At 41.3% G+C, this 112201-nt stretch overlaps 1 protein-coding gene across 5 annotated transcripts; it reads left to right on the top strand.

Moving 5' to 3' along the window:
* The first annotated feature begins 11770 nt into the window (after positions 1-11770).
* Positions 11771-109841, top strand: LOC126277884 (peroxisomal membrane protein PEX13). Of its 5 annotated transcripts, none has more exons than XM_049977417.1 (6): positions 11771-12048; positions 83202-83510; positions 83640-83887; positions 84053-84244; positions 92150-92443; positions 109227-109841. In XM_049977417.1, the coding sequence occupies exons 1-6, from the start codon at positions 11966-11968 to the stop codon at positions 109487-109489; spliced, it is 1389 nt and encodes a 462-aa protein (XP_049833374.1). In that variant the 5' UTR covers positions 11771-11965; the 3' UTR covers positions 109490-109841. The 5 variants fall into 5 exon arrangements, with proteins under 5 accessions (XP_049833374.1, XP_049833373.1, XP_049833376.1 ...); XM_049977416.1 differs by having other exon boundaries at positions 83199-83510; XM_049977419.1 differs by having other exon boundaries at positions 11837-12048; positions 83199-83510; positions 109354-109841.
* Positions 109842-112201: the final 2360 nt, after the last annotated feature.

The raw sequence follows: 112201 nt of genomic DNA, 5'->3' as shown, positions 1-112201 counted from the left end.
CGTATTAAACAGGGTAAGATTAATTATAACCACCTAGTGCATCTACGATTTTAAATCTCTGGTGGCGACCTGTTCCAGTGAGTGCAAATAAAACTCCCTAGGAGGTTCCAGAGCACCATTCCAGTGCACTCCGGTCGAAATGTAATCTGTTAAAGGCTAGGATTACAAAGTTTCGGATAGTTCAGATTCTGCAGTAGTACTCTAATCATAACCCTATTAGCCATAAATATAACTTTTCTGCTTTATGTAAAATTGCTGACAAGGAAGAAAATAATACAGCATATTGTTGTGTATTCAATTTTCGTCTGAAAACAAGATATAAAGAGAAACAATATCATAGTAGAAACAATTTGTGTAATAGTTTACATGTCCTCCTAGTGTAGTTGAACCTGATGGCGAGAAAGAAATAGAAATTGCACATTTTCACAGCACTTCGCTGCATTTTCTGTCTCACAGTTCGTTTTAACAGAAAAAGTGTCCTTTTTTTTTTTAAAAAAATTATGCCAACATTTCTCAATGTTTATTAGGGTATTGCACAAAATTTGAAGTAAAGTGATCAGGGAGTTTTCAAGATTTTTGGATTTTTGCTAACAACATATCTCTGTTATATGTATTAAATCTGCTAAAAATATTTTTTTATGATTTTCCAAATGTTTATCAGAAAACTGTGTAAAAATTTGAAGTAAGCTGCCTAACAAAATTATGAAATGTGTCCAAACGTTTATTAGATTATCAGCTAAAAATTTGAATTAAGTCAGTCAAGAACTTTTCGAGATTTTTGCTAACAAACTTTCCCATACATAAAGTATATACATTTGTATATCATTTATATTAAAGAAATCTTAGCTTATGTTGTTATTAGAGTATCATGTAAAAGTCTGAAGTAAATCAGGCAAGAACTTCTCGAGATTTTTGGTAACAATGACTTGTCTTTACATAGTAAGTTACGAGCTAAGTTATAGTGTTATAATACTTACTTAACAGTGGAACCTTGCATAGCGAGCATAATTCATTCCAGAATATTACTCATAGTATGAAACACTCCTTGAGCAAAACAATTTATCCCATACAGATTAATGTAATGTACAATAATATGTTCCATGCAGAAAAAATACTAAATTTTTTTCTTGTTCATTCGGTTTATACAATGAGAGTTACACATACAATAGTATATACTTTATTATTCACGATACATAACTAATTCTTTTCTACTAGCAAGCTACCTATAATTAATTGTTACTGCTGATGAATCAACACTTGGTGAAAATGCGATACAGCATTATTGTCAAATAAATTTCTACTGCGCGTAGCCACTGCTTTATTAGGGTGATGATTTTCAATGTATGATGCAACCGATTCCCATGCTTTCAGCATATCTCTCATTGTGACAGAAGATTGCTGCTTTGCTGCCAGTGCCTCCTTCTCCTCCTCTGAAGAACTCTTCACAACTTGCTGCTGTGAAACACACCATGAATCTATAAGTTCTTCTGTCGTCATTTCTTGGTTGTGATCTTCCATAAAGTCATCGATGTCATTGTTATCCTCTTCTAGTTCCAAGCTCGTGGCTGAAGACACAATCTCGTTGGCTACAGGCTCCACAGATACTGACTCAAATGCCTCAGAGTCACACTCGACAATGTACTCCGGCCAAAGCTTCTTCCAAGCAGAAGTTACAGTTCTTTTGGTAACCCCTTTGTAACCTCTTGGTAACCCCTTTCGATCTCTTAATGCAGTCAATGACGTTGAAGTGATATTTCCAAAACTCTCTGAGAGTGAGATTGGTAGCTTCAGTGAACTCAAAGCAATGCTCGAAGAGTGCTTTACTTTAGAGCTTCTTAAAGTTAGAAATAATCTGCTGGTCCATAGGCTGGAGTATCATAGTGGTGTTGGTAGGCAGAAATGGGATCTTGATGAATTGAAATTTTTCAAGGATACGGTATTTTAGGCCTGGAGAATGGACAAGGACATTGTCCATAACAAGCGAGATATGGAATGGCAAATTCATCAGAGGACCAAACACTTCATTGATCCAATCACAAAAAAGATCATGTGTCACCCAAGCCTTGTTGTTAGACCTCCACATCATATTTAACCTGCTCTTGTAGACTAGACTTCTTGAAGTCTCGTGGAGTTTCTAAACGGTAAACAAACAGCAGCTTAATCTTCAAATCGCCACTTGCATTAGCATAGAATAGCTGTGTCTTTCGTTGGCTTGTGACCATGCAATGAATACTCGTCTGCTGTTATAAAGGTATGTTTCGGCATCTTTTTCCAGAGTAGACCTGTCTTGTCACGATTAAAAACCTGTTGCATCTTGAAGTTGCTGATAAAATTCTCTGTTGCCTTTGTGTTGGAGCTGGCTGCTTCGCCATTCCTCACAAAGCTATGGATGTCGATTCTTTTGTTAAACTTCTTGAACCATCCATGGCTTCCCTCAAACACTTCTTCGGCCACTGATGATCCTGCAGTCTTCGTAACGAGGTCGGCGAAAATCATTCTTGCCTTCTCACAAATCATTTATCAATATAAGGAGCAACCTCTCGTCGTAGTCTGGAATACGAAACCGTTGTTCAGATGCTCTTGTCACTCTCTTTCAAGTCCCTGTCCCCTTAATCTTATCCTTACTCTTGAGGATAGTGCAAATAGCTGATGTACTCCGATTGTATGTACGTGCTAAATGAGCAACTCTCGAACCGCGTTCGCGTTTTTCACTGATTTTACATTTCATTTCTAAAGTCATTTTCTTTCTCTTATGGTCGTCTTCTTGTGACTATATCTTCAGGGACATTTTTACGAAAGTTATTAAAATTTGCACACACGAAACTCTGTGTGTACACAAGTTTAGAAAAATGTGGGATCACAAGCTGCATGAAGACGGTAGCACAAAGAGTGCTAACCCAGACGGCAGTACACACCATAGAGTAAATATCTCTCTAGTGAACATTGCGTTCTGTGCATGTTGTCAACATTAAACCAGGATTGTCGCGTGTTTTCGGGACTTTGCTGTGCGTGTGTGCTTACTGCAGGGTTTGAAGTTTATAATATCAAGAGTTTTTGTTGTGTTTCACTGTTTGTTGCTAGTGTAATAGCCATTGCGAATTACTGTTGTTGCTATGGATGCAAAGAAAAATGTGTGAAAGGAGGGATAGTAACTCTTTATGGGTACATACCATGTTGCTCTAATTATAATTATCATATTAGTAAGACACACTGTATAAGTTTAAAAATTTCGAAATGCATTATAATTAAGGCTTGATTCTGTAGACCTATTTTCTACGATTTTATGACTATATGTTAGATATTACAGCTCATACAAAAGCTTACAAAAAATCGCTTCCTCTCGTAAATTTGCTAGTGGAACAGGAAAGGGAATGGTTGTTTCAGCAAATACTATCCACCATGCATTTATCAATGACTTGTCGATTACACACTCCTGGAAATTGAAATAAGAACACCGTGAATTCATTGTCCCAGGAAGGGGAAACTTTATTGACACATTCCTGGGGTCAGATACATAACATGAGCACACTGACAGAACCACAGGCACATAGACACAGGCAACAGAGCATGCACAATGTCGGTACTAGTACAGTGTATATCCACCTTTCGCAGCAATGCAGGTTGCTATTCTCCCATGGAGACGATCGTAGAGATGCTGGATGTAGTCCTGTGGAACGGCTTGCCATGCCATTTCCACCTGGCGCCTCAGTTGGACCAGCGTTCGTGCTGGACGTGCAGACCGCGTGAGACGACGCTTCATCCAGTCCCAAACATGCTCAATGGGGGACAGATCCGGAGATCTTGCTGGACAGGGTAGTTGACTTACACCTTCTAGAGCACGTTGGGTGGCACGGGATACATACGGACGTGCATTGTCCTGTTGGAACAGCAAGTTCCCTTGCCTGTCTAGGAATGGTAGAACGATGGGTTCGATGACGGTTTGGATGTACCGTGCACTATTCAGTGCCCCCTCGACGATCACCAGAGGTGTACGGCCAGTGTAGGAGATCGCTCCCCACACCATGATGCCGGGTGTTGGCCCTGTGTGCCTCGGTCGTATGCAGTCCTGATTGTGGCGCTCACCTACAAGGCGCCAAACACGCATACGACCATCATTGGCACCAAGGCAGAAGCGACTCTCATCGCTGAAGACGACACGTCTCCATTCGTCCCTCCATTCACGCCTGTCGCGACACCACTGGAGGCGGACTGCACAATGTTGGGGCGTGAGCGGAAGACGGCCTAACGGTGTGTGGGACCGTATCCCAGCTTCATGGAGACGGTTGCGAATGGTCCTCGCCGATACCCCAGGAGCAACAGTGTCCCTAATTTGCTGGGAAGTGGCGGTGCGGTCCCCTACGGCACTGCGTAGGATCCTACGGTCTTGGCGTGCATCCGTGCGTCGCTGCGGTCCGGTCCCAGGTCGACGGGCACGTGCACCTTCCGCCGACCACTGGCGACAACATCGATGTACTGTGGAGACTTCACGCCCCACGTGTTCAGCAATTCGGCGGTACGTCCACCCGGCCTCCCGCATGCCCACTATACGCCCTCGCTCAAAGTCCGTCAACTGCACATACGGTTCACGTCCACGCTGTCGCGGCATGCTACCAGTGTTAAAGACTGCGATGGAGCTCCGTATGCCACGGCAAACTGGCTGACACTGACGGCGGCGGTGCACAAATGCTGCGCAGCTAGCGCCATTCGACGGCCAACACCGCGGTTCCTGGTGTGTCCGCTGTGCCGTGCGTGTGATCATTGCTTGTACAGCCCTCTCGCAGTGTCCGGAGCAAGTATGGTGGGTCTGACACACCGGTGTCAATGTGTTCTTTTTTCCATTTCAAGGAGTGTATATATAGATTACTCAGTCTACTATTTATTTAATAAACTGGGAGCAAGTGCGCAAAATGCGTTAAATAAATACTTCAGAGTGTCACCAGTAAGAAAAATTGTGCTTTAGGTCGTACAAACGAGAAAATAAATACGCAGAAATAGCAGAAAAAGGACGAATTAGCAGGGATATAATCGCTAATGTGTGGCAAATTCGGCGTTTTTCGGACACTTGCAAAAGTATTAGCGTACTGTGATTTTTTGCAAGACTATCACTGCTAAAATGTACGTCAGGCTCTGTAACAGTATAAAGTGCCGTATCATACCGAAAACTACCAAAAATCAAGAGCATCTGAACTGTGAGACCTATCGCAAAAAAGCAGGATGTAATATCACTTGCCCTTAAAAGTTACGTAGCTGGTTAATTCCTGGCATCTAATGGATACTGTTAAAATGTCTGTGCAACATATATAATTAATCCACGACATGTACGAAAAGAATCCGTCTGTATTAGGGATCTAGTGACATTCTAAATATACAGGGAGCTATACGGACAAACAGACGATGTCCCTCGAACACGTGACCAGGCCGGCAATGTATGTTGACAACAGAAAATCTGTTCTGCGCATGTGAATGCTCACTCCAGAGATATCGACTCTATCGTACGCACTAAAGATCTTGTTCATAGGCCGCTGCCTACAATGAAAGATGTTCATATTGCTGAACGTTTCCCCCACATCGCGGAGACAGCTGGTGACGTCACACTAAATCCTTCGTCACTCTTTATGTGAAACATCGCTTGTTAAGCAAGTTTTGTTTTTACAATTTGTTTTGCATGTTACGTGAATTGTGATTTATTAATGGAGGTTCCACTCTATAAGATATGTATATTGACAGGGGTCTTAAGTATAACAGTATAATAGGTTTGACCTGAACATCTCAATTAAAATGTCCACATATTATAGTATGTGATCCCATTCAGAAGCTGAAAACTTTAATAATGCATTTACTTGTTTTATAAATAACTCACAATTGTCAGGTAGACCCAGTGTATTGTGACCATTACAAAGAACTTCCCATCAATTCACTTGTACAGCACAAGCTTCAAAATTCTAATCACTGCCAACAGGAAAGTGCATTTTGTATACCTTCTTAACATAAATGGCCACTCTGGCTGCAACTTCACATCTCAGAGTGGTGTAAGGTCCCTGAATAACTATAAATTCTAAAGTAAATACCTTACTCAACATTGACAAAACGAAATGAAACAAAACTGCAGAATTGTGCTTAATAACTAAACATGCAAGTCACAGCCAGGCAGCCATACTGCCATATAGATCATGTGGTCAGGAATCACTGCATGCAATTTATAAGACAACTTGGGACTTTCATACAGTAAGCGATCGCTGCAATCACATAACCATATGACAGACTGCTGCAATTCGTGGCTCACATGGGTGATACTCTTCAATGTCTCAAGTCGTTAATAAACAGAGTGTAAATGCTCCCCTTTATCAAGCTATGTAGGACATCTGCAAAGAGTCTTCTGCTTTTAAATTTCCTTCTCAATTGTAATGAGAAGCCAACGAAATGTGTCAGTTGACGTGTGTGCAGAGTTTTGGAACAATGCTTAGGAAAGCTGATGCTGCGCTATCAACAAGCTTTCTTATAAATTCAGACTCCTAAAATCTTGTTTTCCTGGACAGTTTTGCTAACATCGTCAAAAATTAAGCGCTCACGATTTTTCTGATATTTCCAATAGTGTGTGAAATATTTTTTCAGTGTGATATTGTAACAGTCCTGTTGGAGCATCATGTAGCATTTAGAGCTTTTTATTTTTAAGTCTGGTAAATATTTTTAGGTGACTGAACATCGAATTGTTGACAATGAAAGAAAAACAGAAATTTCTTAAACTACATCAAAGAAATTGTTTGCTCTGTGAGAAATATTTACTATATCATTTACTACAAATTTTAAACTATGAACTGAGCATACAACATAAAATGTATGCATATTGATACCCAAAATTTTTTTCTACAATTTGTTGCATTTTCTACGTGGTTTCGAACTATTATCATAGCCTTGCCCATACTAATTTTTATGATGAGCTTTAATTGAGAAAATTAATTCAAAGCAAAACTGAATTAATAATCAGACAAATCTAGCGAAGTGTTCACATACCTCTACATTTTTATTTGTTTAATCTATGTACATTACAGTTCTGTGTGGCTCATGCATGTTACAAAATCTAATATGATGTAAAAATATTTTGATTCCCTTACTTTGTTCAAAATATAATTTTTATCAGTGTCGTGAGCAAATAAATAATTTCGTTTGATATGACCCATTCGACCTGAATCAGATTTGGATTTAGTTCTTCAAATATGTTTCTGTATCATGTTCAAAGATATTTTGATGAATCTTGAAAAACCAGATATTGTCATCATAAAAACTTGATCATAGCAACAATCTTTGCCAATACATAACATCAGTGCTTTTCTCCAGCTCTAATAGCCCAAGCTGCATTTGATTTAGACTAGAGTTTGTTTTGGGCCTGTTATTCAGTCCCATCCATGACTTCACATTTCCAGTCAGGAAATCATATCTTTTCAGAGTTAAAGATAAATGTTGTCAATATGAAAAGCTGTTCAATGAAGACAGTCTCCTTACACTATTGCCAAACCTTTTACAACAGAGGCAATAAACTGAACTTTTGAAAAAGAGTAAAAAAGCCAGTCTCTATTAATTTTTCCACCTTTAGAAAGATTTATGTAATAATAAATGTCAGTAAATTTTCTTCCATCATTATTAATTGGAAAATTGTGCTTATACACCTGAACATGTCCACAGTGAATTAAAATATTGACAACATCACTATTAATGCTATCAGAACCCTTGATCAGCACTAATTGTCAAACTGCTACAAACTGCTTTTGTACTGATTGAAAATTCATCAGGAGTATCGCCATTTGTGACACTGTTATCATTAAGAGCATCTGAAAGACTGTTACTGCAATATGTATTTTGTCTTGAGGTGATTCCATATGTTTGAATCCTGACACTGACAGTATGACAATGTCAAGAACTCTTTATCAGTCTTGGATAAAAATTTCAAAGTAAAACCTGTCAGTCTTTCTTTCTGTCTTTTCTTCTCTCAATTCTGATGACAAAATTGAGCCTCAGAAAGTTTTTCCCCCAAAGTTCTCGAGATATTTTTTTAGTGTTTGGTTGAACATATTTACAATTGAAATAAATCGAGCATTTTCCTCTGTTCTATATGACTACACTTTGTGTTACTATAGTCTTTTAGGCACACCACACATGAGTAATGATTCCACACCACTGTCAAACCTTAGTGTGTTGACATAGTCGGCCACATCAAAATGCAGTCATTGGCGTTCGCTTATGTGCCACATAAGAGATGTATAGAGGCCTGACAGTGTGTATTTTGAAAGACGATTGTTCCTGGGGTTGGCCGGTTGGCCACAACGTTGAAAGATAAAGGGCAGGTCCAAAGATTAACTGATAAATTATCATGGTCTGATTAGGATTCGACTACACGATGTTTAGATTTCCTGCCAGCTGCTTTAGCCATTACACCACTGGACTTGATCTTTTCGCCGTATATGAGGTTCATTCAAATTGTAGCACCTCCAGGTTTTTTCTCAGGGCTGGAAACAGAAACATGCCGTTTGTTTTATAATTCGTTTGCATTCGTTGCGAGAACATAACAAAGATGGCAGCACTGCACAGCACACAGAAATCAAATGGCTGCGGCTAGAGCGAGAACTGTTTTTGATATTTAAAATGGTGACGTTTTCGTTACAAGAACAACATGTAATTATTCATTTTCTCCATTATAGTGGTGTGACAAAGATTGAAATTCATCGCCAGTTGAGTGAGGCATTTGGTGATAGTGTCTTGGACGTGTCTAATGTGAATTCATAGGTGCGACAGTTCAAAGCAGAGCATCATGTGACAACAAACCAAGACAATTTCGGCCACAAGCCAACGTGTTTGATGGCATGATCAAGTGAGTGAAGAAAGTTGTTTTGTACGATCACTGAATCAGTGTGGAACACATTGATCCAGAGTTGTTGTTGCCATTGGATGTGTGTACACAATTCTGCTTGAAGATCTGCAGTGTCCTACAGCTGGATGCCATGACTGCTGGTGGACGGCCAGACGGTTGTGTGTGTGGCATGCTGCCAGGCAATAACGACGACGTGAATGGGAATTTCTTTTCATCAATTGTGACAGTGGATGAGTCCAATAGGCCTTTTCTCAACCCTGAAACTAAGCCCCATTTTCAGTATCCAAGACCGCCCTCACACTCACTGTTGCTGTTAGAGCTCTGTGTCATACAGTTTTGCCATCTCTGTTGTACATTCACAGTGAGTGCGCCCGAGTTTTAAAACAAACTGTTTTAAAACAAAATGTTTCTATCTGTTTCCATTTCTGAGAAAAAAATTGAAGGTGTTGTAACATGAATGTATATCGTAGTACACACATGCACAAAGTGTAATTAGCAGAAAATCACAAGCTGTCTGCTTCCGCTGTGGAGAAGAGTAAATCGATGCGGTCGCTCTCCTCCTGTTTGATCTAACCTATGTGAAGTGCAATGCAATACAGTGCCTGCAGGATTGGGCTGCCCATTCCATGACTGAAACACTGAATTGTCACATTGAATGTGATACTAATTTGTTTCCCAACAATAGCGAACCACAACAAACTCTCTCAAAATTGTCATCCCCCCCCCAGTAATTTTCTTTATAATTACATGGAAACAAATTATGTAATGTTGAAATAACCTTGCGGAGCTGTGTCAGTATCTTATAACTAATTTTTTGAGCAGATTATTACTTACATTTATCTGAGAAAATAGACTATGATCGATAAAATCATTTATTTAAAACACAGTGCATGCTAAATTAAAGGAAAAGAGACTGTAATAATGACAAATTGTTACATTATGTGGTGGTACACTTTCAGTAATTATCTTTGTGTACATTCCATTTCGGCACAAATCAATGGGATATAATTACAAAATCACTAAGCCACCTTTAAACCATCTATCTCTCATTACCACTGTATACATTATAAGATCGCATAAAATGAGGTGGTCGATAAGCAGTGAATGCATTCTGATTCTAAGCACTGTGTGAGTGGGTTGGATATATTATCCTATTTATGGACAGAGATCTAGTTCAAAAAGTAGGAAATCCTTGGTTATATTTTTCCTGTGAATTTTTATGATACTGGTTTGCCAAAAATGTTAAATGGTTACCTGTACAAAGTTTCAGCCTTCTTCTTTAAAATGAGAACAAGGTGGCTACATTATTTTAAAAATTAGCTGTGTTATTGATGTGTAAAATTACTTCTGTGAAACTGTGACTCATTGGGGTGTAAATGACACATCCCAGCTAACATCAATTATAAAAATATGATCACTGTGAAGAGGTCTTGAGTGATGAGTTAATTTTTAATCTTGCATGTGAGCTGTACTCAAACGTGATGGGATATGTATTGTACCCAGCCGAGGGTTGTCTAAAGGAATAATTGATTGTATGCATACTGTTAACAACAAGTAATCTGTTAAAACAGGTACTATATAGTATTTTCAATTAGCAAAACGGAAAAAGAAAACTGTACATACCATATTTATGCTTCTTCCTTCTGCTATATTTTATAAAACTTATGAAGTAATCAGTGATAGTATGCTTATGATCTTAATTAATTAGTTGAAATAGAATGAAGTACTGGCACTGATAAACGAGTTGCATCTCAGTTGCTTGACTAGCTCGTATCAATGAACAATCAGCAGTCAAAACTTCCTGACAGATTAAAACTGTGTGCCGGACCGAGACTCGAACTCTGGACCTTTGCCTTTTGCTGGCGAGTGCTCTACCAAATGAGCTACCCAAGCACACACAGCTACCACAGCTTTACTTCTGCCAGTACCTAGTCTACTACCTTCCAAACTTTACAGAAGCCCTTCTGTGAACCTTGCAGAACTAGCACTCCTGAAGAAAAGATATTGCAGAGACATGGTCTATCCACAGCCTGGGGGATGTTTCCAGAATGAGATTTTCACTCTGCAGCGGAGTGTGCACTGATATGAAACTTCCTGGCACATTAAAGCTGTGTGCCGGACCAAGACTCGAACTCGGGACCTTTGCCTTTCGCAGGCAAGTGCTCTACCAACTGACATACCCAAACACGGCTCACGCCTCGTATCCACAGCTGTAATGAGAATTCTGGAAAAATCCCCCAGGTTGTGGCTAAGCCATGTCTCTGCAATATCCTTTCTTTCAGGAGTGCTAGTTCTGCAAGGTTCGCAGGAGAGCTTCTGTAAAGTTTGGAAGGTAGGAGACGAGGTACTGGCAGAAAAAAGCTGTGGAGACGGGGCGTGAGTCGTGCTTCAGTAGCTCAGTTGGTAGAGCACTTGCCCGCGAAAGGCAAGGGTCCCGCATTCGAGTCTTGGTCTGGCACACAGTTTTAATCTGCTAGGAAGTCTCATATCAGCGCACACTCCGCTGCAGAGTGATAATCGCATTCTGGAATCAACGGTCAATTTGTGACTTGCGTCGCGTGAAGACAGCCCTCAACAAGTGGATAGAGAACAAAATCTCGTCAGTCAAATGCACAGGGCGAGATGTCAAGAGAATTCCCCTGCGCAAGGAACTTCTTCCTACAAAGGAATTACCTGCTGTTGACGATGTGATTCGAATTTGCAGACATTTTGTATTTTAATTCCAAGATCAAGAAATACATTGCGTTTTATGACGTAATTGAAATAATAATAATTGTATCATGCAGATATGTACACATTAAAATAAGTATGAACATAACGAGTCGGATGAATTTGCTGCCCCTGTAGGTGCCCACCCGTGTGCGGCATACGTCTTGCGCGCTCGGTCCCAGCGTCCCTGCCTGTTGGTTGTTAACATGTTGTCAAAACTGTGTCGTCATTTTCGCTCGCAGATTACATACCACCACAGCGGCTTTGCCACAGATGACATTGCATCGCAAGTAGGTTCTCAAACTTAACATCGCAGGTAGCTGTTATCATTATGTTCGTATCATGTGTATGTGTTTGACGTTTTTAATGTATCGTCGTGTGTAACTTTCTGAAATGGCTGCGCCACCAAAACCGTGGGAAAGTGCGGGTGCAAACTACAGGATTGCCTCAAATTTCCCGAATCCACCAGGTTTCAGGCGAGTATTTTATACTTTTCTGTATTCTCAAATTTGTCTTGTATGGTTATACGTTTATACTTTTCTGCTGCATGCGAAGTTGTTCGTTGGTAACTTGAAAATGAGACTTTTTTGTTTTGTTTCGCCCTGATTATTTTTTTTTTATAAGGACTGGGACTGGTAGTTACTTGTTACAGACTTTGTCTAGGCAGAATAGCTTTTGCATTATAGGCAGTAGTACACTTTGGAGATGATATAGAAAACAGGTTTTTCACTATCTGACCTAATCTTATTCTAAGCAACTCCAAGAACCTGTCATTTATGCATAAGAACCACGATGTGTGTAGTAGTTTCTGGAGGTTGTTTTCAACAATGAACCATCGTGAGAGAAGATCAAGTTAATGTGACTGGGTCAAGTAATCCGCTTAGGTTAGCATGGATACTTTCTTGGAAGTTACGTATTGTGGAAACAGTGCAGCTGGCTTCATCAACAGAATTAGCATTTGCCTCTTCTGTTATTAACATTGTAATTTCACACCTTTTTGTCCTATGATATATTCTGGCATCTCTCTGTGACCACGAAGGATAATCCTTGCGTGAAAGGGATATTCAAATGACAGACGACTGTTTACAAACTTGTTATAGGTTGCTGCTTAAGAGGTTAGATATTCAATTACTTCCATCAAAGTTTATTCCTTGAAAATTTGTAGCTAATAATTACAGTAGTTCCTCAGAATGGTTTAGATGTGCTTGCTGTAATGCAACATGCCTATTATTTTCTTTGTCAGACGTCTTGATTTCAGGTATTTTTCTGCAATTTTTAAAAGGTTTGTATATGATACTATCAATTATATACCAGTCTGTTGTGACTTCCTCTTTAGCTTAAGAGATCTTTCCTCATCATAGTCAGATAGCAGTGATGTGTATGTGAGATGTGCCTGCTTGCGTGAATGTGTCTGTTGCTTTCTTTTCTCAAGAAGGCTTTGACTAAAAGCTCAGTGTGCAAGAGTCTTTCCGTCATGCTCATCTGCGACTCAGTGTGTCATCTTTACAGTGAGTAGCAACCTATCAGTTTCATCTTTGTATGTGAGATAGGCTAGACACTAAGACACTGTCACAAATTAAGACATCATCTTTAGTGAACAACACAAGCAATCAGTGTATTCATGAAGTGTGATGTCATATGTTATGCGGAGGATGTCAGCAAAGTTTTTGTTTATATGTTTGTTATAGATGTCAGTTGTACATTTTGTTTACAGTGTTGTTTACATCTTGTGGATGGTGGCTTAAATCATATTGTGGACATGGTGATCTGTCGAGGAGAATAATATTTTGAATTTTCATATTCTAATGAACTGTTGCATAGCCCGATGTCTAATTTAGATTGGAAGGTGATGTTTAGTTGTGAGTTGAATGTGATGACAAATTGATCTGCTGTGCACTATGAGCCATAGGCTACTTCCTTTTTTAATAAATTATCTACTTTCACATTTGATCTGCACTTTCCATATTTTTAACATGGTCGAAGGTGTTAATAATGTGGTTATTACTCTGTACTTCTGTAGAACCTTTTTTGTGATGTCAACCATCGGTAGTTTCTTAAGGCTTGTAAGTCAGCTGTATCAATGACATATTGTTCTGACGGTGCAGTGCAGTGTTGTTAACTAATCCTAAAGGATGTATTGGCTTACAAAAAATCAACTTTAGGTTGACACACACTCCATAGGCTAGTATTATTTTTTGCTAAATTGCTACTGGTAAAAATTTAAAAAAATTATTTTGTGGCAAATCGGGAAGCTCCTTGACAGTTGTAAAGCACTAGTCCGTATAAATGTATATGAGAATCCATATGTTTATTTCTTAGGTTTAATGTAGTTTCTTTAAGTTAATTTCTGAAGTATGGGTTCTATCTGGTTTCAGTAAAATTAGGTAGATGTATTTCAGTAATTGAGTGTCAGACTAAAAATTGAAAGGTCCAAAAATCAATCCTCAGTCATTCCTAGGATGTTTACAAGGTTTCACTGTGGGTACTGCTAATAAAGAAACCACTCTGTCGTACTGTGGTTCAGAGTCCGTGCTAAACTGGCTCTCTTGTCCTGTTCAGCAGTCATAGGAAAGCAAGGCATACCATGGACCACCTCCAGTAAGACTGTTCCTAGTCATGTACTGCAGTGTTTGAACCAGTCTTTGGTGTTGGGAACTCTATTTTTAAACTGAACTGAATAGTTAGAAATTATTGACTGGAAACTGGACTTATGTAATCAAGAAGTAGTTTTGAACTGATTGTGTTACTTGTTCCGAAATTGGCAAAGTTATTTATGTATCTAAAGAAATGCATTAGTGGCTGAGGAAAAACTGAAATAATAGGATAAATAGGAACATTTGACCAAGTGTGACAACGCAGTGGTTAGCACACTGGGCTCCCATTCAGAGCAATTCAAACCAGTGTCCAGCCACCCTGGTTTAGGTTTTCCGTGGTTTCCTTAAATCGCTTAAGGCAAATGCCGGGCTGGTTCCTTTGGTTGAGGATGGCCACTTTCTTACACTGTCCTTCCCTAATCCAAGCTTGTGCTCCACGTCTAATGACCTCATTGTGTATGATACATCAAACACTAATTACCACCTCCTCCTCCTCCGTTATCAGCTTTGATCAATAACATAGGAAAGATGCGACAAATATTGTAAACGAGGTGGAGGCTATAATGATATATCAGTGCCAGTCTTATAAAATGGGCCAAGCTAGAGATTAGCTGGTTTTTTGCTTTCACATTTGTTGGTTTCACTGGCTTGCATCCAGACTGTCACCTTTCAACCTAACCTAGACCTCGGGCTAAGCTATAGATCAGGCTGTCACCACAAGAAAGCTTCCACATTCATTGACTCCACCAACTAAAAACCAAATGGTCAAGGTACACACCAAAAGATGACACCACAGCAATCATTAACATTGTCTCTGCTCAAATCTGACAACTAGTTTTGGATGTTTCTTGTGAACCCAACAACATATTTGAAGCAGTCTCTGTCTTCTGGTAATGAGCAGATACCGTCCAGTGTAAATAGCAATGTTCTGTAGTTCTCTTGAACACTAAGTGCTAACCACACTGAGTTTCACTAACACCTATTGTGAGTTTTATTATTGTGCAACTGTATCTTGTTAGTAAAAGCAAGACATTAGAAATCCTTTCTAATTCAGAAAAAACTTTTTCTTGAAATCATCTGAATATCTAGATTCAGAGATTGAGTTCTGTTCACTACATGGCAAGTAGCAGTGTTTGTTATACAACTGCATGACTAGTAGAAATGTACTGTAAGTGCCACTTGGTATTTAGAGATGTCAACTATTTTCTCAGTAACATCTGCATTACTAAACACCTGATTAGATTCATGGTGCATAGCCCTAGCCAGAGGTTGTCTGTTTAATAACTTCCGCGGCAATAAAAATTTCATTTTTAGAATTAGAGTCACGTCCTAATCTGTTTATTAAGAAGTATAATCTTTCATTAAAGGCTTAACACAATAATTGAAGTATTAAAGTGAGAAACTGTGTATACATCTGGCGGCAGTTATCTCACGGCACTCAAATTACCCAGAGGATATTCATCCGGTATTTGAGAATGAGAACTTTTAGTGACTTCCAACAAACTTTACACAATTTCAGACCTTTCAAAACATTTTTTCTCTCTAACAATTTCCACAAAATAGTGGAAGGAAAAAAGTTCGTTGCTTATTACATTTTTTCTGTATCTGCAGTGAAACTTCAGCATCGGGGATGATGATTTAATTTATTACTTTTTCACTAGTAACTGAATTTGAAACAAATTTTGCAGACAGTGTCTACATGTAGCACTGAATGTACCTGCAAAATTATATTACTGTACAGCACATATATCAGTAGACTTGACTTCATAAACAGTAAGATACATGATAAATTAGCTTCTCTTAAGTACAAGTTACTCAGACTATAGTTGTACAGTAGTTTATAATTAGTGCGTTCATTGACTTCCAACAAACTTGAAACTTTTTCTCACTTACTTCCTCAATCCCAAGTATTTAATACACAGTCATTTTTGAAGTAAACATAATTTTGAAGAATTAGAAGCTTTTTTATGCATATGAGAGCTCAGTTCCTTAAACAGAGGCTTGTGAGTACCAAACTAATAAAGTAAATATTTATCTACTACGACACTCTATGACACTCTAATGTAACAGTTACTGTGTGAGTGGGGGAGGGGTGGGGGGGGCGTGCATGCCAAACTCAGCAAACAATTGTGCTGTAGCCCTTACCAAATGCTTTGTGTTGAGCTTGCTTGTTGTTTACTTTTATTATCTGCAAATTAGTAGAGAGACCATGCCTGATCCGTGACGGGCTCGAGTATGACCCTTACAGTACCACATGGATCGATGATAACTATGACTTCTCACAGAAGCACAGAATATGGACATACTTTCAGTGCTGCTGTGAGAGGGAGGCAGGGCTTGTTCCCCTGCACCGTTCCTGTCCCCTTGGGCAGTCTGAAGTCCTCTTTTGTGTTTATGTTAATGTTTATGCCTGTAGTGTCTACAGCAGGTAATAGGAAGCAAGCAGCAAAAGTTAATAGTAAAACTGACATGGCAGCAACTATTTTACAAAGTAGCAGCTTTCCTAAAATTTTACCCTATTAAACTTAGATGGCATAAATGTGAATAGCTTAAGTAGTATAGTGACAGTTTATTGTTAATACATTATACAGATTAAGTTTCTACGATATCTTTGTTTCACATTAATGTAGATATACCTTAACTCATCCCACATTCTTTGAGTGTCTCCTCCTTGGTCTACAGAGCACAGTGATCGAGTGAATAGCAATTGCAGCTCGATCTCTCATAAGGCTGTTTTTAGATGTACATTGAGAAGTCAAGTTGTTGTTGTTGTTGTTGTTGTGGTCTTCAGTCCTGAGACTGGTTTGATGCAGCTCTCCTTGCTACTCTATCCTGTGCAAGCCTCTTCATCTCCCAGTACCCACTGCAACCTACATCCTTCTGAATCTGCATAGTGTAGTCATCTCTTGGTCTCCCTCTACGATTTTTACCCTCCACGCTGCCCTCCAATACTAAATTGGTGATCCCTTGATGCCTCAGAACATATCCTACCAACCGATCCCTTCTTCTGGTCAAGTTGTGCCACAAACTTCTCGTCTCCCCAATCCTATTCAATACTTCCTCATTAGTTATGTGATTTACCCATCTCATCTTCAGCATTCTTCTGTAGCACCACATTTCGAAAGCTTCTATCCTCTTCTTGTCCAAACTATTTATAGTCCACGTTTCACTTCCATACATGGCTACACTCCATACAAATACTTTCAGAAGTGACTTCCTGACACTTAAATCTATACTCGATGTTAACAAATTTCTCTGCTTCAGAAACACTTTCCTTGCCATTGCCAGTCTACATTTTATATCCTCTCTACTTCGACCATCATCAGTTATTTTGCTCCCCAAATAGCAAAACTCCTTTACTATTTTAAGTGTCTCATTTCCTAATCTAATACCCTCAACATCACCCGACTTAATTCGACTACATTCCATTATCCTCGCTTTGCTTTTGTTGATGTTCGTCTTATATCCTCCTTTCAAGACACTATCCATTCCATTCAACTGCTCTTCCAGGTCCTTTGCTGTCTCTGACAGATTTACAATGTCATCGGCGAACCTCAAAGTTTTTATTTCTTCTCCATGGATTTTAATACCTACTCCGAACTTTTCTTTTGTTCCCTTCACTGCTTGCTCAATATACAGATTGAATAACATCGGGGAGAGGCTACAACCCTGTCTCACTCCCTTCCCAACCACTGCTTCCCTTTCATGTCCCTCGACTCTTATAACTGCCATCTGGTTTCTGTACAAATTGTAAATAGCCTTTCGCTCCCTGTATTTTACCCCTGCCACCTTCAGAATTTGAAAGAGAGTATTCCAGTCAACATTATCAAAAGCTTTCTCTATGTCTACAAATGCTAGAAACGTAGGTTTGCCCTTCCTTAATCTAGCTTCTAAGGTAAGTCGTAGGGTCAGTATTGCCTCACGCGTTCCAACATTGCTGCGGAATAAAAAAGTTAAAATGGCAATATGCTAATTCCCGGGATTACATGCCAACTGTTTTAAGAAGGAAACTACTAAATTGTTGCAGATAAGTCTTCATGGTTAAAAAAAAAACAGTGAGTTGTTTGGCAAGCTATTGTGGAAAAGTAAATTTGTGTGGTTGCTGATGTGCATGAGACATGGCATCCTTTCTTTGGGTGATGATTATGACACTGTGCACCATGTGGCAGGTGCTGAATTCATCCTGTGTACTCCGTATACAGAATCTCTCTCCCTACACCAAACTTTGAACAGGCACTGTGTGTGTGCGTTTGAGTGAAAAGGTAAAATTATTAGTTCTGTTGATACACACTTATAAAAGTGCACAAGACTATTGTAGTCTTCAAAACTTCCAGTTCTTTCATTGGGTACGAGAGAGGAATGGGTTGGGTGGGATTAAAAAGGAAGAACAGATAGCCCCAGGATAAGGACCCACCTTCTGTGATCACAGACTATAGTATAGTTAATTCTCCCCCCACTGTTAAGAAAAAAGGGGCGGAGAAGAGCAGAGTAAGTGGCCAAGGCAGTATTGCAACCTCAGTACACCAGTAACATCAATCTGAGTGTAATGTAAAATACCTTAAATCCTGACCTACCTATCTCTATAATATTGTGAATATACTATCACCTTTTTCAAAACAGTACAAATAATTTGAACTTTTATTCCACTTCGTATTATGTTTTAGCATTATGTCACAGATATTTATGTGAAAGAGACAGAGTTTGTGGGGTGGAATTATTATACTCCTTGCAGATAATTTACCGTATTTATTATATGTGGCAAGCTAAAACTGTGTACTGGACTGGTGGTAAACGTGAATTTCAACTTTTCCCATAACAGTTTAGCCATGCAAGCAAATTCTGTGATCTTACTACTGGCTCCTTTCTCTACCTTGCAAATTCTGCAGAACCTGTTTTATTGTATAATTGGGATAATACCATTTTCAGGGACTTTGTGTAATCTCTGTTGAGGAATGTTACCATTCTGTTAATGATGAAGTCATCATGGGATGCCTGTCAATGAGGTATTTTATTGTTTCTTGTCAAAGACATCATACAATAGGAAGAATAAAATCATTAAGTAGAATTATAATTTATGGTACAATGTTAAATCAACCTCACTTAACGCTCGTATAACCAAGTAAACACGTTAAAAACATATGTAGTAAATTACATTCGAATGTGTCACGTGGTAATGAAAATGGTCTCCAGCAAGGTTTTCTGGTGTTCAGATTTCACAATTAATCCATAAAATAGCAACCTTGAATAGCCTTGTTCGGTGTAACAATGTCATTCCACATGTCATTCCACCTGTTTACAGGTTAGCACTGTGGTGGATCATGTAGTTCGCTACATTGAGGATGTTCATCAGTACTAATATACTGTTGTTTCTTCAGATTTTCTGTACATTGTGGTATGTCCATCCTTAGACGATTCAGGACTTTCCATGTTGTATAAAAGAGTTTGAAACACCCAGAAATTTCCCCCTTTAGGTTGTTCCATGAGCCTATTGGAAAAGAGTGCCACCTCAGCTCTACTAGACATTTATTGGGTGACAGTGGGCTTGATTTGGCTACTTGTAAAAACATTTTTCATGCTTTAATCTCTATGGCTGAGGATTATGCCCAAACATAGGATTTCTCGAATTCTCCTAATTCTTTTTTCTCAACCTGTGTTGGTGTTCTTATCCTTACTCCTGGAGGATCTATGCCCTTAAGCCGATATATCTGATTTATATGGCTAGGGAAAAAATATACTGTAATGATTGGGCTATGTCATTTGTCGTTCAGGGCTACAGCTACGTTTTCCGCCGGAATAGAGTTTCACCAGACTGGGGCAACCTAAACTGTACTGGAAAAACACAAGGATAGAGCAGATGTGTGAAGGATTGTGGGTTGTGCACCCCATTGGCTGGTTCTCAGCTTTCATATTCTATTGTTCTGGGTACAGACTTTTATTTTTGTACTCACATTGTGTACCTTTTAGGGAATGGTATGATAGAGCGTGGCTCCCAGGTATTTCCACAATGTGAGAGCCAATATCCATTCAGTGTTACATTAAGTTCTTTCTTTGTGTAAATGGAAAGCACACACTCTAGTTTTTCCAGACTTGGGCTTATGTGAGGAGGATTATTATTATTATAATAAACAGCAAAGTTATCGAGTACTGTTAGTAGTTTCTTTTCCACCCCTTTGAAAGTTTTGTCTTGAATGGTGATTAGTGTATCAGCTACATGGATATAGGAGCAGATGTCTGGTATGATCAGCAGCTTATTGGTGTGTGTGTGTGTGTGTGTGTGTGTGTGTGTGTGTGTGTGTGTGTGTGTGTGTGTAAACAACAGTGGAGCAGAAACACCTCCTTCTTCCTTGAAGGCCATTTTTCTGGTCTGCCAGGCAGTCCTTTTGTTTTTAGGGTGATAATTGTCTATTTTATAATAAGCAGTCGGGATGAGATGTGGCAATATGTAAGCCTTAATGGTACTGTATACTTTTTTAATCAGTTTCTTATTGTTGATTGTATCATAGACTGCTGTGAGAGCAGTGACAGACACGCTTGTTGGAAGCTGTCTTCTATATGTTGCATGAGGTTCAGGATTTCATGGCAGCGTGACTTGTCAAGGTGAAAGCATACTTGTTCTCTAATAATAAATTGATTTGCATAGATTGAAATGCACTTAAGGCTCAGTCTCTCTAATACTTTATAAATTCAACAAACGAGAGATGGCCCTGAAGTTTATTTGTATCAATCATGTTCTTAATTGGCTCAGTTAGTACATCACTGACAATGAAAGGTAGTTAATTGGATCACGTCAAGGTGAGGTATGTAGTTGTGTGGCATATAATTAGTTCTCCAATTTTGCACTAATCTTATATTATTCTCATGTGTGTGTATTTGATATTGACAGCTGCAGTATTTGTCTAGCCTTTAGTGAATTTCCTCTGTATGACGTAATATACAGGATGGTCAGAAAATGTCTGAAACGCCCCGATTGGCTAAATTCTATGCTAAATAGCTCGGAAACGGCGCAATGTATTGAATTTTTTTCTTAACCTTTATGTCTCAGTACAACTTTCCCTACATCATCACTACAAGCATTTCAGACATTTTCTGGCCACCCTGTATATGATTTTCTGCTGTGGTGACTAAAATTGGAAATCAGCCTTCTCATTGACGAATAAACTCTCTCTATAGTCACTGTAAGTGATTTAAGGAAACAACGGAGAACCTTAGTGATGTTAATCTTTTCTGTAGCATGAAGTGTGGCATAGGATTGGTCTCTAGGAATATGGGAATGTTGAGAATACACTTCAGTAATATATGACCACTGTTTACTAAGTGGCGGAAAATCCAGAAAGCAGCAGTTATTACCTCGTGATGACAGTAAACATTACCTCCGATTATGTTAATGGTAAGCATCATCCTGCATAAGATTTAAATATTTGACAGTTTGATCATATCAGTCTTTCCTGTACACATATCGGATGCATGACATTTGATGAAACACCCATCATGGCTTTGACTAATGGCTTCTAGGGTTGTATAATTAAAGAAGCCATTGAAATGAAAATAACCAATGACATCCTAAATAGAGACAGTGGCCTGCAGCTCATAACAGCATGGGATCCAGCAGTCCTGTTGTGGAAGCTTGCACATCGAATACAGTGTTATTGTATGCCCATATATCTACATCGTAAATAAAACAGAAAGAAACTTCCACATGGGAAAAATATATTAAAAACAAAGATTCCAAGACTTACCAAGCGGGAAAGCGCCGGCAGACAGGCACATGAACAAAACACACAAACACACACACAGAATTACGAGCTTTCGCAACTGGCAGTTGCTTCGTCAGGAAAGAGGGAAGGAGAGGGAAAAATGAAAGGATGTGGGTTTTAAGGGAGAGGGTAAGGAGTCATTCCAATCCCGGGAGCGGAAAGACTTCCCTTAGGGGAAAAAAAGGACAGGTGTACACTCGCGCACACACACACACACACACACACACACATATCCATCCGCACATACACAGACACAAGCAGACATATTTCACGCTTGTGTCTGTGTATGTGCGGATGGATATGTGTGTGTGTGTGTGTGCGAGTGTACACCTGTCCTTTTTTTCCCCTAAGGGAAGTCTTTCCGCTCCCGGGATTGGAATGACTCCTTACCCTCTCCCTTAAAACCCACATCCTTTCATTTTTCCCTCTCCTTCCCTCTTTCCTGACGAAGCAACTGCCAGTTGCGAAAGCTCGTAATTCTGTGTGTGTGTTTGTGTGTTTTGTTCATGTGCCTGTCTGCCGGCGCTTTCCCGCTTGGTAAGTCATATATCTACATCTATATCTAACCTATGCAAACCGCCATGCACCATGAAGTGCAAGCAAAGTGTTACACCTAGATATTTGTATGAGTTGGCAAATTCCAACAGTTACTTATTGATATTATAGTCACAGGATACTGCATTTTTTCCATTTGTGAAATGCACAGTTTACATTTTTGAACATTTAAAGCAAGTTGCCAACCTTTGCACCACTTTGAAATCTTATGAAGATCTGGCTGAATATTTGTGCAACTTCTTTCTGACAATACTTCATTATAGATAACTGCATTGTTTGCAGAAAGTGTGCGGTTACTATTAATGTTGTCTGTGTGGTAATTGATACACGGCATGAACAGCAAGAGTCCCAATATTGTGATAGCACAAGCACCAGTGGTGTCGCAGCCAGCAGCTTGTGTATATAATGGGCCCGTTAGCAGTTGTACCACTTGATAATGGTAAGGGAGTGCTTGGCCAAAAGCTTGTGCAATTCTATTCACATCATGTGACTGGAAAACTGAGAATTTTTTATTCGTATTTGGTATTTGTTTGTTTGCTACCCTGATAATATCCATAGTAAATCTCATCAAATTTGAGCTAATTGCTCTTCAGTCTCTGTTAATTTAACTTTGAGTGTTAAATGCTAAATTTGACTACAAATAAAGTGGGAAAATTGGTTTTTGTGGACTTTATTATTTACGTAGCAGAACCTTGTGTACCAGTGATGAAATCAACTGTTTTGCCTGGGCAAACATTGTTCCAAGCACACTGATGCGGAAAGAAGCTTGGCTTTAATGTGACTGAGAATAGGCCACTGTCTGCCGACCCATAGGCACCTCTTCTGTCATTAGAAACCACCAGTGTGCAGTGCTTTGGGCATACTTGTGTTGGTGTGCCACATTTTACTTGATTGCAATTTATATTCTAACAAGAGGGCAGTAATTTTTCTTAAATAACAATGAGAAGAATTTAGAAAAGATTATAATGTTCTTTGTGGTGTCCTGACTTCAGCCTAAATTCACAAATTTGTCTGTAAGTCAATTTCTCTTTTAATATCTGTTTTTAAACTGGGGCTCAGATTTTTATTTAAGCATTATAATATCTGTGCATAGAACTGTAGACCTACCTTTACTTATCCCGCAGTGGCTGGATCTTCCATTGTTTTTACAAGTAGTCAGCCAGCCACATGTACCAGGGAGTAACTTTCAGTTCTTTCTTCAGACAATTCTCATTTTGTTTAGCGTTATATCGTGACAACATTTTAGTTTTACTTAAAGATGAAAGAAGCGTATGAATGTTCACATAGACACGCACACTTCCATGGATGATTTTTTTATCCATTTTCATGTATTGATGAGCAACCACTAACTGTTGTAAACAACAGAGAGTTTGTCAAGTGTCCAGTATGTGTTTGTGGGCTATTATCCCAAGAAGATTGCTTGAGAGAAAACAATTTTTTGTCATTTAGCATTTAGTCCATTCTGCAAGGGTGCTGGTAACCATACTGTTGGGCCTAAAACTAATACAGTACAATCATGATCATTGTGTAGCAAGATGTGGGTGCAGAAGAAGGTGGTTGTGCCTCATGGCCTGGAGCAGATTTCTGAGATCCCTCAATTCAAGTCTGCAACACCGATGTTCTGAAACCCAGGCTGGAATACCCGCATTGCAGTATGTTCCACTTGCGTAGGTCCCGGATTCGATTCCCGGCGGGGTCAGGGATTTTCTCTGCCTCGTGATGGCTGGGTGTTGTGTGTTGTCCTTCGGTTAGTTAGGCTAAGTAGTTCTAAGTTCTAGGGGACTGATGACCATAGATGTTAAGTCCCATAGTGCTCAGAGCCATTTGACCCACTTGCGTAGGACTTCCACCAGTACCACCAATGAAACTCTAGCCTGCCAGATCAAATGAGTTTCATGAGACTCGTGGGCAGTGCTGAGCCTCAGCATACCTGTACTTACAGTGTTTTGTCTGTGCATGAGTGAGTGTTCTTTAAATGCTCTATCCTTGGATCAACACTTCTGTGTTTTGAAGGTGTTAGGCCAGTGAGCTATTAAGTGTAAAGCTACTGTAAGACTTCTTTCTCCTTAAGCTACACATGTGAGATAATTTGTTGCACTGTTTAAACAATATGTTTTTAATACAGAATACCTACTAGTATGATAACAATCATCTCCTTTCCACCAACCAGCTCTAAGTAACTGAAGAAGGCTTCTACACCCTCTCACTTCTTACGATGTTCTCAAAGGTGCCAGCTCACAGTTCAGTTTCATCCAAGTCCTGTCCACAACTAATGGGGACAAAAAATATTTTCTTTGCTCAGTTTTGCTTGACTTAACAAATTTGCTGCTGCAGTAATAATTTATTTGTCAGTTGGATGATCCTATATTAAGAGAACTACAGCTCTCCGTGATATTCTGTTATTCTGTCTTGTGAAAGTATTTCATAAGAAAGAAAGAAGTTTTGTGTACTCTACGTTCATTAGAATCTGCCTACTGGTCTTCTATAATTTTAGCAATATAATACCAAAACAGGGGAACTCATCTTGTTTTATGTATCATGTCCTAAACTGGAGTCTAAAACACACCCATTCAGTTGACTGTCGATAACAGGGTGCCTGACATATACAGTGATGCTCTGTCGAAAATAGCTTCACAATGTAATTTGGGTTTAAGTTTTTGGATGTAACTTCTGTGGTATATAGTATGAACTGAATAAATTAGCGATTAGAAACTATTCTGATTGTTTTGATTCTTTGGCTGTTTGGTTTGAAGGTGTTGCGGCTGCTGATTATAAACACAATATTCACAATGATGTTTGGTTCAAATGGCTCTGAGCACTATGGGACTTGCACCTAGAACCACTCGTCCACCCTGGCCGGCCACATTGATATAATGTTCACTATACATTTGTATTTGCTGCTCGTTCTAGGCACTGAGGAATTGCTTTTGTTTCATTCACATTTTGTTCAGCTGCACGTTCAGAATGAACATGTGTACTGAGAAAAAAAAGTTAGAAAAACGTTGAAAATATGAATAAACACTTAACTGGAAGAATGCAGAAAGTTGAAATAAGTGGTTCATGTAATGTTAAAACAACAGTTGATTTCTCAAACTGGGGGAAAGTACGGGGTCCCACAGGGATCGCTCTTAGGTCCTTTACTGTTCTTGATATACATTAATGACTTACCATTCCATATTGATGAAGATGCAAAGTATAGTAATAACATCCAAAAACCAAGAACTAAGTGATGTAATTGTAAATGATGTTTTTCACAAAATTATTAAGTGTTTCTCAGCAAACGGACACTCTTTAAATTTTGATAAAACACAGTATATACAGTTTCGTACAGTAAATGGCACAACTCCAGTAATAAATATAGACTTTGAACAGAAGTCTGTAGCTAAGGTAGAATTTTCAAAATTTTTAGGTGTGTCCATTGATGAGAGGTTAAACTGGAAGCAACACATTGATGGTCTGCTGAAACGTCTAAGTTCAGCTACATATGCTATTAGGGTTATTGCAAATTTTGGTGATAAGAATCTCAGTAAATTAGCTTACTATGCCTACTTTCATTCACTGCTTTCATATGGTATCATATTCTGGGGTAATTCATCGTTGAGTAGAAAAGTATTCATTGCTCAAAAACATGTAATCAGAATAATTGCTGGAGCCCACCCACGGTCATCCTGCAGACATCTATTTAAGGATCTAGGGATCCTCACAGTATATACATTCACTTATGAAATTTGTTGTTAGTAATCCAACCCAGTTCAAAAGTAATAGCAGTGTGCATAGCTATAACACCAGTAAAAAGGATGGTCTTCACTATGCAGGGTTAAATCTGACTTTGGCACAGAAAGGGGTAAATTATGCCGCCACAAAAGTCTTTGGCCACCTACCAAACAGCATCAAAAGCCTGACAGATAGTCAACCAACATTTAAAAATAAATTAAAAGAATTTCTAGATAACTCCTTCTACTCATTGGCTGAATTTTTAGATATAAATTAAGGGAGTGTCATGCAATATTTTGTGTAATGTAATATCTTCTACAGACATCTTTCATTAACCTGACACGTTCCACATCATTACGAAGTGTCGTATTCATGATCTATGGAACAAGTATTAATCTAATCTCATCTGATGCTCAAAGATTAGAAAACCATCTCCAGTATTCTTCTCAAGTAACAATAACATTTTCATTACAAATTTCGTAAATAAATGTCATGTCAGAGTATTCCGCGTATGTAAACACGTGCTTTACGAGTGTTAGCCTCGTTTACACGAACAGTTTTTCCGACTTTTTTGGAGCATACATGCCAAGCGCGCATGCCACTACCGTGTGTGTAAATGGCATACCAGGCGCACGATTTTGACACAGGTGCACCGGATACTGTCGAGGATGCCGTTTGAACACTATAGTGCTCCGGAATGTTTATGGGTTAAAATGGTTCAGAAAATGATAATTCGCAAAGATTTGTAGAATTATTTAAAAGTTATCCATGATGTGGAGGGTAAAATGGGACGAGTACGAAAAACGGAGATCTCAAAAATTGAGTGTAGCAGCAGTTGACTGATGTCTGTAACACTACTATATAATTACATCTACATCCATACTCTGTAAACCACTGTGAAGTGCATGACAGAGGACGTTCCATTGACAATCCCTATAAAAGCGAAACGTAGGGGTTGTAGTATATTTCTGGTCATCATTCATAGCTGGCTCCTGAAATTTCGAAAGTAGGCTTTCTCGAGATACATTTGTGCAGTGTCTGTAAAATTCGATGCAGTGCACGCCTGCATGTCCGAAGGAAGACAGCTCTGACGATTTATAGCCTTATTAAATCACGATTTGTGTATCGGTAGTGGTACCGTATTCGCAACTTGCGAATACATTTAATGATTTAATGCGGCTGTAAATCGTGAGCAGTGTCCGCGCATGTCCGAAGGAACATTGCATCTAACTTTACTGACACTGTCAATACAAACATTGCACTAATGTACTTTCTGCCAAAGCCAAAACAATCTGAGGAGAATACTGAATGGTCTTTCCCAATGCAGAAATCAACTTTAGGTAGCAGACATTGGGACATTGGAAGTTTGGGTCTGTCCGTGAAACGTACTCGGATAGCTGACGTTGTTAAGTGAACCGCTCACGTAGAGCAGGAAATCGGGGTTAGAGTTCCAGTTATGCACAAATTTTCATTCGTTTTCAGTAAATTTTATAGCTGTGGTGATACCGTATTCACAGTTTGCAATTACATTCTATATCTCGCGATACTTCGTCTGTGTTCAAGAGTCTGCCAGTTCAGTTTCGTCAGCAAAATCCCCCAGGTCAGACAACCTGTGACTATTCGTGCTGCCCTTCTCTGTATACATTCAATATCCCCAGTTAGTCCTATTTGGTGCGGGGTCCCATGCGCTTAATCAGTATTCTAGAACGAGCCTCGAGTGATTTGTGAACAATTTCCTTTATAGACTAATTGCATTTCCCCAGTGTTCTACCAGTAAACTGAAGTCGGCTAGGTGACTGTGGCTATGTGATCGCTCCATCTCATGTCCCTACGAATTGTTACACCCAAGTATATTTGCATGAGTTTACTGATTCCATTTGTGACTCACTGATAGTACACTAATAGAATACTAGTTTTTTTTCCGTTTGTGAAGTGAACAATTTTACATTTCTGAACGTTAAAACCAATTTTTCAGTCTTTGCACCAATTTGAAATTTTGTCAAAACCTGACTGAATATTTACGCAGCTTCTTTCAGACGGTGCATCGTCTGTAAATGTCAGACAGATTACTATTAATATTGCAACGTGAACAGCAAGCGTCCCAACACACTTCCCTGGAGCACATCCGAAGTTTCTTCTACATCTGTCAATGACTCTCCATCCAAGATAACTTGTTGCACCCTCCCAGTCCAGTCACAAATTTCACTTGATACACCCCCCCCCCCCCCCAACAATAGTACTTCTCATAATAAGTGTAAATGTAATGAGTCAGATGCTTTTCGGGAATCAAGAAATAGTGCGTGACATATCCGGATGCAACCAAAGACTGAAGTGTAAGTAGTTTGTAAAAATTGTAAGCACTATTGGAAAAAGATCTATTTTTTGAATGAATGTAAATTATTTACTTGTAGTTTGGATTTCTTCCAAATAAATGGCCCTACAGATCTTTTCACGCTCTCCGTTTAGCGTTTGTACTATCACGTAACACAACGATGTTGCAGAAATTGAAGTTCAGAACTTTGGCTTGAAGTGACTCAGCGTTTTTAGCAGAAATCTAAAAACAAATATGGACTTAAGGTACCAACATTACTTTTTTTGTGAACTTTTAAGGGACCAAAAGTGAAACAAAATACATCAGTAAACTTTTTAATGAAGTACCCTGCCAAATGAGCTTGATAAGAGGTTTAAAAAGAAAGCAAACAAAAAATTGCAATAAAGAACAGTCTTGACTGTATTTTATTTCTTTACTGCTAACGTGTTTTTCCTGTTTGAGACATCTTCAGAATAATATATACACAAAGCTTAGTATTTCAGTCGTAGGCCTTGAATATTTTGACTTAATAATACACACAGCAAAAAAGTTTTCCATCACCTCGGTTCGGAGAGTTCCGGAACCTATGCAGAAAATTGGAATAGATATCAACATAAACTTCATTTCCGCCCTTCTTATTGCTTATGAAAACCACATATTGCATGTTGTGCCACCGTACAGCGAGACCTTCAGAGGTGGTGGACCATATTGCTGTACACACCGGTACCTCTAATGCACAGTAGCATGTCGTCTTGCATTGATGCATGCCTGTATTCGTCGTGGCATACTTTCCACAAATTCATCAAGGCACTGTTAGTCCAGATTGTCCCACTCCTCAATGGCGATTCAACGTAGATCCCTCAGAGTGGCTGGTGGGTCACTTTTCAATCTATCCCAGGCATGTTCGATAGGGTTCAGGTCTGGAGAATAGGCTCGCCACGCTAGTTGAGCGATGTCGAAATCCTGAAGGAAGTCATTCACAAGATGTGCACTTTGGGGGCACGAATTGTCATCCATGAAGATGATTGCCTCGCCAATATGCTGCCGATATGGTTGCACTATTGGTTGGAGGATGGCATTTGCGTATCGTACAGCCGTTACGGCGTCTTCCATGACCACCAATGGCGTACGTTGGTCCCACATAATGCCACCCTACACCAGCAGGGAACCTACACCTTGCTGGCTGGAGAGTGTGTTTAAGGCGTTCAGCCTGACCGGGTTGCCTCCAAACACGTCTCCAATGATTGATTGGTTGAATGCATTTGCGACACTCTTCGGTGAAGGGAACTTGGTGGCAACCCCTGAGTGGCCCATTCGGCACGTTGTTGGGCCCATCTGTACCGCGCTGCATGGTGTCGTGGTTCCTAAGATGTGCCTTGCCATGGACGTCGGGAGGGAAGTTGCGCATCATGCACCCTATTGCGCACAGTTTGAGTCGTAACACGACGTCCTGTGGCTGCACGAGAAATATTATTCAACATGGTGGCGTTGCTGTCAGGGAAGCGGTCATTCACTGCAGTAAGTAGCCCTTGGGAGGCCTGAGCGAGGCATGTCATCGACAGTTCCTGTCTCTCTGTATCTCCTCCATGTCCGATCAACATTGCTTTTGTTCAATCCGAGACGCCTGGACACTTCCCTTGTTGAAAGCATTTCCTGGCACAAAGTAACAATGCGGACGCGATCAAATCGCGTTATTGACCGTCTAGGCATGGTTGAACTACAGACAGCACGAGCCGTGTACCTCCTTCCTGGTGGAATGACTCGAAGTGATCGGCTGTCGGACCCCCTCCGCCTAACAGGCGCTGCTCATGCATAGTTGTTTACATACATCTTAGAGCGGGTTTAGTGACACCTCTGAACAGTCAAAGGGACTGTGTATGCGATACAATATCCACAGTCAACGTCTGTCTTAAGGAGTTCTGGGAACCGAAGTGACGCAAAACTTTCTTAATGTGTGTGAGATTTATACATATCAGCAGACACGTACGTATTGTTCTGAAGATGACCAAAAAGGGTGAAACGAGTTAGCAGTATATAAATAAAGTGCAGTCAAGGTTGTTTTTAATTTGCTAATCAATATCACAGTTGCTTGCTTCAGCCAGTATCGAGTAGGGGAATATATACACAACAAAAATATTAGACCATTTGAAATTAGGTACTATAAGAAAACAACTTTCTCAAATAATCTCTTTGAGGACGTTTTACCTTAGTTTCATTTACAGTTTTATTTTTTTATCGTTCTTTTGTACATGATAATATTGGTATTATAAATCAAATTATAAATCAAACTTCAATGTATCATCACAGTCTCTACATATCAAAGACTTTGGCAATTACGAAGACACAATTTACTTTTTAAAGTAGGATGATATTTCACTTGTTTTTCGTTTAATCTCTTCTGCAATTGTATCCAATTGACCCAATTTTTTTGCTTTTCCACGTATAGTTCTTTTAATCGTAGTTAGCGTACCTTGGACAAGAGTGAATTCGCCATAATCCTTACGTTCAATTTCTTCTTCAAGGTGCTTAGTGGCTTCTTCGGGCAGTTGATCAGCAGCTTTTCCTTGGATTTTCTTTCACTTATTTTTCTACATAAAGTTTTCGACAATTCATTCAGATCAGCAGCAGTTTTAGCCCTCAACTTTTCTGTTCTGTTTTCCAATGCTCGTCTTTCTTCAGTTTCCTTCAACATCTTTTCGTACTTATTCTTCTAAAGTAGCTTTTGTACAGGGTGCGGCAGAGCCGACTATGTAGTTTCTATCGATTACCGCTGGGGCTGTTGTGGGGGTAGGCAGTTGCACGTGGTCAGCCTTTGTCCATTCTCGCCTAACATGAAGCCCCATGGGCAACACCAGTGCCACTGTGGACAACAGCAAACAGTAGCCAGAGAGAGGAGCCGAAAGGCGCATTTCGCAGTCGAGCCACGCTATCCCACCAGCTGCGCACCAGGTCAAGATATGGTAGTACACATGACCGACGCAGAACGCCTGAAAATGTGCAGTGGGTAAGAACGGCAGTTCAACAATCGCCGCAACGTTCTGCTCGACGACATGCTGTTGCATTGGGGATTTCAGACCACAATTTGAGAAGGATTCTGCAATGCGGTTTGAAGTTCCATCCTTTCAAAATAATGATTGCTCAAGAATTACGCACAGCAGACTACGCCAACCATCAAAATCTGTGTGAGCAAATGCTTGCTCAGATCCCTCCGAATGCAGCTTTCTTCAGTAGTGAAGAGGCACATTTTCATCTTAGTGGGTGCGTGGATAAGCAAAACTTTCTCGCCGAATTATTCACGAAAGACCGCAACGTTCTCCTAAAGTGACAGTATGGTGTGTCATCACAATTTGGCGTGGTAGGCTCTTACTTTTTTGGTTAGGAAGGAGTGACCGTGACAGTTGATTCCACACGTTATGTTTCAGTTTTGCAAAATTTTCTGCAACGCAAAATGGACGAGATTGTTGAAGAACATGGACTTGGAGACTTGAGGTTCCAACAGGATGTTTTGAGAGAAATGTTTCCAGGCCACCAAATTTGAGCATTTGTGACTACTTTCTTTGGGGATATCTGAAGGAAAAGGTTTTCAAAAGCCGCCCTCACACCCTACCCAAGTTAAAAGAGCTGGTTATTGACGAAGTGAATGCCCTACCCCGCGATATGTGTGCAAGAGCTGCTCGAAACTTCAGGGATCGTCTAAAACAATGTATTGATGCTAACGGCATCATGTTGAGGACATTATTTTCAAAACTAAATGAATGTAAAATGGTATATTGTACTAATTTAGAAAATAAAAACATTTTTTCTCTGTACATCTAGATTCACTTTTTAATGCACCTTAAAACTGCTTAGTCGGTTCTGCCGCACCCTGTAGCTTGGTATGCATTTATAGCCAACAGCTGAAGTTCGTCTGTAATACGAAACAAGTGTGCCTTACGGCTGTACAGTTCCGTTCTGTATAAAATTGCTGTACTGTTTCGTGCTAGATAAAACATTCAATCTTGAATTTAAACCACGTTCACTCGTTTTTACCATATCACTTGTTAAAACATGTCCAGAAAGAGAAGATTCTCTTCCTACCTAATCACTACCATGAGACAAAGTATAGGCCGTACATAAAGTCCGGGAACACTTTCAATTATTTGTTGCACAAGAACTAAACATTTTACAGATGTCATGCATATTGCATTTTGAAGAAATACTCTGAAATTTCTTTTTACAAACATTCGATATGCGAACCATGAGTGGCCCTGCAGACGTCAATACGGTAATCGAATTCTTGCCATGCCCTTCCGAGCATTGCATCGTCGATTGTGGCAGTCGCTTCCCGTATTCTCTCCCGGAGCTCTGCTACATCACATGTTAGAGGCGGTACATACACCAGATGTTTGTGTCACCACAGAAAAAAGTCACACGGAGTGAGATCTGGTGATCGGGAAGGCCATTTCATGAAGCAGCGGTTCCTTTCTGTAGCACGGCCGACCCACCGAAGCGGCAGCTCCGTTTTCAGGTGCCCACGAACTTCACGATGAAAGTGGGGTGAAGCCCCCTCCTGCAGAAAGATGAACGGAGAGTCCGATTGCATTTGAGGCATCAGCCATTGCTGCAATATGTCCAAGTAGGAATATCCAGTGACAGTGCTCTCGGCGAAGAAGAATGGCCCGTACAGTTTTCGACGTGACAAGGCACAAAAAAAATTTACCTTTGACACAAGAAGCAACCCGACGTAACGAATTTGTTGTGCCAGTGGTAAATGGCCGTCCTTGTTGGTGGCTTCTTACCGTACTTGGTTCTAAACATCCGTTGAACAGCTGTAGCACACTCGTTTTTGTCGAACTCCAACACACAGAAAGCTCGTTCCCCATGAACTCGCCATGTTTGCGACTAGCGCTGGCTATTGGCCAATCACCAAACTACGCTGTGCCGGTATACATGAAAAAAAAGAAAGAAAAAAAAAACACTTTCAGGGTTTATCTTCAAAATGACATACGTATGATATCTATACAATGCTTGTTTCTTGTGCAATAAATAATTTAAAGTGTACCAGTATTTTTCAATTGTTTATGCACCTTCAGGAATAACTATTTCAAGTTTCAGGAGTTTCCACTCATCTAACAGTAGAGGTGCATCAACATCAAAGGGTAAAGCATTAACTAAAGCTACAATTGTGGCTACAATTTAGGCCTGAGAGGAAATGATTCTAAGATCTCCAACCTTTAAGCAACGTGCATTAAAGAACACACTGTCGTGGTGAGAAGCCTTATTTATTCTGATAAGCACTTGGCACTTTGAATAAATTGCATTCCATGCCTGCACGAAGAGGAAGCATCTCTCCCTTTCATTTTATTCAGTTCCGTGATGACTTCACTGCAAAAAATATTATTCACTGACAAAAAGTTTTCTTTCACAGCATGGAAATTACGTACACTGTTAGACTTATAAGCCCTACTCCTCAACTTTATTAGAAGTTCACTTGCATGTTCATATTAAAGGTGAATTAAAGGTCTTTCCTTTTGAAAGAACTGCAAGTAGAACGACAAGATGTTGGCCCTTTCAGTAACAACCATAAGTTACGCTTTAACGTCAGGTTGCTTTATAAGCCTGACTATTTCTTTTGACTTGCGTGAAACCGAGGTAGATTTAGCAGGTAAAACTGCGGGGAAATATCTGTTGATAGCACACCACTGGTCCAAAATCCTTTAGGCTGCAGGACTTTAAGTTAAGCCTACGCGATGGCACAAGTTTTAAGAAACGAAGCTTAGCGTATACAATTTTCTCCTAGCGTAGTTGGAAATCCTCCCATCTGTCGGGTCAGCCATAAAAATAGTGAAATATTGCAACAACAAGATTTACATAGTCAGATCCAAAATTTTCAAGGTCACACAAGAATGTACTATGTATTTTATGCAAACTGCATGTTCCACTATCAAGCAAAGATTTGCTGCTGCATACTGCTAGGACAGTTTCGTTCATTAATTTTAATACTGCATTGTTCATATTTGGGCCATCACAACTGATTATCAGAAATTGTTTGAAGGTTTTTATGCAGATCTTTTGCCTTAGCGTGACCCATGAAATACGCCTTAAGATGGTTTTCAAAAACCTCTCATTTAGTTACTGAACAGTAGCGTATAGCAACTTGCTTTTTTTCTGACTTCATTTGTTGTGTCATCATAGGATAGTGTACATGTTGAACTTGTTGCATCATTTGCAGTTTACTTCCAGAAAGAGGGTCTTAGAGTCTCAGTAATTTGGGGAAATAAAAAGTGACCCGGACGAGTGGAAACCATTTGTGGCAGCATTAACGGAGGAGGAAAAGACATACAGTAAACGTCCAATAGGATGGAGAAAATGACTGCCCATACAGCCGGCCGAACATGGAGCACAGTTACACAATCTTCACGCCTGTCTTGTTCGCAGAGGTCTGTCTGGTCGCGGCCCTAGCGGGCCACCCAGGTCACCTGATCTACCAGTGTGCGATTGTTTTGTGTGGGGAGCCCTCAAGTCTGATGTGCACCGCATCTCTGCAAGAACTGCACAGAATATTTCGGATCATATTACAGCAATTCCAGCAGTCTAGGTTCGTCTTCAGCAACTTGCTTACTAGGGCCCAAAAGTGCCAAGATATGAAAAGTTGTCACTTTCAACATCTGCTGTAGTAAGGTTGCTACCGTATTTCCTTAGCTTTGGTACGTTGTCCCCTTGAACTCTGTTCTCCGGGTCCCTTTTATTCGCCCCACCCTGTACATCATCTTCACACGACATTTCATTTCATTTCAGTGCAGACAAAGTGAAATCATAGGCAAAGAATTTGCAGACATCTCTCTGAAAACCTCTACAATATCACTGCAGCTAGTCATTAAGTGGTTACACAGTTTTACAGTCCACATTAATTCTATTTTCACTGTTTTTTCTTTGTTACATGAAAAGGCAAGTTTCCTCTTCCCGTGTGGGTACAGTTTTTGTTCTTTGTCCAGAAGATACCAATATAGAGGACGCCATCCGAGACTCGCCACTTGCACCGACTTCATTTACATAACGTATAGAATCTGCTTTTTGCAACCTCAGTTGAAGAGTGCAGTTTTGTCTTACAGTTGTTCTCACGAGCTTTCGTTTCAGCATGTTGGACAGTTCTTGAGAAACCATGGTCAACACTAAAATCTCTCTGACACACGATGTAGAACAGTAATGTTTCTGGACTTTTCTTGGTCCGTGATCCAATTAAAAACCATTTTTAACAAGACATTTGAACCAAGTTTGTTTCACCTTGCAGTTTCCCATGTCTGTGTCCTCCGAACACAATGGTTTAGTGCACAATTACTTGCGAAAAAAGTGTAGTTTAATACGCAATACATTAATAATTATTAGTGAAGGATATGCAGTACAACCAAATTTTTACAGTTTACGTAATCGGGAAAAAAAATGAACAAAGTAGTCTACTACCGTGTATTTTAAATCATCCACCGTGATTTTGTAATTCGAAACATTTTTCAGTTTCGGTAAAATCAGTCCTCGTTCACTGTTGACTGCCGATTATCTCAAAAGAAAAATGTACGTTGAATGTACATTTTTTTTGGCTCAGTGGAATACCGAGTCGCCTGACACGTCTTTCTCTGTGACGTGTGTCTGTGAGGGAAGTAATCGCCCGTACGTCCTGGAGTTAGTAAGTCCTGGGAAATGGTAAACATAAGACTTCCGCCGGCATGTCAGCAAAGCTAACAACATGAATTTCGTAACGTTAATATGCCAGGGTAGAAATCGCACGCTGAAGCAGCGCGGTTTATTGGAAGGGCATTATAACAACTCATATTCTAATTTGGAGCTTACTTGTAAAAATGAACACGAAATTAAATCAATCATGTCAAACACTTAAGTTCTGTTCACGAAGTCCACAGAACTCTCCCGAACGGAACTAGGGCGTTCGTGAGACTGCACAGTACACATGAAAATTGTAAATGTAGACTTACCAACTGTCTATCAGGCATATTCGGAAATTTTACCTGTTTTCACGAAAATGCATATTGTATCTGTTTTGTTGATATCACTTGCAACCACCATTTGACAGTTACTACATAACGTAATCATTAGGGGAAGTGGCAACAAAACGACTATTCACGTTGGTGCGTAGAATATATGAGTCTGGCGACATACCATCTGACTTTCGGAAAAGCATCATCCACACAATTCCGAAGACGGCAAGAGCTGACAAGTGCGAGAATTATCGCACAATCAGCTTAACAGCTCATGCATCGAAGCTGCTTACAAGAATAATATACAGAAGAATGGAAAAGAAAATTGATAATGCGCTAGGTGACGATCAGTTTGGCTTCAGGAAAAGTAAAGGCACGAGAGAGGCAATTCTGACGTTACGGCTAATAATGGAAGCGAGGCTAAAGAAAAATCAAGACACGTTCATAGGATTTGTCGACCTGGAAAAAGCGTATAAAATGGTGCAAGCTGTTCGAGATTCTGAAAAAAGTTGAGGTAAGCTATAGGGAGAGACGGGTCATAGACAATATGTACAACAACCAAGAGGGAATAATAAGAGTGGACGATCAAGAACGAAGTGCTCATATTAAGAAGGGTGTAAGACAAGGCTGTAGCCTTTCGCCCCTACTCTTCAGTCTGTACATCGAGGAAGCAATGATGGAAATAAAAGAAAGGTTCAGGAGTGGAATTAAAATACAAGGTAAAAGGATATCAATGATACGATTCGCTGATGACATTGCTATCCTGAGTGAAAGTGAAGAAGAATTAAATGATCTGCTGAACGGAATGAACAGTCTAATGAGTACACAGTATGGTTTTGAGAGTAAATCGGAGAAAGACGAAGGTAATGAGAAGTAGTAGAAATGAGAACAGCGAGAAACATCAGGATTGATGGTCACGAAGTCAATAAAGTTAAGGAATTCTGCTACCTAGGCAGTAAAATAACCAATGACGGACGGAGCAAGGAGGACATCAAAAGCAGACTCGCTATGGCAAAAAAGGCATTTCTGACCAAGAGAAGTCTACTAATATCAAATACCGGCCTTCATTTGAGGAAGAAATTTCTGAGGATGTACGTCTGGAGTACAGCATTGTATGGTAGTGAAACATGGACTGTGGAAAAACCGGAACAGAAGAGAATCGAAGCATTTGAGATGTGGTGCTATAGACGAATGTTGAAAATTAGGTGGACTGATAAGGTAAGGAATGAGGAGGTTCTACGCAGAATCGGAGAGGAAAGGAATATGTGGGAAACACTGATAAGGAGAAGGGACAGGATGATAGGACATCTGCTAAGACATGAGGGAATGACTTCCATGGTACTAGAGGGAGCTGTAGAGGGCAAAAACTGTAGAGGAAGACAGAGATTGGAATACGTCAAGCAAATAAGTGAGGACATAGGTTGCAAGTGCTACTCTGAGATGAAGAGGTTAGCACAGGAAAGGAATTCGTGGCGGGCCGCATCAAACCAGTCAGTAGACTGATGACAAAAAAAAATAACGTAATTGTAGTACACTATTATTACGCCCAGTGAAGTTGTCCTTGCAATGAGAGTAGCCCAAATTTCAGCATCTTTGTCTAAAATTTGTGGTTTATTGTGATTTGTTAACTTAAACTCATTTGATGAACAATGATTATTCTGCAGAAAGGTGACACCCAATTAACAACTGTGATTCGCCGTCACACCAAAACCGTACTCAAGTATAACATTATTGAGTGCAAGTGCTGTCATATTAGTCCAAGTCTTGTATGACATATCATACCAATTCCATTTTCCGCTTACGATTACAGGTTAATAAACTTTGAAAGACCCCTGCTCTTAAGAGTTTGCATCATTGTAAGAACTCGTTAAAAAAACTGTTTTGAAATCTGCAGTATCCCACATTGTTTGTGAGCTAAAAGTTAAAATTGTTTGTTAACTTTGTTCCCAATTATTTTCGTGGCATTACACCGCTAAACTTAAAAGGATTCGCATAATATGTCGTACGCTACTCTCTGTTTTACACGTAATCATTAATAAAATATCATATGACACAATGCCAATCCGAAATTAGTTACTATACCAATTAATTCTTTCGAGTGTATTATTGTGGTCTGTCACAGCCTTAGCTAACAATCTTCCTTACCGATAGCTTTCCAAAGTGCTGTAATTCTTTTGCTCACGTAAAGGTTTCAGCGCAGCTACGAAATTCTTTGTGGCGCGACTGATACATACAGTAGTGTACCTCCGCCGAACTCAGTAGCTGAATGTTTCTGAGCGCAGCTGAAACCAGTAGCACATTTCTCAGCGGTTAGCCACGCGTCCTGCCTCCAATCGGTATTCGTCGTGGCACTCACAAGTCGTCCTCGTTGGAACTGCAGCCAACATATGCGAACTACTTCCCGTGCGTCATCCCTACAATAAAAATAAGAGTAAGTCACGCAAAGTTGCCGGCACCGCATAGAATTCTCTCTCCTACGTTTCCTCTCCCCCGCAGCCATCAATGTCCTACCATCACTCCCCGTACTCCAGTAGAAAGGGGAATCACTCGTACTGTCACTCCAGAGTAGAACCGCAATTAGGAAAGTGAGTGTTAACGGCTCTATTGTTTTAAGCACTTGGTATCACAAACACTCAGATTAAGACTGCAGTCCATTTTATTAAGTCATGTCACTTGTTTAAATGTAACGCGTGGACTTAGCAACTGTGCAGCATCTCCAAGCAGCTATATTCCCACACTACCTAAAAATTGGGCCTATGGTTTGTTTTCTGAAACATTTATGCGCTATGTATTGCTCCAGAACCCAATAGTTTGTTCTTTTTTATAATACAGCTGGGACAGTTTGAAAGTCCATATGCCAAGCCTGCGACTGTTCTCTGTGCTGAAGAACAGTTTCAGACAGAAATATTCTTCCCGTTATCATCAAAGAAAATTCGTGTAGCAAAGGGAGATCAGAGGAAACTAAGTGGAAGTAAATTTAGTGTGTTTCCTACTCAGACATGTATTTTCGTCTGGTGACTCAGAAAAGATAAAATTGCTGTAAATAACGATATGTAGTTACGGGTATATATTGGAGATACACGTTTTATTAGCAATTCTCTGACGCCATTTACATTCGAGACAGTGCGTTTGTTTTCTTTACCTTCCAAGTACTGCCGCACTTAATTGAAGTGGGTAGTGATAACATATCACGTATCAGGACAGAAATTCTAAAGGGAATCACATATTTGGAAAGTCATTCTTTTCGCTGAAGTACATAACAATGGTGAAGATGCAGAACCAAGAATGATACTTATGACTAAAATGAACTTTGTAGTACGGAGTAAGTACACTGCAAACAAATTAAAACCATGATCATCCACCCCTTACCATATGACATTGCAATGCCTGTCCAGTTCAGAAGGACGAGGCAAAGTTCCTTCGGCCATGCACACTGCTGCGACTACAGCCATTGTAAATACATGAAACGCCTTCGCCTTTGCTAATATGGATAACCGTCAGATGTGTAATGGAATGACGAGAGTGAAAACTTGTGCCGTACCGGGACTCGACTCAGATTTCCCGCTTATCGCGAGCGGTCGCCTTACAATTAGGCGATCCAAACACGACTCATGCCCAGATACAAACACTTCCGTATGTCGTCAACCGAATGTCTATAACCTGCACTCGTACATTCACTATGTATATTCCCGTATAGGTGAGACATTTTAGCCGGCCGGAGTGGCCGAACGGTTATAGGCGCTACAGTCTGGCACCGCGCGACCGCTACGGTCGCAGGTTCGAATCCTGCCTCGGGCATGGGTGTGTGTGATGTCCTTAGGTTAGTTAGGGTTAAGTAGTTCTAAGTTCTAGGGGACTGACGACCTCAGAAGTTAAGTCCCATAGTGCTCAGAGCCATTTGAGACATGTTAATTGAAAGTCACCTGCCCGATGTCGGCGGGTAAATACGATATTGCAGTGCTTGTGTCGTAGCTGCTGGTAAACCTTTCTGGATATGAGGTCGTGGTTCAAGAGCGCACATCCCGAAAGGTTTACCAGCAGCTATGTCGTCCGCTCGTGAAAGTCTCCTTTCTATTATCAATGCCTGTGTTATTCAGAAGAGTAATACAGGTACATTTCACGTATTTCACAGCGACTGTATTCGCCGCAGTGCCTGTTCCTTCGAACTTGGATGCAGATGGAAAGGAGTTTCCTAAGGTAGCCACGTTGGCGCTAAATGTCCGGATTTCGGAGGAGTGTGTATCGACGAGTATGGAAACGATGGAAGTCAGTGATAGTGATGATAATGGCTGCTGTTACCCACAAAGGGATTATACGCCAGAATATGCCACCTAGGTTCTAAATGTTACAGCTTTCGTTGTACCTTGGTTGTGATGCCGAACTAAATGAATTGTTCATATCACTTTGTCGTGTATCCAGCTGATAACGGCCGTGTTGACTTGTTTATCTCCAATCAGCATGATCTGGACCTTAACACACAATCGACCTTGCTGGCCTTTGCACCTGAGTTTGCTTGTCTTGTCTTGCTAACTTGCAAAAGCGTAGCTGTCTATGTCGACACACACACACACACACACACACACACACACACACACACACACACACACAAATAGTGGGGATACTTATACCCTACGAAAGAGCAACAGTCCGTCCTCAAGAAATATTGTCGCAAAAACTTGCTTCTATTGCAGCGTCTCTATACTAACAGTCTAACATACGCTAAAACACCCTTTTCTGTTTGTAACTGCTGTAATGTCCTGACGCACGCTTTGTCCCTGTCCATTAACATATGATAAAAATGTTATGACAACTCACCCTTTCCAGTTAGTTTTACAGATTCCGTTCGTACATGTCTTTGATTAGTTTTGTGTCTATATCTCCTTTAATGGAATATAGTGCACACAACTTTCTTTCTTGGGGAGCTGGCATTTATCTTGTCCTTGAAGTATTGACTCGGTATTATCTTTCGAGCAATTTTGTGCTTTTTACAGTAAGGTGACTTTCATTGTGTTGAATTGGCTGTTTTCTGTTGAGCAGGATTCATTTATGAGTCTGTTCATATATTTATGCACGCTTAATATGTTCTAAGTTTTGTGATTAATGTTCTCTAGTTATTTATTGCTGTTTCGACTTAAATAATCGTTTTTATTTTTGCGATTGTGTTACATGTGCAGCTATACTCGGCAAACCACCGTGAGGTGCACGGCAGAGGGTACGTCCCATTGTACCAGTTATTAGAATTTCTTCCCCTTCCTTTCACGTATGGAGCGCGGAAAGAATGACTGAATTCCTTTGTGCGTGCAATAATTATTCTAATATTACCCACATGCTCCGTATATGAGCGATACGAAGGGGGATTACATTCCTAGAGTCATCGTTCAGAGCCATTTTTGCGATTCTGTTATCTGATATATGTAGCATTGCACGTGTATACTATGTTGTGTGTCCATTGGCTCTATGATATTCAATTTCGTTCTATACGTTTTACAGACAGGCTGCCAATTGCAGTTTCGCCATTAGCCGAGCAGTCTATTAATTTCTTGTTTAATAGTGTTTTCTAGTAATGCGAGCCTACCAGTGTCGTTTCTTGACTTGACATACATCATCTAAACTGCACATACTTGTCACAGGGAGGTTCCTCTATCCTTATTTGTGGAAATAGACATGTTTACCGTCTGTCATGGCTATTTTTATTATTTGAAAGTGAGTGGTTTCGTGGAGTCTCTCCTATGTCCTGACATTTCTTTCCATAACTACGAGAAATGATCTGAAGAGCGGCAACACTTCCAGAAAGCTGTCAGTTTGAAATAATGAAAACCGCGATCGAAAGGCGGAAAATAAGTCCGTCTTCCAATCTATCTCATTTTTCACCACAACTCACACTTTCCGCGTATTAGTGTTATTCCGACACACAATTCACAGCCAAGTAATCTGACTACATTCTTTCTCGATTTTGTTTCTGTTTTGTCATTTTAGTTGAAACTCTAGCTCTGAGTGTTTTGTCCAATTGGCAGCTTTCTCTTCGCGCAAGTAATCCATGAGCTCATGGGCCAGTGGCATCAGTGGTCCCAAGGGCATGGAACTGGCTCTAGGCCCCACGTTCAAACTTCAGAGCTTTTTACAGTGCTTCCGAATGTTAACATGTCGAGGATTAACAATCGTATACATTTGTTGCAGTCTTTGTAACCTATATTTTCGATATAATCTACATGTAGGTGTAATATCTCTTTATTTTCGATGAATTATTCTGATACAGTTCTACCCTTGAATGACGTTTACAAAATTTCTATCTTCATACTCGCAGAATCCATGCGCAAAATAGTTTCATACAATAGCTATGTCATGAGCGCATAATTATTCTTTGTAGGACTCTTTCTCTCTGGTGGTTGTTAGAAGGAAAAAAGCTTCCGAGATTGTCTTCGTGCCGATTAGCCTCAGCTTTGTTTGAAGAACTGTAATCTGATTATTGAGATTTATGACCGAAGATAACTGGTACGAAATTGTACGATTAAAAGGGAAATATATATATTGCTCCTTCAAACAAAGGTGTCTATTTGACAACTGAGAATTAATGATATTCATCGATATATTGCGTAGTTGTTAATCAGAAGGGAACTTCCGAAAGACTGGATACGAACCTGCATTTAATAATCTAAGAGCTCCATAACTTCTTCGGAAGGTTAAACTTCATCAAAGCCAAATATCCGCTTGATCTGAGGTTTCCCGACTGATTATACAACGCTCCCAAAATTACGAGACATTTTATTTGTACAGATTAGCAGACTGCCGCAAAGCACGAACCTGCAGAGAAGAAGAATCATCGCCTGATTTCATTCTAACAAGTAAAATTTCTGAATCATTTTGAGTGACTGTTTCCGATCATGAATGACTGATTGCTCGAACGAATTGAGAACTACATAGATAGGAGGGAAAAATTACATAGGATTTCTCATGGTTGTACGTCATATCAACTCATCTGTTCTTTTCCATAATTTCTAGAATATTAAGTTTTCTATACCTCCTCTCTATCTTGCTTTGTCGCCGTACCAAGCGACTGGTTATTCAGATGTCAGAGCAGGTCTTACTTTGGAGCCTGCGTTTGATAGCTTCCTGTTATAGCATGGATTAATATGGATTCAGTTTTCTTAACCCGTGCGTTCGTCCTGTAAGTGACTTCATGCAAGTACATCGTTAAAGTTTGTTACATTTTTTTATTTTGTTGAAAGAAATGTCTCGTACAATTCTCCTACGCCCTTCAACTGGTTGAGCTTCACGATTACTTACTCGTTAGGTGATGGCAAAGACCAGATATAATTTTCACATATAATGATATAAATTAGTTTTCTTCCTAGACCCGTATTTTCACCATTGTCGAATAATTTTGTTTTCCGAGACACAGCAGAAAATGAGTAGTTAGTCGCCTTGCCGGACACAAGTTTTGATTTCTAACGATTCAGACATACGTAGCTGCCAAGTTTCCCATTTTTAAGCAGCACAAGCTACTAAGCGCTGTACGAAAGTTGTTTAATATTTGATAAAAAAAAATCAAGAAAAAATCTTTCGTAAACGACTTACCTTACCTTCTCGAGTAGTCACCTTTGAAGGATATATACACTTGGTCAGAGATCCTCCAACTTTCTGTTAAACTCTGAAACTATAACTTCATTTGATGAAAATTTGTTCCCATCAAGCCAAAGTTACAATTTACCGGATAGGCACAAGTCATATCGGGTTATGTCTGGTCTCTAGGGTGGGTGAGGAACCAATTCAAATCTCAGTTCATGTACTTTCTCCATTGTTATCATTGATGTGCATCACCCTGGTGAAAAAGCACTTTTTTGAGTGTCGATCCAGGTCTTTTTTCAGCCAACGCAATCCTCAGACGATCGATCCAACAATGAAGCACAAAGGGTCCAGTTATAATTCTGTCTCTTCCCAAGTCATTTGCCCGATTATGCGCTGAGAATCCCAAAAACAGTGGCGATTACCTTACCAGATGACCAAAGAGGCTTTGCCTTCTTCGGTGTGCTTCCACCAGCCTTTGTCCATTGCTTTGACTGCCATTTTGACGCATGGCGTGTAATGATGGATCCAGGTTACATTAACAGTCACATATCGACGCAGAAAGTCGTGCGGATTGCGGTTAAACATCACCAGATGTTGTGTTGTAATGATGTGCCGGATGCGTTTTTTTGTCGTCTGTGAGCAGTCGCGACACCCACCTCGCACATAGCTTCTTCATAACCAATTCTCCGTACAGGGTATTGTGCTCTCGCTCAGTTGAGATACCTACATATCATAGAGTTTGTGAGTGGTTTTCTGTGTGGTAACCTAAGTTGGACGGCCGGAGTGCGCTCCGTCTTCGACGCTTGTCCGACCTCATTTAAATTCATCAATCTTAAAGTAAATAGTCTTCAGTGATAATGCAGAGTCCGCATGAACTTCATCCAGTTCTGTTTTGATTTGTGCGGCAGTCCATACTTTTAAATGAAGACGTTTAATAGAATGAGATTCTCACTCTGCAGCGGAGTGTACGCTGATATGAAACTGCCAGGAAGTTTCATATCAGCGCACACTCCGCTGCAGAGTGAGAATCTCATTCTGGAAACATCCCCCAGGCTGTGGCTAAGCCATGTCTCCGCAGTATCCTTTCTTGCAGGAGTGCTAGTTCTGCAAGGTTCGCAGAAGAGCTTTTGTAAAGTTTGGAAGGTAGGAGACGAGATACTGGCACAAGTAAAGCTGTGAATACCGGGCGTGAGTCGTGCTTCGGTAGCTCAGATGGTAGAGCACTTGCCCGCGAAAGGCAAAGGTCCCGAGTTCGAGTCTCGGTCGGGCACACGGTTTTAATCTGCCTGGAAGTTTCAAGCCATTTAATAACAGCGCGAAACTCTTCTTTGTTTCAAATCGCAGTGGGTACATTAACCAGTTGATACGGGTGTCAACAATGAACTGCGCGCTGTACTTGCTGAAATTCTTTGGACTATTCCTGGAATAATCAAGCTCACCAACCATGAAGACGCAAGATAATGTTCCTGTCTTCCATGTAAATTTAGCGAACCCACGTATTATTCATATTAGCTTGTTACGGTTTTAATTCATTATATTTCGATGGTTGTCCTTGGGAAGCTGTCCGTAGCAGTGAGGCAAACGCTGTTACTGAAACGCAATCCCGAAATCCGGTGCATGGTACCAGTTGCTGAGTATGGGGAAAAAAAATTGAATGTCAATATTTCGCATAGTTATTGACCGAGTTTAAAAATTAAAAATGCTGTCATAACCAACTCATTAATAGGTATAATCTTATGTTAAAAGGTATTACATGTAGAAACTGTGTCTTGAAGCAACGTAACTGACGACGAGCAAATACTCTTAACTGCATTCGTCCAGTGTCAGAAAATGAGAGTAAGCCGCGACTTCCAATAAAGTTTACACACAATTTCATAGCATTACGAAACTTTTTCTCGCTGGTACTCGCAAAAAATTGCGAAAGAAAAAGTGTCACTTTCCACATATTCTCTGCTCTTGCATTAAAACTTCAGAGCTTAATCTGATCAGAAATTTGAATATGTTTTATATGGTGTGGTTAGAAGCAGTCTGAAACATTTATTAGGATGTTGCAGTGTAGCGTATACTGAGAAATAATTGTCAAGGAAAAAGATTCTGTACTTTGCGCTTTTCCGAGTTAACTAGCATTGAACTTCAGAGTGTTACTCGGCCTTTGGCTCGGATTCGATCTTCACTAACATCCCATTCCCTAATTTTGTATCGTTCTTTTGTATGGCTTCAGGAAATAAAAAGAAAACGTTCAGTGACACCGTCTCAGACTGTTTCTGATCCCTCTGTATATGAGTTACATTCTTTAAAGAATGATGAAGGTCCTATACTCCGAGGAGCGTAGGGAACGATGCGGGGGGTCCGCACCGCCTACTAGGCAATGATAATAATGAAGACAACACAACAACACCCAGTTATCAGCAGATGGGCATGAAAAAGGTATTGCTTTGGTTCCGTATTATCAAACGCCACTTGGCTGCGTATTAAAGGCTAACAAAACCAAAGGTTTAAGAGGTTTGATAATTGCTTAGTACTAGTAATTCCGGCAGTTATCACGCCATTCACAATTAACAACAGCTTTCGTATGTGACGCATGCTAAGGTCTATTGTACTGAGGTTTCCACATTAAACTGTAAGCAGCCCCATGGATGTGTTTATTCTCAGATCTAGGAAGGCAAGGTTATTTAACATCGGATAGGACCATGACTATTGAAACGATGTGATGCCAAACCCTCCTCCCAATTTGTTGAGTGCTATAATTATGCAAAGAGCCCTTTTAAAGCTGAGTCATAGTACGTCAGGTACCGCCAGATACACCAAAACAAATTTTCCATCAGCTGATAACACAAAAAGGGTGAGTATTTTGGAGTGTGGTTAATGCTCTCGAGTACCGAAGCACGTATGTTTAATTTTTTCAGGAACTGCATACTTTCTTCACAGCATTCGATGGCTCGTGAATACAGTAGCACGACGAAATAACGCATATTAATGTGTGCAGTGAAACTGCTCACCAAAGAAAACGAGAGATGTGATAAATGTGAAGGTTGGTACTACCCTTAAATTTCAGTGTCAAGATCCATTATTATATTCTTGCTTGGGAATGAACTCGAAAAAACACTCTTCTGCTAGTCTTCATATTAACATTTATGTTAAATTTTTCGGATTATAAAGGAAAAAGTTTCGTTTCAAACATTAATAAGCTTTATATCACCGTTCAATAACTCTAAAATGTGCTGTTGTCACGTTTGTATTGGAACCTAGTCGTTTCGGTTCCTGTACAGGCAAGACACTGGAATATTAACCATCTAGAGTAATATTTTCTCCATTGCGCAGCGTCACTTTTGGAAAACATTGTTATATATTTCTACAGCGTTTTGAAATATTACCGGTGTCCATTTTTTTACACTGCATGGTAATACGTTTCATCACTTGCCCTGTTCATGACTGCCGCTGTTAACGTTACGTTCAACTATCACCACCTCTACCAAGACTGCTGTTGGGGCTACTTTCTTAGCTGCATAGCCGGTCGGAAAATGTGGCTTTCCTTGGCGCGTGGAAGTGCCCTTGTAGATTGCTGAGCTGTCTGCAACTGGCTCCGTGAACTTTTCCCTTCCCTCTGATGTTATCTTTCGTTTTTGAAGACTTCGGACTCAGGTAAATGTGCCCGGCAACGTCTAACACACGTGTAGTATCCACGCTCGTAATTGTATCCTTATCGGAATACTGAGTTGATACAGACGGAAATCGCTCATGTCCCCTGCTGTTCCGTAACGAGATATAAAGGAGGCAGCTGCATACCAAACCCTTGTGTGAATACTTTATTTCACATGTTCTTGGTGGGTTGCGAATCTCCCGTATTCTTGGTGTTTATGTTCAAGGTAATCTAACCCTTAACATTGGAGGAGAACTATTTCCTTATTTCCAGCTTTGCATTGTACTGCAGTGCTTAGCACAATGGACTTGCATTCGGGAGTACGACAGTTCAAACCGCGTCCGGCCATCCGGTTGTAGGTTTTCCCTGATTTCCCTGAATATTTCCACCAAAATGCCGGGTGGTTCCATCAAAGGGGCACAGCTTATCTCCTTCCCCGACACTGAAACAATCTGATCATATTCTCCCCCTCCGTTGACCTCAATGTCGGCGCTACGTTAACCATAGACTTCGTTCCTTGTATTAGTTTGTACAGATAACTCACGCGAATGAAGAAAGGATTCTGTTATAGTGCTTAGATGCGAAGACTTGATGGGCAATGCCCGGACATAAGTTTCCTAAAGTATTTCAAAATAAAACAGTCTCGCCTTTGAGCATATGAACATTTGCGAGCAAAGGAAGCAAAAAAGATTTCGAGCATTTTAACAGAGCTGCTGGTGAGTGAATGCGTAGCATATAAACTTGTAATCGCTGAGACGCTGGTTCGATTCGCACTGGTAGTAACTTTATTCCACCTTTATTTGAATTTCATATTATCAAATTTTAATTTATAGAAATATAAATCGTTATCTTTGTTACAAAGATTTGATTCAGTATTTGTTAAATATTATTTCCATTTGGTATAAAAACGCAAAAAAATTACTGTCAAAAGAAAGAGCTATATATATTTGCATTTTTATGCCAAATTTTATTTCTCTGCAGTTAATAACTAAAACTAAGACGTTATTTATACTGAAACTGATTCCGTATTTGCTAACGTTACTGTTTGCTAATAAATATAGAATTCAAATGATCAGCTAAGAGCTAATCCAACAAAAGTTTCATGTCAGAGCAAACAAACGATTTCGGAGAAGCAGAATAGATGCTGATACTCTGGGAACGTTTTTCGATTTCCGTGTCAAAATTCACCTTAAGTGAGACCCATACAAAACAAAGGTTTGCGCTTTCCACATACAAAACAGAGGCAGGAAGAAAACTGAAAAGTGTTTGGAAATACATTGAGCTGGAGTATAGTTTTACACCCAGATACTTTGGAATTACCACAGACAAACCATTCCACAGAACATTAGTGTTCCGCGGGAAGTGAATAAGTGCTCTGCGAAAAACTGTTCGTGACATGGCAGTTTTTCTACGGTTTGACGATACTAATTATTTAAAAAAAACGTTGATTATTATTTCCTTCTGTAGTTATGATTCTAAATTGAAGTAATCACTCGATAAAACAAGTTTTTCTAATTTTTAAAAATTTTGTATTAACTTTCAAAAAAAAAAAATCAGGGCGTTCCATCAAAGTAACGGGATTATCACTGTTCCGTCAGGGGAAATGTTTGGGAACCCCTGTTTTAGACAGATCACTCACTCATTGGCGGCAGCGTCTTGGTACCAAATATAAGATACCAGTCCTACACATCACCTGCAAACTTGTTGGCAGTAGTTGGGGTGCCGACCACATGTGGACCGTATTTCTGCTTTGGCCCTGCATCTAGCTGGTGAAATATGCTTGCCCATTGTGGTATAAATGAGCCCACACGAAAGAAGCAGGCGTACCCCGTAATGAAACTCCGACGCTAATTATTAGATGTCTGAAGCAAACTCCTGTTGATAAATTGTATTGCATGACAAGCATTGTTCTTCTGACATACACCGGAAGTAGTCGCAAACACCGAAAGGAAGAAAGAGAACTCCACCCATTTCATGGACATAATCTACCGAGATCTAGGTTGAAGTCTAGGAAGAGCTTTTTACAATCTACATCTGTACTAAATACATCAGCCAAGAAAGTCAGAGAAAAACTAGGCAACCAAAATAAGTAATTTCCAAGCAGAGGTAAAGTCAGTAGAATGCTTACCAGTCGGATACAACTTGGACTGAACCTTGTGGAGGCCACTGAACAGGTTACGAACGGGCTTTGGCAAATCTAAGGACAACCTAACGAAATAAGGATACTTAAAAGCATCAACACAGTGTGGACATGGAGAGGTACAGACAACGAAACTTCATTGTCAGTGTTTATGTTGCCCCGATTATTGCAACGAGAAGTGTTCAAGGCACAAGAAACGCTGGAGCCGTTAGTTTTTGGGCAGAAACTATTTTATTCCCATTTTGTACGAGTTTAAGCTATAAATTCCTTCTGTTTCATAACCTGAAATTGTATATTTTCTGAATCCTGTGTGTGTGCTCGTGACTCGAGTCAATAAATTAACATTTTCATTCGATAATAAATAGTCTTGGAAATAATCGAAGGTGATCAATGTCTTTTTTTATTATTGTGTCGTACTGCTGTAGAGAATGTATGGTACTCGAGGGTTGTGATAAAGTAATGAGACTAACAACATTGTGAGCCATCGTGCAACGCTGTGTTGTTCTTTTTGTATAGACCGGCGTGTTCGTCCTTTTCAGATGCTCGCTCAGTTTCAGCTCCGTACAGCCATCACGTGGTTTTTTGAGAGCGCCATCACTGAAGCTGGATGTTGCGAAAATAGAGTAGCGGAATTTAGAGCAACGTTATGTCATTGTTTTGTGCTAAATTTGGGGAATCGGCGAACATGATTATTGAAAAGTTGAAACAGGCCTATCGGGACTCCCCCCAGTGTGAACTCCGTGTGTATACCTGGGGGAGTCATTCCAGATGTGGAAAGGATCCTTCCGAATGCCATGAAGGGTACAGGGTGCACGCATCTGCAGGTGGTCGCTCATGTCGGCACCAATGATGTGTGTCGCTATGGGTCGGAGGAAATCCTCTCTGGCTTCCGGCGGCTATCTGATTTGATGAAGACTGCCAGTCTCGCTAGCGGGATGAAAGCAGAGCTCACCATCTGCAGCATCGTCGACAGGACTGACTGCGGACCTTTGGTACAGAGCCGAGTGGAGGGTCTGAATCAGAGGCTGAGACGGTTCTCCGACCGTGTGGGCTGCAGATTCCTTGACTTGCGCCATAGGGTGGTGGGGTTTCGGGTTCCGCTGGATAGGTCAGGAGTCCACTACACGCAGCAAGCGGCTCCACGGGCAGCAGGGGTTCTTTGGCGTGGACTAGGCGGTTTTTTAGGTTAGATGGCCTTGGGCAAGTACAGATAGGGCAACAGCCTCAAAGGGTGCGGGGCAAAGTCAGGACATGCGGGGACCAAGCAGCAATCGGTATTATAATTGTAAACTGTCGAAGCTACATTGGTAAAGTACAGGAACTTCAAGCGCTGATAGAAAGCACCGAAGCTGAAATCGTTATAGGTACAGAAATGTGGCTGAAGCCAGAGATAAATTCTACCGAAAGTTTTACAAAGGCACAGACGGTGTTTAGAAAGGATAGATTGCATGCGACCTGTGGTGGCGTGTTTGTCGCTGTTAGTAGCAGTTTATCCTGTAGTGAAGTAGAAGTGGATAGTTCCTGTGAATTATTATGGGTGGAGGTTACACGCAACAACCGAGCTAGGTTAATAATTGGCTCCTTTTACCGTCCTCCCGACTCAGCAACATTAGTGGCAGAACAACTGAGAGAAAATTTGGAATACATTTAACATAAATTTTCTCAGTATGTTATAGTCTTAGGTGGAGATTTCAATTTACCAGATATAGACTGGGACACTCAGATGTTTAGGACGGGTGGTAGGGACAGAGCATCGAGTGACATTATACTGAGTGCACTATCCGAAAATTACCTCGAGCATTTAAACAGAGAACCGACTCGCGGAGATAACATCTTGGACCTACTGATAACAAACAGACCCGAACTTTTCGACTCTGTAAGGACAGAACAGGAAATCAGTGATCATAAGGCCGTTGCAAAATCCCTGAATATGGAAGTTAATAGGAATATAAAAAAATGGAGGAAGGTTTATCTGTGTAGCAAGAGTAATAGAAGGCAGATTTCAGACTACCTGACAGATCAAAACGAAAATTTCTGTTTCGACACTGACAATGTTGAGTTTTTATGGAAAAAGTTCAAGGCAATCGTAAAATGCGTTTTAAAAAGGTACGTGCCGAGTAAAACTGTGAAGGACGGGAAAAACCCACCGTGGTTCAACAACAAAGTTAGGAAACTACTGCGAAAGCAAAGAGAGCTTCACTGCAATTCTAAACGCAGCCAAAACCTCTCAGACAAACAGAAGTTAGCGTAAGGAGGGCTATGCGTGAAGCTTTCAGTGAATTCGAAGGTAAAATTCTATGTACCGACTTGACAGAAAATCCTAGAAAGTTCTGGTCTTACGTTAAATCAGTAAGTGGCTCGAAACAGCACATCCAGACACTCCGGGATGATGGCTTTGAAACAGAGGATGACACGCGTAACGCTGAAATACTAAACACCTTTTTCCAAAGCTGTTTCACAGAGGAAGACCGCACTGCAGTTCCTTCTCTAAACCCTCGCACAAACGAAAAAATGGCTGATATCGGAATAAGTGTCCAAGGAATAGAAAAGCAACTGGAATCACTTAACAGAGGAAAGTCCACTGGACCTGACGGGATACCAATTCGATTCTACACAGAGTACGCGAAAGAACTTGCCCCCTTCTAACAGCCGTGTACCGCAAGTCTCTGGAGGAACGGAAGGTTCCAAATGATTGGAAAAGAGTACAGGTAGTCCCAGTCTTCAAGAAGGGTCGTCAAGCAGATGTGCAAAACTACAGACCTATATCTCTAACGTGATCTGTTGTAGAATTTTAGAACATGTTTTTTTGCTCGAGTATCACGTTTTTGGAAACCCAGAATCTACTCTGTATGAATCAACATGGATTCCGGAAACAGCAATCGTGTGAGACCCAACTCGCTTTATTTGTTCATGAGACCCAGAAAATATTAGATACAGGCTCCCTGGTAGATGCTATTTTCCTTGACTTCCGGAAGGCGTTCGATACAGTTCTGCACTGTCGTCTGATAAACAAAGTAAGAGCGTACGGAACATTAGACCAGCTGTGTGGCTGGATTTAAGAGTTTTTAGCAAACAGAACCCAGCATGTTGTTCTCAATGGAGAGACGTCTACAGACAAAGTAACCTCTGGCGTGCCACAGGGGAGTGTTATGGGACCATTGCTTTTCACAATATATATGACCTAGTAGATAGTGTCGGAAGTTCCATGCGGCTTTTCGCGGATGGTGCTGTAGTATACAGAGACGTTGCAGCATTAGAAAATTGTAGCGAAATGCAGGAAGATCTGCAGCGGATAGGCACTGGGTGCAGGGAGTGGCAATTGACCCTTAACATAGACAAATGTTAAGTATTGCGAATACATAGAATGAAGGATTCTTTATTGTGTAATTACATGATAGCGGAACAAACAATGGTAGCAGTTACTTCTGTAAAATATCTGGGAGTATGCGTGCAGAACGATTTGAAGTGGAATGATCATATAAAATTAATTGTTAGTAAGGCGGGTACCAGGTTGAGATTCATTGGGCGAGTCCTTAGAAAATTTAGTCCATCAACAAAGGAGGTGGCTTACAAAACACTCGTTCGACCTATATTTGAGTATTTCTCATCAGTGTGGGATCCGTACCAGATCGGGTTGACGGAGGAGATAGAGAAGATCCAAAGAAGAGCGGTGCGTTTCGTCACAGGGTTATTTGGTTAGCGTGATAGCGTTACGGAGATGTTTAGCAAACTCAAGTGGCAGATTCTGCAAGAGAGGCGCTCTGCATCGCGGTGTAGCTTGCTCGCCAGGTTTTGAGAGGGTGCGTTTCTGGATGAGGTATCGAATATATTGCTTCCCACTACTTATACCTCCCGAGGAGATCACGAATGTAAAATTAGAGAGATTCGAGCGCGCACGGGGGCTTTCAGACAGTCGTTCTTCCCACGAACCATACGCGACTGGGACAAGGGAGGTAATGATAGTGGCACGTGAAGTCCCCTCCGCCACACACGTTGGGTGGCTTGCGGAGTATAAATGTAGATGTAAATGTAGATGTAGAACATCCCTTGTCAAGAGCACAAGTTTTTCGCGGCTACAAATCATTTTTGGGAGACCGAGAACCTCGCTCATGGAGACCTTCAGCTTCAAAAACCGACTAAAACGTCGAACGTGTGCGTGCTCTTGGGAGACTTCCTCCAGGACAAATTGGACCGGACATTGCAGACCACTGGACGCTGTATCAAGACAACGCCCCATGTCACACGGTCACTTTTATCATGGAATTTTTGACGTCAAAACGCATTCCTGTTGTTCCACAGACCCTCTTTTCATGTGATCAGAGTCCTTGTGACTTTATTTTCCCGATATTGAAAAATGTCTTAAAAGGACGTCAAACTACCAGTTTGAAGACTTTCAGCGCTGCTACAAAGACTAGGAACGACGATTCCGCTGGTGTATAGCTTTCACAAGAAACTTCTTTGAAGGGGACAATATTGTTTGGAAAAATAGTTGATAGATAAAAATAAGTCTAATTTCTTTTCCAACACACCTCGTATTTGGCTTCTTACTTTTAGAACTGAAGTGCGATGATGAAATTCTAAAAACGTCAGCCCATGAGGTTGTATTCGTAATAATGTTACGAGGGAGATACGCCTATTCGTACAGCAGTATCGGCAGCTTAGTTGTTCGTGAGATACAGAAATGAACAGAATCCGGATCGAACCCGCGCACCAGATCAAAGACATTTGGTCTGGTAGACCGACCACCTTGAGTGTGGTTCTTCAGCGATTTTCCGCACCTTCCACTAAAAATGTTGAGCCGTTTGTCTTCCTGTGACTGGCAAAAACAAAACAAACTATTAAAGTGCGCATGCATACAGAACGAAATACACACGATTCAGAAATGTGGTACATATGACATTCCCACCCTGGGTTTACAGTCGATTGCAATAATGGAAAGGAACGCTACTCAGTAGAACTCTAGGAAAAGAAAGGAAGATTAGGACTTACACGTCCCTTGTCGTTTGAGATAAATGCTTGCGAAAACAGAAGTCTCCAACTAAATCGTCCAGTTCAGTCTCAGTTAATATCACCGGTTCATTATTGCATTCAGTACCGTTAAAAGCCCTGACAAGAATCCGAGCTATGGTTCAGAAATTTCAAGGGGATCCAATGTTTCTTGGAGTGAATGCACAGAAATACCAGAGCCATGAAATATAGTGGGTATAGCAGATGATGGTTCATTTGGATAAGGAACGGCTTCTTTCATTTATGATTTGATTTCCGAAGACAGGTGTATGTTTCCCAGTGCAAGTAAATAAATGTATTTAAAATAATATAAAAACGTGTAAATATACCATGTTGTTGTCATGGTTTTCAGCCAGAGACTGTTTTGATGCAACCCTCCACACTATTCCACTCTATGCAAGCATCTGCATATCCAAATAACTATCACAACTTACAACCAACTGAACCAGCTTGTTCAAGCAATGTTCTCCATTCACAATTTTTACCTCTGCACTTCCCTTTACTACCAAACTGAGGATTTCTTTGTGGCTTAGGATGTGTCCTATCCACCTATTTATTGAAGAAGTTGTCATACATTTCTTGTTTGTAAATTTGATTCAGTACCTCCTCATTAGTTACTTGGTCTACCTATCTGATCTCCAGCATTCTTCTGTAATACCACATCCCAAAAGCTTCTTTGCTCTTTTTAACTGACTACTGACAAATGTCTCCAGAAAAGGCTTCCTGACACTTAAATTGAAATTACATGTTAATAAATTCCATATTTTAAGAAATGCTTTTCTCATTATTTCCAGCTGCATTTGAAATCTCCTGCTTAGGCCTTCATCAGTTGTTTTACTGCCCAGATAGCACAAATCATCTACTATTTTTAGTTTCACATTTCCTAATCTAATTCCCTCAACGTCGCCTCTTATTATTGGCATACATTTCATTAAACTTGTTTTGTTTTCGTTGATATAAATCTTATAAGATCTTTCCATGACGCTGCCCATTAAGTTCAAGAGCTCGTCCAAGTCTTTTACCGTCTCTGACAGAATCACAGTGTCATACCCAAAACCTCAAAGCTTGTATTCTTCTTCTGGAACTTTCACTCCTTTACCAAATTTCTCGTTGGATTATTTTATTGCTTACTTAGTGTACACATTGAATAACGCCAGGGATAGGCTTCAACCCTGTTTCATGCCCTTCGAGTCTTATAACTGCCGTATTTCTGTACAAATTGTAAATAATATTTCGCTCCCTGCATTTAACTCCTGCTGACTTCAGAATTTCAAAGAGTGTATTCTATTCAACATTGTCAAAAGCCTTCACCGAATCTACAAATGCTCTAAAAATGGGTTTGCCTCTCCTTAGTCCATCTTCTAAGATGAGTTCTTGGATCAATATTGCCTCATACATTCCTAAATTTCTCCGGAAACCAAACTAGTCTATCCCGAGTTTGGCTTCTATCAGTTTTTCCATTCTTCTCTATATCACTAGGGTCAGTGTTTTGCAAGAACAACATATTAAAGTGATGGTTCATTAGTCTCCACAACTGTCAGCACTTCCCTTCTTTGAAATTGGAATTATTACCTTTGTCTTCATGTCTCGGGATATTTCTCCTGTCTCATATATCTTACACTTCAGATGAAATCTTTTTGTCACAACTGGCTCTCCCAAGTAGCTCAACAATTCTGGTGGTATATTGTCTGCTCCAGCAGTCTTCTTTTGACTTAGGGCTTTCAGTGTTTTGTCAAAATCTTCTTGCAGTATTATACCTCCCACTCATCCTCTTTTATTTAGTTTTCCCTTTCTGTAATTCTATGAGGTCCATTTTCCTTGTTCAGCCTCTTCCTTCCACCTTTTCCTTTATTTTTTAGTACTGGCTTGCAACCTTAGCTCGTGATATTCATAAATGTGCTTCTCTTTTCTCCAAAGGTCTCGTTAGTTTTCCTATATCCAGCATCTGTCTGTCCGCTAGTTATGCATGCTATTACAGCCTTGCATTTCTGGTCAAGCCCTGTTTTGCCGTTTTACACATCCTGTCTGTTCTGTCTGTCTATTGAAGGCCGCTTTAGTGGTTTCTGTCTGTACGTTTGGGTTAATATCAGGAAGTACTGTAGGGATTTTGATACTGTTTCGCCGGCCGCGGTGGTCTAGCGGTTCAGGCGCTCAGTCCGGAACCGTGCGACTGCTACGGTCGCAGGTTCGAATCCTGCCTCGGGCATGGATGTGTGTGATGTCCTTAGGTTAGTTAGGTTTAAGTAGTTCTAAGTTCTAGGGGACTGATGACCACAGATGTTAAGTCCCATAGTGCTCAGAGCCATCTGAACCATTTGATACTGTTTCCACTAATAGACTGATTCGCAAGGAAGGTTGATGTGTATTATTTTATAGGTACTCGATACAAATTCCCTTCAGGGGGTCCACAACTCTTTCATGAGTATATGCTTGGCTACCATGGGGCCCCAGCCTTTGCAGCAAAACTTCCCGTCCTGCGCCACAAGCCTATGTTTCCATTATGTTTCCTCCTCTGCTTGTTCAACAGATGGTCTTCCTGGTGCAGATCCCACGTGGACCAGTTACATGATGTAGGACCCTAGTTTTCCCATTTCACTTCTAACCGCTCTCTACACCTTCACATTAATTAATACATGGTTGGGTTTGACCTGCCACCACTTTTCAAAATTATTCTGAAATGTGGATCGAGCAGGGAAGGCCTCCCAATGTGGTGTATGTTCCATCTTTGCGGCTTTTCACCTTAGGACACTTCCTTTGTAATAAGGTAGTATGCCTAAAACCCAGCACATTAGCCATCCTGTTGGTATTGGCGGGGGGTGGGGGGGGGGGGGGGGGTAGTCCCCTTATCACACAGGAATCGCGCTGTTGGTCTCTGTGCCCATTGTGAATGGGGACACGTTGACCCCAAGCAACTGATTACTCGCTAACTCCATATGGTGATAGAAGAGCTCTAACAGATGAAGTGGCATGGGCGCAGGTGCTTCACACGTCTAAGACAGCCAGTCAGGTCATGAGATTTTGTTCACATTACTGTGCCAACACATCAATTTTGCCGTAGTACATGGCGATCCCTGCCTTCAGCCAGTGGTGATGCGTGCTTCGTTCAGGGTTTTGTGTGCATTCCACTAATTCTGTGAGTTTCTTGTCGTATGCATATGCAAAATGGCTTCCTGTATTGCAGACCAGAGAACTTCAAAAAAGCCACTACGCTGAAACTTCAAGCACGGGAATTTATACACAGTTTGGGTGTTTACTGTGAAAGAGAAAATGGCAGTGATGGGCCTTGGATACCAGCGGGTAAAGTGATTGACAGGGTAGCAGAAGCTTTGAACATCTCTACAGCGACAATGAAGAGAGCAACAAATGATAAAGAAGCTACCAAATCACCTGATTGTGATGCATGAAAAGTCAAGGAAGAGATCGTGCCTTGTGACTGAAACGTACAAATTTGAAGAAAGAGTTGTCAGGCAACATATATACACATATTACAGCAGGAAGTAGTACCTGACACTTAAAAAGTTGAGGCATTACTGTGGGATAGTGGTTTGCTCGCAGACAGAATTGCAAGTCTCTCCATTGTTTTAAGAAAAATTGTCTTCTGGTGGAAAAAGTTGTCAGGAAAGTTTACTAATTGGACACAGAGACATTGTGGGATGGGTATGTCGTTTCCTATTTCCTTCATGAGTTGCTAGCAGTGAATATGGAGAATGCAGTATGGTTTGACGAAACACGGATCAGTGTGCATTATGTGTGATCCCATTTCGTGGACAGATGACACGTTGCTTGAACTATGAGTATGCCAACTTGTAAAGGAGAGCGAGTAATTATTGTTCATGCTGGTTCTACGAACGGTTTTGTGCCCGATGGTAAGATTGTGTTGCAGTCAAAAAAATTGTCGTTTACTGTGGGGAAATGAATGGAGATACATTTAAGACTGGTTCATTATTCGTTTGTTACCAGATGTCAGTTCTGGTAGTGTAATGGGCAACGTGCGGTGTCATTCTGTACAATTAAGTAGGGCAACAACGGGAGCTGCAAGGATAGGCTAAATAGTCAACTGGTTGAAAGATAATAAAATTGGCTTTGAACAGAACATGTGAACAGCAGAACTTCTGGAATTAGTGAAACGATACAAGCCACAGAAGATGTAGTATGTAACTGGCATGTCAGCAGAGAGCCACGGCCACAAATGTATACGATTTATACGATACTGTAGTGCCTGTGTTGTTAAGAAGAATGATGCGGCGACTACAGCCATTATTAAATACATGAAATGTATTCACAGTTGTGAGCACGAACAACCGTCAACAGTGTAAAGGAATTAAGACTTTGAACATTTGTGCTGGACCGGGACTCAAACCCTGATTCCCGTTTTACATGAGTGGTCTCATTAACCCGCCAGTACACGCAGGTGGTCTGTCAGACCAAGCAGAATATTTTCACATTAATGCAACGTCTGAAAGTAGTTTCCAAGAAGCTATCTTCTTAGTACCTTTAAGTGAGTGTAATAGGAATCGTTTGGTATGGTGTATTTGATACTTCAAAATAGCACTTCCAGTTAGCTCACAACAGAGAGGCATAGGGCCTCACAGGCCAGCCGCGTGCACTGGTGTCAGTGTATTGTTAGCTCCGCCAAGGTTATCCACGCGCGCGCATATTCGCGGTATCTGCTTAGTTTAGTGGTAGAACAGATTTTTTCGTGCTTTGTACCTTATTTTAGTGTGTTGTAAATGTAGTAACTGCATCATGGCTTATTCTTAGGAGGCACAGGAGGAGAGAATTCGGAACTTAATTGAAGAAGCAATGGCTAAAAGTGACGCTGGTGATTCTGAAGATGGAGAAACCAACTTTGAAGAAATCCAGGACCCAGAGTGGAAAAGTGATTCCGGTACCGAACAAAAAACGTCGTGTGATGAATCAGAAGACATTGATTGTGGCGATGACAGTGATGTGTTTGTCGGTAAAGACGGAACAAGGGTGGGGTTGACGTTGTAGGCGGAATGAGTGCAACATACAATGTAGCCATAAACACAAGAAGAAGGCCAATGGTTGTTTTTTATAGCATCATGAACACAGCTGCGATAAATGCTATTATTTTCAACTCAAATCAGATAGAACAACTGAGAAGAAGAGAGTTTTTGAGGCAGCTTTCTTTTGCGCTTCTGCATGATCATCTTCAGCAAAGAGTAATGTCAAAATTATTGCCAAGGAAGATAACTGAGAGAACCGGAGACCTTTGCAGTTTGAAAATTTCTGAAGTGGAATCAACCGCGACTTCACGAGGACGGTGTGTGGACTGCAGAAACAAAAACATAAAAACAAAATATACAGGGTGTTACAAAAAGGTACGGCCAAACTTTCAGGAAACATTCCTCACACACAAAGAAAGAAAATATGTTATGTGGACATGTGTCCGGAAACGCTTACTTTCCATGTTAAACCTCATTTTATTACTTCTCTTCAAATCACATTAATCATGGAATGGAAACACACAGCAACAGAACGTATCAGCGTGACTTCAAACACTTTGTTACAGGAAATGTTCAAAATGTCCTCTGTTAGGGAGGATACATGCATCCACCCTCCACCGCATGGAATCCCTGATGCGCTGATGCAGCCCTGGAGAATGGTGTATTGTATCACAGCCGTCCACAATACGAGCACGAAGAGTCTCTACATTTGGTACCGGGTTGCGTAGACAAGAGCTTTCAAATGCCCCCATACATGAAAGTCAAGAGGGTTGAGGTCAGGAGAGCGTGGAGGCCATGGAATTGGTCCGCCTCTACCGATCCGTCGGTCACCGAACCTGTTGTTGAGAAGCGTACGAACACTTCGACTGAAATGTGCAGGAGCTCCATCGTGCATCAACCACATGTTGTGTCGTACTTGTAAAGGCACATGTTCTAGCAGCACAGGTAGGGTATCCTGTATGAAATCGTGATAACGTGCTCCATTGAGCGTAGGTGGAAGAACATGGGGCCCAATCAAGACATCACCAACAATGCCTGCCCAAACGTTCACAGAAAATCTGTGTTGATGACGTGATGGCACAATTGCGTGCGGATTCTCGTCAGCCCACACATGTTGATTGGGAAAATTTACAATTTGATCACTTTGGAATGAAGCCTCATCCGTAAAGAGAACATTTGCACTGAAGTGAGGATTGACACATTGTTGGACGAACCATTCGCAGATGTGTGTTCTGCGTGGCCGTCCCGACCTCATCTAGGAGTGTGAGATTGTGCATGTGACCACTGATATCAGCGTTGTTACACAACTGACACAGAGCGCTCAACTTGTGTGGCAATTCTTCAAAAGGTATCATCTCGCCGCTCGGATGGTCACAAATTGACCCCTTTCAAACACGCTCAGTTGGCTGTAGGAAGCACGAGTGCGTCTCTGTGGCATTGTTTTCTTCTTGCTTCACATGTTTGCACCACACTGAGCCTTCTGGCTGTGGTCATCTTTGAGGTATACTTTTTTTCCCGGCATGCATGTCCGAAGAAATGTTGCATAGCGCTTCTTAAGGACACAGGCACTTCAATATCTTCTTTATTCGCCGATACCAAATAGCACTTTCACTTAAAATGTCCCCCTCCCTCCCCCCGTACGGGAAGGAATTACTATAACTGCCGGCCGGTGTGGCCGACCGATTCTAGGCACTTCAGTCTGGAACCGCTCGACCACTACGGTCGCAGGTTTGAATCCTGCCTCGGGCATGGATGTGTGTGGTGTCTTTAGGTTTAAGAAGTTCTAAGTTCTAGGGGACTGATGACCTCAGATGTTAATTCCCGTACTGTTCAGAGCCATTTGAGTTACACTACTGGCCATTAAAATTGCTACACCAAGACGAAATGCAGATGGTAAGCGGGTATTCATTGGACTAATTTATTATACTGGAACTGACTTGTCATCACATTTTCACGCAGTTTGGGTGCATAGATCCTGAGAAATCAGTACCCAGAACAACCATCTCTGGCCGTAATAACGGCCTTGATTCGCCTGGGCATTGAGTCAGACAGAGCTTGGATGGCGTGTACAGGTACAGCTGCCCAAGCAGCTTCAACACGATACCACAGTTCATCAAGAGTAGTGACTGGCGTATTGTGACGAGCCAGTTGCTCGGCCACCATTGACCAGACATTTTCAGTTGGTGAGAGATCTGGAGAATGTGCTGGCCAGGGCAGCAGTCTAACATTTTCTGTATCCAGAAAGGCCCGTACAGGACGTGCAACATGCGGTCATGAATTATCCTGCTGAAATGTAGGGTTTCGCAGGGATCGAATGAAGGGTAGAGTCACGGGTCGTAACACATCTGAAGTGTAACGTCCACAGTTCAAAGTGCCGTCAATGGCTAAAAGAGGTGACCGAGACGTTTAACCAATGGCACCCATAGCATCACACCGGGTGATACGCCAGTATGGCGAAGACGAATACACGCTTCAAATGTGCGTTCACCGCGATGTCGCCAAACACGGATGCGACCATCATGATGCTGTAAACAGAACCTGGATTCATCCGAAAAAATGACGTTTTGCCATTCGTGCACCCAGGTTCGTCGTTGAGTACACCATCGCAGGCGCTCCTGCCTGTGATGCAGCGTCAAGGGTAACCGCATCCATGGTCTCCGAGCTGATAGTCCATGCTGCTGCAAACGTCGTCGAACTGTTCATGCAGATGGTTGCTGTCTTGCAAACGTCCCCATCTGTTGACTCAGGGAACGAGACGTGGCTGCACGATCCGTTACAGCCATGCGGATAAGATGCCTGTCATCTCGACTGCTAGTGATACGAGGCCGTTGGGATCCAGCACGGTGTTCCGTATTGCCGTATTACCCTCCTGAAGCCACCGATTCCATATTCTGCTAACAGTCATTGGATCTCGACCAAAGCGAGCAGCAATGTCGCGACACGATAAACCGCAATCGCGATAGGCTACAATCCGACCTTTATCAAAGTCGGAAACGTGATGGTACGAATTTCTCCTCCTTACACGAGGCATCACAATAACGTTTCACCAGGCTACGCCGGTCAACTTCTGTTTGTGTATGAGAAACCGGTTGGACACTTTCCTATGTCAGCACGTTGTAGGTGTCGCCACCGGCGCCAACCTTGTGTGAATGCTCTGAAAAGCTAATCATCTGCATATCACAGCATTCTCTTCCTGTCGGTTAAATTTCGCGTCTGTAGCACGTCATCTTCGTAATGTAGCAGTTTTAATGGCCAGTAGTGTACTATAACTGTACGAGTGCATGTTGTGACGCATGAACGACGACATGTCTGGCCGTGAGTCATGCACGGATAGCCAAAAGCGATCGAGGCGACGGCTTGCGTTAAGCGGGAAATCCGGGTTCGGGTCCCAGTCCAGCACAAATTTTCATTGTCGTAATTCCCCTATACAGCTGATGGCTATCCGCATTCGCAACTGCGAATGCATTCCATGTATGTGTGGAGGGAGCTTATATTGTCGTACGCTTGTCGCCAAAATCTAACGATAAATGTCACGTAACTTGTGGGAAATCCTGTTTCCTTTTTGCGCTGTGATCGAAACTTTGATATTAAGCGCATGTGAAGTTTTTCACGTTCGTTATAACAGCAATAGTGAGTGATTGTAACAGCTACGAATGAAAATCGAAATACGTGAAAGGGCGAGGAGTTTTTTTAATCATAAGTCAGTACAATAAAGACTTGTGACTGTTGGAGGCAATTTACGTTGGCGGCAATAATTCTGTTCTGAGTATCTGAATACCTACTCCATAGATAGTGCTAGAGAGATGTCGAGTTGCCAACTATCTTGCCGTTCATTGTTTTACCAGTCAGTTGTTCGCTCACTGAGAGGGCCAATGAAAACCTAATGCGTTCGTGATTGATGTCTACAGTATCGCTATGTTTTCAAGGGATTTTGGGTTGAATCGCGAGAAACAGAAGCAGGTAAGTGAAATATATTACTAGTCGAGTGGGGAGTATTGGGAGGAACAAAATCGGTAATTATGGCGTTGACTTTGCATCGGCACGAGTCATAAATAGCTTCATTCGTAGGATGTAGCTCAGTTTGTTTTCGTCGCCGTTTGATCACAGTCTCACAGTCTGCAACAAACAGTCGCGAAACACCGCAGTGTAAAAAAAATGCAACCTTTTGACACCTACAGCGACGCTATGACTGCGCGACTGGCATTTACTAACACAGGAATTGTACGATGTCAGCTGAGAAACTGCTGCATCATCAGTGCTGTATTTTCGTGTTTTCCACCTACTGAACATGGCGCTGATTTTTACAGTACCAGTAGAAAATGTAATTTAACTAATACTACAATTCCTGCAAATGTTTACAAGCAATAATAAAATCTGTGTGCTATGTAGTACATGCGGTACAGTAGCTGAGACCTAATTATGTCATCGAAAATTCTTTAACACGAGAAGTGAATTGTGACTTGATGTGTTTAAGTTCAAAAGGAACTGATCATGAGTGTATTAGCATGCCTGTTGTATACTTTCTGATGCTTTGCACCTATTGGGGTTAGTTTCGTGAGTTTCTTTGCAGATATCGGACTCCTTTTAATAGCGGGAGGCTATAGTTAAAGCGCAGCTACTCACGCAGCTGCAGTGTGGCCTGTAATTATCATACGGCAGCGAGGCTCTGTAGATATTCTACTAGCGCGTCAATGCGGTACTGATTTATATTGGAAGAAAATCGGTTCTAATTTTGGCCACCAGACCCATATCTACAGTTAGTTCCTAAAATATGGCCTGATTTACATGCTTCACAATACACAATCGTTTCGGAGAGTGTTTATACCTATCAACCGCTTGGCGGCGCCAAGTAGCGAATTCCAGAAAAAAAAAAAAACTGGCGCATTAGTAGTATTACCAAACACAAATCATATTGGTCTAGACCTACACTTGAACTAGACCAACTTTGGTCGTTATGGTTTATTCGTAAAATTTACGTAAATTGCAGCGTTTTACGGTTTTGCGGGTGGACTATGTCATTTCACGACTCCGCGAACAAAAGTTTGAAAAATTAACATTCGATACTCATGCTACATCCGAACAATCGATTGCTTCTGTGGATCTAAGGCAATTCTGCAATAGTCGATAACTCATTCTTTGATATGATTGGTACTTTTAACAGTGCGATGTTTGTTTTCATTTGAATTGAATTTATACCCGGGATAACAGTTCTTGCATGTGAATCTTATGTGTCGATAGGCTTTGCTCATCAAATCCTTTGTTCCATTCCGTTCGCATGTTGTCATTTAATCCATATTTTTTGACCACTTGTGGACTAATGACATTCATTCCACATGTGTGTGTTTTTTACCATGTGTAAATTCTTCGTTTACAGGATTGGCGTCGTGTTCATTTAGTAGATTAAAACGTCGGGGTCTAGTGAAGCAGGGGATACAATGACGGCATACATTATTCACAGATAATAATGTCTTCACTTTCTGCCATAGATAATAAAACAGTTCAGTGTTCCGGATAAGCGCTATCATTATACATTAAAATAATGAATGTGATTTTAAAAGAGATCGCTACATAGTGCATTTATTCAAATAATTGGTTGTTTCCAATTCGTTTGGTTCTAAATTCATTCTTCGTGATATTGAGATAATTTGGAATATTAGTTTCATATATATATATATATATATATATATATATATATATATATATATATATATATATATACGTAGGTCAACGGAAGTATGGGATACAAATACGTACGTAGCTCCTTCTGCCATCGGTCATGACGTCATATATTAATCATAGATAATAATGTCTTCACTTTCAGCTTCACTAGCCCAAGTACCGAATGAATTGCAAACAACCAATTATTTAAATAAATGCACACGAAGAATATTTCGAGCAATATGTAGGGACCTCTTTTAAAATCTCATTCAGTTATTTTAATGTACAATGATAGCGCTTATCCGGACCACAGAATTTTTTTTTTTTTATGGCTGAAAGTGAAGGCATTATTATCTATGAGTAATATATGACGTCATTGGTCAAAGCCGACGGGTTGTATCCCCTGCTTCACTAGACTCGACATTTTCATAGGCTATATCCCTATTGACAACAAGAAACAGTACTTCCAGACATTTAAAGAATCATCTGTTAATTTTCCATGCATACTAAAATCAAGAATCGGAGAATAGTGGAAGAAACGATTTAAGTAATCATATGAAGTGCGGTAAACACGTAAGTTATGTTAAATAAAAGGAAAGTAACAAGAACATCAACACCTTTTTTGCCCTGTCGGGAAATGTTGTCCGTGGCGTGATTAGGGCCGAGTGTCTGTTGCTGGTGGTTTATTTAAAAAGATAGTGCCCACATCAGTTGCAGATTTAAATTTGGCAGTGGTCAGGTGGAAAATGTAACATATGATGGCAATACGTTGTTGAACTTCCGTCAGAACTGCTGAAACACCATTTTTGTGTCCTATCTAGCAGCTGAAAAAGTGGCTGTAAGATTACCTTTTACAATGGGTTAAATCCTTGTTGATATATTTCTTAGAGAAGGTTGTCGGAAGATAAGAACGCCTTCAAAAATTTAGGAACTTGCACAATAGAGAGGCAAAAAAATTCTGAAGCATGCATTTACTAGGTGGTTGTCTTCAGGCAGATGTTTGGGTAGACTACTGGACCAGTGGGATCTGCTTTTTCTTTCTTCACGGACAAGGTAATATGTACCCAAAACATTTCCACAAGCTTGACATCTTTCAGAATACTTAGAGATGAACAAAGTGGATCCAAAGCGTATCGGAAGAAGAGTATTCTTTATTCTGCTATTACACATGCCTCTAAATTCCAAATGTGACAAACCCATTCTAAAAAGTAAGACTTCTGCTACAACACGCGAGGAAAAATTGTTTGTTCCTGTTCTCAAACGTTAACAAGGCCTTTTACACTTTCCTTCGTGTAACTATTCCTGTGTTTGACAAATAGAATTTTGCCCTTTAGACTTCTTCACCATAAATTCATTTTTTATTAGAATTTCTAATGGATTTGCTAAAGCAGTTGTTCACCAAGTTCTTTAAGCCCAAAAGCTCCTCATTGCTTGAAGGTGAGTACAACTTGATTTAGAATCAAAGAACTGATGATGAGTTAGTAATTGGATTTCATTGAATGATCTCCAGGATACAGGTAAATTTCTTTTCATCAGTGAGAAACTACTTTTGTTCTGCCTGTGACTGTACCATTAACAAGTTTCCAGTCAAGGACGATGTGTTAAAGCATGCTCAAGTTCTTAGGTTGGACAAAATTGAATATGCACAGTTTTCTTCTATTCGTTTTTTGTTGGAAAAGTTTCCTATCATGTTGTGCAAGGAAGAGAATGAAACTACAGATGAGGCGTTGAATGAGTGTCAGAGGTAGTTCACAGCTCTTCAATGACACTTTAGCTGCAAATCAAGCTGCCGCAAGTGATTCAGTTGGGCATAAATATGAAGAATTCGTGGAGGCGATGGGCTTCTTAAGTATAACCGAATTGCTAGAGTAATGCACTCTATTCTCACCATACCCCATCGCAATGCAGAATGTGAACGTGTTTTCAGCATTGTATAGGGAAATAAAACAAGAGTTAACATCATCCACGTCTAGTGAATCTCTGGAGCGTATTTTTGTTATAATCGCTGTTTCGTAACACATTTTCTCAAGACTTTTTGCAAGGAAGTTTGCTGCCTGTATAATGTTAAAGAAGTTTTATTGTGTAAAGCCTTATTCAATTATCGCATATCTGCTCAATTTATCAAGGAAGTCCTGTTACATATGCTCCAAACCAATATTCACCATGTCTGCCGCTGTTTAACATGGATTTCTTGTTGCGTGTTATGTTCATATACGAATGTATATTTCATTGAAGGATGAGTTATTGTATTTTGTGGCCCAGAAGTATTATTATTTTCGTCAAGCCAGGGTATGTTGAAAATCGTTAGTTTTTTGTTATTGTCGCGCGTGAGTTTTACTGGTAGACCGTTTCAAAAGTTGGCAGATTTGGAAATGTTACGTGCTTTTTTTTTGTGTCCTGTCTTAGATCCTTGCCCTGACGATTTTCCAATTTTGCAAGCAATTAGACTTCTTCCGTTGTTATAGGACAAAGTGGCCCGGATTCGCATACGGGTGGTTCAGTTCCCCGTCCAGCTATCCAGTTTTTAAATTATCTGTAGTTCCGTAAATCGATTAAACCTGTTAGTCCAGTGAAATAGTAGATATACGATGGAAGTTCGGAAGGTAATGCACAATAATTTTATTATCAAAAAGTTTAATAGATGACAAAACAAAAAAAACCACAAATGAATTTACATAATTTACCTACTTTTCTACATAGTCACCAACGTTCTCAGCACATTTCTACCACCGTGGCACCAGTTGCAGTATGCCCTGTTCTTAGAAGTCCATTTGGTTCGATTATAACAATCTGCGGACTGCTAATTTCACTTTTAGAACTGTCGCAAAGCATTGGCTAGCCAGGAATTTCTTCAAGGTACGAAACAAATGAAAGTCCAACGGTGCATGGACTGTATGATGGATGCTGGATCACCTCCCACTCAAATTTGATGATTTTCTGACGAACAGGAGCACCACAATGGAGGCGAGCATTATCGGTGAAAAGTTTGACACCGTCAGCATTAATGTTATGGAGTTTGTCACAATGGGCACGACGCAACTTTAACAAAGTTTTTTAATATAGGCTGCATTATTCACAGTGGTCGTATGCTCAGCGGAGTCCACCAATAATACAACTTCATATCCCAGAACACTGTCACAAGCGCTTACCTAGCATATCCAGTCACTTTCAATTTTTTTCGTACAGGGAAACTAGTATGTTTCGACTCAGATGCTCGCTTGGTTTCGGGCATGTAGTAGTACGCCCAAGACTCATCACCAGTTAGGAATCCTTTCAGAAAGTCATGCCTATCTGCGATGTAACACGTTAAGTGATCCAACCTCATTATCATTTACTGGCCCTCATGTTCTCAGGAACCCAGCGAGCATTAATTTTACGAAATTTCAATGCGTTGTGAACAGTGTAGTACAGCGCATCATAGGAAATGTTGAACTGCTGCTAAAAAGTTGCACACGCCGGTCGTTCAGAATTGCTGCCTCAATGGTCCGACATTTTGCGGGGTTGCAACAGTTACAGGGCACCCGGAGAGTGGCGTATCACTAAAGCCTACTCGGCTCTCCTGGAAGAATGCACACCACCTGGAGACATTGCTACCTTCCATAGAGTCGTCTTCATACATGCCACGCATGTCTCTGGGAATTTCACTCCGTTGATGCCCTTTAGCCCACAAATACTGAAATACATTTCGCTGTTCTTCAGAAGTTGCCGACAGTAAAATGCGCATCATGTCTGTTTCGTATTCTAGCACTCTCTCGCTAGAGCTGCACATGAAAACAAAGTACCATCTGTAGTACACACTTCAAATTATATCCTTGTGAAATTTCAGCACTCTAGTTGCAATACCACGAGAGAGAAAAATTATTGCGCGTTACTTTTCGGATCATCCCTCGTACTTTGCAAAAGGTGGGGTAGAAGATTATTTCTACAACTCGTTCATATGATTGGAAAGATTGAAGAACAAAGCTTTGCCAACAAAAATTACTTTATACTTTTCTTTGGTCAAAATCTTTGAAAATTTTGGAGTTTTGGTTTTTTCAATAAATCAGTTCCTGTGGTCTAAGCACTTTGCCGTGTATTTCCTATTCAAAAGAGCATAAAATTCTCTACAAATTTGATTACTACCACTTTTTTCCGTACGCAGGTTTTGAAATTTTGTGCAAAGTGGCAAAGTACCAAGTTTTTGGACACTGTTATTTCAAGTTTCTGTTTATATAGTATAAAATACGTTCTAGAACATTTCACTATGCGGTATTCAGTTACATACTTTGTGTGCAATCAGGTGATTCCCGGGCATCCATTTATTGTGATTCACACGTCACTAGTCGTAGTTAAGCTCAACTGCAGTTCAACCCTAAATCATTATTATATATAAACATCATTTGCTCATTGTTGTTCATATGCAGTTACGGAAGAAATCGTAACACTAAAAAATCTTTAATGTACAGTAATGAAATATCGGGAATACATCGTAGACTTTCGGTACAGTACGGGAATAGTGTTTTGCCACAACGGAGTATCTACGAATGGATTGAAAAATTCCGATATGGTCGCACAAGTGTTAGACATGATGAAAGAGCGACCGTTTATTATCACAAATGAAGAAACCATTGAGCGTTCACGTGAAATGATTCTATTAGACAGACGAACAGGAGCACCAAAAGCTTCCTGGTGCCCTCATAAAAGGTTATCGGATGAGCTGCGAGCCAGGAATGCACCGTTTCTTTCACTGCTTCGTCAGAGGCAAATCGACGGCCCCTTCATGCCTGTTTGAGTGGACCAAACAAGTGATAGTCAGGAGGGGCAAGATCGGGGCTATATGGAGGATGATCCAGTACTTCAAACTTGAGTTTCTGGAGCGTTTCAGCAGTGTGGCCAGCAGTATGCGGACGGGCATTGTCGTGCAACAATACACCACCTTTTGACAGCAATCCTCGGCTTTAGCCTGGCAGTAAGCATCTCACTATAACGTACGTTGTTTATTGTTTGCCACTTTCCCCATAATGTTCCAGTACTGGACCTTGTGCGTCCCAAAAAACCGTAAGCATCAGTTTTCCTGCGGACGATTGGGTGTTGAACTTTTTCTTGCACGGCGAATTTGGATTTTTCCATTCCATACTCTGCCGTTTACTCTCCGGCTCGTAATAATGGATCCATGTTTCGTTACCAGTAATGATACTGTCTAAGAAGTTGACCCCTTCGTTACGATAGCAATCCGAATATTTTTTGCAGATGTCCAAGTACGTTTGTTTATGCAACTATGTGAGTTATTTGGGACCCATCTTGCACAAACTTTATGAAACCCAACTCTGTTGTGGATGATTTCTTAGGCAGATCAGTGACTAATTTGTAGACGATGTGCCACTTCATCAGTAGTTAATCGTCCGTCTAAGAGAATCATTTCACGTGAACGCTCAATGGTGTTTTCATTGCTCCGTTACCGAAGTTGGTGTATCCAACCAGGCCGTAGCGCATGCAAATTCAAGCGACACTGCAGAGACTGTGTCGTCAAACGTGCTCTTTCACTTTCTTAAAAGCGAACAAGAGAGCTATACAAACATGCACATGAGGTGTTAGTAAGGATCGAACCTGGGCTTAAGACTGAGTAGCCTCGTGCGCTGTTATCAGATGTCACTAACTGTATCTGGCAGTCCATAGCTCGTGGTCTAGTGGCTAGCGTTGCTGCCTCTGGATCACAGGGTCCCGGATTCGATTCTGGCCGGGTTGGGGATTTTCTCTGCCCGGGACTGGGTGTTTGTGTCGTCCTCATCATTTCATCAGCATTCTTAAAAGTGGTGAGATTGGACTGTGTAATGATTTGAAATTCTTGCGGGCGCTGATAACCGTGCAGTTGAGCGCCCCACAAACCAATCATCATCGTCGTCGTCTTGTATCTGGCAGCCCGCTTGAATTTGTCGCGCAAGGGCCTGACTGGCTAACTTCAGTGCTAATTAACTCTGAAACAGCGCAACATATCGATTTTTTTTCTTAACAACGATTTCTCAGCACAACCTATCCTGGAACACTGTTACAAGCTTTTGAGACTGTGTCTGGCCACCTTGTATGTACTGACCGTCCGGCAAAGTGAGATGTTCAGTTCCAATGTATAACATATACTGATGAGCCAAAACATTGTGACCACCTGCGTACATAGCTTGTTTGCCCATCTTCGGGACGAAATACATCACTAATTCTGTGTGTCAGGAATCCATTAGCTTGTTGGTAGGTTTGTGGAGCTATGTAGCATTAAATGTCTACGCACAGGTCATATAATTCGTGCAAATAGCGGGCCGTTGATTTGCGTACTCCGTGATAGCGCCCGATAGCGACCATGTTGGTTCCATGCTGCTGAAAGTTAACATCAGTGTCGGGGAAGACACCAAGCATGAGAGATGCGGCGTTTTTTTTTTTCCGTGACCACCTCAGGTCCCAGGTCCCTTGCATGCGCAGGAGAATGTCTCTCATAGCACAATGCCACTACCAGCAGCTTGCGTCTGTAGCGCACTGCACGGTTCGAGCCACCGTTCATCTTGATGACAGCCTTTGTGAAGACGACCATCGACCTGATGTAGCAAAAATGTGGTTCACCCGTTTCCATTGATCGACGATCGAATTCCGACGGTCGCGTGCCCTTTGCAATCGTAATTAACAATGTCGTTGGGTCAACATGTGAACACTTAGGGGTGGTGTGCTGCGGATCTCGATCTGCAACAGTGTGCGATGAACGGTGTCCAGCAAAACACGCGTGCACTAGCATTGTGCTCTTTCGGCAGAGACGCCACCATCTGTCCATTTAGCGCCAAGCGGTGGTTTCACTGCCCTACCTCTTTCGGTAGATGTTAACGACAATAGCACACCGTGCGAGGTGGAGCAGTGGTTAGCACACAGGACTCGCGTTCGAGAGGACGACGGTTCAGACCCGCGTCCGGCCATCCTGAGTTAGGTTTTCCGCAAGTTTCCTAAACTGCTTCAGGCAAATGCCTGGATGGTTCCTCTGAAAGGGCACGACCGATCTCCTCGTCCATCCTTCTCTAATCCGATGGGACCGATGACCTCGCTGTTCGGTCCCCTCACCCAAACCAAACCAACCAACCAACCAACAATAGCACTTGAACGTTAGAACAGCTTCGTCGTTTTCGAGGTACTCGTTCACAGGCTCTGCGTAATAATGATCTACCATTTGTCAAAGTTGATATCTCAATGGATTTCCCCATTTGAAACCCATTCTTCGCTCGGGCAACTCCCATCCGTGTATGCTCCGCTTATACTTTTGTTATCACGACACGTGCCCGTAACGCCACCAGGAGGCGTCCAACTCGCCGTGTGCAGTGGTAACAAAGTTTTGGCTCATCAGTGAATATTTCTACTATATAAAATAAAAGTGCTCAAAAACTTGGTGTTTTGCCATTTTGCACAAACTTTATTTATTTTTATTTTTATTTTTATTTTATTTTTTTTACTTGTAAGAACCGTTGGTTTCAGATGCAGCAAAAAGTTTTAGTGTTCAGATTTGTAGAGAATTTTGTTTTCTTTCAAAAAGATAATAGGCGCCAAACCGCTAGGAGAACAAGAATCTGAGGTTTGAAGAAAGTGTAAAAAGTCCGAAATATTTAAAGTTCTTTGTCTACAGAAAGTTAAACCGGTACAAAATAGTTGGCAAACTTGGTTTTTCAGTCTTATGAACAAGTTAAATGAATTAAATCTTCTACCCCACATTCTGCTAGATATAGACTTTCTTTTTTCTGATAATTTTAATGGAGTTCGTTGCTGTTTTTTGTAGACTTTTGTCATAATTGATTTTTCCATATTAGTCACATACAAATTGGCTTGCCATATATATGTCACGTTGGTTCCTGTAAGAGGATGTGAATATTTTCGTTGCCATCGTTCCCAAACTGGTAATATGCTTAGTCTCTAATGACTTCGTCGTCAACAGGACATTAAACTCTCTCTATTAAAGGATTCCTTTGGACAAATTCATTGTTCTGCAACCACATTAGTTTCTTTTACTATGAGGGACTCTTTCACGAATTTTTCGTTCAGTTAGTCCTGAACATTCAACATGTATTTCTTCCTTTGCTTGGCAATCCATCTGCATGTACATCTATACTCTGAAAACCATTGTGAAGTGCACAGAAAAGGATACGTCCCATTGTATCAGTTGTTAGGGCTTTAAACCGTTCCACTGCCGTATGGATTGCGAGAGGCATGATTGCTTAAACTTGTCTGTGCGTGGAGTAATTAGTGTAATCTTGTCTTCGCGATCGCTGTGGATGTGGTATGTACGGGGTTGTAGTCCGTTCCTAGATTCTAGAAATGTTCAAGTGTCTGCTAGATCAGTTCTTTCAGCATCGTTGTGACACTTTCCCATGGATCGTACAAACTTGTGACCATTCGTGCTGTCCACATTTGTATCCTTTCAATGTCGCTTGTTAATAAGGGCTCATCACATTTGCGCAATACTCTATAATGAATCGCACGAGTGTTTTGTGTGCAGTTTTCATTGTAGGCTGTTTGGATTTATCTATTATTCTGCCAATGATCAGCACTCTGCCACCTGCTTTACCAACGAGGCAGCCTATGTGATCGTTCCATTTCTTATCCCAACAAATTGTTATACACATTTGTTTGTAAGAGTTGACCGATTCCATAAGAGAAATCACTTTGTGGCCCTGCAGACACTGACAATAATAAGCAAGTTGAAACTGGAGAGGAGAAGAAAGGAAAGGGAAGGAACTATTGGTGTCAGCTACATTGGGAATTTATGCGTAATCAGCGGCGACGAGTGAAAATGTGTGCCAGGAATCGAACCCGGGTTCTCCTGCTTACTTGGCAGTTGCGTTAACCTCTGTGCCACTCGGGCAAAGTCCACGCAAAATTGCGATAAACACTATCTCAGTACGCCTCTCGTCCGACCACATTCCCACCTTGCGCCACTTGTCCGTAGTCCACGTCCGTGTCCGCTATGCTCGTTCCTTTGAGATTCCCGCAAGAGGTCGAACGTAATTGTGCAGGTGGCGGATTCATTGACCGTAGAGGCGAATTAGTTACACGAGTGCGTGGTGTCTGTTCTTTCGGACATGTCCAAAATAACAGATACGCACGCATTCGTATTACAGGCCATATTATTTTCAGCAGATGAACACGAATGAGTTGGTAGTGGAGGGCCATAGCTGCGACCAACTGCTTTGACTTCGTTTCTGACGTGAAGCGATGACCATGTCCTACGCACTGTAACACAGCGGTACACAAAATAACTTGGGTTCTTCGAATAAATACACAGGCACTTTTTTTTAAAAAAAATTGTTTTTGTATCACCCAGCGAGACACTTGTTTTTTTATCCACACCAATCATGTACCGATATCCGCCCACCTAATTATATGATAGGTTTCGGCTCGTGCGAGCCTATCGGCTGTGGCCTCGACCGAGTGAACGGACCCGTAAACGAACAAGATAACTGTTACACTATCGGATAAAAAAATAAAGTAGTTCCCTCGTAACGTGTTTTCGTAATTGCTGCAAAGGCACAATTGCAATGGCAGCCAAATATTTTCAGTTCACACTTGAAACAATTTGTAGATCTCGAAATAAATTTTGCTCAATGTTATAGTTGTTATTGCCTGGAGTAAGCGGGGAACTGAAGTAGCTCTGTTTTTCTTAAGATCGATCCACACCACAGAGAAAAGTGGCCCGCGGGGTTAATTTCAGTTGCACAGTTCGTACACTTGAAGATGGGGCGAGGCAAAAGTGCAAGTGTTGCTGTTCTTCGTGCTATGGTGTGAGGCAAAATTGCAAGTGTTGCTGTTCTTCGTGCTATGGGGTGAGGCAAAATTGCAAGTGTTGCTGTTCGTTGTGTTACACCACCCATACAAAAAGAGAAGATACGTCGGTAGTTGGTTACACAATTTTAAAAAGTTATTAAATATATTGCGGAAATATCAGTGAACCACTCGCAGACCGTAATGGAGTGATCGAAAATTTTCATCGAGTATCATTCGATTAAGATTTTGAACGTCGTATGACTGTAAATTAGAAGGAAATAAAAAGGACGCAAGTTACTGGAAAATTACATTTCAAAGACTAGTTGACATTACTATGTGCATTTTGGCTGTTGGGGATTGCACGTAAGAGCTTGATAAATCTGTTGTAATCGTCCAAGAACAGAAACGATTCTCAGTGCACGTCTCTTAATGATAGTAATGATTGAAAGTAGTCAATTACTCTTTGTTGTTGTTGTTGCGGTCTTCAGTCCTGAGACTGGTTTGATGCAGCTCTCCATGCTACTCTATCCTGTGCAAGCTTCCTCATCTCCCAGTGCCTACTGCAGCCGACATCCTTCTGAATCTGCTTAATGTATTCATCTCTTGGTCTTCCTCTACGATATTTACCGTCCACGCTGCCCTCCAATACTAAATTGGTGATCCCTTGATGCCTCAGAATATGCCCTATCAATCGATCCCTTCTTCTAGTCAAGTGTTCCACAAACTCCTCCCCAATTCTATTCAATACCTCCTCATTAGTTATGTGATCTACCCATCTAATCTTCAGCATTCTTCTGTAGCACAACATTTTGAAACCTTCTATTCTCTTCTTGTCCAAACTATTTATCGTTCATATTTCACTTCCATACATGGCCACACTCCATACGAATACTTTCAGAAATGACTTCCTGACACTTACATCTATACTCGATGTTAACACATTTCTGTTCTTTAGAAACACGTTCCTTGCCATTGCAAGTCTACATTTTATATCCTCTCTACTTCGACCATCATCAGTTATTTTTCTCCCCAAATAGCAAAACTCCTTTACTACTTTAAGTGTCTCATTTCCTAATGTAATTCCCTCAGCACCACCCGACTTAATTCGACTACATTCCATTATCCTCATTTTACTTTTGTTGATGTTCATCTTATACCCTCCTTTCAAGACACTGTCCATTCTGTTCAACTTCTGTTCCAAGTCATTGTATATCCTCCTCTCAAGGCACAGTCCATTCCATTCAGCTGCTCTTCCAGGTTCTATGCTGTCTCTGTCAGAATTACAATGTCATCGGCGAACCTCAAAGTTTTATTTCTTCTCCATGGATTTTAATGCCTACTCCGAACTTTTCTTTTGTGTCCTTTACTGCTTGCTCAGTATACAGATTGAATAACATAGGAGAGAGGCTACAACCTTGTCTCACTCCCTTCCCAACTACTGCTTCCCTTTCATGTCCATCGACTCTTATAAATGCCATCTGCTTTCTGTACAAATTGTAAATAGCCTTTCGCTCCCTGTATTTTACCCTTTACTCTTTATTGACTATATATGGAAGCATCCATGTGAAGAATTGTCATTACAAAGCTGTTAGTCGTGTGAGCTCATGGAGGTTTAAGGAACAGGCTGAAAACATGGACGCAGTAACAGTTTTACACTGAAAATTCCTGGCAGATTAAAACTGTGTGCCCGACCGGGACTCGAACTAGGACCTTTGCCTTTCGCGGGCAAGTGCTCTATCATCTGAGCTACCGAAGCACGACTCACGCCCGGTACTCACAGCTTTACTTCTGCCAGTATCCGTCTCCTACCTTCCAAACATTACAGAAGCTCTCCTGCAAACCTTGCAGAACTAGCACTCCTGAAAGAAAGGATATTGCGGAGACTTGGCTTACCCACAGCCTGGGGGATGTTTCCAGAATGAGATTTTCACTGTGCACACTCCGCTGCAGAGTGAAAATCTCATTCTGGAGTTTTACACTGGTTATAAAAATTACAGATGGCTGCGATAGACACAGAATGATTACTCCATTTGCGGCGTTACATAACAGATGGAGTATGTAGTGAGTGAGTGCACACGGAGGCTTTTCCACAGCGTAGTGCAGCAACTCGACGTGGCATTGACGCAATGTGTCGTTGGAAGCCCCCCGCAGAAATATTGAGCCTTGCTGCCTCTTTAGCCGTCCATAATGCAAATGTGTTGCCGGTGCATGATCTTGTAAACGAGCTGACATCCCGATTATGTCCCGAAATGTTCTATGGGATTCATATCGGGCCATCTTGGTTGCCAAATCATTCGCTCGAATTGCCCAAAATGTTCTTTAAACCTATTGCGAACGATTGTGACCCGGTGACATGGCACATTGTCATTCATAGAATTTCGATCGTTGGTTGGAAATACCAAGCCCATGGCTGGCTGCAAATGGTCTCCAGGTAGTCGAACACAACCATTTCTTGTCAGTGATCCGTTCAGTTGGTCCAGAGGATCCAGTTCTTTCCATGTAAACACAGCCACGCCATTGTGGAGTCACCACCAGCTTGCAAAGCGCCTTGTTGACAATCTGGGTCCATGGATTCGTGGTGTCTGCGCCACACTCAAACACCATCAGCTCGTATCAACTGAGGTCGGGACGCATCTGACCAGGCCAAGATTTCCCAGTCATATAGGGTGCAACCGATCTGGTCACGAGCCCAGGAGAGGCGCTGCACTCGCCTGCTGCCGTAGCACATTAACGCCAGATTTCGCCGCACCTTCGTAATTTCACGCAGGATTGCTTGTCTTTTAGCACACAGCGCTACGCAAACGGCGCTGCTCTCGGTCGTTAAGTGAAGACGATCGACCACTGCGTTGTCCGTGGCGAAAGAAAATACATGAAATTTGGTGTTCTCGGCACGCTATTAACACTGTGGATCTCGGAATATTGAATTTCTTATAGATCCCCGAAATGTAATGTTCAATGCGTCTAGCTCCATCTACGATTCCGCGTTCAAAGTCGGTTAATTCCCGTCGTGCTGCCATAATCACGTCGGAAACAGTTTCACATGAATCACCTGAGTACAAACGACAGCTCCGCCAAAGCAGCGTGTCGCTATATCACGATATCTCACGTCAGAGTAAAATAAAATTGAAATTCTAATCTTCAGTCTGAAAGGTTTTTTAGAGCACAAACACTATACAATGCACATAGTTCGCATACGATACAATCACCATCCAACGATGGGTAGCGAATCCGCGAGGCTGCCGGCGGACGTAGCAGGGTTTTTCACGAAAGACGCCGTGCGTCCGCCAGCGACCACATGCTCCGTTGTCGTTCGATCTACTCCTACATTCGGCAAATCATTGTGAAGTACAAGGCAGAGGGTAGAGGGTGCGTCTCATTCTACCATATATTAGGGTTTTTAACCGTTCCATTCACGTATGTAGCGTGGGAAGAATGGTTGTTTAAATGCCTTTTTGCGTGATGTAATTCATCTAATCTTATCGTCACGATCCCTTTGCCAGTACGTGGGGGAGTTGTAATATATTCCTAAGATCGTCATTTAATGCCGGTTCTTGAAACTGTCACGGAATAGTTTACGTCTTTCTTCAGTTTCTCCACAAACTCTGACACACTCCTACTATACAAACGTATGACCATTCGTGCAGCCCTTCTCTGTATACGTTCAATATCCCCTCTTGGTATTATTTGGTACGGGTCCCTCACACTTGAGCGGTATTCCAGAATGGGTCGTACCAGTGATTTGTAAGCAACATCATTTGTAGACTGACTGCATTTCCCCAGTATTCTCTATTTCCCCGGTATTCTACTAATAAAATTAAGTCTATCACCTGCTTTACCCACGACTTGACCATTCCATTCCATTTCATATTCGCGCAAAGTGTTACATCTAGATATTTGTATGAGTCGGCCGATTCCAACTGTGACTGATTGGTGCTATAGTCTTAGGATAATACTTTTTTAAGTTTGTGAAGTGCACAGTTTTACATTTCTGAACATTTAAAGCTTGTTGCCAGTTTTCGCATAATTTTGAAGTCTCATCAAGATTTGAATGAACATTCATGGAGGTTCTTTCCGGCGGTACTTCATTGTAAATAACTGAATTATATGCAAAAAGTCTGAGGTTACTATTGATATATCCCGCAAGGTCATTAATAAACAACGTGAACAGCAAGAGGCCCAACACACTTCCCTGAGGCACACCCAAGTACTTCTGCAACCGACAGTGACTTTCCATCCAAGATGACGTGATACGTCCTCGCTACCAATATATCTCAGCCCATTCACAAATTTCGCTAGATGTCCCATATGATCATGCTTTTGAGAATAGGCGCGTATTTAGTTCTGAGTGAAATGCTTTTCGAAAATCAGGAAACATTGCATATATCTGAGTGTCTTGGTTCAAAGTTTTCAGTGTGTTGTATGAAAAAAGTGAGCGTTGGGTTTCATATGATAGATGTCTTCAAAATTCATACTTGTTAGCATGGTAGAAGTTATAATCTTTGAGGTACCTCATTATGTTTGAGCTCAGAATATGTAATATTTTACAATAAATCGTTGTCAACGATATTGGTCAGTAGGTGTGTGAATCACTTCCACTATTCTTGTAACGCGTGTGACCTGTGCTTTCTTCCAACTACTGGACACGGGTTTTTTATTTGAGGAATCTACGATAGATTATAGTTAATAACTCAGCCCCAAATTCGTTAGTAAGGATTCCATCGGCCCCTAGAGATTTGTTCAGTTTTAACGATTTCAGCTGTTTTTCAACACCACTGACACTTAAACTTATTTCCCACATCTTTTCAGTGGTCCGAGGATTAAATTGTGGTAATTCTTCTGTATTTTCCTTTGCGTGTGAGAAAGGAGTTGAGCTTTTCTGCTTTTGCTATGCCACTTCTAGTTTGTTCCAGTGACTGGGCACTAAACGGGCATTAAACCTTTACTTACGGCCATCAGAATTGTTTGGCTTTTGTGAAAGATCGTTTGACTATATTCGACGGCTTGTTAACAAAAAACAGTTCTAAACGTGGACAATATATTGTGCCCGATTTTCTGTATACCCACATCAGATCACTCTAGAAATAGAAATTAATAATGTTCTGCCCTATATACTGTACTGAACATGGTGGAGCGTGTGGTCGCTGTAGGGCACATGGCGCCAGGCTTAGATCTCTGCTGTGTCCGACGGCGGACTCGCGGCGGTCAATTTGTTAAATATCACCTCACACATTCAAGACTCAAGTTACCAAGCAAGCACTTCATTTGAAGCGCCGACTGTTCCTGTGTTGGCCTGCACTCTATTTTATAGTTTGGCGCATTTGACTATCGACATCTCAGCACACAGAACAAGTCGATCCTTCGCCGTATTGCTGCGCGTTTGTTGTGGACACACATTTTGACCGTCGCACGACTTCAAAAGATGATTAGCTCCATCTCTGTGTCGTTTGAACGTTATCCACAAATAATACACGCTCTGGTGTTCTCTTTGTAGCTTGTTTTTTGGAGAGAAAAACTTTACGATTTTCCTATAACGTCGACACTCTGGTTCACCCGTGATTGTTATATTTCAGCTGTAACATAACTAAAGGTCATCAGGTTCGATTGTATTGGAATGATTCGCCCAATGACCGCGACGTCATCCAGGACACGAAAGAACGTCAGCCTTGGTCGTAATGCCATCTATATTTTATTGCAGATCTAGATTTCAGCTAACAGCGCAGCTATTATCAGTGGTTTGCAGGTAGTCATGTAGACTCAACATCAGTCAAAATGATTCATGCACGTACATGCCAAAGTTAGTTCGTAATATGTGTCGTGCCGCGATACTTAACAGCGTGGTCTTAGGCGTCTTGCCACGGTTCGCGCGGCTCCCCCCATGGAGGTTCGAGTCCGTCCTCGGGCATGTGTGTGTATATTGTCCTTAGTGTAAGTTAGTTTAAGTTTGGTTAAATATTGTGTAAGCCTAGGGATCGATGACTTCAGCAGTTTGGTCCCATAGCACTATGCTGTGTCTACATGACTACTTGTAACGCACTGATGATAGCCACACTTTTAGATGAAATCTAGATCTGCAATAAAATCCACTAATCCATTCATTATTTATGTTTCGCCGCCTATCAGATTTTACGTGTAGTAATAGGGTAACTTTGAAACTCTGTATCTTGAAAACTGATACAGATACCAAGAAAATTTTCAAGGTTGTTTGATATCAGGATCTTCAGAACATACTGTAAAAAAATTAACCATTTGCTGTGCGTAGCAGTCTTGGATCCTCTGCTATATTTTGTAATGGCGAAAAATAGTGAAAAAAACCTACTTGAGGAGCTTTCTGAGGAACTGCCTTTGAAGTAATGGTGCCTCGAGAAGCCCACTGTAGACCACATCAACATCAAATTCAAAGAGAACGACACAATTTTCTCCATTTCACTTAGCAGGAAGAAGTGTTTGAATATTCACACTTTGACCCTCTACTGTAGAATAGCGTGACTAAGGAGGCAGGTGTCAACTATCCTGAGAAAGCCTATTACCAAAGCTTCAAGACCTGGCTTTAAATGATTGCTCTAGGAATATAGTACAACCCACTATGTATCACTCACATAGAGATCTTGAAGATAAGATTAGACTAATTACTGCATGCACAAAGACATCCAAGCAATCATTCTTCCTGTGATCCATATGTGAATGGAACAAGAAGAAACCCTAATAACTGGTACAATGGGATCAGTGCTTTACAGATTATAGATGTAAATGTAGAAGAATTCGGTGTTTCAAGTTGCCTCCCATTAATACTATGGTTGAGATAAATTAGTGAAAAGTAACTTAATCAGGAATGACTTCTGAGAAAACTCAAAGCAGCTGACGTGACATTAGGTATTGTTCTAACTGCTGCACCGAACTACCTCATGCAACCCACTTGCATCACATATCCAGTGTCAACAGTTGCTTATTTTGTAGTAGGATGTCAGCTGGTGTTGTAAATGTGGAGGAAGGCATCTGGGCAAACCATCTTCACCAAATGCCATCCAGGGATTATTTATGGGGTTTCAGCATATCAAAGTATTGAACAATAATGATCAAAGGCTATACATCTATCTACAGTACCAGACTACACACATTTTCGGTGTGGTAATTCATTGATACAAATTATGAACAAAACTATTTCATTAAAACTCAGAAGTCGTTACTGGATGGAAATGTCACGTTTTTACAGTGGAGGCTGGGTTGAAGCTTCGTGGTTTTGTTGTGTTGAAGTACAGCTTTGTTGCAAAAGCAGTCATGTGTGTCTTTTGTAAAAGTGTGTAGAAATTATACATTGTTTGGCAGCTAAGATAAACACATTAATTATGCACTTGACATAGGTCGTACCAGTGGTTACACCAGGCTAGCAATTTCAGAAACTTTTTGGTACTGACATATAAATAATTCATTTTTGTAGCTTTATTTTAGATACAATACAGATAACTTTTCCAAAATGACAATGCACCTCAGGTGCTCAATTGGGTTTCATTGAACAACTCAATTTACAAACTAAAACTTGTTTTGTTCACTTCTGTGGAGGGATATTCATCAGAGTTGAGCAGCCACCAATTTAAATATAATGTTTATTTATTTGTTTATATACCGATTTATTTAACCTGCCAAGATTAAGACCATCAGGACCTCTTTTACGTCTAACAAGGGGGAAGTTTCATTATTCAGTTAAAGGATGCACAAAAAGTTTTAAGTAACCATAAACATAGCTTTAATTCGCATTCCATTGTCATTTTTTGTTGAATGGAATCACGTAGGAAGAACATGCTCGAGAGATTTGAACCACTCTGAGAATGACGTAGTCATGGGAACATAACGTATGCAGTAGAATGTTAATAAATATAGAGGTTTTTTTTCCTATTTTAAAAGTTTCCCTATTAATATATTCTGTTAACTGCAACAAACTTGGTTGTAAATTCAGTTCATGTAAGTATTAATGATAAATCTCTTTTTCACAACAGCAGGGCTCCAGTACCTTCTACATCTATACCATCTAATTTGCCTACAAGAAATGTGCAGCAACAACCTCCACCTGTTCCATCTCGCACTTACAGGCAGTCAGCTTATGCACCAATGACATCAAGTACATATCCATCCTATGGTTCATATGGAGGATACTCAGGGTTGTCCAGCTATGGAAGCTATGGGGGTTATGGTGGTTATGGTGGTTACTCGGGATATGGGGGTTACGGAGGTGGATATGGTTATGGAGGATATGGTGTTGGTATGAATAGGTATGGAGGATACCTACAAAGACCAGAATTGGAAAGCAGGTCAGTTCTACATTCTGTCTCTCATGTGTAGTAGTTCTGTTTGCTATATTTTTATGTTTGTAAGTAGAAAGAGTTTTTTTCATTTCAGATTTCTTAATTTTCTAACACTTGCTCCTCTTTTTTTTATAGATTCATACGCCTGGCAGAGGAAAGTACACGGCCTGCTTTCCAGTCTATAGAATCTTTGGTCCAGGCATTCAGTTCTGTAACTTTCATGTTGGAATCAACGTTTGGTGCAATACACAATTCATTCAGGGCTGTACTTAGTGTTGCAGAAAATATGGGGAGGCTACGTTCTGTTTTTAGTCAACTGTTCTCAGCTTTCACAATTTTTCGCACACTCCAATGGCTTTATAAAAAATGCCTCTATTTATTAGGTATGTATTTGACACATTATTTTTCAAACCTTTGAAAATTCAGTTGTTACAACCACATATATGTAGCCTAATACTTGTTAATCACTGCACAAAATAATGTTTTCCTGTAGAAAGATAAGGCTTAGTGCTGTAGTGCTGTAATGTTACAGATGAGCAATGTTCCAGGTGTTCTGAAGTGTGATCCTAGTCAAGATGATATATGGCTCCAAGCTGCATCGAGGGTAGAAGAGCAGCAGGAAGCAGCTGCTGGCCAGTCCCGATTTTCTTGGCCTGTTCTTGTTCTCATGGGCATTATGCTTAGCGGTCCTTATTTGATGTGGAAGCTGCTTAGTACACTGAATGAATCTGTTGGTTCAGGTAATACTGAAATAAAAGTAGTTCTATAACTGTGATATGTCTAAGTAGAGTACCCTGAAAATGTTTTAGGAGTGTCTCTTACATCTAGTATATATTCAGTATTTTCAGATACTCAGTATTTTTAAATACAGTGTTTTACGTATGACACAACTGTTGTGTCTGGCATTGTACGTGATCAGACACCGGATAGGCTGGTTCCAGTTATCAACTATGCTCCAGGTTGTTCCTCGGACACTGATAGGTAGTGTATCAGTTTCAGGAGAAAAAAAATGGCTCTGAGCACTGTAGCACTTAACTTCTGAGGTCATCAGCCCCCTAGAACTTAGAACTACATAAACTTAACTAACCTAAGGACATCACGCACATCCATGCGCGAGGCAGGATTTGAACCTGCGACCGTAGCAGTCGTGCGGTTCCAGACTGTAGTGCCCAGAACCGCTTGGGCACCCCGGCTGGCATCAGGAGAACTAGAAGAGTTAAAGAGTAGCCTTGGAAACAAGCCTGGTAAAATCATTGTGGCATGTTCAAACCGAAATCTTACAAAGTAACAGAAGTGTAGTGACTGACCAGTTCAGATTCTGTTACTCAACTGTTACTCAAAGCCAGTACTGCAACTTTCCCCATCCTCTATCCTGCTCGTCAAACTCCCTGTCCTGGTGACTCATTGCTGCATTTACTGAGGTATTTTATTTTGTAGAACAATTTATGTTGAAATTCTGAAAAATCCTAGTCATTTACTTCAAGAGGCTCTGCATGAAGGGGGAAAAAATAGGAGTGCTGCATGTATTTAGCGCGATATGAATTACTGGACTGAACTTTTTTCACCAAACTATAATGTATGATAGGTATGTGTGCAATGTACAGCAACATTTTTTTGGAAGAGCACGATCAGTATTAGGATATGCCCTACTGTCAAAAACTCTTGTTTCAGAATCAGCCTCCACATTTTGCAGAGTCAGCAATAGCCAGTTGCAGTACTGAATTCAAGCAACAGAATCTCAATTGGTCACTTGATTTACTGCCGTTACTTTGTAAGGTTTCAATTAGACTTTGCGCATGTATCTGTAAGTGGATGTTACTGACATGTAGTTTAAGTACTGAATGGTGCGACTTATTTCTCAGACTTATTTCCAAGGTCATCTCTAGCTCATCCAGTGTTTTTTAAAGTAAGTACCGTTTTGGCACACCGCGGCCACAGCACTGCGCATGCACACTGGGTACCTACGTCTGTTGTCTATGCACTGACGCCATCACATGACTACAGTCTGATTCTTCCTTGTTTACATTGTGCACTGAGTGTTTAAGATGCCTCCGATAATCGTGAGTCCCTCCGACTGTGAAGTACAGGCTGTTGTAAGATTTCTTAGTGCTAAAGACTTAAAAGCGATCAATATTCATCGTGAGATCTGTGCAGTTGATGGAGAAAACATTATGAGTGATGGAATGGTGGAATGGTAGGATAGTGAGTGAGAGCTTTTAAGATTACCGCACAAATGTGCATGATGAACAACGGAGTGGGCGTCCTTTGGTCGTTAATGAAAGTTTGGCGCAGGAAGTGGACAATAAGGTGAGAGAAAACAAACACTTTATGATTTCCTCCTTGTGGGATGACTTTCCTAATGTTTCTCGTAGTGTTTTGTATGGAATTGTGACCGAGCACTTGAATTACCGAAAATTGTGTGCACATTGGGTACCGAAAATGTTGATGGATGTGCACAAAACCAAATGTTCAAACAGTGCATTGACTTTCCTTGAGTGGTACCACGTCGGTGGTGATGATTTCTTAAGCCAAATTGTTATGGTCGATGAAACATGGGTGGCCTACGTCACACCAAAACCAAAGCAACAGTCCATGGAATGGCGGCATTCAGATTCACCCAGAAAAGTGAAGTTTAAGCAAACAATTTATGCCCCGAAAATCATGTGCACAGTTTTTTGCGACAGAAAAGGAGTATTGCTTGTGGAATGCCTCATAATGAGACAATCAGTGAAGCAGCTTACTTTTTGATATTGCACAATCCGCGTGTTCAATTCAGAACAAAAGACATGGCAAGTTGAGCAAGGGCATTGTATTGCTGCAAGACAATGTTCATCCGCCTGTGGCGAATCAGACCAAAGATCTCATCACATCTTTTCAATGGGAAACTCTAGATCATCCTCCGTACAGCCCCAATCTTGCGCTCAGTGACTACCATCTGTTCCTGCACTTGAAGCGTCTTCAAGATGATGACGAAGTCAAAACAGTGGTGACGCAGTGGTTAAGAAGTGAGATGGCAGACTTCTATGAGGAGGGTATTCAAAAACTGGTTCAACGTTATCACAAGTGCCTAAATATTGACGGAAATTATGTAGAAAAGTAGATTAAGGTACAGTCTTTCATGTAAAAATAAAATTATTGAGATAACCTAGCCCGTCTTTTTTTTTTTAATTTTGAAAGGTAGTTACTTAAAAAACATGCCTTGTACACCACCTGCCAGAATCCAAGGAGTGGGCTGTTTCGTAATATGTGGTAATGAGAGCCTGCCCCACTGGCAAAGGTTGCCTCACAGTGTCAGCCGGCTTCTGACATGAATGCTACGTCCAGTAGAGTTTTGGTTCTTTTTGGATTTATATCAATGCCTCTTCCCCATTCCAACAGTTGAGGAAAAACAAAATTGAAGTTCCTGGAGTCAGGGTCCCTTCTGCTTTCCCTATTACAAGATCAGCAATTTTGAAAGACTGCTAGAGGATGTTTGTGGAATCTTTACTATTTTACTGGTGTTTTACTATTCTGGCTCCCAGTAGGTAGTTTTAAACATTTTGCAGTCATCCAATTTGAGCATGAGTGGTGAATGCTAAAAATTGAATTTGTTTTTATATTCCACACCGTTATATCATACTGCACTCAGGTTAAAAATATGAAAAAAATACCACTTACCCACAAAAGTATGGAGTTTATTATGGCACGCCCAGATTGTCATACTTTTTCACTTTAGTTTGCAGATTGCCACACTACTTCTTGTTAAATTGTTTTAAGGGAAGAAAAAAATTATTTTAAAAAATTATGTAAATTTGATTTTGTTTCCATGTAATTAACAGTACTCTTTATTTCCAGAAAGCTCACTAATGTTCACAAAATGTATACAAATTTGTGAATAAATGGCATAAGAAAAATGAAATGGAGAATAATTATAATAATCGTACTGTACATTAGTCTGCTGGATGTATGTAGTTCTGTGTCATCTAACACTTGTTTTTCGTAACAGAATACGTTTTGCCAAACTGTGGAAGGCCTTAGATGTTTTTTGTACTCCAGTATAAAAATGTAGGTCTTATGTTGAGTCTCAATTCAGTAAGCATGCTATAAAACTTCTTACCTCAGCTATTGTGACAGACTACCACGTTTTGTATGGGCTGGACAAATTAGCACAATGTGTAGATAAAAATTAGCTAATTGAGCAGTTGTTTTTGTTTCGGCGGCAGTTTTTTTTAATTAATGCTGCAGTGAGAACCAAATTGAAATATTCACTTGCAGAAGATTCCACTGGCGGCGAATGCTGTGGTCCAGGCACCTCATGATATGGATGTGGTAACGGCTGTAGTGTTTCAGGTGCAATCGTTTGAACGTATTGTGTATTTTCCATTCTGCTTTCACTTTCAATCATTGTATCAACGAACTGCAACTGCTTTCACCAAAATACTCTGTATCACTAGTATTCTCCAGTAACTCACAAATTTCGTTGTTGGAAACACTGTCATAAAAAAGTCACTAAAGCAAATTAAATAAAAAATTCAAACATTAACACAAAGAAAAGTAGCTCGGAAACAATATTAAATAACAACAATGCACAAAGACAGCAATATCGGATGAAATGACAGAATGTAAATGAGTATTACAAAGTACAACACCAACAGACGAACAGCACAGAAACAGCATTATCGATTGTCGATATTTCAATTCAGCGGTGCTCAAAAGTTGATAACTATCAGTTTACATGTAAATCTAAACACTGAGCACCAATACCAAGCATGTTGCTACATAGCATTGAATATTATAAGCTGAGTGAAAGTAAACAGTGTACCAATGAATCAGCACTTTGAGTGTTACCTTGACATTCAATGGGTTAAGGTACAGTGACAGATGGGCAGTGAGATCATTGAAAATATCAGCTCAGTTTCAGCAAGACTGGAGACAGAACCAGTTGCAAATTGAATTACAGGTGACCAATAGCGCATAACAGAGAGAATACCAAGTTAGATCAGTATACAGTGATTATTATTTTTATCCAGAAAATTCTAAATATCTGCTGTTTGGTCACTCCTGCTGGACTGAGAAAAAAGCAAATGTAAAATATTATTTGAGCTCTTAAAACATACTGTTAATTCTCCTACAGGTTTCTTAATTTCTTGCTGGTCTGGATTGGGATTGGATAGAGAATTTATGTTTAACATTAATTGTTCACCACCCCAAGCAGTGTTTTTAACTAATTAAAGTAGAAACATTACCAATAGAATGAAGATGTTAGCTAGAGTAGAACTGTATCTGTATACTCATAAATCTTACCTTGAATTTGCAATTTTTTTATGACAAAATCTTGCCTTTGCCTTGAATTTGCGATTTTGTACAACAGTTTCTTTAAGTACTACTGTAAACCAACTGCTTACCAGTTTCAGAGCACTATTGTTTTATCAATAAGAGAATGACAAATTAAAAAAAATAGTAATGTCATAGCTTAATAACACATGTAATGGTCATTTCTAAAAGCTTAAAAGGTGTTACTTGTTTGAAAAGTGAAACCATTTTGCAAAAGTTACAACCCTTAAGTACTGGAAGCCTGGCACACTAGTTCATTTTTAAAAATGAACTACTCATGAATTCCTGTGGTGTTTATGCCAAGGTAGTCGTATACAGCTATGTGAGCTGGACAAAACTATACATGGTGTGTCTAAAAAGTTTGTTGAATGGTGTCATATACGAATGGCAACTTCACACATTTGTGAGTGCATGCACAGGGGTCTTCAGAGACTTGATGAGAATCGATACACAGCATGCACTGCATGTGACTGGCTGTGTAATCAGACTGAGACCAGTTGAATGCAGTCAGTGTGAGAGGAAGTGTCACAGCGCAGTGGAGCAACAAGTAAACATTAAGTTCTGCTACAAATTGGGGAAGACTGTAACGGAGACACATAGAATATTGGTGCAGGTGTACAGGAGGGAAGCCATGAGCAGAAAATGTATTTACAAATGGTTTAAACACTTCCATGAAGGGGAGGAAACAACTAAGGTTGAGCCATGTTCAGGTAGGGCATCAACAAACAGAACACCAGAAAAGATAGAGAAAGTGCGACAAATACTGGCACAATATTGGGACGGACTCCCAGCTTGATTGCAGAGGAATTTGGCATTAGCAAGGACATGGGGCACACCATTGTCCACGATGATTTGGGTAAGTAGAAAATCTGCCTCCGATTTGTGCCTCACAAGCTCACAGACAAGCAGAAAGCAAAATGGATGGAAACTGCTGGTGATTTGATTTCCATGTATGACCGGGATCCTTGCTTCTGAACACCATAGTCATGGGAGATGAGACCTGTTGATACCAGTTTGATCTGTAGTCAAAATGGCAGTCGATGTCATGGTATTCAGTCTTCCCCGCAGCCAATAAACAAGCTGCCTGCAAAAATGCAAGGGGAAAACACTTTTGATCTTTGACAGCAGTGCCATCATTTACAAGGTATTTGTCCTGCAGGCCAAACCATTAATTCAACATTTTACTAGTCTGTTTTGAATAGATTGCTACAGCATATCCAACAGGTTTGGCCAGAGTTGCACAGGACTGGCAAATGGATGCTGCTCCATTGCTCCATGACAGTGCTTCTACACACTGTTCAATCCGTGTGTACCAATTCCTGGTGCAGAAGATGGTAAATGTTCTCGAACACCATCTGTACTCCTCTGATCTGGTTCTGAAGACTTCTTTCTATTTCTCCAATTGAAGGCACCCATGAAAGGTGAATGTTGTGTGGACATGAATGCCATCAAAGATCATGTGACAGCCGTTCTGAGACTGATTACACAGGAGGCCTTTGCTACTAGTTTCCTGAAGCTGTATGAACGTTGTCAAAAAGTGTGTTGTAGCAGGTGGCGACTATTTTGAAGGGCAATAAAGAATATTTGTTTGTATCAGCTGTTTTGTTTGTTCTCAAGTAACGTTCACCGAACTTTTTAGACACAGCATGTAGGAACACTGCCGAAATGCATTGTGAACATAAATGCATATGTTGTCCAAGCCCACAAGTGGTGCTGTTCTATTTGTCCATGAATGGCCCCTTTTTTACTGCCTTCGATATGTTGCAAGTGCCAGTCATGGTCAGAGCAGTGTTCTGTGTGGTTCTGAGTGCACTATGTTGGAGCCAAGTGATCATAACATGAGCAGATTGTTTATGCTTGCCACAATGGTAACACCAGTTCCCGTCCAATCAGCAAAGTTAAGTACTTTTGTGCTTGGCCAGCACTACGATGCATGATGTCTGGGTCTGCTTACCACTGCCAGCAAGTGGGATGCACTCAGCCCACATGAGGCCAATTGAGGCGCTTCTTGATTGATGAGTAGCAGCTGGTAAAGGAGGGTAGAATGGTGTGCTTACCACATGCTCCTACGTACCCATATCCAGTGGGAGCTGTTAGCTGAGGATGACATGGTCAGCCTGGGCCTTCCAAACTCTGTTCAGGTAGAGTCTCTTTAGTTTCGTAGGATCGCCGTGTCACTTAATTATGAAAGTCCATATTAGCGATAACTGCTATTGCAAAGTCTATGGTTCCTCTGCAGTTTCATAGTACACATTTACACCACTACTGCAAGCAAGTGGCTATGAATCAAGGATGAATATAAGAGAACAAATCATGTAGATTTCAGTACTTGTCGGCAGGAGACCATAGTGCATGGTGGGGTGTCACATAATGAGATGTGATAGATTATGTCTATTGTGCAATTTTGACAGGACCTGGAAAGAAATGTAGTGCACTTTTTTCTATTTATAAAAGAAATATGAAGCATAGTGTTGGACACTGATGTGCTGAAGCATAGTGTTGGACACCGATGTGCTGGTTGATTTAGAAATGGTTGAAATTTCAATCTTCCTTATTTGTAATAGGTGGTGCTCATAAATAAAAATTTTCTTTAAATTATTTTTTGCACGGATGGACGATAGTGCTTGATGTTACGTTTTTTGTATTGAAGTACCTATGTTGGCAAGATGGTCTATCGTGTCATTACCATAAATCCCAATATGAGATGGTATCCACAGCATACAGTTGTGGCACTGGCCGACATTTTTATGTAGTCTACTAAGGTCTACATTAACGGACTGATACTGAGTCACCCAGTACCACAAATTTGATGCACAGTAACATTTATGACTGGGCCTGCAGCATCAAAGTTGCTGAAATATCTGCCAGGACAATGGCAGAAGTAAGAGAATTGAAGATGTACACCTTAATCTCCAGTTCCACCACCTTCTATTACAGATCCATTTAGAAAAAATCATGTAGAGTATCTTATGCTTCAAAGTGAGAATGAGAATTGGAAAGACTGTTACACAACAGAGAAGATATTCCAGTATGTACACAGAGCACAACTAGCAACAGTATGGCTAATTACAGGTCATGTTTGCTCTATTGAGCAGTTCCACTGAACTGATGTGTACCCATTGCCCATGTGTGTAAGTTGTAAGAAAATTCTATTATGAACTCACTTCATATGCTAATTTGTGAAAATTAAAACAGTATACATTAATTCAGTGCCATGAAAACAAATTAGTTTCTAATTGTATTTGCTGCTCAAAAATGTTTTACTCCGTAACATATATATGGATAAATGATTACTTATAGCAGGAGCTGATACATATCTTTTCCTTATCCAGGTTTTAGCCTTGCTGAATGGAAGAAGAGTAAGCAGCCTGTAACACTTGCTGTTGCGGAATATGATTTCAAGGCAGCAAACGAGGAGGAACTTTCTGTCTGTGCTGGTGACAGAGTTCTTGTAGCACCTATGAACTTCCAGGCACCCAATGCACAGCAGAGTGGGTGGGTTCTAGCTACTGTTGATGGACAGAAGGCTGGATTTGTACCACTCAACTATTTGAGGATAACTGGAAAAATGCATTATAACCGTGCTGTGCCTGTCAAGGTGCCACCACAAAAACAGCAGAATGCCAGTGAGTGTTCCTGTTTTTCTTTTTTTGTACTTATATTTTTTTACAAAACCACTATTTCATAACCTGTTAATGAATTAACATCTGATGGAGTGGGTGCGGGACTATTTCATACTGAACTGTGTACCTTATAACTTGAAAGGAGAAGTTAGGTTTTTGTTGTTACTTCTGATTTTTTTCCTAACTGACATGGCCCCGGCCGACATAAGCTAGGATAGATACCAGGGAAAACAGACAGTGCCCAAAGGCCAATACCTTGAATATGAGGAAGTTGTGGCGAGTAGGGGCAGGCACAGTTTCTCTAGTAAAAGTTTATTTTTGTTTATCTTTAAAGTTTTAAAACTTTATTAACGAGCTTTTAAATAGCAAATGAACATTCGTTATCATGAACAGCAATATCCTCAATATAGTTTCTTCATGAAAGTTTCTGAAGCATTATTTTAACAGCTCAAAGGACAGCTATCAAAATGAGTTTCCGATGCTTAAAACTCAAAATCCCTTTTTAAGCAAAGGAAAAAAAAATACAAATTGCATTATACAAGATTAAATAAAAGGTTCTAATGCCACATGCATTATTGAAGGTTAAATAAAAGGTTCTTAAACACCCCATGGAATACTAAAATTTTCCTAGATATCACCTATGAACTCTTAAGGAAATAAAATAATGATCACAAAATTTTAATTGAAACAACAACTTAACTGCAGTAAAAGCTGATTAATATCAACGTACACTCAAACCCCGTAGCCTCTATGATGTGCACCATATCACAAAATACTTCACTTCCTTTTCAACACTTTACGCCATAAACCTCCCTGCATGTGATGCAACGAATTATGACAAATAATTAAGTATAGATGTTATATTTAACCAGGTATGTAAATCTTTTATTTTCAAAATAAATCGAAAAAATGCAGAAATCAACTCTTGAGCTCAATGGTTACATCCATTAAAAAAAAAAAAAAATTGTTATACATATGTTATGATTTCGTCATGGTCATGCGCTGTTGTGCACCATATCTCCTTCAGGATCACATTGTTTTGCAATGTACAAAATGTTAACAGGGTGCAATGAACTTACACAAATTGCATACTGGGATTATACATCAATGTGGATGTGGCTTGTAAATCTTAAAACAGGCAAGGGAGTAGATGAACACTTCCACTATACCGGGCCGCACCAGATAGCAGGGGGTAGACAAGAGACAAATCAACAACTGTTGCTCGGCAACTTCATCAACAGTAAGAGAATATTTGGACTTTAAACTCTTGGGAGGGCCACACCAAACCACATAATGATGTCTTAAGCTAAATTACGTAAATACTATGGGCAATTTTGCCACAAGAAGTAGAACTGGAAAATATCATAAGGAGTGAACTGCAATTACCACGATTCATAAGTGCCCAATTGAAAAGCTCCACAGTCAATCTTTCCCTTACTACAGATACTTAACAGTATCTCCAAAGTTCTCTCATGGACACTACCAGAGTGTCAATTACCCATTATAACTGTAAATAACTGTTAAACTTGCTGGGGACCAACGTAGGTTACTTAATAAGACAAGCAATGTTTCGGTCCCTCACTTGGATCCACCTTCGATCCAAAACAGTCATTTACTTTAAAACATCTAAATAAATTACAATGCTGATCTCAGCACTCTCCTGCCAAGCACCGCTCTAACTGGAGACTGCAGTACCAAAGCTTACATTACTCACAAGTCTGATATACATGCTGCCAATGTGCACTTTCTTAGAATTCTGATGTTCACTTCATACACCAAACTTGCGGTAATTATTCATCAGAATCCAAGGGCAGAACCAAGAAATCACTGCTCAGCCCTCGAATGGCCATACGATGATCGCCATCGGGACAACACCGGCCCTCCACACTAGGATCCTCAAATCTACAGCATTTTGTCCCCAACTAACTGCTTCCACTGGGCCCACTGACCAAGCAGCCTTGCCCTCCAACACCTACATCTGTCCTCATGCACAGTCCAGAGCTAACTACCCGCAACCCCTTTCTTTCTTGTTCTCCAGCATCACAGCACTCGGGAAGCCAACTCGCAAAGATGCATGGCGACCAGAGACTCCAGTCCGACCTCGATCTTGACATCGTGGTGAATACTGAGAAGGCGAATGATTTCAAAAACAAAACAAAAAATATTAAATAGTGAGACTTACCGGTTCACTAACCCTGTCTCTTTCTTTGTCTGAGGTTATGTATTCAAGTTGAGACTGTTTCAACAGCGGACAATTAGGCCTGTTGCCGGAATTATTTTTTTTTTTTTTTTTTTTTTTTTTTTTTTTTTTTTTTTTTTTTTGTCCCCTCTGTTCGAAACCTGTTTCCTTGTCTGACCATAGCAAACTAAATTGAAATAAGGATAAGGTTCTGTGAATAGTAATTTCTTAGTATTTTCCAGCTACAGCCCTGTTGTAATAGGAAGCACTTTGTTCTCAAAATGAGTCTTAAATAAGGTCCCCATGTGGTACTGCAGTGGATCCTTTACGAGTACAATTTTTCATGCAGCTCTTAAAAGTGACACAATAAGTTTCATGGCTCTTCTAGATCATTTGCAAATAATAAGAATGTATTAATAACCTTTTTAAAACGAGGGTCACTCCAAAAGAAATGCACACTAATTTTGTAAAAATACAGTTTTCATTCTGCCTGTGTAAAAGTTTTACAGTGTGTAGACACGTCCTTCCCACTTGTTTTCAAATTTAGTTCAAACTGTTCCCTTGAGTGATGCTGTCACAGCATGTCTTCAAGGTGGCTGCTACACTTGACGTTCGTCAGAAGCAACATGCTGTCATAGAATTCGTGTGCTGTGAAAATTAGAAGGTGGGAAACATTCACAAGAGGTTGAAAAAAGGTGTATGGAGATGCTGGTGTTGATTGCAGTGCAGTTAGTCGGTGGGCTACGTGATGAAAGCGGACACTGCAGTATTGAGGATTGTCCTCGCAGCGGCAGGCCTCGTACTGCACACACTCTCGACAATGTGCAGAGAGATTTAACGAATTGGTGACTGCTGACGGATGCATCACAGTAAATGAATTATCATTCTAAATTGGGATAGGGGAAGGAAGTGTTTGCAGAATACTGAAGGTGTAGGTGGTAAAAAAGGTTTGTGCCAGGTGGGTTCCCAGGATGTTGACAGTGGCTCAAAAAGAAACAAGAAAAACAGTATGCAGTGAACTTTTGGAACAGTATGAGAATGGTGGAGATGAATTTCTTGGAAGAATTGTGACAGGTGATGAAACATGACTCCATCATTTTTCACCAGAGACGAAGAGGCAATCAATGGAGTGGCATCATGCAAATTCACCCAAGGAAAAAAAAAAAAAAAAATCAACACCACACCTTCTGCTGGAAAAGTTATGGCTAGGATGGTTTTCGATTCCGAATGACTCTTGCTTGTGGACATCATGCCAAGTGGAACCATCATAAATTCAGATGCATATGTGATGAGACTGAAGAAACTTCAAGCTCAACTGAGTCGTGTTCGACCACATCAGCAAAAGCAGGATGTTTTGCTGTTGCATGACAATGCACGGCCACATGTCAGTCAAAAATCCATGGAAGCAATCACAAAACTCGGATGGACAACACTGAAACACCCGCCTTACAGTCCTGACCTGACTCCATGTGACTATCATCTCTTTGGGAAACTGAAAGACTCTCTTCGTGTAACAAGGTTTGAAGATGATGACTCCCTTGTGCACGCTGCCAAACAGTAGCTCCAACAGGTTGGTCCAGAATTTCACCGTGCAGGTATACAGGTGCTGGTTCCTAGCTGGCATAACGCAGTTGAGAGGGATGGAAATTATGTAGAGAAATGAAAATATTGTTCCTAAAGGATGTATCTACACACTGTAAAACTTTCAAACATGTAGAATAAAAGATGGATTTTGTGCATTTCTTTTGGAGTGATCCTCGTACTTGTTGGCTAGTAGTTTCTCTACATATCATAGTTGTTCTGTTTGATTTTTTAAAATGATGTAACAAGATAAAATAGCTGCTACTAACTAACTAAGAAGCCCCTCACATCTACGAACGGAAGGTGACAAAAAGCCCCAGCTATAAGGATCTGTGAAAAAATTTACAAGATCTTAGAGGGAATGAAGCTATTCAGGGATCAGTAGGGAATTGTGACAGCAGTGCATGTGGAGATGGTTGTTTTTGCGCTCAAGGGAGAACAGCAAATTCAAAAATCTTTTTAACCATTAGACCTTCTGAACAGTGCAACTCTTTACAAAAGTACTAATACAGACTAAAACAAGTAGCCACCAATCATTTAGTTCAACCAAGTACCAAGTGAGACGGGTAAGTTGTCAAGATGCTGGACTTTCATTCAGAAGGAGAAGTGTTCAATTAACTTTCTGGGTATCAATGTGTAAACTTTCCACAGTGTTCTTTAAATCTAAAAAAAAAAAAAAAAAAAAAAAAAAAAAAATCTAATGAAGCTCTTTTGAAACACAGGGTCATTTTTCTTTTCCGTCCTCCTCCAATCAGAACTTCTCAGTCTTTAACTACCATATTGTCGATGGAACTTTAACCCTAATTCTTCCTTCTTTTGCAGAGTATATGCATATAATGGTTCTTTGTTTGAAAGGGATGTCTTAATAAAATACACAGTTGAGAGGGGTTGTAAGAAAGAGACATGTGAAAGTGCAGCAGGAGAAAAGATGTGATAGTGGCAGTAAGCTGTCACAATATGGCCAAGGGTAGCATAAATGATCCATAAAACTATTGTCCAATATCATTGCTGATGATCTGTTGTAGAATTTTAGAAGATATTCCGTTCTCAAATATAGTGAGTTATCTCAAGTAGAATGACCTCCATGCCATCCAACATGGCTTTCAAAAACGTGTCATGTGGAACCAAACGCATGCTTTTCTCACATGTATCCTGAACGTTGTGGATATAGGTATTGTGTTAAGTACAATATTTATTAACTTCCAAAAAAAAAATTGACTCAGTGCTTATTATCAAAAAGTACAATTGTGTGGGAAATCAACTAAAATTTATGGCATTGAGGACTTCTCTTAGGGGATGCAGCATGCTGCAAAGATTCCGTGACTTACCAAATGGGAAAGCCCTGGTAGATAGACACACACACACACACACACACACACACACACACACACACACAGAGTTTCAAGCTTTCGCAACCAATGTTTGCTTCGTCAGGAAAGACGGAAGGAGAGGGAAAGGTGAAAGGATGTGGGTTTTAAGGGAGGGGGTAAGGAGAAATTCCAATCCCGGGAGCAGAAAGACTTACCCTAGGGGGAAAAAAGGACAGGTATACACCCGTGCACACACACACACACATTACCATCCACACATATACAGACACAAGCAGACATAATAAAAGACAAAGAGTTTGTGCAGAGGCAAAGATGTTGTTGAATGACAGGTGAGGTATGGGTGGCAGCAACTTGAAATTAGCAGAGGATGAGGCCTGGTGGATAACGGGAAGAGAGGATATATTGAAGGGCAAGTTCCCATCTCCGGAGTTCGGATAGGTTGGCGATAGTGGGAAGCATCCATAACCCGGACGGTGTAACACTGTGCCAAGATGTGCTGGCTATGCACCAAGGCATATTTAGCCACAGGGTGATCCTCATTACCAACAAACACTGTCTGCCTGTGTCCATTCATGCGAATGGACAGTTTGTTGCTGGTCATTCCCACATAGAAAGCATCACAGTGTAGGAAGGTCAGTTGGTAAATCACATGGGTGCTTTCACACGTGGCTCTTCCTTTGATCGTGTACACCTTCCGGGTTACAGGACTGGAGTAGGTGGTGGTGGGAGGGTGCGTGGGACAGGTTTTACACCAGGGGCGGTTACAAGGGTAGGAGCCAGAGGGTAGAGAAGGTGGTTTGGGGATTTCATAGGGATGAACCAAGAGGTTACGAAGGTTAGGTGGATGTCGGAAAGACACTCTTGATGGAGTGGGGAGGCACCTTTGGGGTTTTTCTGTGGGAGGTTCTGGGTTTGAGGGGACGAGTAAGTGGCTCTGGTTATTTGCCTCTGTACCAGGTCAAGAGGGTAGTTGCGGGATGCGAAAGCTGTTTTCAGGTTGTTGGTGTAATGGTTCAGGGATTCCTGACTGGAGCAGATTCGTTTGCCACGAAGAACCTCGCACAGAAGAACCACAAAGGTGCCACACTCCCTTAAAACCCACATCTTTCCCTCTCCTTCCCTCTTTCCTGAAGAAGCAGTCATTGGTTGCGAAAGCTTGTATTTTGTGTGTATGTTTGTGTATCTATCAACCTGCCAGCGCTTTTGTTTGGTAAGTCACATCAACTTTGTTTTTAGATATATTTTTCCCACGTGGAATGTTTCCCTCTAATATATATATAAAATAGAAAGAAACTTCCACATGGGAAAAATATATTAAAAACAAAGATTCCAAGATTTACCAAGCGGGAAAGCGCCGGTAGACAGGCACAATAAATAAAACACACAAACACAGAATTTCTAGCTTTCGCAACCGATGGTTGCTTTTTCAGGAAAGAGGGAAGGAGAGGGAAAGACGAAAGGATGTGGGTTTTAAGGGAGAGGGTAAGGAGTCATTCCAATCCCGGGAGCAGAAAGACTTACCTTAGGGGGAAAAAAGGATAGGTATATACTAGCGCGCGCGCGAAAAAGCAACCATCGGTTGCGAAAGCTAGAAATTCTGTGTTCTGCGCGCGCACACACACACACACACACACACACACACACACACACACACATCCATCCATACATACTCGCACGAGTATATACCTATCCTTTTTTCCCCCTAAGGTAAGTCTTTGCGCTCCCGGGATTGGAATGACTCCTTACCCTCTCCCTTAAAACCCACATCCTTTCATCTTTCCTTTTCCTTCCCTGTTTCCTGACGAAGCAGCCACCAGTTGCGAAAGCTCAAATTCTGTGTGTGTGTTTTATTCATTGTGCCTATCTACCGGCACTTTCCCGCTTGGTAAGTCTTGGAATCTTTGTTTTTAATATATTTTTCCCATGGGGAAGTTTCTTTCTATTTTTTATATATATATATATATATATATATATATATATATATATATATATATATATATATATATATATACACAGGGTGTTTAAAAAATGAACGGTATATTTGAAACGGCAATACAAACCAAACGAGCAGCGATAGAAATCCACATATCCACCATGCGTAGCAATAATATGGCGTAGTCTCTGAATGAAGTTACCCGAAACCTTTGACAACGTGTCTGGCGGAATGGCTTCACATGCAGATGAGATGTACTGCTTCAGCTGTTCAATTATTTCTGGGTTCTGGCGTTACACCTGGTCTTTCAAGTGTCCCCACAGAAAGAAGTCACAGGGGTTCATGTCTGATGAATAGGGAGGCCAATCCACGCCGCCTCCTGTATGTTTCGGATAGCCCAAAGCAATCACACGATCATCGAAATATTCATTCAGGAAATTAAAGAAGTCGGCCGTGCGATGTGGCCGGGCACCATCTTGCACAAACCACGAGGTGTTCGCAGTGTCGTCTAAGGCAGTTTGTACCGCCACAAATTCACGAAGAATGTCCAGATAGCGTGATGCAGTAATCGTTTCGGATCTGAAAAATGGGCCAATGATTCCTTTGGAAGAAATGGCGGCCCAGACCAGTGCTTTTCGAGGATGCAGGGACGATGGGACTGCAACATGGGGCTTTTCGGTTCCCCATATGCGCCAGTTCTGTTTATTGACGAAGCCGTCCAGGTAAAAATAAGCTTCGTTAGTAAACCAAATGCTGCCCACATGCATATCGCCGTCATCAATCTTGTGCACTATATCGTTAGCGAATGTCTCTCCTGCAGCAATGGTAGCGGCGCTGAGGGGTTGCCGCATTTGAATTTTGTATGGATAGAGGTGTAAACTCTGTCGCATGAGACGATACGTGGACGTTGGCGTCATTTGGACCGCAGCTGCAACACAGCGAACGGAAACCCGAGGCCGCTGTTGGATCACCTGCTGCACTAGCTGCTTGTTGCCCTCTGTGGTTGCCGTACGCGGTCGCCCTACCTTTCCAGCACGTTCATCCGTCACGTTCCCAGTCCGTTGAAATTTTTCAAACAGATCCTTTATTGTATCGCTTTTCGGTCCTTTGGTTACATTAAACCTCCGTTGAAAACTTCGTCTTGTTGCAACAACACTGTGTTCTAGGTGGTGGAATTCGAACACCAGAAAAATCCTCTGTTCTAAGGAATAAACCATGTTGTCCACAGCACACTTGCACGTTGTCAACAGCACACGCTTACAGCAGAAAGACGACGTACAGAATGGCGCAGCCACATACTGCGTTGTCTTCTATATCTTTCACATTACTTGCAGCGCCATCTGTTGTTGAAAATTGTAACTACTGTAATTTCGAAAGTTTGTCCACCTGAAAATGTACTGTTGTCCCAAGCATATTGCAACAAATGGTGTATTTCTATCGCTGCTCGTTTAGTTTTTATTGCCTTTTCAAATATACCGGTCATTTTTGAAACACCCTGTGTGTGTGTGTGTGTGTGTGTGTGTGTGTTTGACATTGTTTTCTGAAAGTACGCTCATGGTTTCTGCCACTTTTTCTTTCAAACTTTGAACTATCACAAGTCTTGTTCCATACAGTGCTGATTTCACTTTCAGTAACATAAAAAAATTCACACGGAGCAAGATCTAATTATTAAGGCGGTTGTTGCTACACAGTGATCCCATACTTAGCCAAAAACAATATGGCAGGCAGCAGGTTCTTGAGGACTATTTTTTAAAACATTTTCCTCATGTGAAAATGTTGTGTAAAATTTGCCAAACTCTTTCTTTGTTGATTCTTATAATATCAGCAATCGTATGAATACCCTTCTGACAGCCTTTTTATATTAAATGTTTCTGCCCTTTGCTGACATGAAAGGTCACTGTAAATGTTACCATCCTCAATCCCTTCTCGTTCCTCTTTCAACTGCTTAAACATCTGTAATACATTCATCACCATACTCTTGTTTCAATCAAGAATGGGCCTCTATTGTGGTCTACCACAGATTAACTCAGAATTACTGCTTGTATTCTGCATCTACATGTATACTCCACAAAAAGTGCATGTCAGAGGGTACAGCCCTCTGAACCAGTTATTTGGGTTTTTCTTGTTACATTCATGTGTGGAGTGTGGGAAGGATGGTTATTTAAAAGCTTCTGAGCATGCTGTAATTAATCTAATCTTATCATCATGATTTCTGTGGGAGTGATAGTGATCTGTAGAGGGTTGGATTGTACTTACTCATAATTTAAAGCCTGTTCTTGAAACTTTGTGATTAGGCTTTCTGATGATAGACACATATCTTCAAGTGTCTGTTAGTTTGGTTTCTTCAGCATCTCTGAGGCAAACTCCTATGAATCAAAGAAACCCGTGACCAGTCATGCTGCTCTTCTCTGTATACATTCAATATCCACTGTTAGTCCAACTTCGTACAGATCTCACACACTTACGGTAGACAGTATTTTTGGATGGGTTGCATGAGTGATTTGTCACAAATCTTCTATTTAGTCAATTGCACTTCCCTAGTATTCTAGCAGTAAACTGATCACCTGCTTTAACCACAACTGAGTGTTATGTGATCATTCCCCTTCATACCTCTACAAAGCGCTACACCGAGCTATGAGTTGACGGATGGTAGCTGTGACTCATGATATAGCCAAAAGATACTACATTTTTTCGTTTTGCGAAGTGCACAGTTTTAAATTTCTGAACATATAAAGCAAGTCGCCAATCTTTACATGAAGTTGAAATCTTATCAAGATCTGCCTGAATATTTATGCAGCTTCTTTCGGATACTACTTCATTACAGATAACTGTGTGATCTGCAAAAGTTTGAGGTTACTGTTAGTATTGTCTGCAAGATCCATTAATATACAACATGGATGGAAAGGGTCCCAACACATTTCCCTGGGATGGACTCAACATTATTTACAAACCTTAATCCAGTCAGAAATTTCTCTTATACCCCCATATGATTTGACAATAAGTATTCAAGAAACATGGCATCTACCTCACTGCCCTGTTCCAAAGCTTTCGGTATGTCGTATGAGAGAAGGGAGAGTTGGGTTTCACATACTCAATGTTTTCAGAATTCAAGCTGGTTGATATGGAGGAAGCCATTCTGTTTCAGATATCTCATTCTGTTTGAACTAGTCCCCTGCGGGTCCGGGTTAAGAAAAGGCCCGAGGTATTCCTGCCTGTCGTAAGAGGCGACTAAAAGGAGTTTCAACCATTTCGGCCTTCCATGTGATGGTCCCCCTTGGGGTTTGACCTCCATTTTTCAAAATTCTACAGAAGTACGAGCCTTTTGGGGAAGGATGCCTTACATGGTGTATCACTGGTCCTCAGTGCACTAAGACCTTGGCACTCAGCATTGTAACGGCGTTGTAACCGCACCCACTATTTCTCAAATTGGGTCTAAACGCCTGATCGGTTGCACAAGTTCCGCCCATAGTGCGTCCCCATCTGCACCTACGATCATAATGGACTTTCCATGGCACCCGAAATCCAGCACAGTAGCCAGCCTGTTGTGGTGGGGTCGTCATGTACCCTCTAGGTCGTAGCCCCCTGACAACACAGGGATCGTACTGCCGATACCTGAGCTGCACCCTCCCCACGTCGGCCAAGGAATAGATGCCCGTCTCCTTGGGGCATCAGGACTCCCGGCAACGGTCATCCTGCCAGGTGGCCCTTGCTGAGGCTGGGTGGCGCCCGTGGGTAGAGCCCCTGGTCAGAGTGAGTGGTATCGGGGCGGACGTTTCGCAGATGAAACGTCAACATGTATCAGGTCGATCTGCGGTTGAGTCTTTTAAAAAGAAAGGTACTGTGTCTGGTTCTGGTTCTCCTGCCCTTTCCCCCTTGGCCACTCCCTCGGAGGAAGGACAGGCCCGCCAGCTTGGGGGGAAGTACTTCCCCCGCTATTTAGTCTGTTCTCGGACCGATGGGGGGGACGTTCGCCACCTCCAAGCTCATGTTCTTTGTCCAGCACATCGAGGACATCTTCGGGGAAATCGAGGCTCCCAGTAAAATGCGTTCGGGGTCCGTTCTTATAAAGACCACCTCCGCCACACAGTCGGCGGCGCTCCAGGTGTGCGACCGACTAGGGGACATCCCAGTGTCCATTGTCCCGCATCTGGCACTGAATAGGACGCAGGGGGTTATTTTTCATCGGGACCTCCTGCTGCAATCTGATGAGGAGCTCAGGGCCAACCTGGAGCACTGAGGCGTGCATTTCGACCGGCGAGTCCAGCGCGGCCCCAAAGACTGTCGCATCGACACCGGGGCCTTTATCCTCGCCTTCGAGGGGGACGTTCTCCCGGAGAAGGTAAAGGTGATGCGCTACCGGTGTGACGTGCGACCTTACGTCCCGCCTCCTATGCGCTGCTTTTGGCATTTGCGCTTTGGGCACATGCCGTCACGGTGTGAGGCTGAGCCCCTTTGTGGCGATTGTGGACGTCCTCTTCGTGAGGAAAATACATGCACCCCACCACCTCATTGCATCAATTGTCCTGGCCTCCACTCGCCTAGATCTTTAGACTGCCCCGGGTATTAGGAGGAGAAGAAGATTCAAGAATTAAAAACTTTGAACTGTCTCTCTTATTCTGAGGCCAGGAAGAAGTATGACCGCCTCCATCCCGTGATGTTGACAACTTTGTTTGCCTCAGTCGTGTCCACTCCATCCACAGTATCCTCACCCCTATCCTGTCCCCCCTCCACCTCCTCACCCCATCCAGGGTCTATGCCTCCACCTCCCAAATCCCTCCCTTCCAAATCCTCCTCCCTTGCGGCCGCTGCCCCCTCCTCCTCCTCTTCCTCCTCCTCCTCCTCCTCCTCCTCCTCTCCCTCTGCTGCCTGAGAAGCGATCCTCTTCTCAGGCGTTCATCGGGGAAATGTTCCGGACCCCAGCTGCGGAGGTCCGGCGTTCCAAAACGGACCCCGCGCGTGCGGACCTTCTTTGGGTCCAGCCCACCATCCCCGTGCCTCATCGGAATTCCAAGAAGGCCTCCTAGAAGTAGTCTTTATCGCCCTCTCCACCCCAGCACGTTTCGTCTGACGCTCCATCCGTGAGTCGCTGCTCCCGGCCGTCCTCAGTTTCGCCGGGACGCTCTGCTGCCAGGCGCTCAGCTGGCCTGTCGTCTGCGAATGATGCAGCTCCTCCTACGCAACCTAGGAATGTGGCTGCAGCTGGCGACGGCTCGATGGAACAGGATCCGCCTCCCGCCGGTCATAGTGTTGTTCCCTCGAAACGTGGCCCTCTGCGGCCGTGCAGATGACCAGCTCTTCACCCGTTGCCTTTCCCCTTCTTTCTGACTGGTGATGGCTTTGTTACATTGGAACATAAGAGGTATTCGATCTAATCGGGAGGAATTACAACTGCTCCTCCACCTGCACTGTCCGCTCGTCCTTGGTCTCCAGGAAGCCAAGTTGCGCCCAACTGACCGTATTGCTTTTACCCACTATACCTCGGAGCAGTCTGACCTCACCCCTGTGGATGGTATTCCAGCTCATGGTGGGGTCATGTTGCTCATTCGGGACGATGTCTATTACCATCCCATCCCATTGACCACCCCACTCCAAGCAATAGCTGTCCATATTACTCTTTCTGCCTTTACTTTTTCTGTTTGTACTGTCTACACTCCATCATCATCCGCAGTGAGTCGGGCTGACATGATGCACCTGATTGTTCAGCTTCCTCCGCCGTTTTTATTGTTTGGCGTCTTCAGTGCCCATCATCCCCTTTGGGGCTCTCCTGCATCCTGTCAGAGAGGCTCCCTCTTGGTGGATGTCTTCAACCATCTCAATCTTGTCTCCCTCAATACTGGCGCCCCAACTTTCCTCTCGGACTCTACTCATACCTACTCCCAATTGGACCTCTCGATCTGTTCTACCACTCTTGCATCGGTTCGAGTGGTATGTCCTTTCTGACACCTATTCAAGCGACCATTTCCCCTGTGTCGTTCGTCTCCTGCACCACACCCCACCCCACGTCCTTCGAGCTGGAACATACCGAAAGCTGACTGGGGACTTTACTCCTCCCTGGCGACCTTTCCGGACCACGATTTTCTCAGTTGTGACAGTCAGGTCGAATACCTCACGGCTGTTATCATCAATGCTGCTGAATGTTCCATTCCTCGTACTACCTCTTCTTCACGTTGCGTTTCCATCCCCTGGTGGAATGAGCTTGTAGAGACGCTATCCGTGCTCGATGACGTGCTTTACGCACCTTTCGCCGCCATCCTACGTTGGCAAATTGTATTGGATACAAACGACTCCGAGCGCAATGCCGTGGAGTCATCAAATTCAGCAGAAAAGCTTGTTGGGCCTCTTTCACCAGCTCCGTTAACAGTTTTACTCCCTCTTCTGTCGTCTGGGGTGGCCTTCGCTGGCTGTCGGGCATTAAGGCCCACTCCTCGGTACCTGGCCTAACTTCCGGTAATGAGGTACTTGTTGATCCTGTGAATGTTTCCAACACCTTTGGCCGCTTTTTCGCGGAGGTTTCAAGCTCCGCCCATTACCACCCTGCCTTCCTTCCCAGGAAATAGGCAGAAGAGGCTCGGCGACCTTCCTTCCACTCGCTGAATCTGGAAAATTATAATGCCCCCTTCACTATGCGGGAACTCGAACGTGCACTTGCACTGTCCCGGCCCGCTGCTCGGGGCCAGATGCCATTCACGTTCAGATGCTGACACACCTTTCTCCGGCAGGCAAAAGCTTTCTTTTTCGTACCTACAATCGCGTTTGGACCAAAGGTCAAGTTCCCATGTTGGCGTGACGCCGTCGTTGTTCTTATACCCAAACCCGGGAAGGATAGACACCTTCCTTCTAGTTACCGCCCCATTTCTCTTACAAGCTGTGTCTGTAAGGTGATGGAGCGCATGGTTAACGCTCGGTTAGTTTGGATTCTTGAATCTCGACGGCTACTTACCAATGTTCAATGCGGCTTTCGTCGCCGCCGCCGCTCCGCTGTTGACCACCGTGTGACCTTGTCGACATTCATCATGACCAACTTTTTGCGAAAGCGCCAAACGGTAGCCATGTTCTTCGATTTGGAGAAGGCTTATGATACCTGTTGGAGAGGAGGTATCCTCCGCACTATGCACAGGTGGGGGTCTACGCGGTCACCTGCCCCTTTTTATTGATTCCTTTTTAACAGATCGAAAGTTTAGGGTACGTGTGGGTTCCGTATCGTCCGACGTCTTCCTCCAGGAGACTGGAGTGCCTCAGGGCTCCGTCTTGAGCGTAGCCCTTTTTGCCATAGCGATCAATCCAATTATGGATTGCATTCCACCTAATGTCTCAGGCTCTCTTTTTGTCGATGACTTCGCGATCTACTGCAGTGCCCAGAGAACATGCCTCCTGGAGCGCTGCCTTCAGTGTTGTCTTGACAGCCTATACTAATGGAGTGTGGCTAATGGCTTCCGGTTCTCTGAAGAGGAGACGATTTGCATCAACTTTTGGCGATATAAAGAGTTCCTTCCGCCATCCTTACATCTCGGTCCCGTTGTTCTCCCATTCATGGAAACAACTAAGTTTCTAGGGCTCACACTGGACAGGAAACTTTGTTGGTCTCCGCATGTCTCTTATTTAACTGCCCGTTGTACACGTTCCCTTAATGTCCTCAGAGTTCTTAGTGGTTCATCTTGGGGAGCGGATCGCACTGTCTTGCTTCGCTTGTATCGGTCCATAGTCCAATCAAAGCTGGATTATGGGAGCCTCGTCTACTCGTCTGCTCGGCCATCCCTCTTACGCCTTCTCAACTCTATCCACCATCAGGGGTTACGTCTTGCGAATGGAGCATTCTACACTAGTCCCGTCGAGAGTCTTTATGCTGAAGTGCCCAATTACCATTGACCTACCGGACGGCGTACTGCTTTGTCGGTATGCCTGCCGGCTGTTGTCAATGCCCAACCACCCCTCTTTCACTCAGTGCTCTTCAGAGCCTTGGAACTCCATATCCGGTCCATCCCTTGGTGCAATGGATCCAGCAGTCCCTCCATTCTTTTGCTGCTGATGGCTCTCCCGTCAGCTTTCTGTGGGTTCCCGGCCATGTAGGAGTGCCTGTCTCTGCCATCTACTTTACAGGATATTTTAGTTGATGATGCTTGAGCAGCTGCTCGTGTTCTTCGTTTTATTAATTTGACTGGCTTGTCCAAAGACATCTAACTCCTTCACTTATTTTATCTGCATCTTTGTAAGAACTTTCTGGTGTCATCCACCCCCCCCCCCCCCCGCCGCCTTGAGTTTTACTAGATTCTATGTGCTCTTACAATTGTAACTGTTTGAACTAGGAGTATGTTCTAAGATTCTTCAACAAATTGACATCAAGGATACTGGATGGTAGTTTTGTGGATCACTTCTACTACCCTTCTTGTAAACAGGTGTGGATTGTGCTTTCTTTCAATTACTGGATGAGGATTTTTGTTCAAAGGATCTATCCGTTGATTGTATTCAAAAGAGAGGCTAACTCTTATTAAGTATAGAATCTTACGGGAATTCTGTTGGGCCCTGGAGGATTGCTTAGATTGTACATTGAGTGCTGCTTGTTTGTGTCTTAGTGATCTGGGAGAGAAAATGAATAACATCATCAGACTTTTTACAGATGAAGCAGTTACTTGCAGTAATTTACTGTTTGAAAAAAGCTGCACAAATATTCGGTCAGATCATGATAATATTTCAAAGTGGAAAGCAGATTGCAGATCATGTGATCAGTTATAAAACATTGCTCAGATGTGTGATACACATACCATATAAGTACAGGCATAACACGGGGTATAGAACATATACAAAGAACAACATTACAAAAGGTCAAAGTGTTGTCAGACTAATGAGACTCCTGTGTGTCACTTCTGTAGTGACTCTGAAAACATGATTAGTTTAATTACAGTGTGCACAGAGGCAGTTAAGTGCTCATTCTTCCCACGTGATACATGAATCAAATGGGAGAAACTCTAATACGAGGTGCAATGGACAGTTCCCCTCTGCCATGCTCGTCAGTGGTGTGCAGAATATTCATGTAGATGTGGACACAAAGCTAGTGAGTAAATCTAATTTTTCTTTCTCTATTTTGTGAAAGAGTTGGACACAGATGGAAAGATCATGGTGAGACTGGAAGGCAGTGGACATATTAAGTAGGACATGATAATAAATTAAGAATGACTGGTAGGTGACTTCAACAAGCAGTAAGGTTGGCAGGAGTCCTTGCAGAGAGGGGGCATGAACAGCATGGTCGTGCTTCTGTCTGGTCCTTTACTTTCTAATCTAGAATGACTTGGTTCCTCTCCAAACACTAAAGGAATGGGGATTTCTTGCCATGTAAGAACTGCAGAAACATTTTCCCTTTAAAAAAATACTAGTTCATGTTTGCCTCATTTGTTGTATGACCATGCATGTCTCTCAACATTATATATAGTTTTGTCTTAATCAGATTACGACAGTTCCTTTGATTCATGTTCAGAAGAATAATCATTTGTATGGGTTGAGGTTTTTGTTCTCTTTCTTTTCCTTTCTTAGTTTCCTTAAGCTTTCGAACACTGGGCTTAACCACCAGTTTTTGTACCACTATTTGCTATTTTATCCATTTACTTAAAGGTTTTAAGAATGTCTTGGACTAGTATTTTTCAGGGTTTTTGTAAATAAGGATCTTGATTGTGCTAGTACAGCGTTGCATAGTGATGCTGGTACAGTGTTTTATAGTTTTTGATTATGTGATTAACATGTACAAATAAGATTATCCTTCTCACCTTCCAGTGGCTGCTGAATTTCCAGTGACACCTGAAATGGCATGGCAGCCAGCCACTGATATAACATCTGTTCACACTGATGCAGCTTCAGTGCAGACCTTGGTAAATGAAGGCACCACTTCTTTGTCTAATAGGACCGAATTAGAAATGCCAATGCCACTACCACCCAAACAAATCCAGGATGAACAGCAGCAGCAGCAGCAGCAGCAGCAGCAGCAGCAACAGCAGCAGGAACAACAACAACAACACAGTCCCATCAATCATTCCTGAATAAGTGTTGTCATTGCAATAGGTATTTGCAAAAATGGACAATAAAGTGTTGACAAATGTCAGTGTGCTGCCATCAAAGTGAGATAGATCTATTGATCACTGATCATAATGTGTCATCAAATAATTGTAAAGAATTTTAATATGTTGGGAACAACTCCAATTCCACGTATTTGTGAAACTGCCATTCACAAACCTTGTGTTTTTTTATGTTGACTTTGTTTTTCATATGTTTGTAATGTACAGGAATTGAAATATAAACAGTTTTTATGTACATTTTGAACAGTCTTTTCTACAGCTACTCAGAGTTGTATAATACATTCACATTTATAAAGCACAAAATAATTGTTTTTCAGTGTACTAGTATTTCTTATTTCGTTAAGCTATTTATCTTGATTTGTTTTCAGCAGTAAATCAAAATTCTCAAATTGTGACAATGAAAAATGATTAGTCACTGAAAAAAGGCCTGTGGTTTTGAGTGAATTGTGCAGTTTTATACCATCTTACAAAATTCAATCAGAAAGAGGCTAGACCAGCAAGCACATGGGTATTCTTTGAATAGGAATGTGCTTAGTAACTGAAATGAAGCAGCAAGTAAAGAAAACTATTTTAGTACCGTCAGTCAACATATCATGGAATTTGATTCTGTTCTTGAATTGTGAAAATGTTGTTAAGTGAAGAGCAACCTGTAGGGATGCGAAATTAGGCTAAATGACTCGCAAATGTATCAGTTTTCACATAAAGAATGTTGTGTGAGAATATAATCACATGTTTAATGTACATGGCACACAGAGAATGAGCAGACCCTTACCCAGTGAGGCTGCCGTAAACAAATGGAAATGTATATGTTATATAATTTCAGCCTCAACCACATAAATAGTTTCGGTAATAAGTTATGGCATAACAAGTCATCACCAGTAGGAAACTAAACTACAAACACATTTTTTGTCTCTTACATATGAATACACAATAGACAATAGTAAGATTTCATATTCAGCATATGGAGCATGGTGGTGCAAGGTGTGTAACTGTAGTATTACTTGGTATCAAATGTCAGCACCAATTCCACTTTTGTTGACTATCTTCTAGTGGTTATCTGAACAAAATGGAAAACAAGGTAGAATGAATAAGTCGAAAAAGAAAGTAACAAAAAATCCTCAAAACAAATGTAGTAAAACTAGTAGATATTGTAACTGGTCCACTATCATCATCAATGGTGTATGAAAATAAAGTATTATATCAAGTAATTCACAATTTAAGAAAGTATTATATATATATAAAGCGGGAAAGTGCCGGTAGACAGGCACAATAAGTAAAACACACAAACACACACACAGAATTTCTAGCTTTCGCAACCGACAGTTGCTTCTTCAGGAAAGAGGGAGGAGAGGGAAAGACGAAAGGAAGTGGGTTTTAAGGGATAGGGTAAGGAGTCATTCCAATCCCGGGAGTGGAAAGACTTACCTTAGGGGGAAAAAAGGACAGGTGTACACTTGCGCGCGCGCGCCCACACACACACACACACACACACGTCTTTCCGCTCCCGGGATTGGAATGACTCCTTACCCTCTCCCTTAAATCTTTCCTTCTCCTTCCCTCTTTCCTGAAGAAGCAACCGTTGGTTGCGAAAGCTAGAAATTCTGTGTGTGTGTTTGTGTGTTTTATTTATTGTGCCTATCTACCGGCGCTTTCCTGCTTGGTAAGTCTTGGAATCTTTGTTTTTAATATATTTTTCCCATGTGGAAGTTTATTTCTATTTTATTTACATCCATGGGGAGTACATAGGCTGGTGTGAAAGAAAATCGCAGTTTGGAAAGCCAGCAATGAAAAACATGTAGATTCTGCAAATGCATCTCTTCGCGCAAACAAGGTGTTGATCCGAAATGAAGTCTGAGCTGCTGAACATGGTCTGTTACAATAAGTGAGGCATGCATACTGTGTAACTGCGACTATGCTAGATTCATTTACATTACAACACATCAAACAGCTTGTGAAAAGCATAAAGGAGAACGATGTTAGTTCTTTTTCGAGTTCCTTCCCTTTGTTAAGAATATTGATGTGGTGCACATAGTTAAAAATTTCTCTCTCTTCCGTGATGTCTGTACCTTCTCTATTTTACACAAAATGATATTTGTCAATGTTAGCAAAAACACTGTGTTCCACGATTAGATGGGAAGGAAAGAGGGTTATCTTCTGCATTTTTTTTCTCTGCTACACACTATGAACCACGGACCTTGCCGTTGGTGGGGAGGCTTGCGTGCCTCAGCGATACAGATGGCCGTACCGTAGGTGCAACCACAACGGAGGGGTATCTGTTGAGAGGCCAGACAAACGTGTGGTTCCTGAAGAGGGGTAGCAGCCTTTTCAGTAGTTGCAGGGGCAACAGTCTGGATGATTGACTGATCTGGCCTTGTAACATTAACCAAAACGGCCTTGATGTGCTGGTACTGCGAATGGCTGAAAGCAAGGGGAAACTACAGCCGTAATCTTTCCTGAGGGCATGCAGCTTTACTGTATGATTAAATGATGATGTTGTACTCTTGGGTAAAATATTCCGGAGGTAAAATAGTCCCCCATTCGGATCTCCAGGCAGGGACTACCCAAGAGGACGTCGTTATCAGGAGAAAGAAAACTGGCGTTCTACGGATCGGAGCATGGAATGTCAGATCCCTTAATCGGGCAGGTAGGTTAGAAAATTTAAAAAGGGAAATGGAT

Source organism: Schistocerca gregaria, chromosome 6, assembly GCF_023897955.1.
Source record: "Schistocerca gregaria isolate iqSchGreg1 chromosome 6, iqSchGreg1.2, whole genome shotgun sequence".
Classification (NCBI taxonomy): Eukaryota; Metazoa; Arthropoda; class Insecta; order Orthoptera; family Acrididae; genus Schistocerca; species Schistocerca gregaria.
The sequence above is the reverse complement of the archived record's forward strand: the minus strand, read 5'-3'. Positions and strand labels throughout refer to the sequence as shown.

What these genes read in the sequence shown, in the direction of transcription:
- LOC126277884 (XM_049977416.1), top strand. Translation starts at nt 11,966, where the DNA reads ATGGCTGCGCCACCAAAACCGTGGGAAAGTGCGGGTGCAAACTACAGG. An exon ending in CCGAATCCACCAGGTTTCAG is followed by an intron (nt 12,049 to 83,198) that starts GCGAGTATTTTA and finishes TTTTCACAACAG; the next exon opens with CAGGGCTCCAGTACCTTCTA. An exon ending in AAAATGCCTCTATTTATTAG is followed by an intron (nt 83,888 to 84,052) that starts GTATGTATTTGA and finishes GCAATGTTCCAG; the next exon opens with GTGTTCTGAAGTGTGATCCT.